This window comes from Thamnophis elegans, chromosome 13 (assembly GCF_009769535.1).
Source record: "Thamnophis elegans isolate rThaEle1 chromosome 13, rThaEle1.pri, whole genome shotgun sequence".
NCBI classification, from domain to species: domain Eukaryota; kingdom Metazoa; phylum Chordata; class Lepidosauria; order Squamata; family Colubridae; genus Thamnophis; species Thamnophis elegans.
The window spans coordinates 2,086,114-2,210,749 of record NC_045553.1 but is presented as its reverse complement, the minus strand read 5'-3'; the positions used below and the strand labels follow the sequence as shown (position 1 = coordinate 2,210,749).

General features: G+C 46.2%; 3 protein-coding genes across 6 annotated transcripts; 2 read left to right on the top strand and 1 right to left on the bottom strand.

Annotated features, from left to right (window-relative positions):
- Window positions 1–12,151: 12,151 nt before the first annotated feature.
- Window positions 12,152–28,346, top strand: ABCB9 (ATP binding cassette subfamily B member 9). Of its 4 annotated transcripts, none has more exons than XM_032229584.1 (11): window positions 12,152–12,770; window positions 15,228–15,342; window positions 16,230–16,360; window positions 16,945–17,150; window positions 18,255–18,452; window positions 19,324–19,452; window positions 20,265–20,453; window positions 22,175–22,348; window positions 24,818–24,977; window positions 25,552–25,685; window positions 26,697–28,346. In XM_032229584.1, exons 1-11 carry the CDS (start codon window positions 12,152–12,154, stop codon window positions 27,021–27,023), a joined length of 2,382 nt encoding a protein of 793 aa, XP_032085475.1. In that variant the 3' UTR covers window positions 27,024–28,346. The 4 variants fall into 4 exon arrangements, with proteins under 4 accessions (XP_032085475.1, XP_032085476.1, XP_032085477.1 ...); XM_032229585.1 differs by having other exon boundaries at window positions 25,552–25,688; window positions 26,715–28,346; XM_032229586.1 differs by lacking the exon at window positions 19,324–19,452 and having other exon boundaries at window positions 25,552–25,688; window positions 26,715–28,346.
- Window positions 28,347–32,947: 4,601 nt separating this feature from the next.
- On the top strand, window positions 32,948–48,517 carry VPS37B (VPS37B subunit of ESCRT-I). Its single transcript, XM_032230106.1, has 4 exons — window positions 32,948–33,159; window positions 41,584–41,755; window positions 44,884–44,966; window positions 47,133–48,517. Exons 1-4 carry the CDS (start codon window positions 33,055–33,057, stop codon window positions 47,589–47,591), a joined length of 819 nt encoding a protein of 272 aa, XP_032085997.1. The 5' UTR covers window positions 32,948–33,054; the 3' UTR covers window positions 47,592–48,517.
- Window positions 48,518–54,201: 5,684 nt separating this feature from the next.
- On the bottom strand, window positions 54,202–121,115 carry HIP1R (huntingtin interacting protein 1 related). The gene is made up of 32 exons (XM_032229112.1): window positions 120,939–121,115; window positions 99,353–99,416; window positions 97,042–97,184; window positions 95,685–95,741; window positions 94,793–94,873; window positions 93,728–93,804; window positions 93,505–93,566; window positions 90,336–90,476; window positions 86,457–86,514; window positions 84,729–84,804; window positions 82,686–82,823; window positions 82,375–82,433; window positions 81,047–81,119; window positions 78,651–78,834; window positions 77,786–77,874; window positions 77,228–77,344; window positions 75,791–75,892; window positions 73,870–74,064; window positions 72,942–73,089; window positions 71,787–71,873; window positions 70,169–70,276; window positions 69,113–69,249; window positions 68,829–68,939; window positions 67,747–67,805; window positions 66,634–66,664; window positions 66,409–66,471; window positions 65,386–65,486; window positions 65,161–65,266; window positions 63,331–63,454; window positions 58,337–58,398; window positions 56,439–56,627; window positions 54,202–55,585 (listed from the first exon to the last, which is right to left on the bottom strand). Exons 1-32 carry the CDS (start codon window positions 121,029–121,031, stop codon window positions 55,541–55,543), a joined length of 3,180 nt encoding a protein of 1,059 aa, XP_032085003.1. The 5' UTR covers window positions 121,032–121,115; the 3' UTR covers window positions 54,202–55,540.
- Between the last annotated feature and the right edge of the window lie 3,521 nt (window positions 121,116–124,636).

Genomic DNA, 124,636 nt, shown 5'->3' with positions numbered 1-124,636 from the left:
AGAGTCCTGCATGAAAGCTGTACATTTTTGGGGGTGGGATGGGGTTGATTTATTTATTTTAGTTCACAAATGTAGAATGATGTCAACAGCATTGAGTTTTGACCAAAGATAACTAACTCCCTTCAAAAAACCCACATCCTTTGCAAGCAACGCCGTAATGACGTCGGTCTTCCCATCTGTAAACTTCCCATCGACTAAAGCGCGCCCGATTAAACCGCATCGCTGACGTCATCAACAGGGCGACAACAGCCAGCGCGGAGAAAGAAGGGCGCTTTAAATAGCGCTTTGAAAGCAAGCCGATTCAAGTTAAGGTAAGGGTTAGGTTTAGGGTTAGGTTTAGGGTTAGGTTTAGGGTTAGGTTAAGGGTTAGGGTTAGGTTTAGGGTTAGGTTAAGGGTTAGGATTAGGTTAAGGGTTAGGGTTAGGGTTAGGTTAAGGGTTAGGTTTAGGATTAGGTTTAGGGGGGTTAGGGTTAGGGTTAGGGTTAGGGGGGTTAGGTTTAAGTTTAGGGGTTAATTTTAGGTTTAGCGTTTACAGCGTGCTTCTGTCTCCGCGTTGTTGTCGCCCTGTGATGACGTCAGCTACACGGTTTCATCGAGAGCGCTTTAGTCGAACGCGGTTTTGTGGTGGAACCATCTGTAAAATGGGTTGATGTATTTTCTCCATAAAACACACGCACCTACACACACACACACACACACACACACACACACACACACGCGCTGAATGCCAGCTCAACCCTCTGCAGCCGTGATTGTGATTATCAGTTTTTATTTCCTGTCCGTACCATGGTTCGAAACGACTTGGAGCAGAAAAGGCTTTCAGCGTTATGCAAAGGATTTCTTGAAAATGAAAAGAAGAAAGAAGGATATGGGGGGGGGATTTGGGTTTCTTTTTACGTGTTTTTTTTAAAATTTTGTTTACAAACATACCCAAACTATCCGTCAGCAATGTGGCGTCATGCCTTTTAATACAAATCAAACTGATGACATCAATCGTAATGATTACGTTCAATCAACTTGCGTCTGTCTAATAATAATACACGTTTTTCTTAGGCTGCAATCTACCGTTATTCAATTATTCCATGTTTTCCCTTGTTATTTTGTTGTATGAAAATGCATATACATTGAATAGAATAGAATAACAGAGTTGGAAGGGACCTTGGAGGTCTTCTAGTCCAACCCCCTGCCTAGGCAGGAAACCCTATACCATTTCAGACAAATGGCTATCCAGCATCTTCTTAAAGACTTCCAGTGTTGGGGCATTCACAACCTCTGGAGGAAACTTCTGTTCCACTGATTGTTACAGAATAAGAAGAGTTGGAAGGGACCTTGGAGGTCTTCTAGTCCAACCCCCTGCCTAGGCAGGAAACCCTACACCACTTCAGACAAATGGCTATCCAACATCTTCTTAAAGACTTCCAGCGTTGGGGCATTCACAACTTCTGGAGGCAAGTTGTTCCACTGATTAATGGTTCTCACTGTCAGGAAATTTCTCCTTAGTTCTAAGTTGCTTCTCTCCTTGATTAGTTTCCACCCATTGCTTCTTGTCCTACCCTCGGAGAATAGCTTGACTCCCTCTTCTTTGGGGCAGCCCCTGAGATACTGGAAGACTGCTATCACGTCTCCCCCTAGTATACAACAATGCCTGAGTTTCTTAAAAGGAATTTTGAGAAGGGAGCAGACAGCAGCAGCTAAGGAAGGGCAGAGAAATTGTGATTTGAGGGGTGTGGTTTTTATTTATAAAATTTATTTATTTATAAAATTTATATGCCGCCCAATCCCGAAGGTTTTGGGTTTTTTTTTTTGGCAAGCTCTCTGCACCGTATTAACGGGGGAAGAGACACGGATAGCCGAAACCATTTCAGAGGGATTCATTCCTTTCTCAGCTGATCACAAAAGATGCTTGCCTCTTCAGTGTGTGTGTGTGTGATAGGACTGCAATGCCAACACAATGATATCCTGAACACTGGGCACAGTGTGCGTGTGTGTGATAGGACTGCAATGCTATCCTGAACACTGGGCACAGTGTGTGTGTGTGTGTGTATCCTTCATTTGTGTGTGCAAAAGAGGCAGATCGACCAACACACAGGCTGTTGACCTGAACGGTGAGGTTGGGTCCCGACTGCCTCCGTGAATATGTAAATAATCACGTAATAAATGAAGGGTGATGGATTGAAGTGCCTTGCTTTCTCCATGCGTCTGTCCTAATTTCTCCGCTTGAAGTGCTCCAACGTAGCCTCAAAGTAGCTCCAAGTGGCTTTGTAATTTTTAAATTTGTAATTTTAATAGATTTGTATGCCGCCCAATCCCGGAGGACTCCGGGCGGCTTACATAAAAAGCAATTTAAAAAGTTTTTAAAAAGATTAAAACACAGAACAGTACAACTTAAAAACAGAAAACACAACATGCACTCAATTATAATGGGGCTGAAGTTCAGCCGAGATCAACAGCCCCAGGCCTGCTGGAACAGCCAGGTCTTAATAGACTTTCGGAAGGCCTAGAGAGTGGGGAGGGTCCAGATCTCAGGGGTTAGATCGTGCCATAGGGCCGGGACAGCTACAGAGAAGGCTCTCCCCCGAGGAGCCGCCAGACGGTATTGTGTGGAGAAGGCCCAGCCTGTGAGATCTTATTGGGCGCTGCGAGGTATATTGCAGGAGGCGGTCTCGGAGATATCCAGGTCCTAGGCCATGTAGGGCTTTAAAGGTGATAACCGGAGACCGATAGGAAGCCAGTGCAGCTCGCGGAGGATAGGTGTAACATGGGTGTATCTAGGTACACCCAGTATCGCTCGCGCAGCTGCATTCTGGACCAATTGTAGTCTCCGGACACTCTTCAGGGGCAGCCCCATGTAGAGCGCGTTACAGTAGTCAAGCCTTGAGGTGACGAGGGCGTGAGTGATCATTTGGAGTGCCTCCCGGTCCAGGTAGGGCCACAACTGGTGCACCAGGCGAACCTGGGCAAAAGCCCCCCTGGTCACAGCTGACAAGTGATGTTCTAATGTCAACTGTGGGTCCAGGAGGACCCCCCAAATTGCAAACCCTCTCTGAGGGGTGTAAAGATAGTTGTTGGAATCTGGACTGCAAATATTGGGTGCCAGGCCCAGGCCTGGGTCTTTTTTGAGTGTGCAGAGTCTTTTCCTTCTGGTTGGGTTTAACTACCACTAGTTGTAGCATCTTCTTCAGCTGCTGTGTGTGTGTTGACTTTTGCATTTAGCGATGGAAATTGGTTTTGAATTTGTTTTACCATTGTTGGCCTCTCAGAGTGCCTTGCTGAAATGGTAGCTGCACTGAATGAATGAATGAATGAATGAATTGAAGAAAGGAAGGAAGGAAGGAAGATAAAATGAATGATGGAAGGAGGGAGGGAGGGAAGAAGGATGGGGAGGAAGGAAGAAAGGAAAGAAAGAAGGAAGGAAGGAATTAATTCTACCTTATCTCCTTCCTCCCATCTATTTTGCTTTATTGTCATTGCACATGGGACAACAAAATTCAATGCCATCTTCAGTGTAAATTACAATTCTAAAAATAAAAACACAAAACATACACCCTTTACATTTTTATATCATTGAAATTGAAAACCCGAATTATTGGCTCTCCAAATTTGGGCAGGGAGGCCAAAGGAGCTCCGCTTCCCGCAGCTACGGAACTCACTGCCACAAGATAGGTTGGTAAGGACCTGGCGATGACGCTGGAAGGGTGAAGGTGACAGCAGCAGCTCAGAACTACCGGTAAGTAATTTGGAAGGGACCACAGGAGGCGGTGAGTCAGCCCGGGTGCCATACCGCTTGCTTGGAAAACCGCCTTTTCCTGCACTTCTGCTCCCGCCCCATCATGCATTATGGGTTTTGCAATGCATGCAAAAGCCTGGGAAGGGCCGGGCTGCAACCACTAACCCTGCTTGTCTTTCCTTCCTTCCTTCCTTCCTCCTTACTTCCCTTCCTCCTTCCCTCCCTTCTTCCTGCCTCCTTCCCTCCCTTCTTCCTTCCCCTTCCTTCCCTTCTTCCTCCCTCCCTCCTTCCTTTTCTTCCTCCTCCCTCCCTCCTGCCTTCCCTCCTTCCTTCCTCCTCCCTCCCTCCTTCCTTCCTCCTCCCTTCTTCCCTCCTTCCTTCCTCCTTCCCTCCCTTCTTCCTTCCCCTTCCTTCCCTTCTTCCTCCCTCCCTCCTTCCTTTTCTTCCTCCTCCCTCCCTTCCTCCTCCCTCCCTCCTTCCTTCCTCCTTTTCTTCCTCCTCTCTCCCTCCTGCCTTCCTTCCTCCTCCCTCCCTTCCTCTTTTCTTCCTCCTCCTTTCTTCCTTCTCTCCTTCCTGCCTCCTTCCCTCCCTTCTTCCTGCCTCCTTCCCTCCTTTCTTCCTTCCCCTTCCTTCTCTTCTTCCTCCCTCCCTCCTTCCTTTTCTTCCTCCTCCTTCCCTCCTTCTTTTCTTCCTCCCTTCCTCCTTCCTTCCTCCCCTCCTTCTTTCCTCCTTCCTTCCTTCCTCCTCCCTTCCTCCTCCCTCCCTCCTCCCTTCCTCCCTCCCTCCTCCCTCCCTTCCTCTTTTCTTCCTCCTCCTTTCTTCCTTCCCTCCTTCCTCCCTCCTTTTCTTCCTCCTCCCTCCCTCCTTCTTTTCTTCCTCCCTCCCTTCCTCCTTCCTTCCTTCCCTCCTTCCTCCTCCCTTCCTTCCTTCCTCCTCCCTCCCTCCCTTCCTCCTCCCTCCCTCCTTCTTCCTCCCTCCCTCCTTCCTTTTCTTCCTCCTCCTTCCCTCCTTCTTTTCTTCCTCCCTTCCTCCTTCCTTCCTCCCCTCCTTCTTTCCTCCTTCCTTCCTTCCTCCTCCCTTCCTCCTCCCTCCCTCCTCCCTTCCTCCCTCCCTCCTCCCTCCCTTCCTCTTTTCTTCCTCCTCCTTTCTTCCTTCCCTCCTTCCTTCCTCCCTCCCTTTCTTCCTCCTCCCTCCCTCCTTCTTTTCTTCCTCCCTTCCTCCTTCCTTCCTCCTCCCTTCCTCCTCCCTCCCTCCTTCCTTCCTCCTCCCTTCCTCCCTCCCTCCTCCCTCCCTTCCTCTTTTCTTCCTCCTCCCTTCTTCCTTCCCTCCTCCCTTCCTCCCTCCTTTTCTTCCTCCTCCCTCTTTCCTTCCTTCCCTCCTTCCTTCCTTCCTAGGCAGGGCAAGCTTTGTGCTTTTGCACACGGGATGATTCAGCCTCTTTCTCCAACAGCTGTGCGTGTGTGTGTTTGATGACGATGACGAGATGATGATATTTGGTCTCCTCCGCTTCTCCCTCTGGCAATCGCCCCGAGAGGGAGGAAACCCCCCCCCCAGACCTCAGCATCTTCCTCCAGCTGCAAACGTAGGCAGGCAGGCAGGCGTGGGCGGGGCTTCTCCGGGAGGCGGGGCCCCGCGGAGCCCCCTCCCCCTCCCGACCTTGTCCGGGGCTGGAACCGGCTCAGCAGGGCGAGCAAAGGAGATTAGCGCGCCCTGCGCTCCGTCTGCAGGTAAGGAGGGTCCGGGGAGGGGGAAAGAGACTTGCGTGTTTTGCATGCACACGTGCAACCCCAGACCCGTGCAGGCTGGCTTCCTTCCCTCCCTCCTTCCCTGGAAGGATGCAGCGAGACAGCTGAGGCTTCTTCCCACGCCTTTTCTGGGGGGGGGGGCGAACCCATCCCTGCGGAAAGGTGAGTCTTTCTCCTCCCTGCAAAACACCTGTCCTTTTAATTCAATTCAATTTAATTCCCCCCTCTTTCTTCCAAGCTCAGTGGAATTGGGGGGGTGCAAATCCTTGCTTGCAAAGGCGGGGAAACGTGGGAATCGCCCCGCTTTGGAAGTAAGTAGGGGCGTGCATATAAGCCCATTTATTTGTATCCATCTCCTGTATTCTCACTCCTGCTATCTTGTGACAAACTAAATAAATAAACAAACTAAAAACAAAACCCTGGTTTGGCAGCAAGGCAAGCCCAGATCCTTTTAACTGGGCATCCGCTGCCTGGGGTTGGCGGAAGGAAGGGAGGAGGGAGGAGGAAGAAAAGAGGGAGGGAGGAAGAAGGGAAGGAAAAGGGAGGAGGAAGGAGGGAAGGAAGGAGGGAGGGAGGAGGAAGAAAAGGAGGGAGGGAGGAAGAAGGGAAGGAAAAGGGAGGAGGAAGGAGGGAAGGAAGGGAGGAGGGAGGAGGAAGAAAAGAGGGAGGGAGGAAGAAGGGAAGGAAAAGGGAGGAGGAAGGAGGGAAGGAAGGAGGGAGGGAGGAGGAAGAAAAGGAGGGAGGGAGGAAGAAGGGAAGGAAAAGGGAGGAGGAAGGAGGGAAGGAAGGGAGGAGGGAGGAGGAAGAAAAGAGGGAGGGAGGAAGAAGGGAAGGAAAAGGGAGGAGGAAGGAGGGAAGGAAGGAGGGAGGGAGGAGGAAGAAAAGGAGGGAGGGAGGAAGAACGGAAGGAAGGAGGAAGGAAGGGTGGAGGAAGGGTGTTTTTTAAAGAGGGAAAACATTTGCTGTCCCCAGTATGAAACTGGAACTATTTTTATTTTATTGGGAATGTCTACAAGGAAATATGATGCAAAAACCCTCAATATCTAATTATACGTATCATAAGGGCAGCGAGAGGATAACGTATATGGACAGCATTGGAAGGAGAACAATATAACCACCGGAGGGGAAATGTTATAACGAAAGGGTTAAGAGTGTGCAGAGATGGACCAATTTGCAAAAAAAGAAAAGAAAAAGAGGGAACGGAATATTATACAGTATGGAAGGAGTGGGGCCAATGGCTGGAGGAGAGATGTCAAGCTTAAGGAAAGACAAAATGAAGAAGACACGGAAGTTAGGAATTAACAATGGATTATGTCAGTGTTTCTCAACCTTGGCCACTTGAAGATGTCCGGACTTCAACTCCCAGAATTCCCCAGCCAGCGAATGCTGGCTGGGGAATTCTGGGAGTTGAAGTCCGGACATCTTCAAGTGGCCAAGGTTGAGAAACACTGGATTATGTAGAGATGAACAAACATGTAGAAACGGAATGAAGGATTGTAAAATTTCCCCCCCCTTGCTGTGTCTTTTGTCAAAATGTCTGGAGTCAGGGTAACTTCCCTCGCAGCCTATTTCGTCCACTGCAGTGGATTGATTAAGCTGAGTCAGTCTCGTTCCACACCCATCCTGCGTGTTTTGAATCTAGTGGAAAGCGGGTGGGTGGGTGGGTTTTGGAGGGGGCAACCGATCAGCCCGGTTGCTTTTATCGGGGATATTATTAAGGAAGTCCGAGATCTAGCATCTTCATTGTGGACGGCTCTCCCAACTGCCTGCTGAAGAGAATAAAAATATTAAAAACATGTTTTTTTTATTTTTGGCGAGGAGCGTTCTCAGATCAAAGTAAGTTTTAGCCAAGACCTGAAAATCAGGTCCATTAAATTAAGATATTTTTTTTTCGTGCCGGCCGAAAAGTTCAGTTCTTTTCCTATTCTTTAAATGACTTGGCAGATTCTGGCAGGAGGATTTATCGTGGCATTGAAGCCTGCTTCATTGGGTTGAAATGAAGCTTCCCCAAATTTGGATGAGTCCCCCCCCCCCCTTTTTTCCCTTCCATTCAGGATTTCGGAGCCTTTACGCCAAATTGTTTGTTGGCCCCGAAGTTGTAAGAGGGATCAAAGTTAGGTTGATATTTTCCTGCAGATGTTAAGGCAGGGGGAAAAAGGGAATATAAAAAGATAAGCCAGCAATTTTATAGGATGTGTTATAGGATATATATAAAGTCACAACCCCTGGTATGCCCAAATATGGGAGGAAGGTCACACTTCCACTCTCTGTCTTCGGCTCGTCACAAGAGACCATCCAGACAGAAACCCAATATTTTTTACTGTTGCCTTTTTGTTACATTTGTTATATTATTTATAATATAGAGCACAGGTTCGATTCCCAGTAAGGGTGTGGCTAGCTGATGAGAGCTAAATAGCTTGAAATAGATCTATACTAGTCTCCCTTTATTTATTTATCAGCATAAAATATAATATATATATATATATATATATATATAGATAGATAGATAGATAGATAGATAGATAGATAGATAGATAGATAGATATTCATAGATAGATAGATAGATATAGATATAGATGATATAGATGATATAGATGATATAGATGATATAGATATAGATAGATATAGATAGATATAGATATAGATAGATATAGATAGATATAGATAGATATAGATGATATAGATATATAGATATAGATATAGATGATATAGATATAGATATAGATATAGATAGATATAGATATAGATAGATATAGATGATATAGATATATAGATATAGATATAGATGATATAGATATAGATATAGATATAGATATAGATAGATATAGATATAGATAGATATAGATGATATAGATATATAGATATAGATATAGATGATATAGATATAGATAGATATAGATATAGATATATAGATATATCTCCAGTCTAAAGTATCTTTTAATTTCAATTTGGAATGTCTTATTCTGGTTTGTTTGGTAGAAGAATAAAAAATCTGAGCATCGCCAAAGGTTTTCCCGGATCGGGGAGTTTTTCACTCCGTTATCTGAATTAAATAACATTTATAAGGCATCGCAGTTTTAAATAATCAACATCTTGTAGCGCAGTGGTGAATTTGCATTTTTTTTTTTTTAAAGAAAAGAAAAATAGCTTGCTTTACAGGGCATCCTTATCAAACTTCACCCTGCTAGCTAATTTTTCCCTATTCGGATTAGATTTTGATGTGGAAAGGAGGGCAGATCGGACAGGGAGGTTGAAAAAATCCCTTATCAAACCCGGATGCTTTTAAATCCATTTATTTATAGCATCGGTTAAAGCAGCATCCTCGCTCTCTCTCGCATTTCAAAAGCTTGTGCTTAGCCAGAAAGATCAAAACCAAATCAGGATTTCCCCCCCCCATCTTTTCTTTCCTCTCCAATTCTTCCTGCTTGCTTCCTGCCCCTTCCAGAAGGGATGGACTTTAAGGCCCATCATCCTTAGCCATGGCCTTTTGTGAGAGTTTTGAGCCTCCCAAGTTCGGTACTTTTCCTGAAAGCTTCAGATTAAATAATTAGGAATATACGGTTGTCCATTTTAGAAATTTGGTTTAAGGTTTGGATGAAAAGCGGGGGGGGGGGGGGGAACAGACAGATAGGAACTTTCCCTGTTTCCATGGCAACAGCCCAGCGGCCTAGCAATCCTCTGGTTCCTGGACCATCCATCCCTTTATTATTAAGGGCTGTCCTTTATTCCAGAAAGCTGGTTGATTTTTTTTTTCCAAAAACCAATTTTCTCCTTTATTTTCCTCCTTCCTCTTTTTGCCCTAGAAATGGTACCACTGAAGGCAGAGTGTGGATGTACCTGTGAAAAAAAGATGGAAAACTAAATGGTCTTTTTAAAAAATGAATATATTGCATCTAGGCCTGGATTTTAGATATTTTTTTATGAGGTTGTGCCCTTCTGCCTCGATTTTTGTGGGTTTGCTTTTGATTTTTCTTTGGTGTTGCGAAGTTAGGAAGAGAATTCATTTTTTAATTTATTTTATAGACATAAGCACATCAACAGAACACATCAACACATTAACAAAAAATAACCACATAGCTTAAAAACAACATAGGAACAATAAGTTCCATCGTATATCATACAGCAGTTCCGAATCGGTTTCTTTGCAGTTGGTGTTTTCCCTTCTATACATTTCTATCTTGCGTTCATAATCTCCTTATTCGTTATCCATTTTTATATACATACTTAGCTACTTATGATCAAGTATTATTTACCTATATTGTGCTTTCTATTTTTACTGTCATTCATTCTCTTACATACATTTATAGGTATACATTCACATAGTTATTCTTTTTCTTTGCCATTCTTATATTATTATTATTCCATTTAAAAGGTTATAAGGTATAATTTGGAATGTATTGTTTACCATCCTTCACACCTGCTATGACACCACCTTATTTTCTCTTTCTTTTCTTTTCTCCCTCCCTTCCTTCTCTACTTCCTTCCTTCCTCTTCTCCTTCCCCTTTTTCCTTCCCTTACTTCTCCCCTACTTCTACCCTCTGTCTTCTCCTTCCTATCCTCTCTTTTCTCTCTTCCTCCCTCCTCTCCTTCTCTTTCTCTCCCTCCCACCCACCTCTCACTACCTCTTTCTTCTTCCCCTACCTCTCCTCCACATCTCACCTTATTTTCTCTTTCTTTTCTCCCTCCCTTCCTTCTCTACTTCCTTCCTTCCTCCTCTCCTTCCCCTTCTTCCTTCCCTTACTTCTCCCCTACTTCTGCCCTCCTACCCTCTCTCCTTCTCTTTTTCTCTCTTCCTCCCTCCTCTCCTTCTCTTTCTCTCCCTTCCACCCACCTCTCCTTACTTCTTTCTTCTTCCCCTACCTCTCCTCCACATTTCTTCTTCCACTCCTACTATCTCTCCTTCTCTCTTTCTCTCTCTTCCACCCTCCACTTCTTTCCTTTCCTTCGTCCCTCCATTCCCTACTTCCTTCCTCCCCTCTTTTCCTTCCTTCTTAGGAAGATAATTCATATCCATTGGATTGCTGGTCTACTTTTAAATTCTCCTCTTTATTTATCTAAAGGGATGCTGACTGGCAAAATTTGCCCCCCCGGATGCTTGTTCAAAATTGAAAGCAACGAACAATTGAGGAATATTCATTGTTCTAAACCATCAGCTTGTCGTAAGGCTAATTCAGTCGTTTGTTCCACTTCTTATTTTACACAGCCAGGTAGCCCGATTTGCAAAGGTGGTTTATTATATAGTTTATTCTGGAAAATATGGATATTGAATAAAATCCTGCTTACAGCCATAGACCAACATAAGAGAGAGGGGTGCAGCCAGGAAAAAGAAGAATAAAAGAGAGAGAGAGAATGAGAATTAAAATAAACATCTAAAAATGATGCTTAAAAGCTAGAAGGTACAAAAGATATATAAAAAGGGAGAATTTAAAAGAAGTGGTAGGAATATCAGATGAGTATAAGGGACGTGGGGGCTCAGTGGCTAACACCCAGAGCTTGTCGATCAGGAAGGTCGGCAGTTCGGCGGTTCGAATCCCCAGCGCCGCATAACGGAGCGAGCTCCCGTGGCTTGTCCCAGCTTCTGCCAACCTAGCAGTTCGAAAGCACGTAAAAAATGCAAGTAGACAAATAGGAACCACCTTTGGTGGGAAGGGAACAGCGTTCCATGAGCCTTCAGCGTTGAGTCATGCCGGCCACATGACCACGGAGACATCTTTGGACAGCGCTGGCTCTTCGGCTTTTTGCACCACCCCCTAGAGTCGGGAACGACCAGCACATATGTTCGAGGGGAACCTATAGAGGGACCATCAAAAGTATTTGGAAGTTTATACTGGTAGTCCTCAACTTACCACCAGAATTGAGCCCAGAATTATGGTTGTGTCATCAGGTGATCGATTTTATACCTTTTTACAGTGGCCATTAAGCAAAGATGGCAGTCATTAAGCAAACCCATTGTACCCAATGAGTGGGTGATTTGTAAGTAGCTCTGGGGAGGTGTGTTGTACCTGTGAATGGTCGTAAGTGGAGGATTGCTCGTACCAAGTTACAAAGCACTCTTAACACGGCGAACGTGGTGTTTATGAGATGTAGTTGAAACCAGCCATAATTTGGTGCCCAGCCACCTCTTCCTCCTTCCTTGGTTGTGCAAAGCATGCCCAGCTACTATAACTTGGGTCAATCATGGTTAAGTATCAACTCATAAAGCATTGGCATGCCTGTTATCAAATTGCCATGATGAGGAAAGGGGGGGAGTGCATTCCACGCATAACTTCGGCTAGAGTCGGGTCTCGGATTACTACAGCAGGATTCTGAAGTGTGCACCTTGTTGGAGAATGTGATTTATGACACAGACTGGCGGGAGGAACAGGGGTAAAGGCTCAGCCATAATTCAAATGAGGTTAGATCTGACTGCAACGAGGCATTACCAAAATGGTGTTCCTAATAAATGACTGGTTTTCTTTTGAAACTTGGCTCAAGGCTCATGACTTAATTAGGGCATCTTTCGGAAACCTGACATTAAGAAGTCGTGGGTGAGTAGCCTGTCCTGTTCTTTCCTCTCTTGCAGGAGAAACTGAGCCGTGATGTTGGCGTTAACCCTGGTCTAGGAACTTCGAGTTTCTCCTTCCGATTCTGTTTTTACAATTCCTACCGCTCTACCTCATTCTGGAACCTGTTTTAAGATGCGTGCCTGGGCAGCGGTGGCCAGCACCCTCGTCTTCATAGGGATGGATGTGACGTTGACCACCCTGTTGTATGAATACAACCGCCACAACAGGACTATCCTTCAGGATCTCAAGCACTTCAACATCTTTGACTCCATGCTGGATATTTGGGGGTCTTGCTTGTATCGCAGCTGCCTGCTCTTGGGGGCTTCCATCGGGGTGGCCAAAAACACCAGTTACGGTCCCAAGCGGTTGAAAGGATCCCGGATCTTTATCATCGTGGTCTGTTTGGCGATTGGGATTTACGCCCTGGTCAAGTTGCTTCTTTATTCTGAAGTGAGGAAGACCATCAAGGATCCTTGGTTTTGGGGTTTATTCGCCTGGACTTACATCTCACTGGTGGCCACTTTCTCCTTCTGGCAACTGCTCTCCACTGTGACCCCTGCCAGGGATACTTTGGGGATCAATTCGGAATCCAGGGCCGAAGCAGAAGACATTGGAGACCCCAGTTCTCGTGGGGTTCGGGGAAAGAAAGAGGAGGCCTCAGCTGCCACCATTTGTAAACTCCTGTCCTACACCAGGCCAGATGTCCATTTCCTTGTGGTGGCCTTTTTCTTCCTCTTGCTAGCTGCTTTAGGTGAGTGATTTGGGGATAAAAATAGAATGACATGGAATGGAACGCTCCTTATTGTCATTGTGTTATGCCTGAAAGTTTGCGGCAGTAAAACTGGTAGTGTAGATGTTGGTTAAAATAACATTCACCAAACGTTTGGTGGTTTTGTGGGAAATGTCTATATCAAATTGTAGGTTAATGTTAGCTAGAACCAGTTCAGCAAGTTCTGACCATTTCTGGTGAACTGGTAGCGGAAATTTTGAGTAGTTCGGAGAATTGGCAAATACCACCTCTGGCTGGCCCCGTCCCCATCTATTCTCTGCCTCCCGAGTCCCAGCTGATCAGGAGGGAATGGGGATTTTGCAGTAACCTTCCCCTGTAGTGGGGAGTGAATGGGGATTTTGCAATAACCTTCCCCTGAAGTGGGGAAGGAATGGGGATTTTTCAATAACCTTCCCCTGAAGTGTGGAGGGAATGGAGATTTTGCAGTAACTTTCCCCTGTAGTGGGGAGGGAATGGGGATTTTGCAGTATCCTTCCCCTGAAGTGGGGAAGGAATGGGGATTTTTCAATAACCTTCCCCTGAAGTGTGGAGGGAATGGAGATTTTGCAGTAACCTTCCCCTGTAGTGGGGAGGGGGGATTTTGCAGTATCCTTCCCCTGAAGTGGGGAAGGAATGGAGATTTTGCAGTATCCTTCCCCTGGAGTTGGGGGGGATGGAGGTTTTGCAGTATCCTTCCCCTGGAGTGGAGAGGGAATGGGGATTTTGCAGTATCCTTCCCCTGGAGTGGGAAGAGAATGGAGATTTTGCAATATCCTTCCCCTGAAGTGGGGAAGGAATGGGGATTTTGCAGTATCCTTCCCCTGGAGTGGGGAGGGAATGGGGATTTTGCAATATCCTTCCCCTGAAGTGGGGAAGGAATGGGGATTTTGCAGTATCCTTCCCCTGGAGTGGGGAAGGAATGGGGATTTTGCAGTATCCTTCCCCTGGAGTGGGAAGAGAATGGAGATTTTGCAATATCCTTCCCCTGAAGTGGGGAAGGAATGGGGATTTTGCAGTATCCTTCCCCTGAAGTGGGGAAGGAATGGGGATTTTGCAGTATCCTTCCCCTGGAGTGGGGAAGGAATGGGGATTTTGCAGTAACCTTCCCCTGGAGTGGGAAGAGAATGGGGATTTTGCAATATCCTTCCCCTGAAGTGGGGAAGGAATGGGGATTTTGCAGTATCCTTCCCCTGGAGTGGGGAAGGAATGGGGATTTTGCAGTATCCTTCCCCTGGAGTGGGGAGGGAATGGGGATTTTGCAATATCCTTCCCCTGAAGTGGGGAAGGAATGGGGATTTTGCAGTATCCTTCCCCTGAAGTGGGGAAGGAATGGGGATTTTGCAGTATCCTTCCCCTGGAGTGTGGAGGGAATAGGGATTTTGCAGTAACCTTCCCCTGAAGTGGGGAGGGAATGGGGATTTTGCAATATCCTTCCCAGTGGTGGGTTTCAAAAATTGTTCGAACCTACTCTGTGGTGTGGCCTCCTTTGTGGGAGTGGCTTGCCACCCATGTGAGCGGATATGAAGATACCGACGACACTTGTAAGAAACACCTTAAATTACCTCACACACAGCACTGGCATGCATAAGAATATGATGTAAACTTGTTTTTTAAAAGGCATCTTTGGTTTGCATTAAAACAACTTCAACACATGCAATGTTCTGATTGCACCACAAATGCAGTAGTCATCCTTACCTTTCACAGAGGCACTGAGTTTTATAAATAGGAGCATGATAGTGTAGAATAATCATATCCAAGGACCAGTGGTGGGTTTCAAAAATTTTTGGAACCTCTTCTGTAGGTGTGGCCTGCTTTCCGGGTCCACTGGTGGAATCTCTTCTAACCGGTTCGGTAGATTTGACGAACCGGTTCTACCGAATAGGTGCGAACTGGTAGGAACCCACCTCTGATCCTTCCCCTGGAGTGGGGAGGGAATAGGGATTTTGCAGTAACCTTCCCCTGAAGTGGGGCGGGAATGGGGATTTTGCAGTATTCTTCCTCTGGAGTGGGGAGGGAATAGGGATTTTGCAATATCCTTCCCCTGGAGTGGGGAGGGAATGGAGGTTTTGCAGTATCCTTCCCCTGCCATGCCCCACAAGCCAAGCCACACCTACCAAGCCACACCCACAGAGCTGGTAGTAAAGAAATTTGAATCCCACCACTGGCTAAGAACCATTGTAGTGGGTTTATCCAAGGATGGAGAACATTCTTAAACTCCATGTGACATCACTGAGAAGATGGGTGGTCACTTCTCTTGTGATCTGAAACATCTGGGAGGTCGCTGTATGTCCATCCCTGCTTAGCACTATCAACTAATTCCCAACTTTTTCCAATCTTTTGAGACTTGGGAAAGAAATTGCTCTGAAGGTGACCCTGAAATTTTTTGCTTATGTCCTGATTGGCTTTTCACTTTTATTCTAATGTTTTGCTTCTCAACAGGGGAAACGTTCCTGCCATACTACACTGGCCAAGCCATTGATGGGATAGTCATCCAGAAGTCCATGGACCAGTTTTCCAAGGCAGTGGTGATCATGGCCCTTCTAGCCATTGGAAGGTAGCTTTCTTAGAGTGTTGGTATGTTTACTACCTTAAAACCTGAAGATTGGAGAGTGTGGTGGTTGTGTGAAGTGTCTTGCAATGGTTCTGGGCTGTGATTTAGATTGTCTCTTAGGTAGGGCCCAGATTTCCAAGAATTTGCAGGTTCTAGAATCGTGGAAATAACAAAAGTAAATTGTATGGAATAATCCTGGGAGTTTTGCTTGATATGGATGTATTATTTGGAACTGTGTGGGGGAAATCTTGCAGGGATGGAAAGGTATGGGGAAGTTAATAAATTCCTCAAATTGAAATATCCCAGAGTACAGAATAACAGAATTGGAAGGGACCTTGGAGGTCTTCTAGTCCAACCCCCTGCTCAGGTAGAAAGCCCCACACCACTTCAGACAAATGGTTGTCCAATCTCCTCTTAAAAACCTCCAGTGTTGGAGCATTCACAACAACTGGAGGCAAGTCGTTCCACTGATTAATTGTTTTCACTGTCAAGAAATTTCTCCTTAGTTCTAAGTTGCTTCTCTCCTTGATTAGTTTCCACCCATTGCTTCTTGTCCTGCCTGAAGGTGCTTTGGAGAATAGCTTGACTCCCTCTTCTTTGGGGAAGTCCCTTAGATATTGGAAGATCTCCTTTACAGAAGCCTGCAGGCGGAGTTCCGTGTGAAAGGTCCAGGTTTTATTCCTGTCCATTAAAGATGCTGATTTTGCAGAATATTCTCTCTTGGTTTTAAAATTACATTTGAATGTAATGTTGGGAGCAAGATCTGAGTTGAATCCTACAGGTGTCTCTCCGAAGCATTTCTTTCTTGATAGCGTACAGGGAATCTTGGGCTTAAGGGTGTTGCTTTTTTGGTCTCTGTCGATCCTATAACATCTCTTATCTGCAATCAGCTCATTTACCGCAGGTATCCGAGGCGGCCTCTTCACCCTGGTCTTCGCCAGACTGAATATCCGGCTCCGTAACAGGCTGTTCCGGTCGTTAGTGGTGCAGGAAATGAGTTTCTTTGACGAAAATCTCACCGGTGAGTTCCTCACCGTCAGGAATGGGGATCCCATCGCCCTGCAAATATCGATCAACTGCAGAATCACTGATCAGGCTGCCTGGAAATTGTAGTTCAGGAGAACTGTAGGCTGGCGGGTTGAATGCTTTTAGTGTAGACCGGGGGGGGGGGGTGTCAAACGCAAGGCAGACGGGCCGGATCCGGCCCACCGGCAAAAACGTAGCTGGGGAGTGCCATGTACGGTTGTAGGAGGCCATCACAGCCGAAAATGGAGCTCTTTTTTGCTGGCAAAGCACTCGGGCCACCATAGGCGCCCCCAACATGAGTGACATCAAGCTGGCCGCGCCCCTCTGTTCATGCCTCACCTCCCGAGATCAAACACAATCCTGGGGCGGCCCTCAATGAAATTGAGTTTGACACCCCAGTGTTTCTCAACTTCGGCAACTTTACGACATGTGGACTTCAACTCCCAGAATCCCCAGATCTTAAAAGTTTCTGAAACTTGAGAATATGGGCTTCGCTGGAAAAATCAGAGTCCTTCTTCAGTGCTGTTTTCTATAGATTGTGTTCTCTTGTTATGTTTTGTCTTCCTTCCTCTCTTGCAGGCGACATCATTTCCCGACTGACATCGGACACGACCATTGTGAGCGATCTCGTCTCCCAAAACATCAACATCTTCCTGCGCAACCTGGTCAAAGCCACCGGAGTCATTATTTTCATGTTTAGTCTCTCGTGGCAGCTGTCCTTGGTGACCTTCATGGGCTTCCCTATAATCATGCTGATGTCAGACGTTTACGGGAAGTATTATAAGGTTGGTTTTGTGAGGTTCTCAGAAGGATCGGCTATTCCTTTAACCCTTTGCAGTATTTGGGGGAAGACCTCTTAAACCTTCTGTTGCTAGTTATGGTCAACGGGCATACCTGAATGGTCACGTATATTGTTCAAACATTTGTAGGCTAATGTTGAGTTTTCATCAGGCTCCCAAAACTGTGAAAGATGCTCAGTTACTTGTAAACAAGTTCCTTTGACGTTCCTCACCTGCAGACTGAATCTTGCCAAACTAAAGCAACTACTTACATCGCTAAAGATATACACTGAGAACTTCTAGGGAGGAGCCCTCTTAATTCTCTTCCTCTGAAGGAAACTCTAAACTTTGCTGTCTCTTAGTCCTCTGGAATGCAGCCCCTCCCTTCTGGGAATCCAGACAATCTTCCACCACATTTTTTCTTCTCAAAGCCACATCTGGACCTGGATCAGGCGTGGGATTCTACCGGTTCAGGCAAACCAGTAGCTCAAACGATCAGCTGGGAGCGAACCGGTTTGCCCCGGTGATCAAATGGGCGCACCTGCCCGCACTATTTTCCTACCTTATATCTTCTCAGCTGCTTTGCAACGCAGAGCAGGTTGAGTTGCGTGAATCAGCTGTGTTACTCCTCCGAAGAAACCCAGAAGTGAAGATTTCTTCAAATCGCGCACCTGGGCGCAAATTGTGCGATTACCGAAGCGGTTGTTAAACCAGGAGGATCCCACCACTGACCCGGATACTGATTACACATATATAAAAAGAGCCGAGGTGGCGCAGTGGTTAGAGTGCAGTACTGCAGGCCACTTCAGCTGACTGCTAACTGCAGTTTGGCAGTTCAAATCTCACCGGCTCAAGGTTGACTCAGCCTTCCATCCTTCCGAGGTGGGTAAAATGAGGACCCAGACTGTGGGGGCGATATGCTGACTCTGTAAACCGCTTAGAGAGGGCTGAAAGCCCTATGAAGCGGTATATAAGTCGAATTGCTATTGCTATATATGCACATAGATGTATTTGTATTTGGCATCTGGAACTCCCATGTGAGCTCCCAAATTTTGAGGGCGGCTTGGAGAACTGTGGAAGTAGAGCCTTTTCTTTCTTTTTACCAAGTAGAAGCTCTCTAAGGAAGTCCAGAATGCTTTGGCCAAGGCGAACAACACTGCCGAAGAGACCATCTCTGCTATGAGGACAGTTCGCAGCTTTGCCAACGAGGAGACCGAGGCAGACGTCTACTCGGAGAAATTGCAACAAGTCTACCAACTCAACAAAAAGGAGGCTATGGCTTACACTTACTACGTGTGGTCCAATGGAGTAGGTTGAAACGCTTCTTCCTTCTCTCTTCCTCTGACTTTCTTTTCAACTGACATCACTAAGAGCTCTATTCCATCTTAGCTTAAAGCAGAGGTGGAAGGTATGGGGTTTTTCGTTTTCCTTTTTATCCTTTCCGTCCTTTCTCCAATTATGCTCTGGACACACGGTTAGGAAGTTAAAGGGATTCCCAGTTGTATACCGAAAGAGCCAGGTGTTTCTCTTAGGCGAAGAGTAAATAAGAGCACATTTGTTGCGCCAAGTATTTCTTCGGAGTTGAGTTCACATCAGCAGCTGCCTGAAGTCTCATGTGTACATTGCTAGCTTAGGAAAGCGCCGATAGAAGAGAACATCCTGGAGTCCTTCGGGATTGGGTGGCATATAAGAGCCGAGGTGGCGCAGTGGTTAAATGCAGCACTGCAGGCTACTTCAGCTGACTGCAGTTCTGCAGTTCGGCTGTTCAAATCTCACCGGCTCAGGGTTGACTCAGCCTTCCATCCTTCCGAGGTAGGTAAAATGAGGACCCGGATTGTTGTTGGGGGCAATATGCTGACTCTGTAAACCGCTTAGAGAGGGCTGAAAGCCCTATGAAGCGGTATATAAGTCTAACTGCTATTGCTATTGCTATATAAATTTTGATAATAAATAAATCAATAAACAAACATTGGTAGCTCAGGGTTGAACTGTGGGGTCCTTGGTGCTCTCTGAGCTTGCAGGCGTTTCGTGACCAATCTAGCTAACATCATCAGTGCTGCTGATAGGAAAGTGTTTTGTGTGTCTGAAGAAGTAGACCGGGCCTTGTCCAATTTGGTGCCCTTAATGACTTAAGTTGGAGTTCAGCTCCAAAAGTTCAGGTGTTTGTCCTTGATTCCAGCTCACCCTGCTCATCGTTCAAGTGAGCATCTTATATTATGGAGGCCACCTGGTGATCACTGAACAAATGACAAGCGGCAACTTGATATCCTTCATCATTTATGAATTCGTCTTGGGAGACTGCATGGAGGTAAGTGACGCTTTTTTTAAACCATCTCTCCATTCTTGTCTGAAAGGAATCCGCGTCTCTGAACTCAGCTCGGCTTCTTTGAATATTTTCTCATATGTATCAGCTGGGCTTTTGTCAATATGAAGACTGAAATATTTTTACAGAATTTTTCAACTAAATCTGTCCCTAAAATACTTCATAACTCTCCGGCTAAAATCAGAGGTATCTGGTGGCATTTTAATTATGGGTTTCCCCCTCATTTTGTGGAATCTGTTGCAGATTCTCAGCTGCAGATCCAGCAATTTACAATTTAGAATGGTTCCACCACAAATGCGCGAACGACAAAAGCGCGCCTGACTAAACCGCGCCGACAAAACCGCGCCGACGAATGAGCGCTGAAGCGCGCCAACAACAGCGCGCCGACAGAAGTGCGCTGTAACCGTAACCCTAAACCTAACCATAAACCTAACCCTAAACCTAACCCTAAACTTAACCCTAAACCTAACCCTAAACCTTACCTTAACTTAAATCGCGCTTCTGTCGGCGCGCTGTTGTCGGCGCGCTGTTGTCGGCGCGCTGTTGTCGGCGCGTTTTTGAGATCGCGTTTTTAGCGCCGCAGTTTTGTCGGCTCGCTTTTGTCGTTCGCGCATTTGTCGGGTCACGATTTAGAACTCTTGTAGAAATATAAAACTTATCCAAAGCTATATTTTCTCCGACATATTTTTTTCCCCAAATGCAGAACAGTTAGCTCTTCTTATAACCCCCGTTGCACAGTAAGATTTCTCGTCAAATGACAACACCTTCTTGTAATTTTCTTTCTTTCTCTCTCTTAGTCCATTGGTTCAGTTTACAGTGGCCTCATGCAGGGTGTGGGAGCTGCTGAAAAGGTATTTGAGTTCATAGACCGCCAGCCCACGATGTTGAACGATGGGACGTTGGCTCCTAGCCAACTGGAAGGGAAATTGGAATTCAAGAATGTCACTTTTGCTTACCGCACACGCCCTTCATCCCAAGTCTTACAGGTAAGTGTCTCCTACCTGTAAATTTTTGGTCCGCGCTCAAGCCTTCTCATTCTGCCTTGTGGGTTTTAGCAGCAGGAAGACAGGGTAACAAAATACCTTGTATGTTACTTTTTTTTTTTTTTGTTCAAAAGTTTTATTTCTTTTAAAACAAACATTTCATCATTCCTCAATCAGTAAGACATCGAAGTACAATTTTTTGTGTGTCAAAATAGTTCTAGTTTACCACCAAATTCTTGTTTAACCTAATGTATAACCCTCCCTCCCTCCCCCCTCCCCAACCCCCCTCCTCCTCCCCCCCCTGACTTCCCAGAACCCGTAAACGGTATGGATTTTTAACAAACACAGTCTAAAATCTATTGAGAAAAAAAGGAATAAAGAAATTAATGACATCTCTACATTGATCTTAGCTTCTTCTTGCTGAGCTAACTTTAAACAATTTAAATCATTTCTGATCTTAAGCATAGGCTAACTGGAGTTTCTTGGTCCCATATTTATTTTGTATATAGTCGATCCATTTTTTCCAGTCTCGTTTATATCTCTCATTTGAGTGATCTTTAAGATATGCCGATATTTTAGCCATCTCGGCTAAGTTTGTCACTTTCAATGTCCATTCTTGGATTGTAGGCAGGTCTTCCTTCTTCCAGTATTGCGCCACCAACAGTCTTGCTGCCGTTATTAGGTGCAGAATCCTGTAATTTGTATGTTAACGTATGCAGGTTACAATTCTTGCCACCTCTTTGGTCCTCCTGAGGATCACACGCAAATTTCCAGTGTTATTAGCTATCGTTTGAGTAGCTTTTGGCTAGATTCGCACAACATGCTTTCTACATTTTCGTTGGGTCTGAGTGTGTTATGTGTACAAAGCACTCTGGGGCTGTGCTATGTTTAATTAACTACCCTTAAGCTATAGTTTAATTGAAGTACCGTATTTTCACGCATATATCCCGCCCACGCAAATAACCCGCAGGTTTTCAAGATTTATGTAAAAAAGTTTTTATATACCCCGCCTTCTTATATAACCCGCGACGATTAAGCCATCGGACCTCCCCATTATAACCAATCGACGTAAGCTGCGCTTACTCACTGGTGAGTAATCATGGAATGGATTGGTACCGGTGGGAATCGGGAGGCGCTGGGGGGAGGAGACAGCCCTCCTCTCCTCCTTCTCCCCCTTTGCGGAGTTCATTTCACCTCCTCGCGTCACAGCCAGCCCCTGTGCTGCGCCGCCACGGGCGGCAGAAGCTCCGGAACGGAGTGGAAGTTCTCTGCGCGAGTGAAACAGCCCCCGTCTCCCTTTAGTTAATCTGTTAGTCGCTGTCGTGTAAAATATTTTCCGTATACCCCGCCCACTTTTATACCCCGGGGGGGGCATGCGGGGTAGGTAAAACGCACATTGCCCGCGGGTTATATGCGTGAAAATACGGTACGTAAAAACAGGTCTATCGTGTTAGATGGAGATTTTCATTAGTCCAAAATTCCAGCTTTTTTTTCAAGCATACAAAATTCCGGAAGAATGATGAAAAGAACAAGTGCTAAACTTTCTGCCATGGTTCTAAAACTACACTTTCTTCATATTGGTTCTTTGGAGTTTTGGTGGGAACCAAGGAATGTCTTTTCAAGTGGCTTCCAGCTCTTGGCGCACCCCTGCCTTGGACAGGTAACCCCCAAAATATAGCAAGTCATGGATGATGAGAGATGATGACGATCTGCTTGTCTTGTAGGATGTCTCCTTCACTCTCCATCCTGGGAAGGTGACAGCATTGGTGGGTCCTTCAGGCAGCGGGAAGAGTTCCTGCGTCAACATCATAGAGAACCTCTACCCTCTTCAAGAGGGCCAGGTTCTTCTGGACGGGCAACCTATCGATATGTATCAACACAAGTATCTTCACTCGGTGGTATGAATCGCCAATGGTTGGGTCTCTAGATTTGGCTGAGTATGACAAGATTCATTTTCCAAGAAAAAAGAACATTCTAGCTCTCCAAGTTCTGGAGATAGATTTGCAAGTACTTGTGATGAAATCTCCATGGATGGTTTAGGTTTCCAACTGTCCCATTTCTCCTTGGAGCTCACAGCTGCCAAGTTCCATTGGTTAAATGAAATCAATCCTCGCTTTCTTTTGACTGCAAATTGTGCAACGTTTGGAGAGCTGATCTTCAACTTCTCCTTTACCACAGTATACAAACCCATTCCGCTGTTGGTATTCTTTTATACCTGCCCTGGAGGAGTGCGGAAGGAGGAATGTTAAATCTGGCTCTGAAGAAAGCTATTCTTTGTTTTGGGAAGATCAGGTCATTTAGATATCTTGCCGATTCTCACACTCCCTGTTTGATTCTGTCCCTTCTGTGGAGAGGCAACCTATTTAGTTCTTCTTGGAACTCCATGTCCTTCATTCTATTGATAACTTCTTGCTTTGCTTGGACAAAGCCTAGGGATATTAAGAATACCGGTGAGATCCCATGAGAGTCCAGCTTGTGATCAATTGCCTGTTTCCAGAGGGAGGGGAAATGGTCAGTCAACACTAGTGGGGACAGTCCCTCTGGAAAGAAATGCATTTTAAGCCGTGACCCGTCAAATGCGCGCACGTCAAAAGCGCGCCGACAAAACCGCAGCGAGAAAACAGCGAGGATGAAATCGCGCCCACAGAAGCGTGCCGATAAATGCGCGCCGTTGAAAGCGCGATTAGGGTTAAGGTAAGGGTTAGGGTTAGGGTATTAAGTTGTTTTTGCGTTGTTTCTTGATGGTGCACTTTCGTCGGCGCGCATTTATTGGCGCGCTTCTCTGGGCACGATTTCATCCTCGCTGTTTTCTCGCTGCGGTTTTCTCGGTGCGCTTTTGTCGAGCGCGCATTTGTCGGTGAACCATTTTAAGCCAAGGAATGATCATCATCTTCCAGGCTCTTACCTGAATTTGAGGCATGCCTGTCTCAACTCTTAACTGGGCATTTGGAGTTCCTTTGGGTGCGGCTAAGGTGGCTGGCAGGAATTTGGTTTGTGTGGTTTCTAGCAAGTCTTTCTTTGCAAGGATTCCTGTTTGTGCCCCCTATAGAATTTGCGCCAATGTTTTGGCCACAAAAAGTTTTAAGGCAGCAGGTACTAACTGCCCCTCTGCCTGTGTAAAAGAAGCGTTTAATTGCGTTAGAGGACTGATCTTGGATTCCCAAAACAGAGAGAATTGGTTCCTTGAGTGATGGTTCATCATCATATTCAGGGAAATACCGGTAGTCCTCGACTTACAACAGTTTGTTTCGTGGCTCTTCGAAGTTACAACGGCACGGGAAAAAGTGACTTACGACCGCTTTTCACGCAACCATTGCGACATCCTTACGTCGCGTGATTAAAATCCAGCTGCTTGGCAACTGGCTTATATTTATGACCATTGCACTCTCCTGGGGTCATGTGACCTTCTTTGGTGACTCTCTGGCGAGCAAAATCAACGGGGAAGCAAGATTTCACTTAACAGCCATGTTACTCAACTAACAACTGCAGCAAATCCCTTAACTGGTTGCAAAATGGAGCAAAATTCACTTGACAAATGTCTTGTTTAGCAGCAGAAGTTGGGCTCCGTTGCAATCGTAAGTCGAGAACTACCTGTAGATACAAGAGAAGATAGTTTCAGAAGAGTCATAAGGGTGGATGTATGCTGCTGCATGATTCACCAAGACCCATTACATCATGTAATTTCCATCATTCATTTGTTTTGACAATAGACGTCTGTGAGTGATGGTAATCAGTTCAATTTCTTCACTAGTTCTTCATCCCCTCTTGTGGCCCGCCAGCAGCCACAGAGATGGCAGCCAATTCGGACAGTGAGGAGAGTTGGGGAGGAACCTGGGCCAGTCCTGGAGTCTGGGGAAGGCTCGGATGAGGGCTCTGTGTCGGAGGCAGACAGGGGGCCAGGGCCATCCGACAGTTATCAGCTGCCTTCGGAGTCAGAGATCAGTGAGGCAGAAGAACAGCGAGAACCTGTTCCCAGTGTGTGCATGCGCAGAGTGGCCAGACAAAGGGAAGATCTAAAGAATGGGTCGACTTGGGAGTAAGGCCACAGGTGGACGGTGAATGGCCCCTCCCAGAGGAAATAAAAGAGGAGTGAAAGGGGAGTGGAGTTTGCAGGAGACCATTAGTTCGCTTCATTGGCTTGTGACTCTCCGAGTCTCCTTGCCAGATTTGCAGATCTCCACCTGGCAGCTCTCCAAGCCAGATGAGGTCTGTGATTGTAAATCCTCCCTCGAAAGACTTTGCTGGAGGTGAAGGAGCAGAATTCACAGGGAATTAATAAAAGGGTTTTTGTTGGGACCAGGAGTTTGCTTCATGCTCTCGGGAAGCCTCGGTCAGAACATCCTTGCTGAACCCCGTTGTCTTTTTAGATCTCCCTGGTGAGCCAAGAGCCAATCCTGTTTGCCCGATCCATCGCAAAAAATATCTCTTACGGTTTGGATTCAGGCCCGTACGAATTAGTCGTTCAAGCTGCCCAAAATGCCAACGCCCACACCTTTATTATGGAGTTGCAAGACGGCTATCACACAGGTAAGGTCTGACACCACAATCCTTCTTGCAGCAAATTAATCAGCTTCGAAATTGGGGCCTTTAGCGCCACCTTAAGGCGCATATTACGAGGGACGCGGTGGCTCAGGGGCTAAGACACTGAGCTTGTCGATCAGAAAGGTCGGCAGTTTGGTGGTTCGAATCCCTAGTGCCACATAACGGAGGGAGCTCCCGTGACTTGTCCCAGCTTCTGCCAACCAAGCAGTTCGAAACCACATTAAAAAATGCAAGTAGAAAAACAGGAACCACCTTTGGTGGGAAGGGAACAGGGTTCCGTGCGCCTTTGGCATTGAGTCATGCCGGCCACATGATCACGGAGACGTCTTCAGACACCGCTGGCTCTTCGGCTTTGAAATAGAGATGATCACCGCCCCCTAGAGTCGGGAATGACTAGCACATATGTGCGAGGGGAACCTTTACCTTTACTTTTAAGAAGCATATTAATTTTGTTGTTGTTGAAGTCAGATTAACATTGGCTGACTGGATGGCTTATAAAAAAAATCCTGCAGATTTGAGTATTCTATTTTCCCCCCTCTTTATTTCCTTCCTCCTGCAGAAGCTGGTGAGAAGGGAACCCAACTTTCCGGCGGTCAAAAGCAGAGAGTGGCTATTGCTAGAGCTTTAATCAGGAACCCACCGATCCTGATTTTGGACGAAGCTACGAGTGCTTTAGATGCAGAGAGTGAAAATGCGGTGAGCAAATTCACGGGTTTCCTGTTCAAACTTCCTGAACCTTCAGCAGAATTTGTCCTTCCCTAAGATGTCTTTTGCACACAAAAAGAGATTCTATCGTTCAAGAGAGCATTTTTGAATCATGGCAACTTTTAAGACCTGCAGACTTCAACTCCCAGAATTCCCCCAGCCACGTCACATGGCCGACTTTAATTGAAGGTTGTCAATTAAATCCTTGAGAAAAATAAAAATAAGTTAAGCCAAAGGTTAGGTTTACCCAAGGGACACATTTTCGGGGTTTTCCCCAAACATTGAAAACAGGCTGTGTTTATACAAACCGCCATCAAATTATCAAAATTAATCGCAACTAAACTTGAGCTGCATGGGGGATCGCAGCTCCTAACTTGATTGAACATGTTTTGAACATAAGCTATATTATTAATAAGGGCTTGAGGGCTTTTATTTAAACCTCCTCTGTTCCTGTTACTTTTGTTTTGGTGTTTAATTGATTGGAAGCTCTCGTGAGTGAATAGATTTGACTATTTTCCTGTCTTGTGTTTTGGGTGATGGGATATATTGGGCGGAAAAATGGGGATATCTGAGAGACCGCCTCCTGCTACATACCTCCCAACGGCCGATAAGAACTCATAGGCTAGGCCTCCTCCGAGTGCCGTCGACCGGACAATGCCGGCTGGCGACCCCTCAGGGTCTACCTTTTCTGTAGCTGCTCCGGCTCTGTGGAACGATCTCCCCGCAGAGATCCGGACCCTTCCCACTCTTGCGGCCTTCCAAAAAGCCACCAAAACCTGGCTGTTCCGGCAGGCCTGGGGCTGTTGATCTATGAATTAGGTCCAGCCCCTAGCTAAGCCGAACGTATGTTGTGTTTTTTAAACTGTTTTCATTTCTCCCCTATTTGTTATTTTATTTTATCTCGTATTTGTAAGCCGCCCGGAGTCCTACGGAATTGGGCGGCATATAAGCTTATTAAATTACAAATTATTACGATGTCTTTTTCTTGATGTAATCCAGCTTTCTTCTTCTTGGCAGATTCAGGAAGCTATTTATGGACATGTGCAGAATCACACGGTCCTGGTCATCGCCCATCGGCTGAGCACTGTGGAAAAGGCACACCACATCATTGTTCTCGACAAGGGCCGTGTGGTACAGCAAGGGACACATAAGCAGCTGATGGAAGAAGGCGGCCTTTATTGCAAGCTGGTGCAAAGACAGATTCTTGGCCGTGAAACAGGCACGGGGGACAGCTGTCCAGTGGATGGCGGCTTGGCTAACATCCAGAGAGGTTCTCCCAAGACAGGGTTGGCAGAAGAGGTAAAGAAGGGACCCCACATCTGCTGAACTTAGAGATGCTCAACTGGACCGCCCGGCTGTCAACTGATCCCAGAATCGAATGTTAACGAGGGTTCTCATCAAACCCCAGATGGGAGAGTTATCTTTCATAGGGCTTCCTGGTCTTCCTTATCTGAGGTGGCTAATTAGAGATAGCTGTAGAAGAGAGAGAAAACCAGATGCGATTCTCTTAATGGGATGTGTCTTCTTCTTCCCACGGATACCTCTTGCAAACTTTGCTCTTGCCTATAAGTGGGCATGGTTTTTAGGGGCATGTGCCGTATGGAAGAATAAGGATCTTTGACGGATCTCCACAAAGCATCAGTACCACGATGGGCCAGGATGGAAACAACGTGCTTGGGATTGGCATTGAAGCCAACCGGTTGACTTTGGGATCACTCTTGGTGCCTACAGATGTGCTTTGCGCTTCCGCGAAAGTCGAACTGGACCGCCAGATCAAACGCTCTTTCCACAGGGGGAGCTTGGCTCATCTGGAATGTAGAACATCTGGATGTGTACACGTTGTCGTCCAGGTCAATGGTCCTCCGTCGAAGTGTGGTACTCTACACCCTGGGATAGTCACAAGCTGCGTTATGCATGAAGGTTTTCTTAACAAAACCAGCGCTGTTTCAGTTGGGGAGGGGTTTATTTCCGATTGCTCTCAGAGGTAGCGGTAGCAGCATCCCCGATGGTATTGCAATAACATTTCCAGCCATAACAACAGAGAGAAGGAGAGGATGGCATCTGTGGTCTGCAGTGCATACCTGGATGGCAATAAAGGTGGAGAGAGAGCCTCGGTTAGGGGAAATGGGCAGTTTTATTGCAGTTTACATTTTTATTGCTGGTATGCACAGTTGCGCATCACCTGGGTGGGGCACCTGAATATCCCAACTAGCAAGTCGGCTCTGTTTGCAAATTATTTATTTCTCTAGAACAAAGGTTTTTGTTTTTCTCCTCCTCCTTTTTTTATGCCTAAAATCAGTTTTAAAATAGGCCCATTCCGCCAGGAAACATTTCCTGCCCAATTTTATGTTCGGATATAGATTCCGCTAAACGTTGCAAATATTGAGGGTTACAGTTATTTTGTTGAGTTAATTAGTTCATCATTAAGCACCAGTTCTCCGAATTATTTTGATGGGTTTTGTTGTGTTTAAACAAAGAAAAGGGGTGGGGGTGGGGGAAAACCTTTCCAAATCTAGCTGTGTAATCTGACCTGTTCTGATCTATGACTTTTGCAGCTGGATAAATATTAAGAGTTCTCAGCCAACTATGTGCTTTAAAAACAAAACAAAACTGTGAATTGAGATTGAACAATTACCCACAAACCCTTAATCTTAGCAATTTTGAAAAGGTAATTTGTTCTCTCTGGGTAGCCTTTCCAGTTGCACTCGGTTGTAAAAATGACTCATGCACTTTATCTCATTTTAATTACTTTCTGATACTTGGATGGGCAGATTTTTGTTGTTAGCAAAAAAAAAAAAAAGAAACGCGTGATATTTTAGCAATATTTTACAACTACTTCACTAAATTAAACAAAAAAAAAAGACTACCTCTGATATTCTACTTTTTGTGTGTGTGTCTTCAAGAATCTGTCCCAACTTTTATTGGTAGAGTCACCTCAAGAGAGATAGCAAATGTTTGTTTATTAACAACAACAAAGAATTTAGTCCTGTAATGTAATATTTGTTTATGCTCTGCTGGTGAAAAGAAAAACTTTTTTTTTTCTGATAAAAGCCTTCCCAACTTTGCTTTGCAAAGTAAAATTAATCTATTGCTTCCGTTACTCAAGGTGGCATGGCCAGTGGTCCATAATAATGCAAGTTATGGGCATTTCCTTGACTTTAGCTGGCACCATCGTGAAATTTGTTTTAATGCTGGTTTCGAGGGCCCAGTCCTCACAAAACTTTTTATGCCCCCTTACTCGAGGATTTGGTACTTTATGTGCAGCTTTTGTTCAAGGTTTGATTCATGTACAATTGCACCAACAGGAACACGGTTGGGCAATAAAGTTTGCTGCGTAAAACATACAAGGATTTATGAGAATTTGATCCGGCTGTGAGATGTTTTAATCAGTTGTCTCGAGAAGGTTGAAGGCTTCCTCAGAGGACAGGTAATCCTCGACTTACAACCAAAATTGGGAGCAGAATTTCTGTTGCTAAACAAGGCAGTCGCTAAGGGAGGCCTGCCCGATTTTAAGACCTTTTCGCCACAGTTGCTAAGCGAATGCATCTCCCATCATTAAGTGTATCCAGCTTCCTCCCATTGCTCATGTGTCACTTGCTAAGCTTCTGAATTTTGATCATATGCTGGAAGGATCATAAATCAGGGACCGGTTGTATTATCACTTTTTCAAGTGCCGTTGTAATTTTGAACAGTTGCTAAACGAACAGTTGGGAGTCAAGGATTGCTCGCAGGCTTGCAAATTAAATTCTGCATGAACATTTCCAGTGGCAGATGACTATTGTCATACATTCATCTGGAAGGAGTGGGTGTGCATCCTGAAAGCACAATTATAAATAAATCAGGTCAAACGTCTCCTCCTATTGCAGGAATTATTCAAAGAGGCTGGGTGCCAAGTCTTTGCAATTAACAAAATTAAATACTCATGACAGGTTTAAAAGTGAACCCTGGATGTTATGTACCTAGGCACCGACACACCTCGGCTTGAGGATTTCGTACAGATCATAGGAAGGATTTCATACTGGAAGTGGGGAGTCGGGGAGAATGATGCAATTAAATTGTATTAATAATTGAGCAGCTCCAAATCTGATAGGGTAGTTGAACGCATTCCATTCACTGCAAATGTGTGACTTTATTAAAAAGGAGAAGTGGCCAGTCTCTGGACCTCAAATTCAAGATGATGATGTTTTATGTTCATCCCAAGAACAAAGTCTACTAAAATAATCCTTTAATCCTCAGGGTAGAGAGAGATTGCTCCAAGAAAGAAGAGTTTTCTTTCTTGCAGGGCTCAAATCTTCCTCCAGGAAGCTGGAAGAAATGTAGATTGGTTACCGAATTGTTTCGACAACAATGCTAAACTCTTGGGTTGTTTTCCTCCTATATTTAGATTGCACTAATTATAAAACCCTTAGGAAGAGGGAAAGGGATGGATTTTTCTTTGACCAGAAAAACGCCAAATTTCAAACCAGGAAATCCGTTCTGGGGAAGAAAAAAAAACACCAGATCAGCTGGGTATTGTTGACATGTCTGCATTGTTTAGCTTATCAAGGCTTCCCCAGCAACTGACAAGACACACCTTCAGTTGTGCAATTAAATGGGTTACCATTTAAACCTTGCCCTTGAAGTTGTTTAGAAATTTTATCTTGGAAAGAGGGAAGACCACATCTGTACTTAAAGATGCAGATCTCTATGATTTTTTTTTTAAAGACATTTCCCTCTATGAGAATGCAGATGAATGCTCCAATTAGGAGACCTACAAATTGTAGGAAGAAAAAAAAATCAATGTTTTCAAGCATTCTGATTATTGTATTGGTTTTTTATGGGTGATCATCCACTGGATGCATCTCTTTTTTTGTCTATTGCTTTATCATAAAAGCCCATAAGTTAGCAAAATACGTCAGGGCTATTTCTTCAAGATTCAAAAGATTTGCCTTAACAATTCCCTTGAGGATTCAGTTATGCAAGTTCAAAAATGGGGTTTAAGCCTTTGTATCAAAGGTAACTTCAAAAGCATACAACTTATGTATTAAACGTGAGCTTTAAACACTCATCTCAAGTTACACCAACTTTCCAATCATTAAGGGAAAAAATTGGGAAATAAAGCAGATAAATGAGCATACGCAGACCAGATTTATTTATTTTTTTTAAACGGAGCCCCCATTAGTAAAATGCTGAAAAAAAGCCAACACATTTAATGTTTAGGAGCATATCCGTGCAATGGTCAACTAATTAAAAAAAAAAGACTTGGTTCTGAAATCATTTCTGCAACTTCCAAATATAAACCATCCAATTGCAATTTTATTTATAAGGCCGATCCTCTGATTTTCCTGGAGGTGGAAAAAGCCTCCTTTTTAATGTTGCTAATATTTCTGCAAAAATGTTGCATGCACAATGCTAAATGCTACCCTGGTCATCCAGGCCAACTTCTGTTCTATGCATGTTGTGCAATTTTAAAAAAATAAACTCTGCATGGGTTTTTTTTTCCCCTTTTGTTATATTTTTAAAAGAAGCATCAGCCAGAAAGATTTCACGCAAGGCTGTCAATGATCCAAGCAGACAATAGGAAGAGGGTGAAAATGGATTCAAGGCGGAAAGATTGATGCAGGGAATTGCTAATGCAAATTCGTCTTCTATTATATCAGGAATTATCAGTTTGATCCCAGCTGGTGCTGGGATTAAATCAGTTTTCTGATTGCAAACTATCCATTTTCCTAGATGGATTTTTGTTGTTGGCAGAGGGGAAAAAAAAGGGAAAAAATGCATTAGACTTTTTTTCCAGTTAGTTATTCCCTCATTCATTGTCCAAGAATAAAGGTGTGATTTTCTTTTTCAAATTTGGCCTTTTTCAAGTGGGTCTTTTATTTTATTTTTATTTTAATTCTATAATCGTTATTTTACTTATTTAGCCACCTAGAATGGCTCCATGGCCAGACAGCAAATAAATTTAATTTTTTCTCCCCCAAAAACGTGGTGCATCTGTGACTCGGGGCCGCTGAGAATAAAATAATGACTTCCTTATATCAATAGTGCTGTGAATAACTTTATTTACGCAATTTTATATTATATTTTTGCTGATAAAATAAACGGGAGACTAGCATAGATCTATTTCGAGCTACTTAGCTCTCATCAGCCAGCCATACCCTTAATTCCATTAAGGTTAAAATTAACATAATTTTATTTATTTATAGTGCTGTGAATAACTTTATTTACGCAATTTTATATTACATTTTTGCTGATAGAATAAATGGGAGACTAATATAGATCTATTTCGAGCTACTTAGCTCTCATCAGCCAGCCATGCCCTTAATTCCATTAAGGTTAAAATTAACATAATTTTATTTATTTATAGTGCTGTGAATAACTTTATTTACGCAATTTTATATTACATTTTTGCTGATAGAATAAATGGGAGACTAATATAGATCTATTTCGAGCTACTTAGCTCTCATCAGCCAGCCATGCCCTTAATTCCATTAAGGTTAAAATTAACATAATTTTATTTATTTATAGTGCTGTGAATAACTTTATTTACGCAATTTTATATTTTTGCTGATAAAATAAATGGGAGACTAATATAGATCTATTTCGAGCTACTTAGCTCTCATCAGCCAGCCATGCCCTTAATTCCATTAAGGTTAAAATTAACATAATTTTATTTATTTATAGTGCTGTGAATAACTTTATTTACGCAATTTTATTTTTTGCTGATAAAATAAACGGGAGACTAGCATAGATCTATTTCGAGCTACTTAGCTCTCATCAGCCAGCCATACCCTTAAATTCCATTAAGGTTAAAATTAACATAATTTTATTTATTTATATATTTTTTTTATTGATTTTGTTGTACCCTCCCTTTGAGGGGGGGGGGGCTGCACTGCAGCCATCCCCATCAGCCAAGGGACAACTGGCTTAAGAAACCAGGGGAAATCACTAACAGCCAAGCAAACGAGGCTAAATAAGCAAAATAAACTCCAAAAAGTTTTTTTGTTTTTAATCGTGGTTAAAAGTTTAAAACCGGCGGGGAAAAACGCGCTTCGCCTCAGCATCGCCCTCAGCGCGTTTTCCCGCCACTTTTGACTTTCGGGGAGGGGAGGGGGGAAAGCGTGAGAGGCGCGGTGACGTCACCGCCTCCTCCTCCCTCCCTCGCTCCCTCCCTCCCTCGCTCCCTTTCCTACCTGGTGGCGAGAGGGGCGGAGGGAGGGGCCGGGAAGAGCGGCAGCAGCACTTCCGGTGGAGCGGCGGGAGGGGCGGGCACAGCCGCGGCTGCCAGCGCAGAGCTGCGGAGGGCGGCGAGCGGAGCGGGCGCGTTTTTCTCGTCCTCCTCTTCTTCCTCCTCTTCCTCCTCGATTCCTCGCCCGACATGGCGGTGGACTCCAGGCGGTTGGAGGCCCTGAGCCTTCACCAGCTCCACGAGCTCCTGGAAGATGAGGAGCAGCTCCAGAACATGGCCCTGGAGATGGAGGAGGTAGGACGGGCGGGGAGCAAGCAAGGAAGCCGGGGGGGAGAATTGAGGGAAGGGGAACCTCCCAAGAGTGAGGATTTGGGTGGGTGGGGGTCCCAAGGGGGAGAATTGAGGAAAGGGGGAGCCCAAGAGGGAGGATTTGGGTGGGTGGGGGTCCCAATGGGGGAGAATTGAGGAAAGGGGGAGCCCAAGAGTGGAGATTTGGATGGGTGGGGGTCCCAAGGGGGAGAATTGAGGAAAGGGGGAGCCCAAGAGGGAGGATTTGGGTGGGTGGGGGTCCCAAGGGGGAGAATTGAGGAAAGGGGGAGCCCAAGAGGGAGGATTTGGGTGGGTGGGGGTCCCAATGGGGGAGAATTGAGGAAAGGGGGAGCCCAAGAGGGAGGATTTGGGTGGGTGGGGGTCCCAAGGGGGAGAATTGAGGAAAGGGGGAGCCCAAGAGTGGAGATTTGGGTGGGTGGGGGTCCCAATGGGGGAGAATTGAGGAAAGGGGGAACCCAAGAGGGAGGATTTGGGGAGTGGGGGTCCCAATGGGGGAGAATTGAGGAAAGGGGGAGCCCAAGAGGGAGCATTTGGATGGGTGGGGGTCCCAAGGGGGAGAATTGAGGAAAGGGGGAGCCCAAGAGGGAGGACTTGGGTGGGTGGGGGTCCCAATGGGGGAGAATTGAGGAAAGGGGGAGCCCAAGAGTGGAGATTTGGGTGGGTGGGGGTCCCAATGGGGGAGAATTGAGGAAAGGGGGAGCCCAAGAGGGAGGATTTGGGTGGGTGGGGGTCCCAATGGGGGAGAATTGAGGAAAGGGGGAGCCCAAGAAGGAGGACTTGGGTGGGTGGGGGTCCCAATGGGGGAGAATTGAGGAAAGGGGGAGCCCAAGAGTGGAGATTTGGGTGGGTGGGGGTCCCAATGGGGGAGAATTGAGGAAAGGGGGAGCCCAAGAGGAAGGATTTGGGTGGGTGGGGGTCCCAATGGGGGAGAATTGAGGAAAGGGGGAACCCAAGAGGGAGGATTTGGATGGGTGGGGGTCCCAAGGGGGAGAATTGAGGAAAGGGGGAGCCCAAGAGTGGGGATTTGGGTGGGTGGGAGGCCCCAAGGGGGAGAATTGGGGGTGGGAAGGGGGGTGTCTCAAGCTAGGAGTTGGCGGGGGGGGCTCTGAAGGAAGAGGGGGCGAAGTGGTTTCCTAGGAAACAATATTTCAGTGTCTTTCAATGGTGGGGGGGGGGCTATGACTATGGGCCTGAAACCAGTCATCCCATTAGTGTTCCATGGGGTTTCCCAGTCCCTGGCTGGCTTCATTTATTTATTTTTGCACTGGCTCCAAAATGGGACTTTTGAATAAAACAGCTGTCTATGGAGAGTCTGGGGCATCCAGGCCATTAGTTGCCTTTCAGGGAAAAAAAAAAGACCTTTTCCCAACAGACTTTAACAGCTGTTTCCATCTCCCTACTGGGAATTATTGGGGAGGGGGGACGGGGCAGGGCAGATGCTGAGGTTTCCCTGTAGTCTATTCTCCCAAGTCTTCCGGGCAAAACCGGGATCCAAACTGAGCTTCGGGAGTCCTTGGGTAGGGTCCCTTTTTCAGGCTTTGGAAAGGAGACACCAGATTCCTGATTTGTGGGGGAGTGGGTGGGCTTAAACCCTGCCTTAACAAGCCCAACTTGACTTTAGGCAGCTCCCTTTCGTTCAGAGAAGACTTTTTGGAGGCACAGAAGTTTTCACTTGCTTATTTTTGCTGTTGGCATTCGGTCTAATAATAGCACCTCTTGCTTAGTGCCAGCGTTAAGCCATTTCCCCTTTCTATAAGGAAGTGGTGTGCTCAAAAAGCCAAGGTGTTTGGCATTCTTGGGGTGGAGAACGTGGGTTGTGCCCTTGTTGAGGGCGGCGGGGGGGGGGGGAAATCTGCGGAGGAAGCCGCAGTCAAGATGTAGGAAAACTCAAAGTTGGGTGCAGATCAACAGTTTGTCTTGTCTTTGGCCGTCACACTTCGTTGTGGTTGTGTATCGGTTAAGAGAAAGGCGATAGATGGGAAACGAACCACGATTTGCTTGTTGGTTAGGGGGTAGCTGCCGGGGGGAGGTGGGATGGACTTGACCCTAATTAAAGTGTGGGTTTTAGGGGGATCGGTTTACAACCTTCCGGCTATTGTGGGAATAATGCGGTATTGTGGGAACAGGTGAAGCGAGGAAGGCTGGCAGCCTCCCAGTTTGACTTTCTAATCACAGAGGAATAAAAAAAGGACTTATTAAACTGAAAGATAAGGCCTGGCTTTTTGGGTTTCCCCAACCCTTTGGTTGAGTTGCTTTCGTCTCTGCATTTAGGGTGTAATTTCTTGCCCTGCAGAGGTGACTCATTTCTGAAAAGAAGACTGGGATCTCCTTAGGTGGTGCTCTTAGGCGTTAAAAACGGCATCCTTGAACAGGTCAGCCATCTGGTGGCTCAAATCCCAGGGGAAGAGCTTGAACTCATTGTTAAGTTTCATATTGTTCCCATGATGAATGTAGTTCATATCCCCTCTGCCCTGTTTCTGCGTACGGGGGACTCGGAACATTTTCAGTGAAATCAGATCCCAGCTTCCGAGCTGCCCATCGGGCTGTCTCAACAATGACTAAATCCTAATTGTACTCTGAGTAAAACCCGTATCTAATTGTACAGAGGGTAAAACTGTGGAGTAAGTATTCCATGCTCCTTTTGCATAATTTGAAGCTGGCTTCCAAGGATTTCCCCCTCCCTCCCTCTCTCTCTCTCTCTCTCTCTGATCAGAAATTCTGTTCCATATTGCCGGGGGGCTAAACTGCATTCCAGAATAATTTTGAACTGCTATTCCCCTCACTTCCTTGAGTGAGGAACTACTGAAGCATGAAAGGAAAAAAAGGCCTGAGTAGTTCCCCCCCCTCCGATTTGTTACAGATGAAAAGCAAGTTTCTGAATTTAGCAAGCGTGTATGTATGCCTTGCTAATTAGTCCTACCCACACTTGCCAACTTGCGAACTTCGCACCTTATCCTGTTATTGTTGCACTTTTCTTTTAGCGATGATGTGAGATTGGGGGCTGCTTTAATCCTTTGAATAATTTTGCATCTGGGAACTTTGTCTAGCTAACCAGTCGAAGAAAGGGCTTTCTGTGTCTTTTTTGCAAATCTTTCCCGCTTTAGCTCTGTGGCCTTTTGTTGTCTGGAATTCATACAGTGAAAAGGGGTGGGGGGGGGGAGAAGAGATCTTTAGTTCATTCCTTGGTAACCAGCTACTATAAAATCTAAAAAAGCCACCAGGAACAGCTGAGCTTCAAGTCTCAAAAGGCATTTTGTAAAACTCTAGAAATGCTCCCCATGCAGTGGCTTAAAAGCTGTGAAAGACTTTCAGATAATGCTTTCCTTGTATTCAAGGCTGCGAGGAAATAACTGCAACAGAATGAAACTAATATCCGTTTGTGGTTTTGCTAATTCAAGCAAAAAACGAAACCTTTAATAATAAGGGGCAGCCTAACCTCTTTTGCTCCTTTCACAGGCAGATGTCCTGATTTGATAAAACGAATCCTCGATTTTGTGGGCGATATGCTTCTGTGGAGGGACATCTGGCAGGCTATATGAAATGTCAGTTTTATTATATCGGTGATCTCCTGACCAGGTTCCCTTTCAAGGAGACCAATCAGGTGCAGTAGGTCCCAGTATTGACAGGCCTTGTGTTATGCTGCAAATAAACTCTATAAACCCTAACACTTATCTTGCTTTTAAAAATAATCTATATATATATAAAAGTGAAATACCACTCACGCATCATCACGAAATCTCCAGAACCGTAAAGCCTACAAACTTGAAATTTGACACGTATGTTCCTCTTGGCTTCTAGGTGCTTGCTAAGAAAGGGTTTTTTCGAAATGACCATTAGTATTTCTTATACAGCATTTATATATATAGATTAACACGCTCTGATGCTAAGGAGTTAGACATTCTACTCCCCCTCCCCACCTGAAAAGAACTCTGTCCCAACTGCCAATTGCCTCACATTCCGTTACCTCAGTTCAAACTGGCAGGCGTTCCACTCCTTCACTCAGGAGCGAGTCTGGGGCTCCTTACAGTACTAAACGTCGGTACCTCACCAAAATATCTACGCTTTCCACCTATGGAACCGCTTCCGGACTCAAGGCGGCGGGAGCGATATTCCCTTATATGTTCCTATCACCGGCCGTCACTGAGCCAACGGATTGTGAACCAAATTTCTCCTGCATAGCCCAATCACGTAGTTTCGTGTCGAACCGCGGGTATCCAGCTATCCGATGATATAGAAAAGTATATTAAGTGGGAAATCAACTCTTCTTGACTGTGATGTCCTTTTAAGTTGTTTTGCTGTGTCAGAGTTACATTTTAAATGTTAACGGTCGCTGTGTGGAAGACCCAGAGGCAGAAATAACAATCTTGAGCATTTTATTTTTTATGCCTGTATTTCCCATTGTGTGTCTCAGATCTTGATCGCAATTGGGCTAGTGGTGATCATTTAACGCGATACCTATGCAAAGCCATTTGAGCAGGTCTGGATTCAGTCCGGAGGCGGCTTTGGTTCAGTAAACTCTGACTTTCATTACCCCCTTCTCTTCAATTGGCACAGTTACTACTTTCTTAAGTAATTGGCCTGTAATTAGAGACAAGAGTCTGGAATCAATTAATCACTGGGCTACGCTGCGTTAATTTTTCATGCTTTCAACATTTTAAAACTCTAGGATTACAAAGGAGAGGATTTGCTTACCCCTTGAAAGTAATTTTCCTCCACGGGAGGAAAGTGAAGAAACCACTCTTGCTGTGAAAACTCACTTTTAACACCCTTTTTGCTATCTATCCCTGAAATAAGTTATTGCTTTTCATTTTGTTTTGTTTTTTTGTGCCTGATAAACTTTTTTTCTTTGTTTTGGTGTTCTTCCTTTCCCCAATTCTTAGCGTTTTTTGCCGCTTAAATTAAGTAAAATGATCTGTCAAAATAAATCTTTCTCAGCCAAAGCTCTTAGAAATGCATCAGGGTAAAGGTAAAGATTTACTAGGTAAAGGTAAAGATTCCCCTCGCGCATATAGAGTCGTTCCTGACTCTAGGGGGCGGTGCTCATCTCCCTTTCAAAGCCGAAGAGCCAGCGCTATCCAAAGACGTCTCCGTGGTCATGTGGCCGGCATGACTCAACGCCAAAGGCCCACGGAATGCTCTTCCCTTCCCACCAAAGGTGGTCCCTATTTTTTTTCTACTTGCATTTTTTAATGTGCTTTCCAACTGCTAGCTTGGCAGAAGCTGGGACAAGTCACGGGGGCTCACTCCGTTATGTGGCGCTAGGGATCCAAACTGCCGACCTTTCCTATCGACAGTCTTAGCCACTGAGCCACGGCGTCCCTCGTGCTATAATATGACAGTATAAATTGTTATCCTTTGCAATGTAGGACTCTCGGAAGCATAACCTGGTCAGAAATCAAGTTAGGAGAGGCTTAAAAGGCTCAGGGCTAGGCCAATTGATAGGATTTCATAGACAAATCCCTTGTATTCCCACGAAGTCCTAGAAGAATAAACAAACAATCTAATAGATAGAGAGATTTCTTGGCTCCATCGCCCTGTTTTCCAGCCTCACAGCAAATGTGGTCATGTCCTCTTCTGCCAACGTGAAATTTGGTTTTAAGACTGCTAATTAACTGTGCCAGTAACTACAGGCTGGTTTTCTGTTCTCCCGGCCAGTCAATTAAGAAAAACCCAAGGTTTTTTTTTTAACTAATAGCTTACTCTGTCATCATGGTATGATGATGTTTAAATGCGCAAAAGGAGGAGGGGGGAAGAGTTCTCTTAAGAGGGCGAGGAATCACCAACTGGTTGGGAAAGAACCCGAATTTGGCTAAATGAAGGGGGTCTTTCTTTAGAATACAGTGGCAGATGTTTTCCGTGAAAAATATCCATGGTAGTAATGCGAATCTCCAGATCAGATATTTACCACGTCGGATTCAGCCGGTTTGCATTGGTTTGGGGCGAACCGGATGTTAATTTTGCATCCAGTTTGCCGAACCGGTTGTTGCAAGGACTGGTTGCCCCCCACCCCAATCCCTTTCCTCTCAGGAGTTTCCACGTGGCCCATTCATCATGCCAGATAAGCATAGGGCGTGCACGGAGGTTCTGGGAGGGCAAAAAAAGGGCCTCCGCAGGGCCACAGCCCAGTGGATGTTGTTTTTGCCCACCCGGAGGCTCAAGGAAAACCTTCAGAGCCTGGGGAGGGCGAAAACAACCCCCCCCCCTGGCATCATGGTGCAGGAGTTGGAGTAGGCCACATCCACCCAGCAAGTGGGCAGAGAACCGGTTGCTAACATTTTTCAATCCCACCCCGTGCAGTCTTTGTATGCCACATACACCACGCAGTAATAGTCATTATTAGTTTGGGAAACTGTTGTGGCCCAGCAGGAGCCTTTGGAGCTGCCTCCAGACTCCGATAGCGAGGGGCCCTCGGAGTCGGCTCTGGAGGATGTGGGGGACCCTGGACAGGGTTCCGACTCCGAGCAGGGCGCAGAGAGGCTGGTTGGCCACCAGGAGGCGCCTGAGCCTTAGACCAGTGGGGAGGAGACAAGGGAGAGTGATCCGGACGCCAGCAGTAAGTTGTTCCTGGATGCCCGGCACCGAAGAGCTAATAGGCGTCAGGAACAGTTGCACAAGTACAGGAGGTAATTGCACTCAGCTGGTGGTCAGTAGGCTCCTCTCCAGACTATAAAAGGACTGCTTGTGTACACGTCCCTTTTGCAGAAGTCAACGCAGGAACTAATGTTGGAGAACATTATTGTGAGCCTGGCCGGCTGGATTGCTGCCAGGGCTTATCTGTGCTGGACTGCTGCCCAAGCTTGTCTGTGCCGGTTTGCTGCCAAGGATCTGTCTGTCTGTTAATTAAATGCCGTAACTTATCTTTGGCTTGGAGTGTGTGTTGGTGTGGGACGAGGGGGGTCAGAACAGGAAACTTTAACAAACAGTGAATGGCTTAATGCATTACAATAAGCTAAAGCGTGGAGCAGGGGTGTCCAGCCTTGGCAACTTTAAAAACTTGTGGACTTCCAACTCCCAGAATTCCCACCTTGGTTTCTCAAAAATGTCAGTGTACATTAGACAGTTTTTCTTTTTTTAAAAACACATTATAATAGATGAATCTGTGAGTGGGATTGTGTCTAATTTGAGCTAAATATAACATTTTTTATTTATGTGCCCAAAATAAGAAAACTGGCGATCTGGAAAAAAATAGAAAGCAGAGAGAGAGAGATATACAATGAGTCCTAAGAAGAAAATATAATTAATTGAGTATAAAGAAGGGGTTCACCTGTGCCTTCGTTCGTCTTAAATTTTAGCCGAGCAATTAATATAATATAAGATTGTGTCACAAGCCTGTTGGGAGTTAAAAGAGTTAAAAAACAGTCATTCCCAGGATTAACAAACGAGGCTGCCCACATTGGTCCAGTGCCCTCTTTCCCACAATGACCGGCTTAAGAGTTTCCACTTAATGGCCAACATCTTTTCAAGTATCTCCTCCGTCTATTTTTTGACGGCTTTAAACGGCCTCACATGACTCATCCTTACGTGGCTTTTAATATCTTGGGGGCTGGGGTTTGGGGAAAAATGGAAGAATGTGATTCATTGCGGTACTCAGTGTTCTGTTTCTCGCGTCTGGAGGAGGGGGGAAGACGCCAATACAGGGGGGGGGGAACGCCAGGCACCAGCTGTCTTCCCAACCCCCCCCCCCCCCAGTCCTTATATCGCCTTTATAAAAGAATTGGTTTTTATGTCCTTGCTTTCCCTTCTCGTTCCCACCATTCATCTTAGATCGTAAACTCTTTTTTTTTTAAAGTTGTGTCCCGAGAATTCTCGATTTGGAAAAGCCTCTTCCATCTCCGGCGGGCCGTTCTGTGCATGCTCTCTTCTGAGCTCAATAAAGGGGCCTTTATCAGATCTGTATAATCGAGGAAGCCAGAAGAGGGGAACAGTGGTCCCGCTGTTCGCTCCCGCTGAACGGCCGTGTCACATCGCACAATCTCCCTTTTGATCTACGGGGTCTCATTATGAGGTCTCGCAGGAGAGACGTTCGCCAAGCCAGCTTGTACGACTTCCCCCCCAAAGCTCCTCGCTTCGCTTTCTCTTCTCCTCCATAAATTAAATGTATAAATCAGGGTGAGGGGCGGATGGGGGAGGGGATGTGGGGGGGGGGGGGAGTGACAGCTTGATTTACATTCTGGCTGTGTTTTCCCATCTGCTGGTTTCTTCTGAGCCAGGCAGGCAATCCGGATTGCGTGTCCCCCCACCACCACCACTTTTCCTCCCGCTAATTAATATGAACACCAGAAAAAAGTGGTTGACTGCTGTGCTTCCCCACCAGAGAGAAATTCAGAAATTTCCCACCTCTGTAATTAATTTTCTGCCTAACCGTCTGCCTCTTTTTCTCTCTTGCAGGCCCAAAACATTCAGCTTAGCAAAGACATGACCCTCGCCAGTAACCACAGCCTAGCCGAAGGAAATCTCTTATACCAGCCAAAATTAGATGCCCTGAAAGCCACGTTAACCCAAAAGTATCAAGAGCTGCAGGTTCTCTTCGAAGCGTATCAGATAAAGAAAACCAAGTTAGGTAATGCTCGGGAGGAATGAACTCAATCCCCTTTTCCTTTCCAGAAGCGACTTGGAGTAGCTGGGATCTGCTGCAAATTGTTAGATGACATAAATATGTAGCAAAGGATGGGTTTGATTCAGTCGCTTAAGGACGTACACAGCAGCGGTTAGTTAATCTGGAGATATTTAAATTTATCCACTCTTTCTATCTAAAGAGGAGCCTTCATTAAGATCGTTAGTGATGCCATGGCCTGAAAAGATAAAACATGTTTTAATTTAGAACTAAAGTAATACAATAAAACAAAATGTAACTTAGGGCCAGTCGATGTTTGGTAGCCTCGGTGGTCAGTGGTTTGCCTATGAAAAAGCTAAAACTTTTGTGTGAATAAACATTTGGGGAAATGAGATGTTGATAAGAACAGATACATCCTGCACGCCGGTGCTTCCAGTCCCTGGAGATGGCCACTCCATTTGGAAGGCTGCCATGTTTCCTTGCCCAGCCCTCAAAAAAGCTCTGTGGAATATATTGTCTCGTAACAAAAACAGGGAGTAATGGAGAGTGGCAGAAGGTTTCCAAGCAGCTGGTATTATTTCAGGACTCATCAACAAGACAGTAAGCATTTTGCCAAAGAGTTTAAACCCCCCACTGGTCCTATCCTACTTCGTCTCTAATCAATCGATCACAAGCATTCCTCTCGCTCGGTATGTATGTATGTAGAGGTGCGTTTGTGCTCTTTCTGTTCCTCTCGGCCTTCTGGTATACCGCCTAGCACAATTGCCATCGGGGGCTGTGTACAAAATATTTGCAAAGCAGGGAGTGGACTTCGATGGAAAAAGAGTGAGGCGCGCCCCCAAAGTCCATTAGGGAGTTTTGGGTTGGGTGAATATTTGAATCAAGATATCCCAATTTTTTTTTTATAGAAAAGTTTTTTTTATTTTTCTTACATAGACAACATAATCACATAACAATAGAAAAAGAAAGGCAGAGAAAAAAAAAAGAGGAAAAAAAACACAAAAAAAGAGAAAAACAAAGCCCATCATCCCATGCAGTATGTCATTTGATTACAGGTGTTTTAACCTTTATCATTCTTATACATTCGTTGTTTCATTTAATAGATTATAATTTCGTATCGTTTCTTATTCCCCTGCCTGTAGCAATCCATCCCTACTACGTTTCCCCCATACACACACTCCGTATCTTTCTGTTATATATTTAATAGACACCACAATAACCTAGGATTAATATATATGTATGTATGTATGTATGTATTTGTGCTGATAAATAGATAAAGGGAGACTAGTATAGATCTATTTCAAGCTATTTAGCTCTCATCAGCTAGCCATACCCTTGCTGGGAATCGAACCTGTGCAAGGGTATGGCTAGCTGATGAGAGCTAATAGCTTGAAATAGATCTATACTAGTCTCCCTTTATTTATTTATCAGCACAAATGTAACAAAAAGGCAACAGTAAAAAATATTGGGTTTCTGTCTGAATGGTCTCTTGTGACGAGCCGAAGGACAGAGAATGGAAGTGTGATCTTCCTCCCATATTTGGGCATACCGGGGGTTGTGACTTTAATATATATGTATGTGTGTATGTATGTATGTATGTATGTATGTATGTATGTATGTATGTATGTGTATATATATATATATATATATATATATATATATATATATATATATATATATATATATATATATATATATATATATAACCATCATCACATGCAGCATGTCGTTTGGTTACAAGTGTTTTAACATCTACATCTTCAAATAATATTTACCGTCTCAAATGTTTCATCTAGTATAACTAAAAGCCTCATTTTCATTCTACAATATATATTCGGTTAACATTAGCATTATTTTTCCCCAGAAAGTATACTTATATTCATTATTGTCCTTGCACTTCATAAGATATCCCAATTTTGAGGCTGACTTCCTACCCCTCCCAGTAATGAAGAGCTGCCCCCCAAGCTAAGTTCCTTGTTATTACGTGTAGCTTTCTTTAAAAAAATGTACCAAACCAAAAATGTCCATTCTTAACAATCCTGGAATCCATCCAAGAATTAATGTTTAGTGTTACATGCTGTATTTTTCGGAGTATAAGACACACCAAGATTTTGAAAAGGTAATTTAAAAAAAACACGTTTTTGCACTCTGCAGATCTCCCAAACCCTCTACACGCCTCATTTTTTGTGAAACAACGGCGCATGCATAGAGTTTGAGAAGCCTTCAAGGTGGTCCTGGGAGCTGGGAGGGGGGGGGGCAAAAATGAGCAAAAAACTGCCTGTTTTTTGCCCCCCAAAAGGACATGTGTAGCTTTTAGGAGGCTTGTAGAGTGCTCTTGGGGGGGGGGGGGGGTTGAGCCAAAAATGGTTCTTTTTCCCCTCGTTTTTACTCTCCCCAGCCCCCAGGAGCACTTTGCAGGCTTCCTAAAAGCTATGCATGCCCGTTTGGGGGGGGGAGGGCAAAAAACCAGGCCATTTTTGGCTCATTTTTGCCTCTGCATGTCCATTTTTGCAAAGGGGGCGGCGTTTTGGATGGCCAAAAATTCTGTATTCAGTGTATAAGACACACCCAGAATTTCACCCTCTTTTGGTGGGGGGAGGAAAATATGCGTCTTATAGTCCGAAAAATACTGTAATCATAGAATCTGAACAAAATTATCCATGGTTGCAAACTCCTGCAGTGTATTGAAACAGAGCTAAAACATTGTGCTTCCATGTTCTAAACTCAAAAGAGTTAATGCCTCTTTCCCCTTGAACATGCATGTGATATGCGTGTTCGCTTCTTACTGGCCCAGCCTCACCTATGCACTTACTGTTTAAATGTCAGTTCCAACTGACAGCACAGGCGTCCTGCGGGGCAACTAAAGTCACAAGTGCCCAGTTTCTAGCTCAGGCTTCAACCACTGCACAAAAACTTGGTTTTCAGTTTGCCAGGAAGGAAAACCGTTGCCAGCACATAATCATTGCGGGTTCTGAAACCTAAACGCACTGCAGTCACGTTCATGGCCTCTCTTCTCTTTTACTTTTAAAATTGTTTATACTCCGTGGTGATCTTATCATTCGTTTATGAGCGCGACTTTAATTCATGGCTGTCCCTCTTCTCCCGCCCTCCCACCCCCTCCTCCCGGTTTGCAGACAGACAATCCAATAATGCTTCGCTGGAGACCCTCCTTGCGCTTCTTCAGACGGAAGGGGCCAAAATTGAGGAAGACACCGAGGTAAACACTGTAGGAAACATCTGCTATTAGGGCTTGCTGGGATAGTTTTCTTACTTCTGAGTTTTCAGCGCTGTCTATATAAGTGCTTTTCTTCTGTCAAAGCACCCGTTCTGCCCGAATATGGGAGGGAGCATGACTGCTTCCCTTTTGACTTTCAGGCCCTCTCCAGGAGCCAGTCGCTTTCGCAACAAACCATTTTGTGCTACGTTTTTGCTGATAAAGAAAAGAAGGGAGACTAGTCTAGATCTATTTCAAGCTATTTAGCTCTCATCAGCTAGCCGTACCCTTACTGGGATTTGAACCTGGGCTGTTTTTACATGTTAGGCAGTTGTATTAGCCTCTAAGCCACAAGCTCTCCTCCCTTATCAGCTGAGCCAAGGAAATGATTGTTATGTCAAAGCACCTGGCGTGCCCAAATATGGGAGGGAGCATACTGCTTCCCTTTTGCCTTTCAGCTCCACCCTAGAAGCTTTCCGGGCAGGAAACCATGTTTATGTTGCATTTGTGCTGATAAATAAATGAAGGGAGACTAATATAGATCTATTTCAAGCTATTTAGCTCTCATCAGCTAGCAGGGATTCGAACTTGGGCTGTTTTTACATATTAGGCAGTTTTATTAACCTCTAAGCTGCAAGTTCTCCTCCCTTTATCAGCTGAGCCAGGGGAGTGATTAATATTAATACCGTATTTATCGGCGTATAACACGCAGTTTTAAAACTAAAATTGCAAGCTTAAACCCTGCCTGCGTGTTATACGCCGATACTCCGGGTGGCAGAAGCCCGGGACCCAGTCAAATTCGCTGCGCAAGGTGAAACGGCCGGCAGCAGCCCTGCTCTCCTGCTGCGGCTTCTGTTTCAATAGGGAAGAAAACTTCCTTTCGCTTCCCGGGCTTCTGCCGCCCGGCAGAAGCCCCGGGACCCAGTCAAATTCGGGAAGCGAAAGGAAGTTTTCTTCCCTACTGAAACAGAAGCCGCAGCAGGAGAGCGAGGCTGCTGCCGGCCGTTTCACTTTGCGCAGCGAATTTGACTGGGTCCCGGGCTTCTGCCACTCGGCAGAAGCCCCGGGACCCAGTCAAATTCGCTGCGCAAGGTGAAACGGCTGGCAGCAGCCTCGCTCTCCTGCGGCCAGCGTCCGTTTCAGTCGCTTCCCTTGTCCGTCTTGATTGCTGGAAGCAGTAACAAACGGCGCGTCCGCTCCGCATCGCCCTGACAACCACCCCAGCCGGCGGCTGCCAGGCCTCGCTGGAGTCAATTGCAAAGCTGCGTTCAGCGCTTTGAGGACCTGAGGCATCTTGGGAAATGTAGTTCCCTATCAGAAAGAATGGAGTAGCTGCGAATTTGTAACAACATAATATAACTTGGTGCTTCGCAGGTTACGAAAATCTCGTTTGATTTGCACACTGTTTTTTAAAAGTTAGATAAAGAAATTATGCTGTGAAAGCGACTAGATAGCCCCCTCCCCTTCCTGTGTGTGAGAAAGGGAAGGAGAGGAAGGAAGGAGGGAGGGGGGAGGAAAAGAAGAAGGGAGGGGGGGAGAAGATGGAAGGAGAAAAGATGGATGGAAGGAGAAAGAATGGAAGGAGAAGGAGGAAGATGGAAGAAGAAAGGAAGAAAAAGAAGAAGGGAGGGAGAAGGAAGGAGGTAGGAAGAAAAGGGGAAGAGAGGGAAAGAGCAGAAAGACAAAGAGGATGAAGTTGATAGGCAAGAGGAAGGGGGAAGGAAGGGAAAAAAGAGGGAGAGAGTGAAGATGAGGAAGAGGTTTTTGGTTTTCCAAAAAGCAGTGATTCTGATTAAGTTTTTTTGCTCAAAGAGGTGTTTTTTCATTTCATATTTGCCTTTTAAGAGGAGTTAATGTTATAATTCATGTTCTAATGTTATAAATTTTAATCCAACATTAAGTTCCGAGCTTCCAAGTCATTTATTTTTAATGAAAAAAATTTTTACTCAAATTTTTGTGTTAAAATGGGGGGTGCGTGTTATACGCCGGTGCGTGTTATACGCCGATAAATACGGTATATATAAATAAAGTTGCCGTAGCCTAAGTCCTCTCTGACGAATTACCTTCTAGCATTGAGAGAGAGAGAAAGATGCTGTGAGAAACAGGCTCTCTCTTTCCAGACTGTGACCCTCCCTCTTTTCCTCACAATCCCTTCCCTCTTTCCCACAGAACATGGCCGAGAAGTTTCTGGACGGCGATGTTCCCTTGGATGCCTTCATTGACGAGTATCAGAGCCAAAGGAAATTAGCTCACCTGCGGCGGGTCAAAATCGAAAAACTCCAAGAGGTGGTCCTGAAAGGACCCCGGCGGCCCCCGGTGCCCCCTCCACCCGTACTTCAGACTTCAGAGGCCAACACGCCTCCTTCGGTTATGCCTCGCCGTAACCCTCCCCCTCCCCCTCCGGCGTCCGCGGTCCCAGCAGGACGTTTCCCGACACCGTTTATGGCGGCCATGGGCCATAATCCGTACCCGTACCCTCCACTGCCCCCGAGGACGGGGGCTCCGCCACCGCCAGGCCATGGGCCGTCGCCGGGTTACCCGAATCCTTTTCTAGCGCTCTACCCATCAACGCCGCCTCAGAGGCCCCCGCCTCGCCTTCCTCACAATCCCGGTTTTATCATGGAATGAAAATGCCATTGTTGACTCTTAACTCTTCTTGTACACTGGTGCTGGCCTTTACGAGATCCTTAAAAGCTGGAAACCCAAGCGAAGTCGTGGGGAAAAATCTGCAGGGTTCCGCGCAGGAAACATTCAACAGCTCGCGCAACGGTTTTGATCGTTATTTTTTGTTTTAATTTAAAGAGAGAATCGGCGTCTCCGCCCAGCGGTTCCTACAAAGAACGTCAAACCAGTGTAGAATTGGTGAAATGCTTCCATGGTAGACTTGCCTTGTCCTTCCGAGGAGATTCCAGTCACCCTGGAGCCAAATCCCAGGAAATTCTTCAGTTCTTTTTTATTACTATTATTATTATTATTCCTTCATTGGGAAGAAGAAGAAAAGCAATTCCAGAAAACGAAAACCTCGTTCTAATCCCCGGACGGTAGCTTTTTGAGTATATGTTCTGCGAACAGACTCCGCGTCGAAATGGCAATAAAAAATGACTCGTGTTGTTGGCGGCACAAACCACGTTTAGGGACTAGCGAGCTTGCGGTTCGGAGTTAGCAAATCTTTTTGTGCATTAGCCACTGTCGGGGACGAGTTGGTTTCCCCCCCACTAATGTAATCGGGGCCCTGTTTGAGCAACAGGCTGCCAATTTTCAGTGGGCAGGCGAGGGTGGGAAAATCAGCTATTTGTGAAAACCTCAGGATGTTAAAAAAAAATAGCAAGCGGGGATTTAGATCCCGGCGGCTCTTGAGGTTAAATCAGGAATATTTTATCTGTGCCACTGGAGCTAACACCCTCCTTCTGCTTCTTGTACCTCTCTTCGCCCTACATCCGTTCACGACTTCTGGCGTGCGATGAGGGTTGTGTGATCTCTGATATACCCTGTTTTCCCGAAAATAAGACCTCCCTGGATAATAAGCCCAATCGGAGCTTTTGAGCGCATGCCTCCCCTGAAAATGCTGCAACACAGCAGCAGCCATGAGGTGACCACGCTCGCTTCCTCCCCCTGCACCTCAAAAATAACAGGACCTCCCCCCAAAATAAAGCCAAGCACTTATTTTGGGGATCAAAAGAAAATAAGGATGTCTTATTTTGGGGAAAACATGGTATTTTCCTAGAAGGGTTCTAGAAAGTCCTGGCTTTTCAATGTATCTGGGAAACGTGAACCCAGAAATGCTCCTGGGCCCAAGCGTGACTTAATGCTTGTCTCTCTCTCTCAGCCGATTAGTTCCTCCACCTTTTATTATTCCCAATCCTTAATCCTAAACCAAAGTTATCCTCTACCTGGAAACCTTCAGATTAAAGCAAAAAAAACCCCCTTCTCCCTTCCCCCTTTCTTACAAATCTTTTGTATGCTTCAGATAATACCCTTTTCTTAAAAAAGACAGTGAAAGGATTATTTTTTATTTTTTGCAAAAAAGAAAAATTGGATCCGTGACCTTGTGTGAAAAAATTCACCTGTTCAGAAAACAAGTTGAAAAGCATTTCCTAATTCACCATCTCTGAGCAAGTGGGTCTTTACCGCATCTCTTGAGTTCTACATGAGACTTTTTTCTTAAAACGGGGTTTTTTTTTTTGTATATGTCATCCAACACTTCTCTGAAATTGGTGCTGCCACAATTATGTTTGCAAAGGGGGGAAAAATGAGGGGGGGCAGTTTTGCACCGAAAGGTATTTTGAAGGGAGTGAAAACGAGGGAGCTGTGAGAAACAGGAGAGTGTGAAGTTGTGAGAACGCTGCATCCATTATCAGATTTTGTTGCCCGTTGTGACTTTCCGCTGGTTGCAGAGCGTCCTGTGATTTCTCTTTCTGGAAGAACCCAGAGGCCTCACTACATCCAATTCCAGCTTTCCTTTTTTTCCCCCTTCCTCCTGCTTGTTTCGTTCCATCGCTCCTTACGAGACTCTAAAATTCATCTCCTCTTCACGGTGACCCAAGCTAATTTACCATGATTATTACTTCACTTCGCCCTGGCCTATCGCATCGTATCCATCGTACTTTTCCTAAGCGATTCCAGAATAACTCTTTTAGAGCGAAAGGATCCATTTTTAAGCCATAAGCTTAGGTTGAAAGGTTAAACGAAAAAAACTGGGTTACAATTTTTGTCATTAATTAGGTCCATCTGCAGAATGCCACTTAGAGGGCAGGGTTAGGAGGAGACTTCTGAATTCAAAATTTTGAGATTATCTTTGCCAAGACAGCTAGCTCCGAACTAGCTCTGCGACTTAATTCCAGCCCCTGAAGATGTGAGCAATTGTGGGGGGGAAATAGACCAAGAGGAAAGCATTTTTATGCCTTAAAAAAAGAGACAGCAGATATGCAAGTCTCACCTGGCATTTTATACCCTCTGTCACCGTATCCCTCGCTTTGTTTCTCCGCGACGCGGACTGCGTGGGAGAGACGCCGCGAAGCTTCCAATACCCCAGCTTGTTAAATGGCCCTGAAAATGGATTCACTCCGGGAGAACCTGCTCCCCCTACACGTTCTGTGCAAAGTTACTGCTTGCAGGGCAGCCCTTGAAGACCCGAGAAATGGCGGGGAACATCATTTGCAAGATCTGCCCTCCAAGGGAATCATAAACTTCAAGAACCATTTTTGGATGTGGCTCAACCATTTGAGTGTGCTCGAGCTGATGAGACAACCCCTGTGTACCGTTTGCGAAACTCTGGCGGTTAAATGTCGCAAAGATGAGTTGATGCCAATTGCATTTTGTCTTTCAGGGTGTCACACAATCACGTTACTTTTATTTTTTTAAAGCAACAGGGAATCAAGAACAGGCCTTAAAGCACCCATTTCTTGGCATTTCTTGCTTGTGATTTCCCACCTCTCTCTCTCTTTCTCTTTAAATGGAGAAAAAGTGTGACTCTCTGAATTTCTTTGTTCGATGTGTCTTTTGATTCTTCCAGCAGCACTGCAATTTCACAACATAAATTGGGTGTTTCTCCACTGTTAGGAAAGCGATTTTAGTTTTTAAGGAAGTTTCTTCTTGTGTAGCCGAAGCAGCAAAATACATTTCTTCTAGACAACGGGTCTGATCCAGGAGTTCTCAGGTGCTTAAATGTCTCAAGGATCATACACTTTCAATTCCAGATTTTGCACACCAGCAGTGAGAATATCTGAATTCCCCAAGAAAAAGGGGAATTACACCCATATATGAATTTTATAGAGCTCTGTCTTACTCTCAATATGACTCCAGTCATGTTTCTGTTAGTCTTTCTTCCCCCTTCCCAAAAATATGTGCTGCTCATTTACTCTCCAAACAATACACTCCTTGTGCAGAGAGACAAGTTTTGGTAGAGGCTGCTACAGCTGTGACACACCCTAAATTTTGTACATGTGCTTAGAACCTGTGCCTTAGAATGACCGTGTCGGGAAGAAATTCCTTTTAGAAATTCCTTGCAAAATCCCTTTTGCTGTTCCTCTTTTTCATGTGTCAAAAGAGTTTGGGACGGAATCCATTGTCTGGTAGGGAAGGCAGATCTTGAGTTTTCGCTGAAAGGTTTATTTTTATCAGGGAAAGAAAAGTTTGGTCTCGTGGCAGGAGTTTGCCAGCTGGCAGAGCTAGAGGAAAGGTTGACGTTAAATCAGGGTTGCAATCTTTTGGCTGTGCAAAATTAAACAATTATTATTATTATTATTATTATTATTATTATTATTATTATTATTATTATTATTATTGGAGCTTGGGTAAGATTGAAACTGGCGAAGGTCATTGCTCATTGCAGATATTTCGATTTACATGGAATTAAAGTCAAATAGCTGGTTGAAAAATATGGCTGGGAGATGAATGAATCTTCAGCTCCTTCACAGTGACAAGCCAGAAAAGCTGTTGAGTCACAAAACTTGCACAATCTGCAAGTTTTGGAGAAAAAAATGGAACCCCCGCTCTCCCCAAGCTCCAGCTGGTGAGATCCCCTACTCACTAAAGTAGGGATGATGCTGAGATTGTTGCAAATAGGCGCCCCCCCCCTCTATTTCTTCCTCCGTAAGTTTACACCAGTAGTTAGCCACCTCTTGCAGGTACTCAAGGTGGGATGGTTAGAAGCATCAAGCAGAATTTTCTCCGGTGGTGGGTTCGGTAGCAATAGGTCATTATCCGTGAGGTCATGGTACTTCAGCCTTCCAGGACCACGAGGATGGCTTAAACTACCTTCAAAGACTATTGTTCTTCTTCACCCAAAATCAGTCCTCGCACTGCTTCTGGAGAGCAGTTTTCCAACAGCCGAGATGCGGAACAATTTCCTCTTTTTTTGCTCAGGGTGGATTGTTCCTCGCTCACTTTTGATAACAGAAGGTTTGCACGAGACCTGTTTTTAAAACTGCCCTTAAACAATAATAGCCAACTGCATTTGAAGCATAAGAAGCCATGTTTCCCCACAACGGGGGGGGGAAAAACAGCTGCAATTTTATACCGTGGTCTTAATCGCCGCCCTTTTTTTTCCTCTCTCTCTCTCCAAAAATATGCAACTAGAGAAAGGATGTTTGCGACGGTGTGGAATGTCCCAGTAAACTGGCCTGACTGGTTTCTTTCTCGATTAGCTTTTGGACTGTGCGAAAAAAGCATCTTGGTTAGCCTTTATTCACTCAATGCCCAGCAGCAGATCCGCAGATCGGTTTACTGTTTTTATTTCTTGGAAGGTATGGAAGAAAGTTCTCAGTTCTCAAGTCTGAATTAGGCTATTTCTGTCCTGGGACAGAAGGCGGAAGAGGGAGGTCATTTAAGGCCATTTGATAAACCCATAGCAGGACAGTTTTCCCGATGCTTTGGGGCTTCAAATCCGTGGTTTTTAGCGTTTTATTCTGGAACAAGCCAGTCCTAAACTACGATGCGACAGCCATTGTCTCCGAATGTGCCTGAGATGCTGGCAAATTCCTCCTTCCTTGTTTTCTGGGACGGCTCTTAAATGTGTTGTACAACTTAGATTGTGGTCTCGAAAGGCAACTGTTCCTTTTTTTTTTTCTTGTAGAATTGCTGTTTTATATAGAAATAAATTTTGGGGTTGCAGTGATTATTCATTAAAAAGAATCCTACGTTTTTGTACCAACCGTTGTTGCTGGTTTTTTGTTTAAGGACATTTAATTTTCAAACTCTTGCGGTATCCCGTGAGTCTGTGGGCAACATTTGAGTCCTCCCAACTATCCGTCTGACTTTAACCATTACAGAGAACGATCATCTTACTTAATGGTGCTGGCTCGATTTTGTAAGAAAACTGAACAAAACAATATTTAATTGGGTTTTGAGGCTACGAATTCAGATGGCCATTTCTATACCCTAACTTGGGGCATCTTCGTAGGCCTGTCTCAAATTGCATTCCCAACATTGTGTGATGATCAGTGGGTTAAAAAGGGAGGGGGGGGTTGAGAAAACAAACAGAACTTCCTTTCTATCCAAAATCTAACCCCATAAATCAGATTCGGACCAGAACTGAAAGAAGCTGCTTTATTTTTTAGCTATAAAAAAATCTCCGGTAACTGGTACGGCTGGAGTAAGGCCCTAATTGCTGCTTAGATCCCCGGAGGAGATGTGGTGTGCTGGGAATTCAATACCCCATCTACCACCCCTAAGACTTTTGCTCTTCCGGCTGAATGGCCAAGAAAGGAGACTCTTTGTAACTCAGGGTTGAAATGAGGAGTCCTTGGCCTTCGCTGGGCTTGGTGGTTTTCTTGCAGACGTTTCACGACCCAACTAGGGGATAGCATCCGTGCTAGAAGGGAGCGGGGTTTGCTTGTAGTGCTGACGACGTTCCCTGGTTTGGGTCAACAAAACGTCTTCTAGAAAACCAGCTCAGAGGGCACCAAGCTGCTTAATAAATAGTCCTTAGGGTGACCCCATTAGGAGTAGAGAATTACTCCATTCTGCAGCAGCTGCCAGAAAAGCCAACACAGTTCTAGGCTGCATAAAGAGAGGGATGGAATCAAGATCCCGTGAAGGGTTAATACCATTTTATAAGGCCTTGGTAAGGCCACATTTGGAATACGACATCCAGTTTTGGTCGCCACGATGTAGAAAAGATGTGGAGAGTCTAGAAAGAGTGCAGAGAAGAACAACAAAGATGATTAGGGGACTGGAGGCCAAAACATATGAAGAACGATTGCAGGAACTGGGAATGTCTAGTTTAATGAAAAGGAGGACTAGGGGAGACATGATAACAGTCTTCCAATATCTCAGGAGGTTCCCGAAAGAAGGAGTCAAGCTATTCTCCAAAGCACCTGAATGCAGGACAAGAAGCAATGGGTGGAAACTAATCAAAGAGAGAAGCAACTTAGAACTAAGGAGAAATTTCCTGACTGAGAACAATTAATCAGTGGAACGACTTGCTTAGAGAAGTTGTGAGTGCTGCAACAGTTTTTAAGATGTTGGATAACCATTTGTCTGAAATGGTGTAGGATTTCCAGCCTAAGCAGGGGGCTGGACTAGAAGACCTCCAAGGTCCCTTCCAACTCTGCTATTCTATTCTACTCTAGGGAGTAGAATAGATTTGAACCTTGACCGATGGCTTTCCAAGGAAACTTTTTTTGAGTTCTGGCAGGAGACTTGAATCAGAGACTGAGTAAGTAAATAAAACCTTCGTTCCCCGGGGAATGCTAGCCAATAACAGCCTCCCTCCAAAAAAAAGAACGACACAATCCCGTTTCATCTAAATCATTTTAATAAGCGAAAATGTTTTTCCTTAATCTTAAAAGGTTCGGTTAAGAACAGTCTTCATCCCAATCTCTCTCCTTTGCAACAAAGCCCTCCAAATATCTTAAATTTCAAATTTAAGGGGAGTAACTTTTTTTTGCAATGATTTCCTAAGCAAGAGTTTTAAGGCAGTGCTTCCCAACATTTTTCCTTCATTATCCACCTCGCAAAAAAAACACCCCTGCTTATCCGAAAATCTTACCCAGATTTGTCCTTTCCTTTAGTGCCGTAACTTTTAACGGTTGCCGGAATGATTTACCTGCATTATAAAACCGAAACGATCTTTGTTACGTCAACAAATGGGTCATTTCCTTGATTTTCATTTCAGCAGGAATATTTTTGGGGGGACTCTTAAACATACTTGGTAACCTTTAGGTTGATTTAAATCTCCCCGTTTTGTGACCGGGAATGCATGTTCGTTTACCCAAAAGGGGTGAAAACCCTATTTCCCCCCCCCCTAATTTGGGATAATTTCACCCAGGGGGAGGGGGGGTTGTGGAAGCACTGGTTGTGAAGGGATGTGGGGGAAAAACCACTGAAAGGTGTTTATTTTCTCCTCTGTATAAATTCAGTCCTTAAAGGCGTATTATAAAATCTATAAAAGTTATTTTATTTCCTCCTCCCCCACCCCTTTTATTTTAATATATGCGTCCGATCTCGGCATAAAATAACAACAAAAGGACCATCTAGACTCGGAAGTCTTCCAACTGGGCAACTTTTAAGACTTGCGGACTTTCAACTCCCAGAATTCTCCAGCCAGGCTGGAGAATTCTGGGAGTTGAAAATCCACAAGTCTTAAAAGTTTCCAAGTTTGGGGGAACCTCTGATCTAGTCCATCGATGCCGACAGTAGCCACAGAAATTCACATTTCTTTCATCTTCGTAGAATAATAAGGTACAACGATATTTACTCGAAATATTTCCCATTCCTATTGCTTATAAATAGTTTTATCAGCGAGCTCTTAAATTTCCTTGCCCCCCGTACAAGTTCTGCCTTCTCGTAAGATGGTAGAGGGGGAAAAAGAGGCATATGCTGGAGGGCAACGGGGGAAATCCAGTTGGCATCTGTTTAAAACACAGACGTTAAAGGGGGCTGGAATGTCTCAATGTCTCCTGCCGTGGAAAGGATGCTGACATCTTAAATCTTCTATGTTTTTGGGGGTACCGCCGGCGGAAATAAAACCAGCAGATCCAAAGGTTTGAATTCCTTGAAGGGTGGGCAGAATTAGAACCTGGGCTTCCCGTTTTCCTGGCCCTGGCTTCTTCAATTCCATCCCGTTGCCGGTTGGCTTAGAAGTTAACAACTTGGGCTTGGTAAACGCCATCCTGTGCCAGCTGAAAAAGAAGGGAAGAAAAAAATGGTAGCCAAAAAAAGGAGAAAAAAGCCATTATCTCTACAGCAATTTCTCCCCTAAAGCGTCATTAGGGAGTCCTCGGCTTAACGACACTTAATTGGGTTTGGCACGAGTCGTTCGGGTTGTAAATCACGTGACCGGACCCCTGAATTTTCAGTAGGAGCCGAGGTGGCGCAGTGGTTAGGGGTGCAGTACTGCAGGCCACTTCAGCTGACTGCTATCTGCAGTTCGGCGGTTCTAATCTCACCGGCTCAAGGTTGACTCAGCCTTCCATCCTTCCGAGGTGGGTGAAATGAGGACCCAGACTGTGGGGGGGGCGATATGCTGACTCTGTAAACCGCTTAGAGAGGGCTGAAAGCCCTATGAAGCGGTAGATAAGTCTTAACTGTTATTGCTATATTTTTTGTGGCGGTCGTTAAGCGAATCCGTTTTCCCTAATGGCTCTTCTTTTTATTTTTTGTTGTTGCTGGAAATAAGACCTCGGAAACGGAGACGCTGCGAATTGTGTTAAGGCACCCAAAATGCAATCTTGTGACTGTGTGCAGCTGTCACAACTGGGTCATAAGTAGATTTTTTTTTGGGGGGGGGGGAGAGTTCCGTTGTAACTTTGAATGGTTGCTAAGGGACGTGTCGTTAAGTTGCGGACTTTTATCTGAAATGGATTTAGTTAACGTGATTTTTTTTGCAAAGAGCTATCGTTGGGGAGGAGCCCAAATTCCAGAGAGAGAAAATGCCCAGAAATCATGGTTGGCTTGCTAAAATCCTTCCTTTTCTGCCTAAGCTAAGGGGTGGGATTGGGGGGAGGTTTAAGGGGCCCCTCCCTCTGTGCTCACCTCAGAGTCTGGCTTGCTTTGACCAGGTTTGGCAGGCCTCTTCAAGGATGCTGGCTTACGAGCGATCGTGGGTTTCTTTCCGTCTGGGTTCTCCGTGTAAAGACCAGCCAAGGCGTAATGTTGCCTCCTCAATTCTCCAAGGCGCAACCTCTCGTTCTCCAGCGTCTTTTCCAATTCCAGAACCTTCACCTGCAAAAGACAGGAAGGTCTTAATCTGGTGCCAATCACCTGTTCCTTTAGGACTACCCAACCTTGGCCAACTTTAAGACCTGTGGACTTCAACTCCCAGAATTCCCCAGCCAGCCATACATGGCTGGCTGGGGAATTCTGGGAGTTGAAGTCCACAGGTCTTAAAGTTGGCCAAGGATGGACATCTGTGTCCTACAGCAGGTCTCCCCAACCTTTCGAACCTCCGGGACCACTAAATTCATAACTTTAAATCCCACGGACCACTAATAGGATCTGCCTAATGACATGTGGGGTGGGCGTGGCTAGGTGGCCATGTGACTGAGTGGGCGTGGCCAACTCGATGTCACTCACGACGAGGGGCGTCTCACTGGCCTCTACTCACCCCTCCCCTCCCAGCCACTCCTCGCCTGCCCGCCCAGGCTCCTTAGGACCCCCCAACAGGGAGCAGTTGCTGGAGCTAAGCAGCCCCCAGGAGAAAGAGTTCAGTTCAAATTGGATCTGGCCAAGGAGGAGGCTCAGCAGAAGCACCTCCCTGAGGACTAGGAGCATGGGTTTTCCAAGCAGAGGGAAGGCCTGCGGGAGTGCAAGGCCGGGTACTTGGAGGCTCAGCGGGCTGAGATGGTCAGCCAGTTCCAGGCCAGGATGCAGCCCCACTGGAACGAGGCCCTCCGGCTCTTCGCCACCAGCGGCTCTTCCCTCCAGCCTTCGCCCAAGGCCCCCCACCAGGAGGCTGAAGCAGACCCCAAGCCGGAATTTCTGCCCCCCTCCGACCCCCACAAAAAGACCCCAAAGGGGGAGACTCTCTGCAGCAACACAAGCGTTCATTCCACGTATCCGGCCCAGTTGGAGGACTCCTGATTTAGTGCAATATAAAAAACGCAAATAATTTTTCTGTAGACCGCCAAAGTTTTCTCGCGGACCACCAGTCCTCCACGGGCCACCAGTTGGTGACCGCTGTCCTAGAGAGAACTCCAGCGTTGTGCTATGGTTAACACAAGACTCCACAACCGGGTGTTGTCGTCAGACTGTGTGTTATTCTGGTGGAGGTCTTCTCGGACGACCACTTTTGCGGAGAGCGTGCTACGTTCAGAAGTTCTCATCCTCTTCTCTACTCGGAGAACGCCACCTCTGCTGTGGCATCACTGCCTCATCCAAGCCCATGGCACGACAAAGCCGCGCTCGACTAAAGCGCGCCCGATTAAACCGCGTCGCTGACGTCATCAACAGGGCGACAACAGCGAGCGCGGAGAAAGGGCGCTTTAAATAGCGCTTTGAAAGCAAGCCGATTCAAGTTAAGGTAAGGGTTAGGTTTAGGGTTAGGTTAAGGATTAGGGTTAGGGTTAGGTTAAGGGTTAGGTTTAGGGTTAGGTTAAGGGTTAGGGTTAGGGTTAAGTTTAGGGTTAGGGTTAGGTTAGGGTTAGGTTAAGGGTTAGGATTAGTTTTAGCGTTAGGTTAAGGGTTAGGTTTAGGGTTAGGTTTGGGGGGTTAGGTTTAGGTTTAGGGGTTAATTTTAGGTTTAGCGTTTACAGCGTGCTTTTTTCTCCGCGCTGTTGTCGCGCTGTGATGACGTCAGCTACGCGGTTTCGTCGAGCGCGGTTTAGTCGAACGAGGTTTTGTGGTGGAACCATCCAAGCCTACCTTCCTCCCAAGGGTGCGCTTCTTCAAACCCACACTTCCGTTAAGAAATTCCACATCCGTGTGGTCCTCACCTGTGTCTCCATCTCCTCTTTCTTGAGTTTGATCAAGGACATCCCAGAGAAATCCATGGTGTCTGGTTGGAAGGGAAAAAGAGGTGTGTTTCAGATGGGATCATGATCAAACTTCTCCAGATGTTCTCCACCACACAACAAGCAACAGAAATAGCAATAGCAGTTAGACTTATATACCGCTTCATAGGGCTTTCAGCCCTCTCTAAGCGGTTTATAGAATCAGCATATCGCCCCCACAGTCTGGGTCCTCATTTCACCCACCTCGGAAGGATGGAAGGCTGAGTCAACCTTGAGCCGGTGAGATTAGAACCCCTGAACTGCAGATAACAGTCAGCTGAAGTGGCCTTGCAGTACTGCACCCTAACCACTGCGCCACCTCGGCTCTGTCCCTCTTCTGCAATTCTGGACATTCCACAATTCTTCACTCTCAACGTTGTCTAAATAAAACTTAACCACGACTTCTCGCCAACAATATCTCTTTCGGAAATTCAAGGCCATTTGCTCTACAAAATCATGGACCAATCCTGCAGGTTTTCGGTTATCTTTTTTTTTTTAAACAAAGATTTATTTTTTTATTACATATTTTAACTTCTTTTATAAACGTATAAATGTTGCCTGGGATTTCCCCCCTTGTATCTTCTCTTATGCATAGTTCATTTAACATCCTATTTCCGTGTCAAGTTCCAGTCATCTTATTTTCTTTCCATATTTTGACTTTAATTTCTTCTTAATATATAAACAATATCATGATTTATCCCTCTAAGTTAATTAACATTTCATTTCCATTTTTTTCTGCTTTCCTTTTTTTTTAAAATAAATTTTTATTTTAAACACATAAACACATCAACAAAAACAAACAGGAGGCTTCGAGGGGAGGAGCTGCCGCCGTCGGGAGCCAAAAAAAAGCTCCTGGTTCGTATATCTTATAAGATCTATAGATATCTCCCCTTTCTGGCAGAAAGGGGCAGGGAGGAGGTCAGTCGTTAGGATCTCTTTGTAATTCATAGCTTTTTTTTTGCTGTGAATGGAGAAGAGATTCAACATTAGCTGAGCCTTTACTCCGGCCAGTTTTCCGCGCTGCCTTTTTTGCAGCCTAGGCAGATTGCCTCCCCCCCAGGACAAAGCTAAGCTATTTAAAAGCCAATCCGGGCGGGGACCATTCCCGAGGAATTTCTTCTATTACTATTTAAAATACCAGCTTCAATTTCGCAAAAGGCTCCCTTTCTTTTTTAGCTGCGTCACAAGATGGCGATCTCGTAGCTTTTGTGTTTGATCTGACGGAGCTAGTTGACCCTACCCTCCTGAAGGCTTCTCCGTACTAATTGCTAAAAGATTAACTGAGGGGAGCACAGACTTTGATTTTTGGCTCGCTTGATTGCTTGTCTTTTATTTTTATTCTGGAATGGCTCCCAAATCTAAACAGAAGCGCTTCCTTAATAACATATCTCCAAAAACTGCTATGAAGGCGCTACCCTTGTCTCCTACACCCTCCACGGGAGATTTGCTAACACAAGAATTCCTTCTCAAAACGCTTAATGATTTCAGACAGGAGATTAATCAACTGATATCGGATTTATGTGATCAATTTGATGCTAAAATTGCTCAGGCAAAGCAGGATATGATCGGTGTAATGACAGTCATGACAGATTATATTGCTGAAACAGAGGACAAATTGGAACTTTTGGAAGAAACTAACCTTAATCTGATATCAAAAATTCAAACGTTAGAACAGGAAATTGAATCTGCCCAAAAAGAACTTGTCATGATAAATTATAACAAGACTGCCTTTGCGATACGAGTTAGAGGACTGCGTGAAAACCAACAGGAGAATTTGAAACAGACATTCTTTGAGGCTTTCAGTCGCTTGGTGGGAAGTCCGGGACTTAACTTTGATTGGCAGATTCAAAGAATTTACCGCCAGAATTCCTGGGTAGCAAAACAGCGACAGCTTCCGAGGGACATAATAATATACTTTACTACAAGGGAATCTAGAAATGAGATAATACAGAGGCTCTACGGAAAGAGGTTGATAATTGATGGGGAGGACTTGATTGTTTTTAAAGAGATACCATTTCAAATATTAAGAACAAGAAGACAGTACGCTTTCTTAACCGAAGAACTCAGAAATTCTCAGATTCCATACAAATGGGAAGTCCCAGCTGGTATTACAGTTACATTTGGCAACCAAAAACACCGCATTAACTCCGTCGGTGAAGCCCGAAAATTTTACTACGAGACCCTGAAGGCGGGACTTCCTGATTCATCCGGATCTGGGGAGAGGCAAGGAGAAGGAGAAGACAAACAGCGAGACACGTGGCTACAAGGTGGAGGGTGTTGTTTTTCTCTTCCGGAAGGGCAGAAGACTAAGGAATAAAGACTAAGCGATGTTTGTAAAGTTTTATGATTTCCGTCTGGGATAAAATGGAAAAGTGGCATATCGATGATGAGACATGGAGACTGAAAGAAGCGTTGCTGATTGTGGACACATATTGTACAGAAGTTTTGTCTGAACTCTAACTCAAATTGTGCATGAACTATTTTCTTAGGCGAGGAGAGCGGAAATTGTGATCTTTTTGAGTTGCGGTTTGGGACGAACGGAGTTGGGAGGTGCGTGGGAGAGGGAAGGGCAGCGAAAGTTTAATTAGATTACCTGGGGCTAGAACGCAAGCTGATGTTTGTTTGAGTTGCTATATCAATATAAGGTTAAGAAAGATTGGTCGGAGAATCTTCAGGAAAGTGGAGTAAACATGGGAGGAGCAATGAATGTGGATAAAATATATATGTGGATATGGATAAAGGCAGGGTGGAAGGTAAAAAATTTACATGTGGAGGTGGGTAAGGATAGAAAGGGAGGTGTTGGAAATGAAAAATGAAAGAAGTATTTGAGTTTAATGGTGTTATAGAAAGGTTTGGATATTTGGATAAAAAAGAGATAAATTAAAGGTTTGAATAGATAGACAAAGCAAGGAGACTTTTAGTTGGGGAATTCTAATTGATCAACTTACCTGGCTCTAATACAGTTTGAAACCCTGCAAGTAGCAAAATAATCGAAATTTGGAATGAGTCACATTGTTTAAGATTTACAGATAATGGGAAGCTGTGTTAACGTAGTGGGTTTATTGACCCTTTTTGTTTCTTTCTTCTTTTTGTGTGTGAGTGTGGGTGTTTTTTTTTTTTGTTTATTTCTTATTTTCTACTATTTTTCCTTTTCTTTTTGGCTTTACTTTTATCTTATTTTTTAATTTTAAAGTTAGCTGGCCTTATTATACTCAAATGCTTGTTAAAGAATTATGCCGGGTATGGGACCTGCGAAGCCGTAAGGGGGTTGGGGAGGGGGGATTATAGGGGGGAGGGGGGAGGGTGGAATTACAGTTTCAATCCTTAGAACAATAAGAATTCACTTGTGTACTGTGGCTCGTTTTTCTTTTTTTTTTTTTTTTTTTTTCTTTTTTTCTTTTTCTACTTTTATTGTAAAAAACAAATTGAATTGTATGGATACACCAAAGTGAGGAGAAGAGGGAAAGAGAAGGGAGAAGTAAAGAGGGAGTGAGAGGGAATGTAAGGAGGGTGAAATGGAGGGAGGGGGAGACGTCTGAGGGGGTAGGGAAGTAGAAGAGGGGAATGCTGGAGGGGTGAAAGGAAAGTTGGAGGGGGAGAAGAGAGGGTGTATGGGGGAATGAAGTGTTATGTTGGGTTTTTTTTCTTCCTTTTTTCTTTTTTTTATGCACAGTATATAAGTGATTGTATAAAATGAAAATGAAAATGAAATAAAAATATGTTTTATGTTAAAAAAAAAAAAAAAAAAAAAAAAAAAAACAAAAACAAACACATGACTTTAAAAACAACATAGGAACAAGAAGTTCCATCATATATCATACAGCAGTTCCGAATCGGTTTCTTTGCAGTTAGTGTTTTCCCTACTATACATTTTATTTATTTTATTTATTTATTTATTAAAATTTATATGGCGCCCAATCCCGAAGGACTCCGAGATTTCTATCTTGCATTCATGGTCTCCTTATTCGTTATCCATTTTTATGTACAATTCTATATTTATTTATACTTAGCTATTTATAACCAAATATTGTTTACCTGTATTGTGCTTTATTTTCTTACTATCATTTATTCTCTTACATAGAATTATAGGTGTAAATTCACATGGTTATTCTTTTTCTTTGCCATTCTTATACTATTGTTATTCCATTTAAAAGATTATAAGGTACAGTTTTCTGTTTTCCTATCGATAACACATGTCCTCAAATTTAATTTTGTATAGTAAACATTTCACTTAGTTAATTATCCACAATTAATAGTATTCATCTGTTTCCCTCACATCCTATTAGCTATATGCCATTGGCAATATTACCGTGTTTCATTCTATCCTACTAGTAAATCCTTTTCCTTCTTTCTTCCTTTCAACCATTATCTCTTAGTCTCCCAGGAACTCCACTTCTCTTCTGTTCTCTTCTTAAAAGGAAAGCGGAGATTTCTGTAGCCCATCCCTACAGAAAGTATTTCTAACTCGTGACCCGACAACAGCGCGCTGACAAAACCGCGCCGATAAAACCGCAACATCGACAGCGCGCCCACAAAGGCGCACTGATAAAATAGCACCAACAGAAGCATGATTAGGGTTAAGGTAAGGGTTAGGGTTAGGTTCAGATTCAGGGTTAGGTTTAGAGAGCGCTTCTGTCGGCGCGCTGTTGTCGGCGCGCTTCTGCGCTGATTCGTTGACGTGATATCAAACTCGCGGTTTTCTCCCCGCAGTTTCGTCTGCACGCTTTTGTCGAGCGTGCATTTGTTGGTGAACCTGTGTAATTCACTTCAAATAACAGCACAGCTTAAATCAGAAGTCATCCTTTCACTTAACCACGATAGAGACCAGTATTTTCTGCTACGGCCAATGAGGTTGCCCAAACTGGAGACATTACCAATGAGCCAAATTCTATTAAAGGTGGGAACTACTTCCCTGTTTCTTGCTCGGCAAGTCTCACCTTTCTCTTCTACCTGCTCTTGACCAGACTTGGTGGAGGCCATGACGTTAGCCGCCATCTCGTTGACCGTACGCGAGCATTCCTGGAGCTTGCTGAGGTTTTTGCTGTTTTTCTCTGCTTTCACCTGGCATCCGAAACAAACAAACACACAGGAACACAAACACATTGGCTCATCCACAATTGGAATGACGTCAGCGTTCCAAATACCATGTAGAATTAAATCAGAATCGAAGGCAAAACTATGCTTAAAGTTCCAATTTAATAAAGCAGGCATGTTGGCATAGAGCTATGCGATTCCGACTCTGGAAGTTACATCAGAATCCCACCCAGTTAGAAGTTCATGATCTTGTCCCCACACCCACAGTCCATCACATGGTCGAATCTCCTTCCACGCTGGCATCCATGCCCAGCTTCTTCCGGTCAGGTATGAAAGTGTGGAGACAAAAGATGACTTTGGCTTCTAGCAAAGAATGAAAAACAATACATTCCAAAATCCTACTCCTTCTATTCCCCCTCCCATTAACTATACTTAAAGAAACAGCGTAATGAAATAAGAGAAAGTGTGGCAGGCCAAAATTCTAAAAGGAATATAAATGCAGGCCTGACACAAACAAAATACACCCAAATAAATTATTTGAAAGACTGTCTTCTCCTGGTTACATCTACCTGATCCAGAACAAGGAGGCAAGGAATGCTGTGGGGACGTCTCTCCTAAGATTGCAGCACTCGGCAATCTTAAGCACTCAAAGAGTCATTTGGACCCGTTTCCCACAGAAAACATCGGGAGCCGCAAAACCTTTCCCGGGCCCGACTATTTCCTGAGCAGCCACAAAACTGCTTTCGCCAACGGGCCTGGAGACCCCAGAGTGGGCTAGAGCTCATCAAATAGCTTATTTGATTTGTAGTTGTCACAAGGGGGAGTTATCGCTTTTTTAATTCTTTCATATTATCGTATTTTTCAGAGTATAAGACGCACTTCCCCCCTCCCAAAAGAGAGTGAAAATTTGGGTGCGTCTTATACACCGAATGTAGCCCCCCCCCCCCACCCTTTGGCCTCTGCCTCCCAGCAATTTGCCTCCTTGCAGCAAACAGAGAACAGTCTCTTTCAGCTTCAGCACAGCCTGATTAGCACAAGCAGCTGATTGTCAGTTGGCTCGGCCTCCCGACCACCAGCTGTTTCAGGCTACAGGGTTCACTATCGCCTACTGTGGCCTCCGCGTGCCCCATTTTCGATCTGCGCGTTCTGCGTGCCTGTTTTAGGCCTCCGCACGCCCATTTTCCGCCCATTCTGATCCCTGCCGCCTGGAACGGGTGGAAAATGGGGTGCGCAGAGGCTGGAAACGGGGCATGTGGAGGCTGAAAAAGGGATGCGGAGGCTGAAAATGGGGTGTGCGGAGGCCACAAATAGGCGATGGCAATCCCTGCAGCCTGAAACAGCTGATCGTAGGGAGGCAGGACAATCAGCTGCTTGTGTTAATCGGGCTGTGCTGAAGCTGAAACCGAAAGGGGCTGTTTGCTGTTTGTGGCAAGGAGGCAAATTGCTGAGAGGCAGAGGCAGATTTTTCCCCCTTGTTTTCCTCCCCAAAAACTAGGTGCGTCTTATACTTCAGAGCGTCTTATACTCCGAAAAATACGGTAATTGTTTTATCTTTGCAAGCCCCTCGGAGTCACTGAAAAGGAACTGGACAGCCGTACGTATACTTTCTCCAATAAATCCCTCTCTTTAAATGCTTTGGGAGAATCATCTTTCTTTTTGGAGCCCTTCCAAAAATAGAAACAATCAAAACAAAATCCAGGGGTTACGGCTGTTCCCCTTTGAGGACCGTCTACCTTGGAGGCGGCTACGAGCTGGGCTGTGCTCGCCGCGATTTCGTGCGAACAGACGATCAGCTCCTCGTATTTGCCGGTGTGCAGCACGACTTTATCGGCGGATTCCCTAATGCAAAAAAGAAAGAAAAAAATGCAGGATTTTACTCCCCCCAGCAGGTAAGCTGCATGGGAGAAAAACGAGACGGGGAGGGGGAAGAAAGCTAGAGAGGCGATCCGGATACCTACACCAGCTGCGTTGCTCCCCATCCGACAGCTTTGGATGCTGAGATCAGCCCTTCCGTCCAACAGGAGTTCTTGGCGTAAAATTCCTGGGGTGTTGCTGCCCCCTAGCGTTCAAAAGAAGGAATGTATTTTATCCTTGCACCGTACAGTGTTGCAAACTCCTTTTCCCAACAAAAAAAACCCCTTTTTATTAATTGACTGTGAATTCTGCTCATTCACCTCCAGCAAAGTCTTTCGAGGGAGGATTTACAGTCACAGACCTTATCTGGCTTGGAGAGCTGCCAGGCCGATATCTGCAGAACTTGGCAAGGGGCCTCGGAGAGTCACGAACCAATGAAGCGAACTGATTGTCTCCTGCAAACACCACTCCCCTTTTGCTCCTCTTTTATTCCCTCTGGGAGGGGCCATTCACCATCCACTTGTGGCCTTACTCCCAAGTCGACCCCTGTTCTTTAGCTGTTCCCTTCCTCTGGCAACTCTGTGCACGCGCCCACTGGGAACAGGCTCCAGCTGTTCTTCTGCCTCACTGATGTCTGACTCTGAAGGCAGCTGATAACTGTCAGACGGCCCTGGCCCCCTCTCTGCCTCCGACACAGAGCCCTCCTCAGAGCCTTCCCCAGACTCCAGGACTGGCTCAGGTCCCTCCCCAACCTCCTCACAACATACGGACTGATGAGAGAGGGGGGCAAATTGGAGAAAAGTATCTGCAGTGGGAATTTAAAAGACAACCATCTCTATCTTGAATTTACAACAGCTACAAGAAGAGATTTTCTGGGATCCTAAGAAGGAGGGAAAGCACCCTGCTTGAAAGGCCACAATTAAACAAATGGAATGTAATAAAAAAATGGGAGAGAGAAGAGTTAGCTCTCCAGCGGCTGATAAGAGTCTTTCCCCAAATATTTAATTTTCTCCTTTCTTTCTTTTCTTTCTTTCCTTTTCTTTCTTTCCTTTTCTTTCTTTCCTTTTCTTTCTTTCTTTCTTTCTTCTTTTTTTAAAGTAACAGCAACACATCCCAAACAGACTCACCCTTCCGCCTTCCACGATCTCCTTCTGCAGGTGTGTGGAGGCCAGAACAAGTTGCCGGATAGCCTGGAAGGAGCGGAAAAAGCAGGAGAACTTGGTTGAATTCTGAGCAATTTCTATTCCTGAATCCATCAGCCTTCAATAAAAAGGGTTTTATTATCTGGCAACAAGGAAATTCTGTTGCCATGTATCCCAAATGGGATTATTTTTAATGAACGATCAACTCACCTTCATTAAATCAGTGCAGGAATTCAGGATTCTAGGGAGGAAAGAAAGAAAGAAAGAAAGAAAGAAAGAAAGAGAAAGAAGGAAGAAAGAAAGAAAGAAAGAAAGAAAGAAAGAAAGAAGAGGGAAGGGGGAAGGAAGAAGGAATAGGTAAGAAGGAAGAAGAAAGAAAGGAAGAAGGAAGGAAGAAGGAAGGAAGAAGGAAGGAAGAAAGAAAGAAAGAAAGAAGAGGGAAGGGGGAAGGAAGAAGGAAGAGGTAAGAAGGAAGAAGGAAGAAAGAAGAAAGGAAGGAAGAAGGAAGAAAGAAGGAAGAAAGAAAGAAAGAAAAAGAAAGAAAAAGAAAGAAAGAAAGAAAGAGCAGGAGGGAGGGAAGAAAGAAAAAGAGAAGGAAGGGAAGGAAGAAAAGGAAGGAAGGAAGGAGGAGGGAAGAAAAGGAAGGAAGGAGGAGGGAAGGAAAGGAGGAAAGAAGGAGGAAAGAAGGAAGGAGGAGGGAAGGAAGGAAAGAGAGGAAGGAAGGGAAGGGAGGAAAGAAAAAAAGAAAGAAAAAAAGATCATGTTAGAACAATGAGGCCTACACATTTGGAAACAAAGTGATGACAATACAAGTCTGCTCTTTAGAAGGTCAGATCCTGAAGAGGAAACTCAAAGACTTTGTTCCACCTGATGAGAAGGAGGAAGGACTCCCTGGAGAAGAGCCTCGTGCTGGGAAGGATGGAGGGCAAAAGAAGAAGAAGGGGACGGCAGAGAAGGAGGTGGCTGGATGGAGTCACTGAAGCAGCCGGCCTGAGCTTCAATGGACTTCAGAGGATGGGAGAGGGCAGGAAGGCCTGGAGGAACGTTGTCCATGGGGTTGCGATGGGTCGGACATAACTTTACAACCAACAACAATATTAAGTATAGAAACTAGGGTGCTTCTCCTTTAGCAAGAAGCAGCTTTGAGCCATTCTTCTCCAGAAGATTCATCAAGAACTGTCCTGCCTCCATTGACTCCAAATCTGTCTTAATCCGAGACGTTAAAGACAGAATCTGGTGGCTTCCGATTCGGCGTGCAACCTCCTGGGGAAACCACACTACGGATTTTTAGTTGTGTAAATTCATCCCTGCCCCCCAGCTTACCTTTCGTTAACTTCTAGTTTCACCCCAGAACTTTCTACTCTGGCTTGATTCATCATTTCCTGTAGAGAGACAGAAGAAAGACGACGTTTTTATTGCCAGCCAATAGATCCAAAGTGGATCATCTCCAGCAAAGGGGGACCAAGCTGGATCACTGTGAGGCCCGGGATGCTTCTTGGCGCCACATAATTAGGGGTGGATGCTTCCTATTGTTCCCCACCTCCGGAACAGGTCAGACCGTAAGGATGTCACTATCTCTGGAGCCGCATGTGGCTCTTTCCTCACTCTGCTGCGGCTCCCTGTCGCTGGTCAGCTGCACAATTGATAGGGCTTTCGGTTAGGACAGGTAGAGGAAAAAGGACGTCATTCTAGGAGGAGACTCTATGATAGAGGAACCGGACTTCCGGTTGGCAGAGGAAAAAGGATGCCGTGCTAGGAGGAGACTCTATGATAGAGGAACCAGACTTCCGGTTGGCAGAGGAAAAAGGATGCCGTGCTAGGAGGAGACTCTATGATAGGGGAACTGGACTTCCGGTTGGCAGAAGAAAAAGGATGCTGTGCTAGGAGGAGACTCTATGATAAGGGAACTGGACTTCCGGTTGGCAGAGGAAAAAGGATGTCATGCTAGGAGGAGACTCTATGGTAGGGGAACCGGACTTCCGGTTGGCAGAGGAAAAAGGATGCCATGCTAGGAGGAGACTCTATGATAAGGGAACTGGACTTCCGGTTGGCAGAGGAAAAAGGATGTCATGCTAGGAGGAGACTCTATGGTAGGGGAACCGGACTTCCGGCCAGCCCCAGAATTGAACGGGGGGCTTCCAGTTAGGACCTTTGTGGCTCTTTTGAGTGTTTAAGGTTGCCGGCCCCTGTTCTATATCTATCTTGTCCCTCTGTCTCATCTATTTATCGCTGCCCAGGGTCAGAATCTGCAAATGATTGCCTTCCCCCAACAAACACCAACGTTAAACCATGTTAGAACTTAGCTTGGACAAGCCAACATGTCCAACCCACTTTTAAACTCTTTATGTCAAGGACTCATACGTTAAAAAAAACAAAACAGTAGACCGGTCACAAGTTAAACCCACCTCTATTCTTCTCACGGCATCCTCCACTGCCGCAGAAGTGGTGGCCATCTCTTTGTCAACCAAGTCGCCCAGTTCTTCTTCCCGGATGTCCAAACTTTTGGGCCTCAGTTCCTAACCACCCCCCAAGGAAGGAAAGAAAAGTTGACCGAGAATTCTGAGGAGAACTTTGGCCTTGAAGAAAGCTTCAAGAGTTTAGTCAACGGTGGAGAGCAAGCAACGAAGCCGCCTGAGCCCGACGTTCCTTGTGGAGAACTTCTCATGGTGGGCCTCCGTTCTCTCCTCACCTGTCCTAGCTGGAATAGCCTCTGCAGAGTTGTCCTCAGCTCTGCTGGATCTGCTTCTCGGAGAGACTGTTTGTCTTTGAGCTTCTTCAAGTAATCCAGGCTGTGTTGCCCACAGTCCCTGCAAGATTCGGTCAGTTCTGGACCAGAGGGGAAAAAAAAAACGAGATTCAGTTGGTTCTGATCCTGAGGCCATTTCAGGAAGTTTTCAAAACTTGGGATGGTTTCCCTAGTCATCCTTTTAGAAGGATGTTGTTCTCCCTTCAAAAGCAAGCAGCAGAATCCTGGACCTGGCAAAACCCCTTTTATTTACACGACTATGAATTCCTTTCATTCACAGTCAGCAAGGCTTGCAAAACAAGTCTTTCAGAGAAATATTTATCAACACGCACCTTATCTCGCTTGGAGAGCTGCCAGATAACTAGTTTCCAAGGGAAAACTTGGCACAGTCTCTTATAGTCCCAAACAGAACTTTCCACTCTTGACACGACCGAAGGAACGAATTGTTTCCTGCAAAAGCCCCCTCCCCATTTGCTCCTCTGTTGTTTCCTAGGGGAGGGGCCAATCACCTCCAAGGTGTGGCTTTACTCCCAAGTCAACTCTGCTTTCTTAGTTGTTCTCGTCTTCTGGCAGCTCTGCGCATGCGCACACTGGGAACAGGCTCCACCTGTTCTTCTGCCTCACCGTTGTCCCTCTCTGACTCCGACGCAGAGCCCTCGTCTGAGCTTTCCCCAGCCCCCCAAGACTGGCCCATGTTCCCTCTCCAACCTCCTCATTGTCCGACTCTGCTGCCAGCTTCGATGGCGGACCACAACAGATGTTATTTTATGGAGCAATACCATGATATCAAGAGGGGCTTATAATGGCCTGAACCATCTTTGGAAGACCCTAAGAGAGCTTGGCCCTCGTTGCAAGGATCAAAGATCACATCAGATCAAAGATCTGAGGAGCACAGCCAAAGACCTCTTGCCGATTGGATCGTTTCAAGCACCAAGAAGGTTGACATTTTCAGTCTTCCTATCTTATCAAGATGGGGAGCCTTTTCCACGCCTTACTCACTGTCAGCGTGATCCGTCGGGGCAAGATGGGAGGTGGCGCTGCCGTTCACGATGGCATCTGCCGTGAGGTGGGCAAACTGAGCCAATGCGGCAACCAGTCCAGAGGCATCTGAGACAAAGAGTGAGAAGGAAGGGAATGGTGAGAAGGCAGAGCAACCCGAAAAACGTGTGGCATTCAAGGCAGACGGAGGCCAACCTTCTCTAGAGTTGGTCCTTCCTTTTATGGCAGTGTTTGGCATCCGTAGCCACTTTAAGACGGGGTGGACTTCAACTCCCAGAATTCCCAGCCAGCATAGTCCACCCATCTTAAAGGAGCTGAGGTTGAGAAAACGCTGCTTTAGCAATAGCAGTTAGACTTATATCCCGCTTCATAGGGCTTTCAGCCATCTCTAAGCGGTTTACAGAGTCAGCATATTGCCCCCACAGTCTGGGTCCTCATTTCACCCACCTCGGAAGGATGGAAGGCTGAGTCAACCTTGAGCCGGTGAGATTTGAACTGCCGAACTGCAGCTAACAGTCAGCTGAAGTGGCCTGCAGTATTGCACTCTAACCACTGCGCCACCTTGAACCCAATTCAACCCAACCAACTCAATCCAACCCTACCCAACCAACTCAACCGAACCCAACCAACTCAACCCAACCCAACCCACTCAACCCAACCCAACCAACTCAACCCAACCCAACTAACTCAACCCAACTCAACCCAACCCAACCACCTCAACCCAACCCAACCACCTCAACCCAACCCAGCCCACTCAACCCAACCCAACTAACCCAACCCAACCCAACCCAACTAACTCAACCCAACCCAACCAACTCAACCCAACCCACTCAACCCAACCCAACTAACCCAACCCAACCCAACCCAACCAACTCAACCGAACCCAACCAACTCAACCCAACCCAACTAACCCAACCCAACCCACTCAACCCAACCCAACTCAACCTAACCCAACCAACTCAACTCAACCCACTCAACCCAACCCAACTAACTCAACCGAACCCAACTAACTCAACCCAACCAACTTAACCCAACCCAACCCAAGCAACCAACCAAGCTTAAACTGAAAAGTGTGCAAATAAAAGCTGAGCAGAAAAAGGGACATAATACATCATTGGCCTTGTTTAAAAAATGCTTGTTTTAGAGTGTATGCTGTTGCACAAAGAGCCACACAACCAAACTGTTTTTGGAACGAAGACAGAATGAAAATCCATTTGGAGAGAGGATTTTGTAAGGCTTGAGGTCACCAAGAATCCCAGCTTTGTGTGTCCCCCCCACCCCACCCCCTATGAGTGGACCTCCTGGTGACTTCATACTGTAGGGCTTCCTCAGGTGACCTAAACCCATCTTAACTTTAAGTTCTTGGTTCCTGAATTGCCTGGGGTTTCCCTGTGCATGAGACCTCATGGCTGATGGCCCTCAAGTTTTGACCAGCTCTGGAACTTTAGCGACACAACATCACTGGCTCCATCGTTTTGAGGAATTAAGAAGAACAACCCCACAACAAAACACACATTTGGGAGCCAGCAATCCTCTTTCTGCTTTGCGTGCGAAATCTGCAATGCTTCCATTCCCAACACTCCGTGGTAAGGGACACGGAAAACGCAACACGTCTCACCTGCCATGTTGGTTAGATAATGCTTATGCCCCGTCTCCAGGGCATTCACCGATTCCAGAGCTGCCTGGGCGCGGCTGACAAGATAATCTGCGAAAGAGGAAGAAAATTGAGGAGAAAGAATGTGGTTTGGGAGAAAACCTGCGTGACTCTGGAGATCTCTGACTCAAAGGCCGCCTCGGGGAAAGGTTTGGAAGGAAAGGGGAGTCATCTTAATCTCTGCATTTCCGTTTGTTTTTTTTTAAGGGCGTGAAAAGCAAGCAAGGATTCTTTAACAGAAACAGTCAAAAATATATTGGGGGAAAAAAGAATAAAAAATGGATAACATCTTTACATTGAGCTTAGCTGTTCCTTGCTAAGCTAACTTTAAGCAATTTATATCATTCTTGATCTTAATCATAAGCTAACTGGAATTTCTTAGTCCCGTATTTATTTTGTATATAATCAATCCATTTTTTCCAGTCTCGTCTTTTTGTTAAAAGATTTAAACTGTGTATGGGTTCTGGGAAGTCGGGGGAGGGAAGGCTGGGGGAGGGTTGGGGGGAGGATGGGAGGGAGAGATATGACGAGGGGTGTTAGATTTTAATGTAATATGATTGCACATGTATACTGTTTTCTCTTATTTTTTCTTTAAAACTAGGATATGTTAAGTATATTGATATGGGAGCATAAATACCATCAACATAGAATGGAGTTTGCTCAGAAGCTGAAATACACCAATGAGAGGAAGAGTGGGAAACAGAGGAGAGAAGAAAGATAGGAAGAGAGGGATAGGAGAGAGGGTAAGGGGGGAAGATGAGGAGGATAAGGAGGAGTGGAATGAAGAGAGAGGAGAAGGAGAAAGGAAGGGGAAGTAGAGTAGAAAAGGAGGATGGAGGGAAGGAAGGAGCTAGGAGAGAGGCAGAAGAAAGAGGTGTATGGAGAGCAGAAGAGCCAATAATGGGTTTTTATCTTTCTGGGCGTTGATGACAAGAGGAACTGATGTAATTACTACTTAATACAATAGGATACTGGCTATGTCATAGTATACATGTGATTATATGTTATGAAAATAGAAAATAAATTTTTAATTTTTTTTTAAAAAATACCCAAATAACAAAACTAAAATAAAAGAATAACTAAAAAAAGAAAAAAAGCAAGCAAGGATTCAGGACTCACCTGGAGAACTGGTGCAGCGGATGTGCAGGGGGTCGTCCAACTTGCTCACGGCATCTTGGATGATGTTCTCGGCCTCCCTGATTGTCCCTTGTAAGATTCGGAACTGGTCATCCAGGAGCTTCTGTTGCAAGTTGTGTTCGTGGGTTTTCTGCGGGATGGACGCAAAAGGTAGGTCAGCAAGCGGGTTTACACATTACAAGACCACGTTCCTTGGCTATGAGTCCAAGGAAAACCAGGAAGACGAGCTGGCCTCCTCCTTCTATCCTAAGCCTGGGCTGGCGCCATCTCTCTCTCCACTTTGTTATGACCGAGGCTTCCCGAGAGCATGAAGCCAACTCCTGGTCCCCACAAAAACCCCTTTTATTAATTGACTGTGGATTCTGCTCATTCACATCCAGCAGAGTCTTTCAAGGGAGGATTTACGGTCACAGACCTTATCTGGCTTGGAGATCTGCCAGGCCGATATCTGCAGGACTTGGCAAGGAGTCTCGGAGAGTCACGAACCAATGAAGCGAACTAACGGTCTCCTGCAAACTCCACTCCCCTTTCGCTCCTCTTTTATTCCCTCTGGGAGGGGCCATTCACCGTCCCCCTGTGGCCTTACTCCCTAGTCGACCCCCGTTCTTTAGCTGTTCCCTTCGTCTGGCAGCTCTGCGCATGCGCACACTGGGAACAGGCTCCAGCTGTTCTTCTGCCTCACTGATGTCTGACTCCGAAGGCAGCTGATAACTGTCAGACGGCCCTGTCCCCCTCTCTGCCTCCGACACAGAGCCCTCATCAGAACCTTCCCCAGACTCCAGGATTGGCCCTTCCCAACCTCCTCACTGTCCGACTCTGCTGCCAGCTCCACTGGTGGGCCACAACAGCCTTCCCTAGTGGTGTGGGAAAGGGGAGCCTCCCCCAAAGTTTCAAAGTTTCTCCTCCGTACTTTCTCCACCAACTTTTCCTGGAGTTCCTCCACTTCCCTGGCCCTCTTCTCGGCTTCCTGGCTCAACAGCAGTTCCTTCTCTTCAAGCAGGCCCTTGGTTGAGATGAGCTCGCATTCCTTCTCGTTGACCGATTTCCTCAGGGTCTCCTTTTCGGCTTGAAGGGCGTCCAGTTGGCTGTTGAGCTCCGAACCAACCTGTAGATCATGTGGGAGAAAGTTCCACACGCTAATTTCCTTGCTTGGAAGAGTTCTCGCAACCCCAGGGGTGAAAGGCTGCCGGTTCGGGCCCAAACCGGTGGTGTAAAAAAAAAAAAAAAACTAAAAAAAGTTTTTAAAAGTTTTTAAAATATTCCGACGGTCATAGAGCCGAGGTGGCGCAGTGGTGAAATGCAGCACTGCAGGCTACTTCAGCTGACTGCAGTTCTGCAATTCGGCTGTTGAAATCTCACCGGCTCAGGGTTGACTCAGCCTTCCATCCTTCCGAGGTGGGTAAAATGAGGACCCGGATTGTTGTTGGGGGCAATATGCTGACTCTGTAAACCGCTTAGAGAGGCCTGAAAGCCCTATGAAGCGGTATATAAGTCTAACTGCTATTGCTATTGCTAACTGCTATATTGCTATACATCGTACAGCTGAACTTTAAAAAAAAACTTTTTAAGCATTTTTTTTAATACTGGTTCTCCAGAAACTAGGGAATGGGGTGGGGTGGGGGGTCCGTTTTTGATCCATGAAGCCTTCTAGGCCAAAAACAGAGGGTCTGGAGTGCTGAGAAATAAAAGAAAAGAAAGAGAGAGAGAGACAGGGAGGGTGGGAGGGAGGGAGGGAGGGAGGGAGGGAGGGAGGAAGGAAGGAAGGACTACAAACATGGAAGGAAGGAAGGAAGGAAGGAAGGAAGGAAGGAAGGAAGGAAGGAAGGAAGGAAGGAAGGAAGGAAGGAAGGAAGGACTACAAACATGGAAGGAAGGAAGGAAGGACTACAAACATGGAAGGAAGGAAGGAAGGAAGGAAGGAAGGAAGGAAGGAAGGACTACAAACATGGCAGGAAGGAAGGAAGGAAGGAAGGAAGGAGGGACTACAAACATGGCAGGAAGGAAGGAAGGAAGGAAGGAAGGAAGGAAGGAAGGAAGGAAGGAAGGACTACAAACATGGCACTAGATGCAGCTTCAGAGGATAATCCAGGGATTATCCTGGAAGGGACCTGGAGGTCATCTAGTCCAACCCTGCTCCAGCAGGACATGGTTAAAAGTGAGTTTCTGTCTTTTGATTCCCCCAGTTATATGACTACATAGCCCCGCCCACCCAGTCACATGACCCACCACCACCAAGCCACACCCACCAAGCCCCGCCCACAGAACCAGTAGTAAAAAAAATTGAGATTTCACCCCCGTCTCACCCCCTCTCTCCACATTGTTTACGTGGAGAAGGCCTCCTGCCTGGTTCATCCTGGGGGGGCAAGCTAAATAGGGCCTCATAAATTACAGATTAAAGACGAGCTTTCGCGGACATGGGCCCTTGGTCTCCGCAACAGACTCGCCTTTCGGCTCACTTCTAGGCCTTTCTAGTCCAGCTATTGTAGGCCACACATAGCTCTCGCCTTACAAATCCAGAGGCTGTGAGTACGAGCCCGGGTAGAGGCAGATATTTCTGGGCACAATGAGAATTGGACTGCTGAACAAAACTCCGTTCTGGTGACAGGGAACGGCATCCGGCCATTCAAACACTCTGCTAGCTCCATTCAGTTGCTCAAACTCCCCCCTCCCCAAGGGATTATGGGGTTGTTAAAAGAGGATGATGAAGACAGCCCCCGAAGCTAGAAAACTATAAACAAGTGAAGATGTTTAAAAAGGCACCTTGAAATTCAGATAGGGCTGGAAGGCCCTCCAGAGACCATCCGTACAAATCTCCCCCTTAGGCCAAATACCTGCTTAGAATGGCTGAGCGATTGCTGGAGCTGATTCAGTTCTTCTGCTTTGGAGTCCATCTCTCTCTTGATCGCTTCCACCTGGAGCATCTGGTCTTCCAACTGCATGAAACCCAAGAGACAAGGACCTCTGATGGGGTTTCCAGGGGAGCCCTCCTCACCCCGGGGGTCAAAGCTACCGTATTTTTAAATATACCAAGGAAGATTCATATCTGATTGCAAAAATAGTAGCAGCGGCTAGAATTGTATTTGCACAAAATTGGAAAGCAGACAAAATCCCATCAGGAGGAGAGATAATAAAGAAGATATTAGATTGTGCAGAAGTGAATAGGTTGACATTGAGAATAAAGGACAGAGAGGAATCGGTGCACTACAGGATATGGAGGAGATTTTATGATTGGCTTGAAGAAAGATACAAATAGAAAGAGAAAGGAACAAAACACACAAAAATATAACTCAGATGACACATTATTAAATCAGGGGGACAGGAAATAAGAAAGTATGAAAATGTAAATATACAGGCGGAAAAATGATATGAATTGACAAATGTCAAACAGCAATTGTAAGTATAAGTAAGTATAACTATAATCTTTGTTATCACTGTACTTAAATACAACAAAATTGGTTGTATAAGAATGTATGTATATGAATGAATTTGAAAGGAAAAATTAAAAAACTTTAAAAAAAAACAAGCTACCGTATTTTTCAGAATACAAGACGCTCCGGAGTATAAACTCACATCTTAGTTTTTGGGGAGGAAAATAAGAATTAAAAAAAAAATTCTGCCTCTGCCTACCAGCATTCATGGTATTTGTCTGGTGGCATAGCGTCCTGTCAGTGTGTGAGAGAGTTGAGGGCTGTTTGGGAACAAACGGTATTTGCTGTGTGAGCAACGAGGAAGGAGACAGCCAGGAGCCTGGGCGTGGCTTGTTCTGTGCTAAAGCTGCAGGCTGTGCTGATCTCTGAAACTAAAACTGAAAGTGAAACTTCTCTGCTGAACACGTTGGAAAACCTGCTTTTGGTAGCTGTTATATTGTACATAAAGAGAAGTCGTTGAATCCTGCTGAATCGGTGACTTGTGTGTGTGCTTTCTGGATGGGATTGCTGCTGCAAACTCTGACGCTTCCTTGCAGCAAATAGCAAACTGCCTGGTTAGCTTCAACACCATTGCAGCCTGATTCAGCATGAACAGCTGACTGGCGGGTGGATCAGCCGGAATACCCCCAATCAGCTGTTCCGGGCTGCAGGGATTGCCACAGACCATTTCCTCCTCCTCCTCGCCTCGTGTTTTTGGCTACATTCGGTGTATAAGACGCAGCCAAATTTTCACCCTTTTTTTGGGGGTGTGGGGAGAAAGTGCGTCTTATACTCCGAAAAATACGATATGTTCCATGACCAGAGAAGGAACTGCACCCTTGTCCAAAGAAGAGGACCGACCTTCATTTCCGACTCCCGCTTGACTTGCTCCATCTGGAAAGCCAACTGTTCCTTGACCCGGGCGACCTCTTCCTGGCTCTGCTGAGTGACGGTCAGCTGCTTGGCGGTGTCTGCGTTCTGGGTGTAAAGATTCAGAGTTGAAGGAAGGATGGAGAAGCACAAAGGATTTGGCCAAGCCAAGAGACAATAGCAATAGCAGTTAGACTTATATACCGCTTCCTAGGGCTTTCAGCCCTCTCTAAGCGGTTTACAGAGTCAGCATATCGCCCCCACAGTCCTCATTTCACCCACCTCGGAAGGATGGAAGGCTGAGTCAACCTTGAGCTGGTGAGATTTGAACCGCCGAACTGCAGATAGCAGTCAGCTGAAGTGGCCTGCAGTACTGCACCCTAACCACTGCGCCACCTCGGCTCTTTAATCAGGGGGGTTTCCTCTTATCCTTGGGTTTGTAATATATGGGAAGAAAGCTCACCTGATCGTCACTGAAGGTGAGGCAGGAATTTAACTATGACCACGGAGGTGTCGTTAAAAACCAACGTGGCGGAAAACGGGCGTTACCTTTCTCAAAAGCTCCGCGTGCGTGTTGATTAATTCGTTGTGCTTCTCCTTCAGCTTGGCGTACCGGATTTCGGTGGTGCTGGCTTTTTCTGCCAAAGAGAAGGATATGGCTCCATTATTACTTTCACCCCACCTATTCAATCATTACTCCGAAGGAGCCCGTTGCCACCCAGGGTCCTCACTCAAGGCGTTTTATAACCAGGCTCAAATTATCCTAGTTTGGACACGTGATATGAAGACCCAAAATTCTGGAGAAGACTCCAAGGCTGAGAAAGGTGGAAGGAAAGAGAAGAAGACGACACCCAGGAGAAGATGGGTGGTTTCACAGTGATGCAGGCGGATCATTGGATGTGTTGCGCCCTGCCAACAACAGCCACAGAGCAGATTCAGTGAGGAGGTTGGGGGGAAGATGGGCCAGTCCTGGAGTCTGGGGAAGGCTCGGATGAGGGCTCTGTGTCGAAGGCAGAGAGGGGGCCAGGGCCGTATGCCAGTTATCAGCTGCCTTCGGAGTCAGACATCAGTGAGGCAGAAGAACAGCTGGAGCCTGTTTCCAGTGGGCGAATGCGCAGAGTTACGAGACAAAGGGAACAGCTAAAGAACAAGGATAAACTTGGGAGTGAGGCCACAGATGGACGGTGAATGGCCCCTCCCAGAGGTAATAAAAGAGGAGCGACAGGGGAGTGGAGTTTGCAGGAGACCATTAGTTCGCTTCATTGGTTCGTGACTCTCCGAGACTCCTTGCCAAGTTCTGCAGAGATCGGCCTGGCAGAGAGCAGGCCAGTGATGCTTTGCGAGTTGACACCAGATTTAACGTGAGAGCAAAACACACAACATAGATCAACCCCCACCCCACCCACCGACTTACTTTCTGCTTCCAAGTAGAGTCCGCGGTTCTTGTCCCCTTCAAATTTGGCTCTCTGAAGCTTCTCCAGCTCATCTCTCAGCTGCTCGTTGTCCACCAAGGCCTTCTGCTTCTGCATCCTCTGGTCTTCCACCTCAGCCTCCAAGCTGTTCACCTGAGCCTTCAGCTGGGAGATGTACCTTTGAGCCTGGAGAGAGGAAACAGGTAGCTGGAAACACCAAAGCCATATTCTTTCTTCCTTCCTTCCTTCCTTCCTTCCTTCCCTCTCTCCCATATTTCTCCTTCTTTCCCTCCTTTCCTCCAATATTTCTCCTTCCTTCCCTCCCTCCCATATTTCTCCTTCCTTCCTTCCTTCCTTCCTTCCTTCCTTCCTTCCTTCCCCTTCCTTCCCCCCTCCCATATTTCTCCTTCCTTCCCTCCCTCCCTCCTTCCCATCTCTTTCTCCTTCTTTCCTCCCTTCCTCCTGTCCGTCTGTCACCAGCTCCAAAGATTTACACTTTCTCCCTTCAAGAAATATTTCAACGGATCAGGCTATTTTCTAGTGACTGAGAAGTAAAAGTAATTCAGTTTTGGTCGCTATGATGTAAAAAAAGATGTGGAGACTCTAGAAAGAGTGCAGAGAAGAGCAACAAAGAGGATTAGGGGGCTGGAGGCTAAAACACATGAAGAACAGTTGCAGGAACTGGGGATGTCTAGTTTAATGAAAAGAAGGACTGGGGGAGACATGATAGCAGTCTTCCAGTATTTGAGGGATAGAATCAAGATCACATGAAGGGTTAATACCACTTTATAAGCCACACTTGGAATATTTGCATTCAGTTTTGGTCGCCACAATGTAAAAAAGATGTGGAGACTCTAGAAAGAGTGCAGAGAAGAGCAACAAAGAGGATTAGGGGACTGGAGACTAAAACACATGAAGAACGGTTGCAGGAACTGGATCTAGTTTGATGAAAAGATTTTTTAGATTATTTTTTTTTTAGATTTTATTGAACATTTATATGCCGCCCTTTTCCCTGAGGGGACTCAGGGCGGCTTACAACAATAGGGGAAGGGAGTGCAGGACAAGACTTAAAAGAAAAAAAAAGAAAAAAAACGTGAGTAAGAAAAAAAAATTAACCATACAACATTCACTCAACATTCGGGCGGGGTGAGAATAAATCCTATCCCCAGGCCTGTTGGGATAGCCAGATCTTGAGGGCTGTGCGGAAGGCCTGGACTGTGGTGAGGGTGCGGATCTCCACGGGGAGATTGCTCCATAGCGTCGGAGCTGCAACTGAGAAGGCTCTCCTCCGCGTAGTTGCCAGTCGGCACTGACTGGCGGATGGAATTCGGAGGAGGCCTACCCTGTGCGATCTGATGGGACGCAGGGAGGTAATTGGCAGAAGGCGGTCTCTCAGATAGCCAGATCCACTACCATGGAGCGCTTTATAGGTGGTAAGTAGGACCTTGAAGTGCACCCGACGATCAACAGGTAGCCAGCGCAGCTCACGGAGGATCGGTGTTATATGGGCGAACCGTGGTGCGCCCATGATCACTCGCGCGGCCGCGTTCTGGACTAGCTGAAGTCGCCGGATGCTCTTCAAGGGCAGCCCCATGTAGAGCACATTGCAGTATTCCAGCCTAGAGATCAGAAGAAGGACCAGGGGAGACATGATAGCAGCCTTCCAATATCTCAGGGCCTGCCCCAAAGAAGAGGGAGTCAAACTATTCTCCAAAGCACCTGAGGGCAGAACAAGAAGCAATGGGTGAAAACTAATCAAGGAGAGAAGCAACTTAGAACTAAGGAGAAATTTCCTGATAGTGAGAACAATTAATCAGTGGAACAGAAATTGCCTCCAGAAGTTGTGAATGCCCCAACACTGGAAGTCTTTAAGAAGAATTTGGATAGACATTTGTCTGAAACTGTATAGGGTTTCCTGCCTAAGTAGGGGGTTGGACTAGAAGACCTCCAAGGTCCCTTCCAATTCTGTTCTGTTTTTTTTTTCTTTATATGAACACACATCAAGTATAATCTTTCCTATATTTATTCTATTCTATTCTATTCTATTCTATTCTATTCTACTCTACACTACTCTTCATTCTATTCTCCAAACCACCTTCAGGCAGGACAAGAAGCAATGGGTGGAAACTAATCAAGGGGAGAAGCAACTTAGAACTAGGGAGAAATTTCCTGACAGTTAGAACAATTAATCAGTGGAACTCCCTGCCTCCAGAAGTTGTGAATGCTCAAAACATAGGAAGTCTTTAAGAAGATGTTGGATAGCCATCTGTCTGAAACGGTATAGGGTTTCCTGCCTAGGCAGGGGGTTGGACTAGAAGACCTCCAAGGTCCCTTCCAACTCTGCTATTTTATTCTATTCTAATCCTCGAATTACGACCACAAAAAAACCGGACCTTACCTCCAGCTTAATCTTCTCTAGCTCTGTCTGAAGCAGTTCGATTTCTTTCTTCAGGTTTTCGATTTGCAGATCCCTGAAGGTAAAAAAAGAACACGCGTCGTATTAGCGGTGCGCAAAAATTCCAAGTTTCAAGTGGGTTTCATGGCCTCCACCTTCCCCATCGGATAGTCACCTGGTCTGCTTAGATCTCTAGTGTGTTTCACTAAAGTTGTTTCAGTATATTTATAAATCCTGCAATTCCATGAAGCTGTTGTGGCCCACCAGTGGCCAGCTGAGCTAGCAGCAGAGTCAGACAGTGAGGAGGGTTGGGGAGGAACCTGGGCCAGTCCTGGAGTCTGGGGAAGGCTCTGAGGAGGGCTCTGTGTCAGAGGCAGAGAGGGGGCCAGGGCCGTATGCCAGTTATCAGCTGCCTTCAGAGTCAGACATCAGTGAGGCAGAAGAACAGCTGGAGCCTGTTCCCAGTGTGCGCATGCGCAGAGCTCCCAGACGAAGGGAACAGCTAAAGAACAGGGGTCGACTTGGGAGTAAGGCCACAGGTGGATGGTGAATGGCCCCTCCCAGAGGAAATACAAGAGGAGCGACAGGGGAGTGGAGTTTGCAGGAGACCATTAGTTCGCTTAATTGGTTTGTGACTCTCCGAGGCTCCTTGCCAAGTTCTGCAGATCTTGGCCTGGCAGCTCTCCCAGCCAGATAAGGTCTGTGACCGTAAATCCTCAGGTAGAAGATGATTGGCCCCTCCCAGAGGGAATAAAAGAGGAGCAAAGGGGGAGGGGGCTTTTGCAGGAAACAATTAGTTTGTTCGTTTCAGGAGTGTGAAGATCTGTCCGTGAATCTCAGAGAGATTGCCAAATCTTTCCTTACACAGCACCTCATTGGGAAAATATTGACATGGCAGCTTTCCAAGCTAGATAAGGTCTGTGGTCATAAATACGCCTTTGAAAGACTGTTTGCCAGGCCTTGGATGGATGTGAAGGGGAGGAATTCACATTCGTTTCATAAAAGGGCCAGGAATCTGCTTCGTACTTTTTGAGGAAGCCTGGATCAGAACAGGTGCCATGCTCCCTCCTGTCTCTAAAAACTACCATTTGTCTATCAAAGAAACGAAACGGGCCAATTTATTATGTATCGTATTAACAATCACCCTAGAAGATGGGTTAAAGACATACCTATTCTACCACCCTCCTGGATTTCTTCTGTCACCAACCCTCCAAAACTCCAACAATTTATAAAAAAAAAATTTTTCCCCTCTTTGGGAATCTCAGGCACTAAACAGCTTAAGTGTTGCTGTTGTTAACTACAAGGTGAGCTGGGTTTTGTTGGTAAAATACCTGTCATCTTTTAGTCCGTTGGGCGGCCCGAAAGTCTGCTCAAATATATCCGACACATTCTACCAAAAAAAAAGAAAGGAAAAATTCTGGGAGTTAAATTTTTGCACGTGTTCAGAAACACATTTATGCCTTCCAAAGCTGAGGAAAAGGAGAAAAAAAAGCTATGGGGCTGTACCCCATCTGGAAGGGGAAAGTTTGCATCAGTCACCCACTTCTGAATGGTACGACCGAGCACTTGCATTGAGCAGGAGGCTGGACTAGAAGACCTCCAAGCTCCCTTCCAGTTCTGTTCTATTCCTATTCTCTCTCACCTGCTGCTCTACAGATGGAGCTGAGCTGATCTCAATCAGGTTTTCCGGCTCCTCGTCTTCGGGGGCTTCTTCCGGAATGACCACCACTGGCTTGACGTGCTCGGCCAGGGCAGACGCCCTCAGGAAATTTGGGGGGTTCTGTGGGAGGAAGAAGACCCAAACTCATTGGGAGCCTCACACTGCAATGAACAAGGACATACATTCAATTTTGCAGCTACCAAGTTTGTTGGACGAGCAGGGACAAAAACAGCCAGCTACCAAGTTTGTTGGACGAGCAGGAACAAAAACAGCCAGCTACCAAGATTGTTGGACGAGCAGGAACAAAAACAGCCAGCTACCAAGATTGTTGGATGAGCAGGGACAAAACAGCCAGCTACCAAGATTGTTGGACGAGCAGGAACAAAAAAAGCCAGCTACCAAGATTGTTGGACGAGCAGGAACAAAAACAGCCAGCTACCAAGATTGTTGTATGAGCAGGGACAAAAAGAGCCAGCTACCAAAATTGTTGGACGAGCAGGAACAAAAACAGCCAGCTACCAAGATTGTTGTATGAGCAGGGACAAAAAGAGCCAGCTACCAAAATTGTTGTATGAGCAGGGACAAAAACAGCCAGGGAAATGATTGAAGCCTGGGAAATGGGCCCCTCGTCAATCAACGGGAGCATATCACCAGCCTATCAAGTACTTAGAAGACAAAGGCTGGGCAGCGCAGGCAAACGACAGCCAATGACCTAAAAGTCAGCCATCAACACACCCCAATTAACATCTGTAAAACCACATAAAAAGGCATTCTAAATATTTCACACAGAACAACACACACTCTGCTAGAGAGAAGTTCCCTGAAGATGGGACTGAAAGCTTGGAAGACAAAACCTCTAGTCCCAGTGACCGACCCAGATTAGATCCTGCAACATTACCCTGAGACACGTAGATTCGCCTCCATTTGGAAGGTGGTCAGATCCATCCGAATATCCTTCCCTACTGATCCAGCCTATGGTTTCCCCACTTGCAACGGATGACTGTGAAGGTTGGACCATAAGGAAGGCTGAGCGCCAAAGAATGGAGGCCTTTGAGCTCTGGTGCTGGAGAAGAAGACTCCTGCATTGAGTCCCTTGGACTGCAAGGCCATCCAACCGGTCAGTCCTAGAGGAGATCCACCCTGGCTGCTCTTTAGAAGGCCAGATCCTGGAGAGGAAACTCAAAGACTTTGGCTACCTGATGAGAAGGAGGAAGGACTCCCTGGAGAAGAGCCTCATGCTGGGAACGATGGAGGGCAAAAGAAGAAGGAGGGGACGGCAGAGAAGGAGGGGGCTGGATGGAGTCACCGAAGCAGCCGGCATGAGCTTCAATGGACTCCAGAGGATGGTGGAAGACAGGAAGGCCTGGAGGAATGTGGTCAATTGGGTCACGATGGGTCAGACACGACTTCGCAACTAACAACAACAACATAGAAAAGATGAGATGAGATGAGATGAGATGAGATGATAGATAGATAGATAGATAGACAGACAGATAGACAGACAGATAGATAGATATAGAAAGAAAAGATGGACTGCAAGGCCATCCAACCGGTCAGTCCTAGAGGAGATCCACCCTGGCTGCTCTTTAGAAGGCCAGATCCTGAAAAGGAAATTCAAAGACTTTGGCCACCTGATGAGAAGGAGGAAGGACTCCCTGGAGAAGAGCCTCATGCTGGGAACGATGGAGGGCAAAAGAAGAAGAAGGGGACGGCAAAGAAGGAGGTGGCTGGATGGAGTCACTGAAGCAGTTGGCCTGAGCTTCAATGGACTCCAGAGGATGGGAGAGGACAGGAAGGCCTGGAGGAACATTGTCCATGGGGCCGCGATGGGTCGGACACGACTTCGCAACTAACCACAACTGATCCATCAACGTATCAGGATTGGCTCCTCATTCAGACAACTCTGCAGGGGGAAACCAGCCACCTTCCTCCCTAAACCCCTTGCCCAGGTTCCCTTTCACACCTGCAGGCAGGGATACCGCTCGTATTAAGGACGTTGTTTCTAGCAGAGAAAATAGGGGATACCTCAGGCAGGCGTGGAATCTGGATGAGCCGCTTGAAGTACAACATTTCCGATGCCCTTTTGAAGAAGGTCTTCAGGCTGCAAAGGGAAAACAGCAGGAAAACGTCAACGGAGAGTGAGGTGCCCCCCCCAGGAAGCCCACTTGCTACGTGGTGCAGTGAAGTATTTTATTTACAACTCTCTGTTCTTCCTAAAGGAGCAGAGCGGAAAAATACGAGAATATAGCAAAGTTAGCTAGACGGTTGATCCTGCTGTTGTACGATGCGGTTCTTTTAGAGGTTAACCAAACTCGCAAATCTATCCTGATTAATGAGCCAAAACTTATCATCGCTCCTCCAACCCCATCTATAAACTGATTTAATCCAGAGGGCAGCGTTTTGAATAAAACCAGCCAGGTTTCTAGGCCTCATGATCTCAGAAATCTGATCTGGTAAGCAGTTCCTAGCTATTCATTCTCATGTTGCTATGTGTGTTTGTGTTTGTGTATATGTGTGTGTGTGTGTGAATGTATGTATGTATGTGTGTGTGTATATAATCTATCTATCTATCATCTATCTATCTATCTATCTATCTATCTATCTATCTATCTATCTATCTATCTATCTATCTATCTCTATATATCTAATCTATATCATCTCTATCTATCTATCATCTATCTATCTATCTATCTATCTATCTATCTATCTATCTATCTATCTATCTCTATATATCTAATCCATATCATCTATATCTATATATTTGTATCTATATCTATCTATCTATCTATCTATCTATCTATCTATCTATCTATCTATCTATCTATCTATCTCTATATATCTAATCTATATCATCTATCTGTATCTATCTATCTATCTATCTATCTATCTATCTATCTATCTATCTATCTGTATCTATATCTATCTATCTATATCTATCTATCTATCATCTATCTATATATATCTAATCTATATCATCTATATCTATCTATCTATCTATCTATCTCTATATATCTAATCTATATCATCTATATCTATCTATCTCTATCTATCTATCTATCTATCTATCTATCTATCTATCTATCTATCTATATCTATCTATCTATCTATCTATCTAATCTATATCATCTATATCTATATATCTATCTCTATATATTTGTATCTATATCTATCTATCTATCTATCATCTATCTATCTATCTATCTATCTATCTATCTATCTATCTATCTATCTATCTATCTATCTATCATCTATTTGTCTAAATATCTATCTATCTAACTAACTAACTAACTAACTAACTAACTAACTAACTAACTAACTAAGTGCCTATTACACACATTCCTGACTCTAGGGGGTGCTGCTCATCTCCGTTTCAAAGCCGAAGAGCCAGCGCTGTCCAAAGATGTCTCTGTGGTCATGTGGCCAGCATGACTCAACGCCGAAGGCGCACGGAACGCCGTTCCTTTCCCACCAAATGTGGTTCCTATTTTTCTACTTGCATTGTTTTACGTGCTTTCGAACTGCCAGGTTGGCCGAAGTTCTGGGACAAGTCACGGGAACTCACTCCGTTAGGCGGCGCTAGGGATTCGAACCGCCGAACTATTACTTTAAAAAAAACAACAACAGAACAGCCACAGCACGATTCGATCACATGCTAGGGAGCACCTAACGCAGCATTTCGGAAGTGTCTGGTTTCACACACACACACACACACACACACACACAGCTACAAATGGCGCGAAGAATATCGTTTACCTGCGAAACTGTTCATGGAATCTGTCGCGATGTCCTTGCAACGTATCGGCTGGCAAACCTGAAGAAGTGAAAAGGTCAGAAACTTCATTTTTAAACAGAGATGGGAAAATAAAGCAAACCATTCTTTTTACAAATAAGCCACCCAGGCCAATTTTTAAAAACTGGGTTTCGGAGCCTGGGACCATCCTCAAAGGGAAAAGCGATGCAGAAAACCCGCTTTTCAAGTCCCAAAGGTGCTTTTTCAGGAGGCCGCTAGAACTTTCTTGCTTTTTTTTCCTTTTCTTTCGAAGACGTTTCGCTTCTCATCCAAGAAGCTTCTTCAGCTCCGACTGGATGGGGGAGGAATGGAAGGATTTATACTCCTAGCAGACAGCTGGTCATTTGCATCCTTTTTTTAGAAGGTCGTTGAGACCACTTGGAGGTTTTTATCCGTGTCCTCAGGGTCACCTGAGTGGTGCAAATGGTTCCTGTAGTCGGCAGTTTTATTTCTCTGGAAATCCACTCCTGCCATTCCAAAGGGCTTCATCCCAAATTGTACAGCTAAAAGTCTGTAGAGATTCTCAGCCATCCAGGTCATCGTTGCTCCAATGGTGCTTTGACCACTGGACTTCCTTGTTTTTTTCCTTGAATCCGTTTCATATTCTCACCCAAGAAGCTTCTTCAGCTCTGACTGAATGGTGGTGGAATGGAAGGATTTATACTCCTTGCAGGCAGCTGGTCATTTGCATCCTTTGAGAGGGTCATTGAGGCCCCTTGGAGGATTTATATTCCTTGCAGACAGCTGGTCATTTGCATCCTTTTTAGAGGGTCATTGAGGCCACTTGGAGGATTTATACTCCTTGCAGACAGCTGGTCATTTGCATCCTTTGAGAGGGTCATTGAGGCCACTTGGAGGATTTATACTCCTTGCAGACAGCTGGTCATTTGCATCCTTTGAGAGGGTCATTGAGGCCACTTGGAGGATTTATACTCCTTGCAGACAGCTGGTCATTTGCATCCTTTTTAGAGGGTCATTGAGGCCACTTGGAGGATTTATACTCCTTGCAGACAGCTGGTCATTTGCATCCTTTGAGAGGGTCATTGAGGCCCCTTGGAGGATTTATACTCCTTGCAGACAACTGGTCATTTGCATCCTTTTGAGAGGGTCATTGAAGCCACTTGGAGGATTTATATTCCTTGCAGACAGCTGGTCATTTGCATCCTTTGAGAGGGTCATTGAGGCCCCTTGGAGGATTTATACTCCTTGCAGGCAGCTGGTCATTTGCATCCTTTGAGAGGGTCATTGAGGCCACTTGGAGGATTTATATTCCTTGCAGACAGCTGGTCATTTGCATCCTTTTTAGAGGGTCATTGAGGCCACTTGGAGGATTTATACTCCTTGCAGACAGCTGGTCATTTGCATCCTTTTGAGAGAGTCATTGAGGCCACTTGGAGGATTTATATTCCTTGCAGACAGCTGGTCATTTGCATCCTTTTAGAGGGTCATTGAGGCCACTTGGAGGATTTATACTCCTTGCAGACAGCTGGTCATTTGCATCCTTTTAGAGGGTCGTTGAGGCCACTTGGAGGAAAAAGCTCCTTTGGGACAACCATGACTTGGATGACGGAGAATCTCTAGACTTTTAGCTCGTCTTCAAAACAGGAAGGAAGTCCAGTTTCCTCTTGAAAAAAAGCACCTTTGGGACAACCACAAACTGATTGGCGGGAAGAATCTCTACAGACTGTTTTCCAGCTGTCCTCTCTCTGCCCATTAGCAGCCTTTCAGGAGAGGCCTAGAGAAGCAGGGTATCCGAGCAAATCCCCTCCGGCTTAAGTAAATCCTTGGGAAGGATGCACCAGTTTAAAATCCTGCTCTGGCTTCGCGGAAGAGCAGCAAGCTGCACGTCAAAAGGAGAAGGAATGTGTCGTCCCCCCCCCCGTCGGGTCTCCGGCTGGCACTGCCAGGGTTGTTTTTAAAAAGGGCGTCTGTGTTGTGATTGCAGGCCCAATTCTAATTCCAGCCATGCAACTTCCTCCTTTGCAAACTTGCCTGCCTTCGGGGCATCCTCCCTCCCCTTCTCCCCCCAGCCGAGTCAGCCAGCTCGCCCTGCAAAGGATCCCGGGATACGCCAGGATGCCCAGAGGAGGAGTTTTAACCCCTAGTTGTGTTTCTTCTCCAACTTTATCTCCCATTTCTCCTTTTTTCCACCGAGCAGAACTGCAAAACGGGCCGGTTTTCCCCGAATCTGCGGCAAAAAAAACCCCCCAACCGGACACCCCCGAGAGTGTTGGAAGCCTCAGATCCCAGCAGATCCTCTCCTAGAACACTCTCCCAGTGATGTGAATCGATTCAGACCAATTTCCACGCTGAGTGGGGGAGAGGCAGAGACGCAGGATGGGAGCAGAAAAGATTGTTGGAACATGTCCCGAACCGTTGCAAATCTTTGCACTTAATTTTGGCAAAGTTTCTACTTTGGAAGAACTATTCCAGCTTCTCACAACCCCAGAAGCTTTAAGATGGGTGGATTTCAACTCCCAGAGATGGGAGTTGTCCAGCCCATCAGGTCCGACCCATTGCAACCCCCTGGACAACGTTCCTCCAGGCCTTCCTGTCCTCTCCCATCCTCTGGAGTCCATTCAAGCTCACGCCGGCTGCTTCGGGGACTCCATCCATCCACCTCCTTCTCTGCCGTCCCCTTCTTCTTCTTCTGCCCTCCATCGTTCCCAGCATGAGGCTCTTCTCCAGGGAGTCCTTCTTCCTTCTCATCAGGTGGCCAAAGTCTTTGAGTTTCCTCTTCAGGATCCGGTCTTCCAAAGAGCAGTCAGGGTGGATCTCCTCTAGGGCTGACCGGTTGGATGGCCTTGCAGTCCATCTTTTCTTTCTTTCTTTCTTTCTTTCTTTCTTTCTTTCTTTCTTTCTTTCTTTCTTTCTATCTATCTATCTATCTATCTATCTATCTATCTATCTATCTATCTATCTATATCATCTATCTATCTATCTATCTATCTATCATCTATCATCTATCTATCTATCTCATCTATGTTGTTTTGTTAGTTGCGAAGTCGTGTCTGACCCATCGCGACCCCATGGCCTTCCTGTCCTCTCCCATCCTCTGGAGTCCATTGAAGCTCACACCGGCTGCTTCGGTGACTCCATCCAGCCACCTCCTTCTCTGCCGTCCCCTTCTTCTTCTTCTGCCCTCCATCGTTCCCAGCATGAGGCTCTTCTCCAGGGAGTCCTTCCTCCTTCTCCTTAGGTGGCCAAAGTCTTTGAGTTTCCTCTTCAGGATCCAGCCTTCTAAAGAGCAGCCAGGGTGGATCTCCTCTAGGACTGACCACTTGGATGGCCTTGCAGTCCAAGGGACTCAATGCAGGAGTCTTCTCCAGCACCAGAGCTCAAAGGCCTCCATTCTTTGGCTTCCTTCCTTCTCATTAGGTGGCCAAAGCACTTGAGTTTCCTCTTCAGGATCTGGCCTTCTAAAGAGCAGCCAGGGTGGATCTCCTCTAGGACTGACCGGTTGGATGGCCTTGCAGTCCAAGGGACTCAATCCAGGAGTCTTCTTCTCCAGCACCAGAGTTCAAAGGCCTCCATTCTTTGGCGCTCAACCTTCCTTAGGGTTCAACTTTCATATGGTTCACCCATCTTTGAGTTTCAAAATTGGACAAACACTGGTTTATTCTTAAAGTTGCAAAGTTGGACCAACAGTGGTTTATTCTTAAAGTTGGACAAACACTGGTTTATTCTCTCTAGTTAGAAAGTCCAAATCTTCCTTTTTTTTTTCTCTCCTGCCTATGTTGGAATCCAGGACTTTGGGGTCCCAGACAGACCCCGGACGCAAGAGCTGCTCCCCCCCCCTTGCAACCAGTGTCAGAACTGGGATGCTCTAAAGACCCACTTACACGAATGGAGGTTGAACATCAGCTTCACGGTGTAATGATATAGGTGGCTGCAATCCTGGATCACCTGGATGAGGGGGGCCAACCGGCATTGAACCGCAGACATCTGGGAAATGGCCATGGAGGTGTTGAGCTGCCGGAAGACTATAAGCAGGGAGAGGGAGAGAGAGAAAGAGAGAGAAGTCAGCCTCCATCCCTCCTCAGCGACTTTATGACGTGTGGACTTCAACTCCCAGAATCCCCTAGCAAGCATGGAGATTGGAAGCAAAGGCCCCAAGGATGCCCATTTGCACCTTAAGCACCAATCAACCACGCCTAACGGAATAACAGAAAAGTTGGAAGGGACCTTGGAGGTCTTCTAGTCTGACCCCCACCCTGCTCAAGCAGGAAACCCTATGCCACTCCGGACAAAATGGTTCTCCAATCAAACTTCTGAAGGTAAGGTATAATGATCATCAACGCAGGAAGCTGATGAATTTTATATAGATATGCATATGGATATATAGAGATTGATAGAGAGAGAGAGAAGATAGATAGATAGATAGATAGATAGATAGATAGATAGATACATACATAGATACATAGATACATAGATAGATATTGAGATAGATATTGAGATAGATACATAGATACATGATAGATAGATAGATAGATGATAGATGATAGATAGATAGATAGATAGATAGATAGATAGATAGATAGATAGATAGATATTGAGATAGATACATAGTTACATAGATAGATAGATAGATAGATAGATAGATAGATAGATAGATAGATGGATGGATGGATGGATGGATGGATGGATGGATGGATGGATGGATGGATGGATGGATGGATGGATGGATGGATGGATGGATGGATGGATGGATAGATAGATAGATAGATATAGAGAGAGTATAGAGATATATTCCTTCCTCGTCCTATTTTCCCAATAACAACTGGTTTTTTTGCAAACTGTAGACCATTACAGGTTTTAATCTCCTCCCCCGACTTCTCCAAAATCATTTAAAATATCTAGTTCCCGGAACCTTAATAGGTAAAGGTTCCCCTTGCACATATGTGCTAGTCGTTCCCGACTCTAGGGGGCATTACTCATCTCCGTTTCAAAACTGAAGAGCCAGCGCTGTCCGAAGACGTCTCCGTGGTCGTGTGGCCGGCATGACTCAACGCCCGAAGGCGCACAAAACGCTGTTCCCTTCCCACCAAAGGTGGTTCCTATTTTTCTACTTGCATTTTTTAACCTGCTTTCGAACTGCCAGGTTGGCAGAAGCTGGGACGAGTCACGGGAGCTCACTCCGTTACGCGGCGCTGGGGATTCGAACCGCCGAACGGCCGATCTTTAAAATCAACAAGCTCTGCGTCTTAGCCCCCGAGTCCCTTAGGAACCGTAACAGAAGAGCATTGAACTAATTCAAGCATTGAACTGTTGTCCTATTGCTAAGAAAACTCTCTTCGTTTACTTAGGCTGCAAATGGTTGGCTGAAGCGAGATGTTGCCCTGGTTACAACAACAGGCTGGTCATTAACTCGGAGCATACATTTCTGCGCCCGCAGGGAAGGCAGTCCAAGGTCAGGTGACACCCCAGAACTTGGCCGGCGGGGGGGGGGGGGAAAGGAGCCCGGCTCGACGTCAAACGCCGGCGTTATCTGATGCTCCGCACAAAGGAAGCTCACAGAAAGCAGGCCAAAGTCAACAATCGTTCCATTTCTCTCAAAGAAGGTTGACTTTGCGGAGCAGAAATGCCAAATTCGGGGATTGCGTTTCCGAGAATTTTTGCAGATGCAAACTCGCGGGGGCAGGAAAACGCTTGCGGGATTATTATTTTTTAAAAAACAAAAAAGTTCTCCATTCCGACAGCCCGAAAGGATTTACACGGGTTTGCAAACCTGCAGCACCTTCGCACAACACGTCCTTTCTCTTTATATTAAAAAGGTACAGGTTCCCCTCGTACGTATGTGCTAGTCGTTCCTGACTCTAGAGGGCGGTGCTCATCTCCCTTTCAAAGCCGAAGCGCCAGCGCTGTCCGAAGACGTCTCCGTGGTCATGTGGCCGGCATGACTCAACGGCGAAGGCGCACGGAACGCTGTTCCCTTCCCACCAAAGGTGGTTCCTATTTTTCTACTTGCATTTTTTAACGTGCTTTCGAACTGTTCAATTAGCAGAAGCTGGGACCAGTCACGGGAGCTCACTCCGTTATGCGGCACTAGGGATTCGAACGGCCGAACTAAGTTTATAAGTTTAATAGCATTATATGCCACCCCATCCCGTAGTACTCCGGGCGGCTTACAATACAGAAATAAAATTTAAAAAAATAAAATACAGGGAAAAAGAAAAGATAGATTTAAAAACAACACACCATATGCTCCGTTCTAAATGGGGCTGGACCGTATTTTAGGGTCAACAGCCCCAGGCCTGCCGGAACAGCCAGGTTTTAGTGGCTTTCCGAAAGGCCGAGAGAGTGGGAAGGGTCCGGATCTCTGCGGGGAGATCGTTCCACAGGGCCGGGGCAGCTACAGAGAAGGACTTCCCCCGAGGAGTCGCCAACCGGCATTGCCCGGTCGACAGTACCCGGAGGAGGCCCAGCCTGTGTGATCTTATAGGTCGTTGGGAGGTATGCGGTCCCGCAGATATCCAGGTCCCAAGCCATGTAGGGCTTTAAAGGTAACGACCAACTGCCGATTTCCTGATCAACGAGCTCAGCGTCGTAGCCCCTGAGCCACCGCGTCCCTCTTGTTTGTATTAGGGTTACGTATTTTCTTTGTTTAATTAAAGACTTTGGGAGGGCTGTGCTTGCCAACTGATGACGGAGGAAGTCGGTGAATGATTGCAACCGGGCTGTAGAACAGCTCAGGGCCACCTTAACAGAAAAACCACAAGCTTGGTGGTGTGTTTGCTTCTTGTGTACATTGTGTATTCAGTGGGACGGGTAGATCCAAGCAAGGGAGGGTGGGGTGGGGGGACGGCGATCGTGAAAGGCAATCCCTGCTTGCCAACTTCAGCGCACAAAGCTTCTGTTCAGCCCATTTAAAAAAGAAAAAAGAGCCAAAACTTGGCAACCTCGCACATGTCTCCGCTCTGGTTGAAAAAATGGCGCCGAGAAGGGGGGGAGAGAAAGAAAGAAAGTGAAAGGAGAGATAGAGAGAGAGCATGGAAGCTCAGCGCAGTTTACCTGATTCTGACAATTTCAGTTCGCAATCCATGTAGTCGAACATCTCGACGGTGAGCTGGAAGCTGCGGAGGTGAAATCAGAGGAATAATGATCATTTTCTCTCACCCGTAGAAAAAGTCCCCGGTGAAGAAATTAGGGGATTTTAGCAAGGCATGGAACAGAAGCGGCTGCCAGGTTTTCCGAAAGATCCCAAGGAACCCCTCGCGACGGGAGACCCACTTACATGTTGTTAACATCCGTTCCGGCAGCTTTTTCTAGCACCTCGTCGGTGACCTCAAGGCCAGGAGGGAATTGAGGATGCTACAGAAGGAAAAGGAGGAAGAATGAAGGAATTATCACCTGGTTGAATATTCTGCTTGCGGGCTGTCTATAGCAGGGGTGAAATTCAAAAAATTTTTCACGACCAGTTCTGTGGTGGGTGTGGCAGGGGAAGGATACTGCAGAATCTCCATTCCCTTCCCGCTCCAGGGGAAGGATACTGCAAAATCTCCATTCCCTGCCAACTCCAGGGGAAGGATACTGCAAAATCCCCATTCCCTCTCCATCCAGGGGAAGGATACTGCAAAATCTCCATTCCCTCCCAACAGGGGAAGGATACTGCAGAATCTCCATTCCCTCCCCACTCCAGGGGAAGGATACTGCAAAATCCCCATTCCCTGCCAACTCCAGGGGGAGGATACTGCAAAATCCCCATTCCCTCCCAACTCCAGGGGGAAGGATACTGCAAAATCTCCATTCCCTTCTTGCTCCAGGGGAAGGATACTGCAGATTCTCCATTCCCTTCCCGCTCCGGGGGTAGGATACTGCAAAATCTCCATTCCCTTCCCACTCCCGGGGAAGGATACTGCAAAATCTCAATTCCCTCCCAACTCCAGGGGAAGGATACTGCAAAATCTCAATTCCCTTCTCGCTCCAGGGGAAGGATACTGCAGAATCTCCATTCTCTCCCAACTCCAGGGAAGGATACTGTAAAATCTCCATTCCCTCCACACTACAGGGGAAGGATACTGCAAAATCTCCATTCCCTCTCCATCCAGGGGAAGGATACTGCAAAATCTCCATTCCCTCCCCGCTAACATACTAACTTAACTGCAGGGATTCCTCTAACAACTGTGGCAAGAAAGGTTGTAAAATGAGGCAAAATTTTTGCTCGGCGACGGAAACATTGGGCTCGGACTGTGGTCGCCAAGTCAAGGCTCGACTGCATAAGAGGGAGCCATATCTCCCTTGCTTCACCCCATCCTGCAAAACGGGGAGAGCAGGATCGCTCGGAAGACATTTCATTTACCTTGACGTGGAAGGAGATTTTGGTCAGCAAAAGCTTGGTGTAAATATTCACCAACTGCCCGTAACGGTCGTGCAGGTGGCCCTGGAAAAGGAAAACCACGAATGCATCCAATTCCAAAAACACATTCGAAGAGGGGAAATCTGTTCCCATGCGGCGTTTCAACTCCCTTTGTCTGCATTGTTCTCCTACCCCAGACTGACCCGGACACTGGGTTTTCTGACTGAGGCCCAGGGCCGGATTTTCCTATAGGCTCACTAGGCTTCAGCCTAGGGCCTCAAGATCAAGAGGGGCCTACATTCAATTTGTTAGCAAAATTAAAATTACACTATTCTAAAAACAGTGAACACTAAAACACTGAACCGAAAACAAGGAGGAATTCTACGCATATGACTAATAAACAAACATAAAAATGTATTGGTTAAGATCGTTCCAGCGCCGCGGCAGTTGGGGAGCCCGCCCACGTTCCCGGCACCGGCGGTCGGGCGAGAGGCGCGGCCGCTCCCAGTAGCCGCCCTGTCGACGCGGAGCCCACCAGCGGCCAGGCAGGTGAGGGCGAGGGGGCCGAGCCGGGCAGCTGAGCGCAGCAAGGGAGGCAGCTGGCCTCGCTGCCTTTGCCGCAGAGCAGAGCCGCCCTCCGTCGGGAGGCCAGCTATACATATTGATATATATTGATAAATATCACAGTAATGATGTATTTTATTGTCTCTCATGCAATTTACAAACTTAAAAATGGGAGGTGAAAGGGCCGCATAAGCGGAATAGCCGAGGGCCTCTTTTCATCTAAATCCGGCCCTGGCTGGAGGCCGCCGAGATATCGGAACTCTGCTTAGTCTCCTGAACCGATTTAACATCAAAACGTCCTCCAAAGAGGCAGTAGAGATCCGGAACTCACCCAAAGGTCTCCTGTCTCCCGAATGTTACTTCGATACCGCTGACAGTCCTGGAGAACCTAGAAAAATCAACAGGTGGTTGGGAAAAATAAAATCCTAGAATTGAACTTCTCAAAAATGCAAAATATGCCCTCTTGGGATGAAAGGCAATGTGATTCTGTGACGCATCGTTAAAAGGGGGAAGATCCAGGAACTTAACCGTCCAGCCTGCAGTTATATTCCTTTTAGGTTATTAGCAGTTAGCAATAGCAGTTAGACATATACCGCTTCATAGGGCTTTTCAGTCCTCTCTAAGCGGTTTACAGAGTCAGCATATCGCCCCCCACAGTCTGTGTCCTCATTTCACCCACCTCAGAAGGATGGAAGGCTGAGTCGACCTTGAGCTGGTGAGATTAGAACCGCTGAACTGCAGATAACAGTCAGCTGAAGTGGCCTGCAGTACTGCACCCTAACCACTGCGCCACCTCGGCTCTTTTAGAATATTATTTTTCTATGCTGCTTCATTAGTGGGGAATAGTAAGGAGCAGAATGCGTTGTGGTCAAAATAAAACATTCCTTTCTAGAAGCCCAAGGTCATCTTGTGTCTCTGCACCTGACCGGAACTTGATGGGGGGAAATGCCAGCATGGCAGTGGAAGATTGGACGGTTCCACCACAAAACTGCGCTCGACTAAACCGCGCCCGACTAAACCGCGTCGCTGACGTCATCAACAGGGCGACAACAGTGCGGAGACAGAAGCACGCTGTAAACCCTAAACCTAAAATGCACCCCTAAACATAAACCTAACCCCCTAAACCTAACCCTTAACCTAACTCTAAACCTAACCCTAAACCTAACCCTTAACCTAACCCTAAACTTAACCCTTAACCTAACTCTAAACCTAACCCTAAACCTAACCCTTAACCCTAAACCTAACCCTAAACCTAACCCTAAACCTAACCCTGAACCTAACCCTAACCCTTAACCTAACCCTAAACCTAACCCTAACCCTTAATCTAACCCTAAACCTAACCCTAAACCTAACCCTTACCTTAAGTTGAATCGGCTTGCTTTCAAAGCGCTATTTAAAGCGCCCTGCTTTCTCCGCGCTGGCTGTTGTCGCCCTGTTGATGTCAGCGACGCGGTTTAATCGGGCGCAGCTTAGTCGAGCGCGGTTTTGACGGGTCACGGATTGGACCATGTGATGGACTTGTGGGCGTGGGGGGCAAGGTTTTGAACTTTCAACTGGGAGGAAACCCAGGAAGCTTTCAGATTCGGGTATTCCACAGTTTGTGCCAACACGTCCCTCTTAATAAATTGGAACTTTGATGGAAGCTATGCCTTGGGCTCTGATTTAATTCTGGAACGCTGAACACTTACGTTTGGATGACCATCTCGGAGAACCTTATGAAGAACATGGCAGAATTTCCAGCTCAGGATGGCACTGCTGGGCAGCGGGAGGCCGATGGCATACGACCAGAAAGTAAATGCCCCTTTCTCGTGATGAGTCCCTAGAATAATTCCTTCGCACGAGTTAAGGTTCATATTCAATTTGGGACAACACGGTCCACATTTTTTGCTAAGATCAACCATCGGAAAGAATCCAAGAAAGAGATAAATAGGTGAGGAAATGCTGTCTTATCAAGAAATAGGAAACTTCGATTTGAATGTTTTCTTCAGTACATGCTGTATGCTTTACCTTAAACCTGTACTCTCTGTTTTTCTGTTTCTCTGTGCCTGCCACCAAAAAGGATGAAGGGAACTCAAAAGCTGTCTGATTATAAGGGGAGGCCTGCAGCCATCTTTTCTTTTGGGCCTTTGGCCTGCCACACTTTCCATTATTCTACTATGCCTTTTCTATTGTGGGAAAATGGGATTGTATGGAGTTAGATGATAGGTAGCCATAACAACATTCTTCCTAGAAAGCCAAGGTCATCCTTTGTCTCTGCACCTGGCCGGAACTGGATGGGTGGAAGCTGCCAGCGTGGTAGTGGGAGATCGGACCATGTGATGGACTTGTGGGTATGGGGGCGAGGTTTTGAACTTTCAACTGGGTGGGGAAAACCGGGAAGCTTCCAGATTTGGTGTTTTCCCAGATGTGCCAACATGGCTCTCCGAATAAATTGGAACTGTGAGGAATGCTTTGCCTCGGACTCTGATTTAATTTTGGATGCTATTTGGAACCCTGACAGGAGGTGAATGATGTAGTAGGAAGGGAGAGAACAACAGGTGACCCTGAGCAGTGACAGGTAGATGAGACAGAGGGATGAGAACCTTAAACACTTAAGGAGCCACGAACCGGAAGCCCCCAATTCAGTTCTGGAGCTGACCAAAGTCCAGTTCCCCCCCACCATAGAGTCACCTCCTAGTGTGGCATCCTTTTTTCCTCTCCCAACCAGATGTCCGGTTCCCCCACCATAGAGTCACCTCCTAGTACGGCGTCCTTTCCCTCCTACCTCTCCTAACCGAAAGCCCCATCAATTGTAGAGCCAACCGGCAACATGGAGCCACAGCAGAGGGATGAAAGGGCCACATGCGGCTCCAGAGCCGCAAGTTTCTGACCCCTAATATAGAAAAATAGATAGATGGATAGAGATAGATGATCATCTGGGGGGGGGGGCAGTCTGCAGACAGATAGATAATAGATAGATATAGATAGTTGATAGATGGAGAGAGAGAGAGAGATGGGCAGAGAAAGAGAGTGGATAAATGGACAGAAGGACGGATGGATGGATGATGGGTGCGTAGGTATGCATGCTGAAAGATGGAGAGAGACAGATGGGCAGAGAACGGGAATGAATAGATGGACAGAAGGATGGATGGACAAAGATGAGCCGAGGTGGCGCAGTGGTTAGGGTGCAGCACTGCAGGCCACTCCAGCTGACTGTTATCTGCAGTTCAGCGGTTCAAATCTCACGGGCTCAAGGTTGACTCAGCCTTCCATCCTTCCGAGGTGGGTGAAATGAGGACCCAGATTGTGGGGGCGATATATGCTGACTCTGTAAACCGCTTAGAGAGGGCTGAAAGCCCTATGAAGCGGTATATAAGTCGAACTGCTATTGCTAAGATGGATGGATGGATGGATGGATGGATGGATGGATAGATGGATGGGTAGGTAGGTAGGTAGGTAGGCAGGTAAGTAGATATACATGCTGATAGATGGAGAGAGACAGATGGGCAGAGAAAGAGAACGGATGGATGAATGGACAGTTGTGATAGATGGATGGGAAGGTAGGAAGGTGTGTGTGTGTGTGTTGATGGAGAGAGAGATGGACAGAGAAAGATGGATGGATAGAAAAATGATGAGAAGATAGATAGACAGACAAAGATGGTGAGTGAGAGAGAGAGAGAGAGAGAGAGAGAGAGAGAGAAAGAAAGAAAGAAAGAAAGAAAGAAAGAAAGAAAGAAAGAAAGAAAGAAAGAAAGAGAAACCAGTTTGGTCCAGGAGTTAAGTTGCTGGGTAAAACCTGACTTTATTTCTATTTACCTTCTATTTACCTGAGACTGTTTCCATTTCTTGGCAAAAGCTCAACCTGTAGACTCTCGGAGGCAGAGACTTTCTCTTCCCCGCTTCTTTTTAATCACCATTTTGCAAACTGCCCTCCCAGAGGCCAACACCAGGGAATGAAAAAAAAAACCCAAACTTCGGGCACATCAAGCGAGCAAGAACCCCACCGGGTGAAAAGGATACTCCGGGCGTGCTTCTCCTTCACGGGAACTTCCAAGGTGTTGATGGCTTTGCTAATGCTGATCGCCTGCCAGGGGAAAAACGAGAGTTAAATGAAGCCGGGATTCCTTACAGCACTTCCTTTACATTTCCTTTTATTCGTTTAGAATAGAACAGCAGAGTTGGAAGGGACCCTGGAGGTCTTCTAGTCCAACCCCCTGCTCAAGCAGGAAACCCTACACCACTTCAGACAAACGGATAACCAATCTCTTCTTTAAAACACTTCCAGTGTTGGAGCATTTCACAACTTCTGGAGGCAAGTTGTTCCATTGATTAATTGTTTGGAAGTTTCTCCTCAGTTCTAGGTTGCTTCTCTCCTTGATTAATTTCCACCCATTGCTTCTTGTTCTACCCTCAGGTGCTTTGGAGAAGAGCTTGACTCCCTCTTCTTTGGGGCAACCCCTGAAATATTGGAAGACTGCTATCATGTCTCCCCTAGTCCTTCTTTTCATTAAACTAGACATACCCAGTTCCTGCAACTGTTCTTCATATGTTTTAGCCTCCAGTCCCCTCATCATCTTTGTTGCTCTTCTCTGAACTCTTTCTAGCGTCTCCACATCTTTTCTACATCAATACAATACAATAGCAGAGTTGGAAGGGACCTTGGAGGTCTTCTAGTCCAACCCCCTGCCTAGGCAGGAAACCCTACACCGTTTCAGACAAATGGCTCTCCAACATCTTCTTAAAGACTTCTAGTGTTGGAGCATTCACAACTTCGGGAGGCAACTTCTGTTCCACTGATGAATTGTTTTCACTGTCAGAAATTTCTCCTTAGTTCTAAGTTGCTTCTCTCCTTGATTAGTTTCCACCCATTGCTTCTTGTTCTACCCTCAGGTGCCTTGGAGAATAGCTTGACTCCCTTTTCTTTGGGGCAACCCCTGAGATATTGGAAGACTGCTATCATGTGTCTCCTGGTCCTTCTTTTCATTAAACTAGACATACCCAGCTCCTGCAACCGTGTTTTAGCCTCCAGTCCCCTAATCCTCTTTGTTGCTCTTCTCTGCACTCTTTCTAGAGTCTCAGCATCTTTTCTACATTGTGGCGACCAAAACTGGATGCCGTATTCCAAGTGTGGCCTTATTACCAAGGCCTTGTAGAGTGGTATTAACCCTTCCCGTGATCTTGATTCCATCCCTCTGTTGATGCAGCCTAGAACCGTGTTGGCTTTTTTGGCAGCTGCTGCACACGGCTGGCTCCTATTTAAACGGTTGTCCACTAGGACTCCAAGATCCCTCTCACAGTTGCTACTATTTAGCTTCATCCCGCCATTATTGTTTATAATATTTTTTTAATTATTATAAATTTTTATTTTAAACACATAAACACGTCAACAGAAACAAACACATGACTTTAAAAACAACATAGGAACAAGAAGTTCCGTCGTATATCATACCGCAGTTCCGAATCGGTTTCTTTGCAGTTAGTGTTTTCCCTTCTATACATTTCTATCTTGCGTCCATAATCTCCTTATTCGTTATCCATTTTTATGTACATTTCTTTATTTATTTAAACTTAGCTACTTATGAACAGATATTATTTACCTATATTGTGCTTTATATTTTTACTGTCAATTATTCTCTTCTATACAGTTATAGGAATACATTCACATAGTTATTCTTTTTCTTTGCCATTCTTATATTATTATTATTTCATTTAAAAGGTTATAAGGTATAGTTTGGAATGCCTTGTTTACCATCCTTCGCACCTGCTATGACACCACCTTGTTTTCTCTTTCTTTTCTCCCTCCTTTCCTTCTCTACTTCCTTCCTTCCTCCTCTCCATCCCCTTCTTCCTTCCCTTACCTCTCCCCTACTCCTACCCTCTTTTTTCTCCTTCCTACCCACTCTCCTTCTCTTTCTCTCCCTTCCTCCCTCCTCTCCTTCTCTTTCTCTCCCTTCCTCCCTCCTCTCCTTCTCTTTCTCTCTCTTCCTCCCTCCTCTCCTTCTCTTTCTCTCTCTTCCTCCCTCCTCTCCTTCCCTTTCTCTCCCTTCCTCCCTCCTCTCCTTCTCTTTCTCTCTCTTCCTCCCTCCTCTCCTCTTTCTCTCCCTTCCTCCCTCCTCTCCTTCCCTTTCTCTCTCTTCCTCCCTCCTCTCCTTCTCTTTCTCTCTCTTCCTCCCTCCTCTCCTTCTCTTTCTCTCCCTTCCTCCCTCCTCTCCTTCTCTTTCTCTCCCTTCCTCCCTCCTCTCCTTCTCTTTCTCTCTCTTCCTCCCTCCTCTCCTCTTTCTCTCCCTTCCTCCCTCCTCTCCTTCCCTTTCTCTCTCTTCCTCCCTCCTCTCCTTCTCTTTCTCTCTCTTCCTCCCTCCTCTCCTTCTCTTTCTCTCCCTTCCTCCCTCCTCTCCTTCTCTTTCTCTCCCTTCCTCCCTCCTCTCCTTCTCTTTCTCTCCCTTCCTCCCTCCTCTCCTTCTCTTTCTCTCTCTTCCTCCCTCCTCTCCTCTTTCTCTCCCTTCCTCCCTCCTCTCCTTCCCTTTCTCTCTCTTCCTCCCTCCTCTCCTTCCCTTTCTCTCTCTTCCTCCCTCCTCTCCTTCCCTTTCTCTCTCTTCCTCCCTCCTCTCCTTCTCTTTCTCTCCCTTCCTCCCTCCTCTCCTTCTCTTTCTCTCCCTTCCTCCCTCCTCTCCTTCTCTTTCTCTCTCTTCCTCCCTCCTCTCCTTCTCTTTCTCTCTCTTCCTCCCTCCTCTCCTTCCCTTTCTCTCCCTTCCTCCCTCCTCTCCTTCTCTTTCTCTCTCTTCCTCCCTCCTCTCCTCTTTCTCTCCCTTCCTCCCTCCTCTCCTTCCCTTTCTCTCTCTTCCTCCCTCCTCTCCTTCTCTTTCTCTCTCTTCCTCCCTCCTCTCCTTCTCTTTCTCTCCCTTCCTCCCTCCTCTCCTTCTCTTTCTCTCCCTTCCTCCCTCCTCTCCTTCTCTTTCTCTCTCTTCCTCCCTCCTCTCCTCTTTCTCTCCCTTCCTCCCTCCTCTCCTTCCCTTTCTCTCTCTTCCTCCCTCCTCTCCTTCTCTTTCTCTCTCTTCCTCCCTCCTCTCCTCTTTCTCTCCCTTCCTCCCTCCTCTCCTTCCCTTTCTCTCTCTTCCTCCCTCCTCTCCTTCTCTTTCTCTCTCTTCCTCCCTCCTCTCCTTCTCTTTCTCTCCCTTCCTCCCTCCTCTCCTTCTCTTTCTCTCCCTTCCTCCCTCCTCTCCTTCTCTTTCTCTCCCTTCCTCCCCTCTCTCCTTCTCTTTCTCTCCCTTCCTCCCTCCTCTCCTTCTCTTACTCTCTATATGTTTATATAATGTTTACTCTTTATGTTTATAATAATTTATAACGAATAACTCAATACATATCCCACACACACGCCTTCCTCTTCCTTTGATCCGTCATAACTCTGAATGGTTGCTGGTTAGTCAAGATTTGATTGATTTAGTTGATCGGTTCGCTTAGCGATCATTCAAAATACGACGGCGCTGAAAAAAGGTGACTCACGACCATTTTTCGCATGACCGTTGCTGTCTCCCCCCTGCTCACGTGATCAAAATTCAGACGCTGGGCAACTGACTCGTGTTTATGACGGTGTGTGCATTGTCCCGGGGTCCTATGATTCGCTTTTGCGACCTTCTGACAAGCGAAGTCATCGGGGGAAACCCAATTCGCTTAACAACCGTGTTCCCAACTTAACAGTGGTGGCCTAAAAGGTCGTAAAATGGGGCAAAGCTCCCTTAACACGTGATCCACTTAGTGGCAGGAATTTGAGTCTCTAATGATTGTTTAAGGATTCACATAGCGAGAGGAATTTGGGCCGCAATGATCATCGTAATGATTCACTTAGTGGCAGGAATTTGGGCCTCAATAATCATCATAATGGTTCACTTAGCGACAGGAATTTAGGCCTCAATGATCGTCATAATGGTTCACTTAGTGACAGGAATTTGGGCCTCAATGATCGTTGTAAGGATTCACTTAGCGACAGGAATTTGGGCCTCAATGATCGTCATAATGATTCACTTAGTGACAGGAATTTGAGCCTCAATGATCGTCATCAGGATTCACTTAGTGACAGGAATTTGGGCCTCAATGATCGACATAAGGATTCACTTAGCGACAGGAATTTGGGCCTCAATGATCGACATAAGGATTCACTTGGCGACAGGAATTTGGGCCTCAATGATCGTCATAATGATTCACTTAGTGACAGGAATGTGGGCCTCAATAATCATTGTAATGATTCAGTTAGTGACATGAATGTGGGCCTCAATAATCATCATAATGATTCACAGTGACAGGAATTTGGGCCTCAATGATCGTTGTAATGATTCACTTAGTGACAGGAATTTGGGCCTCAATGATTGTCGTAAGGATTCACTTAGCGAAAGGAATTTGGGCCTCAATTATCATTGTAATGATTCACTTAGTGACAGGAATTTGGGCCTCAATGATCGTTGTAAGGATTCACTTAGTGACAGGAATTTGGGCCTCAATGATCGTCGTAAGGATTGACTTAGTGACAGGAACTTGGGCCTCAATGGTCGTAGTACAGGACGACCTGTATTATCATTTCCAAAAGGATGGGACTGCATTCCCGCAGAGTCCCGCGTACATTCACACATTCAACCAATGCCACCTGCAGGTTTTCACCCGGCCACCCTGCAGCTCGGCTAGGAGGGTTAGCGGCTTCTACCGACCGGGAGACGCTGCGCTCCGTTCAAGGGGCAGCCCTGACCTCCTTTCGCACAGAGCCACCATTGTGGGTCCCCGCATTGAGATTCCACAAGTGCTCGGCGCCCGGCGGAACCGGGGAAGTTAGAGCCGCGTTTGAAGGACTTTTGGAACCTGAGAAGCTTTTCAAGACAGCCGAAAAGGAAATTGAAAAAATCCCTGACTTGCAAAATCCCAGGATTCGCTTCTGGCACACCTTGCTAGATTTCACCCCCAAAGCCTCGATGCAACATGGGATGCCTGAGGAACATTTGCAGCTTATGGGGCACCTGATTTTTTCTCCCCCCCTTTCCGGGATTTTGGGATTTTCGTTTCATTTTCCAAGTTGCAATTCCCCAAAAGAGTTAGATTCGAGAAAAGGATTCCGCGGCCGTGGTGAATTCCGGATCCCGGAACGGTACCTGGTACTCCGGGCAGGCTCCAGTACGCCCGTACTAGGGCGCACCGCCTGCAACGAACCACTACTCTGCGGTTAGGTTGCTGTCTTAATTTAACAGAGTTGGATGGGACCTTGGAGGTCTTCTAGTCCAACCCTCTGCCTAGGCAGGAAACCCTACACCATTTCAGACAAATGCAACTGAGTTGTGAGCCGCCCTGAGTCCCCTTCGGGGAAAAGGGTGGCATATAAATGAAATAAATCCAATCCAATCCTATCCAACATCTTCTTAAAGACTTCCAGTGTTGGGGCTTTCACAACTTCTGGAGGCAATTTCTGTCCCACTGATTAATTGTTCTGTCAGGAAATTTCTCCTCAGTTCTAAGTTGCTTCTCTCCTTGATTAGTTTCCCTCCATTGCTTCTTGTTCTACCCTCGGAGAATAGTTTGGAGAATAGTTTGACTCCCTCTTCTTTGGGGCAACCCCTGAGATATTGGAAGACTGCTATCATGTCTCCCCTAGTCTTTCTTTTCATTAAAGTAGACATACCCAGTTCCTGCAACCGTTCTTCCTATGTTTTAGTCTCCAGTCCCCTAATCCTCTTTGTTGCTCTTCTCTGCACTCTTTCTAGAGTCTCCGCATCTTTTTCTACATCAATACCATACAATACAATAGCAGAGTTGGAAGGGACCTTGGAGGTCTTCTAGTCCAACCCCCTGCCTAGGCAGGAAACCCTACACCGTTTCAGACAAATGGCTATCCAACCTCTTCTTAAAGACTTCCGGTGTTGGGGCATTCACAACTTCTGGAGGCAACTTCTGTTCCACTGATTAATTATTCTCAACGTTAAGAAATTTCTTCTCAGTTCTAAGTTGCTTCTCTTCTTGATTAGTTTCCACCCATTGCTTCTTGTTCTACCCTCAGGTGCCTTGGAGAATAGCTTGACTCCCTTTTCTTTGGGGCAACCCCTGAGATATCGGAACACTGCTATCATGTCTCCCCTAGTCTTTGTATTAAACTAGACATTCCCAGTTCCTGCAACCGTTCTTCGTATGTTTTAGCCTTCAGCCCTGTAAATCCTCTTTGTTGCTCTTCTCTGCACTCTTTCTAGAGTCTCCGCATCTTTTTTAACATCTACTGGCAGTTCTCAACCATTTGTGGAGCAATTGTTTGAACTTACAATAACTGCGAAAAAGATCGATTTCCTTGCATTCATGACTTGCACTCAAGAGAAATTGTGGATCCTGGCCCAGAGACCTTGAAAAAAGAAAAAAACACACGTATTTGCCGGAAGAAATCCGATTCTCCCATTAAGGAGAAAACCATGGATAACCTTCTGTTATCATCTCACGAAGCCGTCACTTAAAGAGGATTTTGAAGAGGAGGAGGAGGAGGGGGCTCATCACCTCGGCCTGGCATGCTAAATACTTAATTAGGATTTTTTGCTGATCTCGGAGGAGAAAAGGTTTTTTTTTTAGCAAGGCTGCCAAGTCACCAGATGCATGAAGGGGAAAAGAGGAGACATTTCAGCCATGTTCTCAAGGCTGGGTCGTATTTCACGCCATGCGCGAAAACTCTGTGGGTTTGTCGGCTTTGGGAAATCGCTGTTTCTTTTCTCCTCCTGCAGTTTCTAGGAATGCCAACCGAGTGGGCGAATCCAGGAAAAAACCAGGGAGGCCTCCCTCGGGATTCTCATGCGTGGAGCAATGCACGCCAGTTGTTCCAGCCCGTTGTGCAATTTTTTGAAACCAGCTGACGTAAAGCAGGCCAGGTGAAATGCGCACAGCAGTGTGGTTAGCAAGTGGGTGGGTGGCACACCCTCGTAAGCATCCATCCACCATCCACATTCTTGGCACGCTGTCGATTGCACATGGAAACACTTTTGGTGTTAAAACACTGGGGAGTTGGAGAAAACTTTCTCAATCCAGCTTCCTTAGTGAAGCTCTCTGAAATGGTATAGGTATTATAAGGTGTCTTGCTTGAGCAGGGGGTTGGACTAGAAGACCTCCAAGGTCCCTTCCAGCTCTGTGATTCTGAAATGGCACAGGGCCTCCTGCTTGAGCAGGGGGTTGGACTAGAAGACCTCCAAGGTCCCTTCCAGCTCTGTGATTCTGAAATGGCACAGGGCCTCCTGCTTGAGCAGGGGGTTGGACTAGAAGACCTCCAAGGTCCCTTCCAGCTCTGTGATTCTGAAATGGCACAGGGCCTCCTGCTTGAGCAGGGGGTTGGACTAGAAGACCTCCAAGGTCCCTTCCAGCTCTGTGATTCTGAAATGGCACAGGGCCTCCTGCTTGAGCAGGGGGATGGACTAGAAGACCTCCAAGGTCCCTTCCAGCTCTGTGATTCTGAAACGGCACAGGGCCTCCTGCTTGACAATGGGGTTGGACTAGAAGACCTCCAAGGTCCCTTCCAGCTCTGTCATTCTGAAATGGCACAGGGCCTCCTCCTTGACAATGGGGTTGGACTAGAAGACCTCCAAGGTCCCTTCCAGCTCTGTGATTCTGAAATGGTATAGGGCCTCCTGCTTGAGCAGGGGGTTGGACTAGAAGACCTCCAAGGTCCCTTCCAGCTCTGTGATTCTGAAATGGCATGCACTCAAGGCACCTATTATTATTACTATTATTATTGTGAGTCAGCGGGCGGAGGCTAGTTTCTCTTTCACCATATACTGTGTGTATTAAAACCAGGTGAATTCAGCGGCCGGGTGAAGGATCTTGTAGGATGATTCACGGGAGAGCCACGGATAAAGGTTACGTGCCATGTGGAATGTGTTTGATCTTCAGTATCCTTGCTTAATCGGTTGACCGAGATAGCAGAGAACAATAGGTCAATGCGCTCCGAGGCTTAGCCAGGGCAACATGCCAGCAGCTGAGCACAATGTTCCCTGCGGATGAAGCCATGGAGAGGTCCTACAACAGGAGAAGCTCTCTTGGCGTCCTCCAGATCCGCTGACCTTCCATCCACCTCCATCAGCCCCAAAAAGATGGAGAGAAGGGATATTTCGAAGCGTGGCACGACTTAACCGCGAACATCAAAAGCGTGCCGACAAAACCGCGGCGCTAAAACCGCGATGTCAAAAGCGCGCCGACAGAAGCGCGATTTAAGTTAAGGTAAGGTTTAGGGTTATGTTACAGCGCGCTTCTGTCAGCGCGCTGTTGTCGGCGCGCTTCAGCGCTCATTCGGCTCTGCAGTTTTGACGGCGCGGTTTTGTCACACGCGCTTTTGTCGTACGCGCATTTGTGGTGGAACCATTTCGAAGCACCCGGAAGATCGTCGTGCCATTGTCCCATCCATCTAGAGACGCACAAATCCTTTGCCACTAGTCCAATGAACCACCTCTTTGCAGAAGGACCTGTTCATCGGTCCACGAAAGCCTGTGAAATGGGACCACAGCTCACCCACTTCTCAAATTGGCTCAGAGGTGAACTATGGTGCCCTTGATGCTCTCGGCGCATGGCTTGTTTTCTTGCAGGTGTTTTGTTACCCAATTTCCATGTTTGCCCGGAAATAAGACAGGGTCTTATTTTCTTTTGACCCCCCGAAATAAGCACCTGGGCTAATTTTCGAGGAGGGTCTTATTATTTTTGAGGTGCAGGAGGAGGAGGCGAGCGGGGTCACCTCGTGGCTGCTGCTGTGTTGCAATATTTTCAAGGGAGGGCTTATTTTAGTGCATGTGCTCAAAAGTTCCGATTGGGCTTATTATCCGGGGAGGTCTTATTTTCGGGAAAACCGTGCCTGTCTGTCTGTCTATCTGTCATCTCTTTATCTCTATCAATCTCTCCATCTATATTTATTTCTATATCCATCTGTCTGTGTGTCTATCTATATCTATCATCCATCTATCTATCCATCTATCCATCTATCTATCCATCCATCCATCCATCCATCCATCCATCTATCTATATCTCTATCTCTCTGTCATCTCTTATCTCTATCCATCATCTATATTTATTTCTATGTCTGTCTGTCTGTCTGTCTATCTATCTATATCTATCTATCATCTAGGTTTAGGTTTATTGACATTTGTATGCTGCCCACTCCCTAGAGACTCTGGGCGTCCCTCTCTCTCCCTCCCTCCCTCTCTCTCTCTCTCTCTCTCCCTCCCTCCCTCCCTTATCTATCTATCTAATCTATCTATAATCTATCTCTATATCAATATCTATTATATCTATCTCTATCTCTATAACTATATATCTATTATATCTCAGTCTATATCTATCTATCTATCTATCTATCTATCTATCTATCTATCATCATCTATCTATCTGTCATCTCTTTATCTCTATCAATCTATCCATCATCTATATTTATTTCTATATCTATCCATCTGTGTCTGTGTCTGTCTATCTATCTATCATCTATCTATCTATCTATCTATCTATCTATCTATCTATCTATCTATCTATCTATCTATCTATCTATCATCTATCATATATCTATCTATCATCTATCTATCTATCTATCTATCTATCTATCTATCTATCTATCTATCTATCTATCTATCTATCATCTATCTATACACTGAGTTTCCCCTGAAAATAAGACAGGGTCTTATTTTCTTTTGCCCCCCCCCACCCTAAAATAAACACTTGGCCTTATTTTCGGGGAGGTCTTATTATTTTTGAGGTGCAGGAGGAAGAGGTGAGTGGGGTCACCTCATGGCTGCTGCTGTGTTGCAGTATTTCCGGGGGAGGGTCTTATTTTAGCCCCTGTGCTCAAAAGCTCCGATTGGGATTATTATCCAGGGAGGTCCTATTTTGGGGGAAACGGGGGGGGGGGTACTACTAGTTTGCCATGTGAGCGTGTTATTTTCTTGATGGTCCCTTGATTCGGCTGTTGTTCCCTTTTCTAAATTGTTAACTCCTTGATTGGCGTTATTGTTGAACTGTGCGATTGTTGCTTCTAGTATCACGCTTGGAGACCCGGACACACCCCATTTCCAAATCTGAGCACCTTCCACCAAACAGGCTCTTCATGCCAGCTTCCCAAGCACCCACCGTCTCCCCCCGCCTTCTTCCGAAAGGACCCAGGGAGGAGAAAAGGGGAAGCGAGATGAAGTCACCAGAGGGACCTTCAGCTTCGTCCTTAGAAGACGAACTTGTCTTTCTAGTTTCGACACCGGCGGCTTCCTTGTTGTGAAAGCCTCGTTTCCGTCGCGGTGATCTCATTTCCCCTTCGGCACCTGATTCTTCAGCCGCAGAAGGAGGAGGAAGGAACACGACACCAACGTATTGGTGTCAGCTTCCCGTGAGTTGTCATTTGACCTCGGGTGAGCCAAATCGCCCCGAAAACATCTCAGGAGAGCTTGTAATTCCAATCGAAGCCAATACAATACAATGCAATAGCAGAGTTGGAAGGGACCTTGGAGGTCTTCTAGTCCACCCCCCTGCCTAGGCAGGAAACCCTACATCGTTTCAGACAAATGGCTATCCAGCATCTCCTTAAAGACTACCAGTGTTGGGTCATTCACAACTTCTGTTCCACTGATTAATTGATCTCACTGTCAGGAAATTTCTCCTCGGTTCTAAGTTGCTTCTCTCCTTGATTAGTTTCCACCCGTTGCTTCTTGTTCTGGTGCTTTGGAGAATAGCTTGACTCCCTCTTCTTTTGGGGCAGCCCCTGAGATATTGGAAGACTGCTATCATGAATCCCCTGGTCCTTCTTTTCATTAAAATAGACATACCCAGTTCCTGCAACCGTTCTTCATATGTTTTGGCCTCCCAGTCCCCTAATCCTCTTTCTTGCTCTTCTCTGCACTCTTTCCAGAGTCTTCACATCTTTTCTACATCAATACAATACAATAGCAGAGTTGGAAGGGACCTTGGAGGTCTTCTAGTCCAACCCCCTGCCTAGACAGGAAACCCTACACTGTTTCAGACAAATGGCTCTCCAACATCTTCTTAAAGACTTCCAGTGTTGGGGCGTTCCCAACTTTTGGAGGCAACTTCTGTTCCACTGATTAATTGTTCTCACTGTCAGGAAATTTCTCCTGAGTTCTAACTTGCTTCTCTCCTCGATTAGTTTCCACCCATTGCTTCTTGTTCTGCCCTCGGGTGTCTTGGAGAATAGTTTGACTCCCTCTTCTTTGTGGCAACCCCTGAGATATTGGAACACTGCTATCATGTCTCCCCTGGTCCTTCTTTTCATTAAACTAAACATTCCCAGTTCCTGCAACCGTTCTTCGTATGTTTTGGCCTCCAGCCCCCTAATCATCTTTCTTGCTCTTCTCTGCACTCTTTCTAGAGTCTCCACATCTTTTCTACATCAATACAATACAATAGCAGAGTTGGAAGGGACCTTGGAGATCTTCTAGTCCAACCCCCTGCCTAGGCAGGAAACCCTACACCGTTTCAGACAAATGGCTCTCCAACATCTTCTTAAAGACTTCCAGTGTTGGGGCATTCACAACTTCTGTTCCACTGATTAATTGTTCTCACTGTCAGGAACTTTCTCCTCAATTCTAAGTTGCTTCTCTCCTTGATTAGTTTCCACCCATTGCTTCTTGTCCTGGTGCTTTGGAGAATAGCTTGACTCCCTCTTCTTTTGGGGCAACCCCTGAGATATTGGAAGGCTGCTATCATGTCTCCCCTGGTCCTTCTTTTCATTAAACCCATTTCCTGCAACCGTTCTTCATATGTTTCAGCCTCCAGTCCCCTAATCCTCTTTCTTGCTCTTCTCTGCACTCTTTCTAGAGTCTCCACATCTTTTCTACATCGTGGCAACCAAAACTGAATGCCATATTCCAAGTGTGGCCTTACCAAGGCCTTATAAAGTGGTATCAACCCTTCACGTGATCTTGATTCTATCCCTCAAATACTGGAAGACTGCTATCATGTCTCCCCTGGTCCTTCTTTTCATTAAACTAGACCTACCCAGTTCCTGCAACCATTTTTCATATGTTTTAGTCTCCAGCCCCCTAATCATCTTTCTTACTCTTCTCTGCACTCTTTCTAGAGCCTCCACATCTTTTCTACATCAATACAATACAATAGCAGAGTTGGAAGGGACCTTGGAGGTCTTCTAGTCCAACCCCCTGCCTAGGCAGGAAACCCTACACCGCTTCAGACAAATGTCTATCCAACATCTTCTTAAAGACTTCCAGTGTTGGGGCATTTACAACTTCTGTTCCACTGATTAATTGTTCTCACTGTCAGGAACTTTCTCCTCAGTTCTAAGTTGCTTCTCTCCTTGATTAGTTTCCACCCATTGCTTCTTGTTCTGGTGCTTTGGAGAATAGCTTGACTCCCTCTTCTTTTGGGGCAACCCCTGAGATATCGGAAGACTGCTATCATGTCTCCCCTGGTCCTTCTTTTCATTAAACTAGACATCCCCAGTTCCTGCAACCGTTCTTCATATGTTTTAGCCTCCAGTCCCCTAATCCTCTTTCTTGCTCTTCTCTGCACTCTTTCTAGAGTCTCCACATCTTTTTTACATCGTGGCGACCAAAACTGAATGCCATATTCCAAGTGTGGCCTTACCAAGGTCTTATAAAGTGGTATTAATACTTCACGTGATCTTGATTCTATCCCTCAAATACTGGAAGACTGCTATCCTGTCTCCCCTAGTCCTTCTTTTCATTAAACTAATCCAGTTCCTGCAACCGTTCTTCATATGTTTCAGCCTCCAGTCCCCTAATCCTCTTTCTTGCTCTTCTCTGCACTCTTTCTAAAGTCTCCACATCTTTTCTACATCGTGGCGACCAAAACCGAATGCCGCATTCCACGTGTGGCCTTATAAAATGCTATTAACACTTCAAGCTGTGATCCCATTGAAGGACATCTGGCAGCCGTCTCTCTGCCAACAGCTGGCATGCCTTTCCGGGACACCCATGGCGGGCAGAGAACAGGAATGCAAGGATGCCATTCCTGGGTGTGCTGCGACGGTCTTCCCACACAGATCCAGCTGGGAGTTACCAAGAAGGTGGAGGAACATCCTCTGTCTTGGCTGTGTTGTTCCCCTTGGAAAAGCAATTAAGAGGAGATGACTCAACCTCCAATTTACAGACAATGATGTCCGGGGCGAACAAAGCTTATCTCAAGTTTCCATTTCAAAAGAGGCCCAGATGGGAAGCGAACAAGCCAGCATTCTTGGCAGGCACCAGTAGAGAAGGAGGGAGAGGGAGGGATGTCCACGCAGGGAGCTCGCATTTATGTCAAGAGAATGAGAGCCAGAATGAATTCAACCCACAGAGGATGGAAGGGGTGGGGGCTTCATCGGGATGTGCTTTCTTTGCGACGGTTAGGGAGGAAAAAAATTGTAGAACGACAAAGTTGGAAGGGATCTTTGGAGGACATCTAGTCCACCTCCCAGGAAACCTTACAGGACCAGATCCTCAGAGGTGGGGGGACATTTGAGGTACAACAACTCAAGAATTCCCTCCTGGATAAAACTGTGGCCGAAGAAGGAAGCACAGGTGGACCTCAACCAAAAAGGGAGCCCAACATCTCTGCCGCTAAGAGGAACAGCTGTTAAGCTTTGCCTTGTTTAACGACCTTCCCTGCCGGTTATGAAGGGGAATGATGGGATTCTCCTTTCAATTATGGAACTTCTCTTCCTCCATGGACCTTCTCCAACGCTGGAGAGGACATCTAGAGTTTGGGCCGGACCCATCTACCTGAGGGGTATCCTGGCCACCAGGTCAACCCCCCAAGTTTCCATATTCTTCCAAATCCATCTTTTCTTTCTTTGTTCCTTCTGCTTCTCTCCTCCTTTCAATGGTTTTGATCCTCTGGAGAAGAAACCACGTTTGGGGGGGGGGGGGGTTGTATATAAAGTTGTTTTTATTTTTTCATTTTCATAACATATAATCTCACATTATTTTATTACATAGCCAACATGGTATTGTATTATTAAATGTCGACATCAATTCATCTTACCATCAACTCCAAAAAAACAATTATTGGCTCTTCTGCTCTCCATACACCATATTTGTACCTTATCCATCACTTTCTTCTCCCTCTCTCTCCTCCCTCCCTCCCTCCTTTCTTCCCTCTGTCATCCTTCTCTTCTCTTCTTTCCTTACCTCTCTCCTCCTCTCTCCTTTCCACTCCTCCTTTCTCTTCTCCTCTTCCCCCTCCTCTTCTATCCCTCTCTTCTTTCCTTACCTCTCTCCTTTTCCTCTCTCCCCTTTCCAATCCTCCTTTTTCTTCTCCTCTTCTCCCTCCTCTCTCCTATCCTTCTCTTCTTCCCTTACCTCTCTCCTTCTCCTCTCTCCCCTTTCCACTCCTCCTTTCTCTCCTCCTCTTCCTCCTCCTCTCTTCTATCCCTCTCTTCTTTCCTTACCTCTCTCCTTCTCCTCTCTCCCCTTTCCACTCCTCCTTTCTCTTCTACTCTTCCCCCTCCTCTCTCCTATCCCTCTCTTCTTTCCTTACCTCTCCTTCTCCTCTCTCCCCTTTCCATTCCTCCTTTCTCTCCTCCTCTTCCCCCTTCTCTCCTATCCCTCTCTTCTTTCCTTACCTCTCTCCTTCTCCTCTCCCCTTTCCACTCCTCCTTTCTCTCCTCCTCTCTCCTATCCTCTTCTTTCCTTACCTCTCTCCTTCTCTCTCCCCTTTCCACTCCTCCTCTTCTCTCTCCTCTCCTTCTCTTCTTTCCTTACCTCTCTCCTTCTCCTCTCTCCCCTTTCCATTCCTCCTTCCTTTCCTCCTCTTCCCCCTCCTCTCTCCTATCCCTCTCTTCTTCCCTTACCTCTCTCCTTCTCCTCTCTCCCTTTTCCACTCCTCCTTTCTCTCCTCCTCTTCCCCCTCCTCTCTCCTATCCCTCTCTTCTTTCCTTACCTCTCTCCTTCTCTCTCCCCTTTCCACTCCTCCTCTTCTCTCTCCTCTCCTTCTCTTCTTTCCTTACCTCTCTCCTTCTCCTCTCTCCCCTTTCCATTCCTCCTTCCTTTCCTCCTCTTCCCCCTCCTCTCTCCTATCCCTCTCTTCTTCCCTTACCTCTCTCCTTCTCCTCTCTCCCTTTTCCACTCCTCCTTTCTCTCCTCCTCTTCCCCCTCCTCTCTCCTATCCCTCTCTTCTTTCCTTACCTCTCTCCTTCTCCTCTCCCCTTTCCACTCCCCCTTTCTCTCCTCCTCTTCCCCTTCCTCTCTCCTATCCCTCTCTTCTTTCCTTACCTCTCCTCCTTCTCCTCTCTCCCCCTTTCCACTCCTCCTTTCTCTCCTCCTCTTCCCCCCCTGCCCTCTCTCCTATCCCTCTCTTCCTCCCTTACCTCTCTCCTCTACTTCCCACTCTTCCTCTCATTTACTTGGTGTATTTCAGCTTCTGAGCAAGCTCCGTTTTATGTTGATGGTATTTATAATTCCTGTTCAGTATACATATTTAATTTTGACATATATCTTCCTCCTCCTTTCTTTTTAAAGAAATAGAACGAAAAAAAAGTATACATATTTAGTCGTTGTGCTTTTAAACCCTCCAATGGCTGTGATCAGGGTGTCGTTGAAGTGGGGGGGGGTGGAGAGAGAGTTGCATCACACCTTATCCAAGCAGGGCTCCAAAATCTTTCCTAGCTAAGAGATAACACACCAGCTATCTCGGGTCAGAGAGGCAATATATAAAGTTAATCATTAATTCCAGAAGCACTTTTTATAATATACCTGGGTGCGTGTGTGTGTGGAGCCCAGCTAGGTTTCTCCTTGCTGGTGATCTGAAAAGGATCCCCCTTTTTTTTTTGGCATGACCAAAGGTAGATTTCCAGCAGCCGGTCTAGGATCCCAAGAATCTTGCCCTCCGTTTCCATGCCAAGATCCTTTTAGGCTGATCTTCACTTTGCATCTTAGACTAACTGGAGAGCAACATGTCTGAAATGGTATTATAGTCTCTTGCTTGAGGGGGGGTTGGACTAGAAGACCTCTGGGGTACCTTCTGACCCCGAGATTCTATGTTGAATTAGCCCTCGGAAAGGTTTGCAGGAGAGAGACGGCCTCTGGGATGAGTAGGCTCCTTATTAGGGATGATATGAGAGCAATTTTCCAAATATCTGAATGGCTGCCACCGAGAGGAGGGGGGCCAATTTATTCTCCAAGTCAGAACAAGAAGCAACGAGTGGAAACTTATCAAGGAGAGAAGGAACCAGGAATTATGCAGAATCTTCCTAACAGGGAGGAGAATTAACCCGTGGAACAACTTGCCACCAGAAGTTGCGGGGGGCTTCATCACTGGAGGTTTTTAAGAATACGCGCAATGAACGCTTGTGTTGCTGCAGAGAATCTCCCCCTTTGGGGTCTTTTTGTGGGGATCGAAGGGGGGCAGAAATTCCCACTTGGGGTCTGCTTCAGCCTCCTGGTGGGGGGCTTTGGGCGAAGGCTGGAGGGAAGAGCCGCTGGTGGGGAAGAGCCGGAGAGCCTCGTTCCAGTGGGACTGCATCCTGGCCTGAAACTGGCTGACCATCTCAGCCCGCTGAGCCTCCAGGCGCCGGCACCTTGCCACTCCCGCAGGTCTTCCCCCTGCTTGGAAAAACCATGCTCCTAGTCCTCAGTGAGGAGCATCTGCTGAGCCTCTTTCTCGGTCAGATCCAATTTGAACTGAACTCTTTCTCCTGGGGGCTGCTTAGCTCCAGCAACTGCTTCCTGTTGGGGGCCCTAAGGAGCCCGGGCGGGCAGGCGAGGAGTGGCTGGTAGAGGCTGGCGAGGCGCCCCTTGACGTGAGTGACATCGAGTTGGCCACGCCCACCCAGTCACATGCCCACCTAGCCACGCCCGCCACGCCGGTCATTAGGCAGATCCTATTAGTGGTCCTCTGGATTTAAAATTATGAATTTAGTGGTCCCTGAGATCCGAAATGTTGGGGAATGCTCAATTAGAAGACCTCCAAGGTCCCGTTCATCTCTATTCTGATTGAAGGCTACGAGCATCAAGCTGAGCTCTTTGAAAAGACACAAAACTGATCGAAAATCCGTATTCTCGGTGACTTCAAAGGGTTCCTGAGAGATTTCATGGCTTTCTCCTTCACCAGGGGTTATAAAACTATCCTGAAGAGGTGTTTATACATGAGATAATTGCAGGACCGAGGGAGATGGCGAAGTTTCTGAAACAATTAACAGTAGGACCACAACCCAAAATTTCTGCGGCTCAGCCAGACAATTATTACCCCAATAACTCACACGTCAGTTAAAGTGCCCCGATAAAGGTTTAGCTTGCCTACCAAAACTTAATAATTTGATAAAGAGATCCACAAGACAGCTTAAGCTATGCAGACTGTCACTGGGATATTTTGTTAAGACGGACATCCTTCTTACCTACATTTTGCAAAGGTACCCCAGAAAGATTGGAAGGAGCCTTCTAGCTAACGAAACATGTCTTAGGATGTAAAGCTGTGATGTAAAAAAGATGCGGAGACTCTAGAAAGAGTGCAGAGAAGAGCAACAATGAACGGTTGCAGGAGCTGGGTAGGTCTAGTTTAATGAAAAGGAGGACCAGGGGAGACATGATAGCATCTTCCAATATCTCAGGGGTTGCCACCAAGAAGAGGGACTCAAGCTATTCTCCAAAGCACCTGAGGGCAGAACAAGAAGCAATGGGTGGAAACTAATCAAAGAGAAAAGCAACTTAGAACCAAGAAGAGATTTCCTGACAGTGAGAACAATTAATCAGTGGAACAGAAGTTGCCTCCAGAAGCTGTGAATGCTCCAACACTGGAAGTTTTTAATAAGATGTTGGATAGCCATTTGTCTGAAACGGTGTAGGGTTTCCTGCCTGAGTAGGGGGTTGGACTAGAAGACCTCCAAGGTCCCTTCCAACTTTGCTATTCTATTCTATTGTGCTGCAAGGCAAACCTATTTACAGGAGCAATCTGCATTTGCACAGTCATAAATTTCAGCCCGGGTATTACGAGGCCAACATTGTTTTAATAATAATAATAATTATCATCACACAATTCATACCGGAAGACAAACACGAACAGCAACTGCCAACTTTGGATTAATGTAAACAAAACTATTTTTTCGTCCTTGCTTTACTCAAGGACAATAACCTACGCACGAAATGTAGATTTTGCTTACTTGTGGGAAAGGGACAGCCAAATTTGGGGCGGGGGCGTGAAAATCAAGCTATCAGCTTCGAAGAATTGAAATTAAAATTGTGTTTTTGTGTGTGTGTGTGTTATTCAAACAGCCTGCCTGATCAAAACCCTGAAATGGATTTTTGTTATGTTTTTACGACTCCAAGCCTTGGCAGATGCCAAACTGGATTTGCTAGAATAACTAGGTGTGTGTGTGTGTGGTGGTGGTGGGGGGGGGGGAATCCTAAAGTTTGTTGTGTGTTTAAGTTTGTCGGAAGGAACCCAAAGTGCTTTTGAGAAAGAGTGTGAGAATGGAACTTAGAAAGAAAGTTTGCCAATTCACTTGAAGATGGATTTTTTTAAAAAATGGGAGTTTGTGTCTCCGCATAAAAATTCAAGGCCGTGTCACCTACAATTAGCACAAAGGTGTTCAGCCGTGAAAGAGGATTGGCCAACTTCCTGGTTCTCTCCAAGGGCCATCTTAGGCACTAAATATTACATTTTAAATCAGTTTTAAAAACTCCCACCGTTTTAAACAGCCTCCTCTGTCCCTAGTGCGGCTTTGGGACGTTTTGAATAATGGGAAAGAATTCTGCACATGGTAAAAGAATCATTTGACTTCACGTGATTTCCTAACGCCTTCGTTGAGAAAAATCAAGACACCGCTAGTTAAAAATAATCCACGTCTCTACGTCTCTACGTTGAACGGGAAAAGAAAAATAAACAAATACACCATTGAATTTCCATCGAATCCACCCTAAAATATAAAGGGAAATATTTCCTAGTGGCACAGAAATGTTTTGTACTCTCTGCTCGCTTCAACAGCTGCTGTGGGCAGGAAAGCTATGAAAACTGGATTCGTGATCATCTAAAGAGCAACAAATTCCTATGAAAAAGATGATTTAAGATATGCAATAGTCCCAAAAAAGGCAAGGAAAAAATAGAAATGATTAGAATCATCACAAATGATTGCATCAATTAGGAATACGCTCAATTTTTGCTTCCCCAAATTATACACAGAGGAGATAGTTATGTTATAGAAGTGGGTTTTTTCTCAATCCTGGCTGCTTGAAAACGGGTGGACTTCAACTCCCAGAATCCCCCAGCCTGAGGAATTCTGGGAGTTGAAGTCCAACTGTCTTCGAACAGCCACGGTTGAGAAACACGGTCGACAGATCGAGAAAATACATCAAATTTCAACAAAGACAAATCCTGTCGTGGCCGGAAACTTGGCAACAGCGACGGCAATCACTCTTAAGCATGTGCAGAGTGCGTTCCCTTCCTCACCCCTGAATCGCAACTCGAATCTCAAACACATCCCAGCAGAAAAAAATAAAATAAAATCTTAATTTGTATCCTTTGCTAGCCCCATCCTGAAGCTATTCATGCCTATGCAGAAACTTGGGGGTAGCAACCCAAAAACGATCAACAAGCTTGCAAGGATCGACAGGAAGCCTCTGATATTTCGGGCCTTTTCCAGAGCAAAGGATCCAAATCCATATCCAAAATATTCAGGAAGAAAAGTGGAGCCAGCAGAGTTGAACGACCCAAAACAAAGGCATTGTGCGGAAGCTGTGAGATTTATTCCTCCACGCCCACCCACCGGTCAGCCAGAGGGAGACATATTTTGCGTGCGCTGGAGGAATATGCACATATATGGAGAGCACTCTTGGATAACCAACATTTTAAGATATATATATAGAGACATATTTTGCACAACTGAACTCCTCATCTAGCAGCCTTCCCTGAAATATCAAGTGATTTATAGGTTTTTAAAAATGCATCGCACATCCAGGCAGTTGGGCAGAGACGCCGAGACGTTTTAAAAAATAGAAATAAAATATTCAGAAATAAGACCCCAGCTCCCTAAACGGTTCCTTTCTGACCAAAGGCCTCCTCCGGTGGTGCTCACATCCCCAGCTGCGGAAGTTGCAGCTGGCCAGGCAGCGGTGCTGATATTTTTTCCCCCAAAAAAATTGGGGAGGGGGGAGAAGAGAGTCCACTTCCACCCTTTTAGATTGGAGCCCCCTCCCCGCTTTCAAAGCAGCCCTCCCCAGGGGTCCAAAGATCCCAGACGAGACACGGGAGACAGCCAGAAGTTTTACAGCGTTGCAAATAATGAAAGGCAGCAGAATTAAAACTCAGAAATAACCATTGCATCGTTGCAATATTCATAATAATAATTAACTTGGAATGTATGGGGTGATTGGGAGCCTGGGGAGGTTGGGTATTTATTTCGGCTGCCCGCGTGGCTTTTTAAGGTCTGCACTCCCCCCCCCAAAAGACCCCCTTTCCCACCCTCAAGGGAGAAAGGGCCTTTAAGGCATTCATCCTGATTTCCTTCCTCCTCCTCTTCCTTCCCCCCATCCCCACCCTCCATTGCCTTCCTTATGGGTTCTTTCCAGCAACCACAGCACTGGGTGGGTTTTCTTTGAAGTAAGGTGGCCCCCTCCCCAGATAAACTGCATGAGATGGTGGGTGGGGGGGACGACGACAGGGGAGAAATCGGATGCATTCTGGAAGGGGGGGTAAGATGCTCCAGGGAAGGAGAAGACCATGCAGAGGGATGGGGGGGGGGGACGCAGATGCACTTGGTAACCCCCCCTCTTTTATGGAGGGGGGGGTGCTGATCCATCTGCGGGGGTCTGCGCGATGAATGTGCCCTCCCCCTCTTTACAACCTGACAGCCCCTAGGAAACCTCGACCCCCACCACCCCAGGGCCTCCTCACCCTGCCTGCCCTCCACCCTTGGGGGGGGGCAAGAAATGATAGACCCCCTCCTTTATGGGGTGGGGGCGCTGGTTGGTCTGCGAGGTCCCTACGATGAATGAGCACCCCTTTTTGTAACCTGACAGGCCCTGGATCTTCACCCTGCCTCCCCCCCCCCATGCAAGGGGTGTGTGCAGAGGTAGATCCCCCTCAATTTTCTGGGGAGGGGGACCCCCCCCTCTTCACCCTGCCTGCCCCTTCATCCATGGGGAGAGGGGGGGGGCGCAAGATACATCTGGCAGAGCTCTCCTTTATGGGGAGGGGGCACTGATCTGCCTGCGGGGTCCCCACGAGGCGAGGGTTGGGGTGCAGGTACGCTTGGTCGATCCCCCTCCCCTTTTATGGGGAGGGGGCGCCAATGCGTCTGGATTACCCCCCCCCCACGTCGCATGGGGATTTTGGGGGGGGCAAGCAGGTTAAGGGTCTAAGTTTACAGGGAAGGGTTGCAAAAAGGGGGGGGGGGGCTCACTCATGGTGGGGACAGATCGGAGCCCCCTCCCCATAGAGGAGGGAGGGGGGGTTGCCAAATGTATCTCGTGCCCCCCTCCCCATAAAAGAGGAGGGGGAGGGGGGCTGGGGAGGGGGGGGCAGGCAGGGTGAGGAGGAGGGGGGCAGACGCATCAGCGCCCCCTCCCCATAAGAGGAGAGGGGGGATCCCCCAATGAGTGAGCCCCCTCCCCACTTTGCAGCCCCCCCCCCCTTCCTTACCGGGAAGAAGGGAAACCCCCCCCCCCCAAAGCCTTGCCTGGTTCTTGTCGAACTGCTCCCGCTCCGCCTCCAGGCTGTGCCCGACCCGGCGGCTCAGCACGCGCGCCGGGACGTTCTTGATGGTGTTCATGGCCCCCCGCGGACGCCCGCCCGGCTGCCTCGCTCCGCCGCTCCGGCTTCCTCTCCGGCCGCAGCCGCGCCTGCCAGGGAGCCCTCCGCGGGGCGTGGCCAGGGTCGTGGCCACGCCCGCCACACGCCGGCCACCAATCGGGCGGCCGCCGGGAAACCGCGCCTCCCCCTCCCCACGGGCAGCCAATCCGCGCCCGCTCGGCTGCCACGCCCCGGCCACGCCCCCACGGGACACAGACACACACTCTCCTTCCTCCTCTCTCTCCTTCCCTCTTTCTCTCCCTCTCTCTCCTTCCCCCTCTCTTTCTCTCTCTCTCCTTCCCTCCCTCTCCCCTCTCCTTCCCTCTCTCCCTCCCCTCTCCTTCCCTCTCTCCCTCCCTCCCTCTCCCTCCCTTTCTCTCCCTCCTTCCCTCTCTCCCCCTCCTCTCCTTCCCTCCCTCCCTTTCTCTCTCTCCCTCCCCTCCCCCTCTTTCTCTCTCCCCCTCTCCTTCTCTCTCCCTTTCCTTCCCTTTCTCTCTCTCCCTCTCCTCCCCTTCCCTCTCTCTCCCCCTCCCTCTCCTTTCTCTCCCTCTCCTTCCCTCTCTCCCCCTCCCTCCCTTTCTCTCTCTCCCTCCCCTCCCTCTCCTTCCCTCTTTCCTCTCCCCTCTCTCTCCCCCTCCTTCTTCTTCCCCCTCTCTCCTCCCCTTTTTCTCTGTCCCTCCCCTTTCCTTTCTCTCTCCCTCCCCTCCCCCTCCTCCCCCCCTCTCTCCCCCTCCCACTTCTTTCCTCTCTCTCTCTCTCCCCCTCCCTCTGGGGGTCTGGCCAGCCATGCCAAGCCATTAAAAGCCATGCAAATACAGGGGGGTCCTCAATTTACAGCCAATAACTGGGGCCCGGCATTTCAGTTGCTAAGCGAGGACAGTGACTCACACACACACACACACACACACACACCGTTTTGCAACTTTTCTTTTGCCCCTTTGGTTAAGCGGATTGGCGCCTTTGTTAAGGTGAAGTTTCCCCTCTTGCACTCCTATCCACTTATCAAGTCCTTCCCAAGGCAGATGCTATGGATTCATATTGTTAATAGTAATATTGTTCAATGTTTAAAGGCATCAGGACAGGATTATTATCACTAGGTAATCTACTTTGCATATATATATATATATACAGTAAAAGTTCCCCTCGGACATACGCGCTGGTCGTTCCAGACTCTAGGGGGCAGTGCTCATCTCCGTTTCAAAGCCGAAGAGCCAGCGCTGTTCGAAGACATCTCCGTGGTCATGTGGCCAGCACGACTCAACACCGAAGGCACACAGAATGCTGTTCCCTTCCCACCAAAGGTGGCTCCTATTTTCCGACTTGCATTTTTTACCTGTTTTCGAACTGCTCGGTTGGCAAAAGCTGGGACAAGTCATGGGAGCTCACTCCGTTACGCGGCGCTGGGGATTCGAACCACCAAACTCCAATCTTTGTGATCGACAAGCTCAGCATCTTAGCCACTGAGCCACCGTGTGTCCCTTTTGTTAAGTTAGTTACGTGGTTTTAGACTTGGCTTCTATCAGAAGGACGCAAAAGGAGAATCGCGTGACAGCCAGCCCCCTCCCCACAAAAAAAAAACAACACATTTCCAGTTGTATAAAATTATACCCGCGACTCTCTCCAAGCAGACTAAGCTATGAATCTGCGCAGCACATTTCTAGAAATAGCTTTTATTCATTTCCGCATAATTCTTAATTTTTAAAAATATATATATGGTTGGGTGGGGGGGGGAGAGGGACGGACGACCACCAGCATTGAGCTGTGAGTTTTGAGGATTTTTTGCCCCCTCCCCAGATGGAGTGGCGGGTGACAAAATCTGAGGACGATATTCCGGCTTCAGGAAGGGTTTTTTCTTCCTGTAGTAGACAAAACACGAGACAGCTGGTTTTACACCCGAAATGATAAAATAAAAATAAAAACAATTTTGGGTAAAGCAAACCCAAACCGGAACAACAAGATTATTTCAGGGTTTTTTTTCTTTTGCTGTTTTTATTCATGCATTTGGAAAAACATGGCCCGTTATAACCTCAGGGATATTTAAAAAAAAAAAACAATATTTACTTCTGAAAACCCACTTTGTATCAGGGCTGGAAACTTTCTCTCTCTCTGTTTTTTCTCTCTAGTTTTTCCATTGCTGTGTAAACAGCCGACATTCCTGCAAAATTGCCAAATTACGGTATGTTTACACCTAACTTTAAAAAAAAAAAAATCAGGACCAGCAAGATTTGCAAAGCTGTGAGATTTACCAGAGCTGACGAACTCAGATGAGGCTCAGCAGATCTTAGCTCAACAAAATGCACAGGCACAGTATAGGTGGTACCTTGCTCAACAGTAGTAACTGTGAGAGGGATCTTGGAGTCCTAGTGGACAACCGTTTAAATAGGAGCCAGCCGTGTGCAGCAGCTGCTAAAAAAGCCAACACAGTTCTAGGCTGCATCAACAGAGGGATAGAATCAAGATCACGGGAAGGGTTGATACCACTTTATAAGGCCACACTTGGAATATTTGCATCCAGTTTTGATCGCCAGGATGTAGAAAAGATGCGGAGACTCTAGAAAGAGTGCAGAGAAGAGCAACAAAGAGGATTAGGGGACTGGAGGCTAAAACAGATGAAGAATGGTTGCAGGAACTGAGTCTAGTATAATGAAAAGAAGGACCAGGGGAGACATGATAGCAGTCTTCCAATATCTCAGGGGCTGCCCCAAAGAAGAGGGAGTCAAGCTATTCTCCAAAGCAACTGAGGGCAGAACAAGAAGCAATGGGTGGAAACTAATCAAGGAGAGAAGCAACTTAGGACTGAGGAGAAATTTCCTGACAGTTGAACAATTAACCATGGGACAGAAGTTGCCTCCAGAAGTTGTGAATGCCCCAACACTGGAAGTCTTAAGAAGATGTTGGATAGGCATTTTTCTGAAACGGTGTAGGGGTTTCCTGCCTAGGCAGGGGGTTGGACTAGAAGACCTCCAAGGTCCCTTCCAACTCTGCTATTGTATTCTATTCTAGTCTATATTCTATTCCTTCCTATTCTATTCTATATTCTATTCCTATTCCTTCCTATTCTATTCTATTCCATTCTGCATTCTATTCCAATTCCATTCTAATTCTATTCTATATTCTATTCCTATTCCTATCTATTCTATTCTATTCTATTCTATATTCTATTCATATTCCTTCCTATTCTATTCTATTCCCTATTCTATTCATATTCCTTCCTATTCTATTCTATTCCATTCTGCATTCTATTCCAATTCCATTCTAATCTATTCTATTCTATATTCTATATTCTATTCCTATTCCTATTCCTTTCCATTCTATTCCATTCTAATTCTAATTCTATTCCATTCTAATTCTAATTCTATTCCATTCTAATTCTAATTCTACCCTACCCTACCCTATTCAGTGGTGCAATGCACAAGAACAGGAGCCGACAGAGGGAGAAGAGAACTTACTTGAGAAGCGAAAGGAGAGAGTTTCACTCTAGATTCTTCCTCAACGGGTTCCTTGTGCTCCCGAATGGACCTGGGCTCGTCCCCTGCCTGTCAAGAACAACCGAAAACAACGTCAAAACCAGGCCAGGCGTCAATC

Coding starts and splice junctions, on each gene's coding strand:
- ABCB9 (XM_032229584.1), top strand. CDS start 12,152: ATGCGTGCCTGGGCAGCGGTGGCCAGCACCCTCGTCTTCATAGGGATG. Junction 15,343..16,229: donor GCCCTTCTAGCCATTGGAAG/GTAGCTTTCTTA, acceptor ATCTGCAATCAG/CTCATTTACCGCAGGTATCC. Junction 25,686..26,696: donor TAGATGCAGAGAGTGAAAAT/GCGGTGAGCAAA, acceptor GATGTAATCCAG/CTTTCTTCTTCTTGGCAGAT.
- VPS37B (XM_032230106.1), top strand. CDS start 33,055: ATGGCGGTGGACTCCAGGCGGTTGGAGGCCCTGAGCCTTCACCAGCTC. Junction 33,160..41,583: donor TGGCCCTGGAGATGGAGGAG/GTAGGACGGGCG, acceptor TCTCTCTTGCAG/GCCCAAAACATTCAGCTTAG. Junction 44,967..47,132: donor AAATTGAGGAAGACACCGAG/GTAAACACTGTA, acceptor TCTTTCCCACAG/AACATGGCCGAGAAGTTTCT.
- HIP1R (XM_032229112.1), bottom strand. CDS start 121,031: ATGAACACCATCAAGAACGTCCCGGCGCGCGTGCTGAGCCGCCGGGTC. Junction 78,835..81,046: donor TAGAGAAGATTAAGCTGGAG/GTAAGGTCCGGT, acceptor TCCTCTCTCCAG/GCTCAAAGGTACATCTCCCA. Junction 66,472..66,633: donor CCTGCACTGATTTAATGAAG/GTGAGTTGATCG, acceptor CGCTCCTTCCAG/GCTATCCGGCAACTTGTTCT.